Raw genomic sequence first — 144,179 nt, forward strand, 5'->3', positions numbered from 1 at the left:
ATGTCCATGCACACATTTCTCTATCCCGGAAAGCTACTGACATGCAGTTTGAGAGAATATCCAAAATTGATAGGTTTTCTGAGCATAATGGACATAGAAATAGGGTGGGAGACTGAAGTTGAAGTAGATTAGAAATGAACTTGTCAAATGATGGAGTGAGCTTGAGGGGATATATGGTCTCTTCTGTTGTTACATTGGAAGCCTTACCTACCTCACCACACTTCACGACATACTTTAGGACACCCTAAACAGCACAATGTAATTATTCTCAGAGTCTGAGAGTTATAAAATGTATCTCGTTGATTTTGTGCTCTACAGTGGGGAAATGAAAACCTTACACTTTCAACACAGTTACTTCATGACTCTACCAAGTTGAGCCAACAATTGGCACATCTTCCTTTACTACTGCCTTTTCTATTTTTCTCAATATCTATTGTCTTTTCTTTGTACCCCTGGCTTCAAATGGAATCATGCATGATTCCAATACTAAAGCTGCCATCAGGAAGCTCAATTTCCACACTTGCGCCAGAACACTTCCTATCTTCTTGACAGCTATTGACTCTACATAAATGCCATGGTCATCCGCAGTTTGGATACTACTCCTATCTCAGGAGAGGTTTGTAACCTTTCTGCACCAAATTTAAGAAAGAACTTGCATTGATATAACAGCTTTCATGAGCTGGCGTGGCCCCAAAGCACTTTGCACTCAATGACGTAGTTTAAAAGTGTGATCACTGTTGTAACTAATGTCGGGAGTAAAACAGTCAAACTTCACACAGCAAGGTCTCACAAACAATAATGAGATAAAGAGCAGATAATCTGTTTTATTGATGTTAGTTGAAGGATAAATTGTGGCCAAGTCACTGTGAAGAACTCCTCCTTCAAATAGAATGATGGCTTTTATTGCACTCAGTTGAGAAGGCAGACAAAAGGTGGCAACTCCAACAGTGCAGCACTGATGTGTTAGTCTTGGTTATGTCCTCAGGAGGGACTTGAGCCACAACTTAGAGACAAGAGGCGAGAGTGTTATCACTCAGCTACTTCTGACACTTTGCAACAGATTGTCCTTTAATCATTTTTGAACTCCACAATGCTTTCTTTCTCTCCTTCCATCATTTTGATTTTGCTTTGATTTGACTTATTATTGCCACATGTATTTGTATACAGTGAAAAATATTGTTTCTTGCGTGCTATACAGGCAAAGTGTACCGTTCATAGAGAAGGAAATAGGACAGTGCAGAATGTAGTGTTACAGACACAGCTAGGGCGTAGAGAAAGATCAGTTTAGTATGAGGTAGGTCCATTCAAAAGTCTGATGGCAGCAGGGGAGAAGCTGTTCTTGAGTCAGTTGGTACATGACCTCACACTTTTGTATCTCGATGGAAAAAGGTGGAAGAGAGAATGTCCTGATGTGTGTGGAGTCCTTAATTATCCTGGTTGCTTTTCTGAGGCAGCGGGAAGAGTAGACAGAGTCAATGGACGGGAGGCTGATTTGTGTGATGGATTGGGTTACATCCACTATAGTTCATATTCTCCTCACTCCTTCTCAATTAAATGCCTCATTTGACAAGCTCTTTCTACCATGTAGCCAATGGGTAAGGCAAGGCTCCCCCATGACCCAAAGTAGCATTCCAACAAAGCTGGCATATCAACTAATGGCTGGTAAACTGATTCTTGTTGGAAAAACAATGACTAACATTGTTGAAATGGGGAGGAAAGGTTGACCAAGTGATTACAGACCAATCAACTTTACCTCGATGGTGGGTAAATTATTGCTTAAAATTCTGAGGGAAAATATAAGTGATTGTTTAGAATGGCACAAAGTAATCAAAGACAGTCAACAGGAAGATCGTATCCAAGTAATTTGAATTTTTTGAGGAAGTAACAAAGATTGTGGTAGTGTGTTTGATTGGCCTATGTAAACTTTAATGAGGTTTTGATAAGGCAACAGGCTGGTTACAAAAGTAAAAAGCCAGTGGATCGGAGGAAATGTGGCAACTTGGATCCAAAATGGACTCAGGAGCAGCAAGGAAAAGATAATGATCGACAAGTACTTTTACGTCTGGGAAGATTTTTCCCAATGGGGTTCCACAAACCTTGGCTTTTTGTGATGTAGGTCAATGTTTTAGAATTAATTATGGGGGCATAATTGAAAGGTTTTCCGGGGATATAGAAAAGTTGTTGCATGTTGAGGAAAAGAGCTGTAGACAGCAGGAAGCTATCACTGGTCTGGTCAAAAGAGTGGCAAATGGACTTCAATTCGGAGGAAGGTAAGTTGATAGAGTTAGGGAGGACAAATAAGGCAAGGAAACTTACAATAAATAGGGGGAGGCAATGACCTAATTATATTATCGCTAGACTATTAATCCAGAAACTCTGGGAATTAGGTTCGAATCCTGCCAAGCAGATAGTGGAATTTGAATTCAATTCAAAAAAAATCTGGAATTAAAAATTGTCTGATGAACTTGAAACGTTGTTGATTGTCGGAAAAACCCATCTGGTTCACTAATGTCCTTTAGGGAAGGAAATCTGCCGTCCTTACCTGGTCTGGCTCTGACTTCAGAGCCACAGCAATGTGGTTGATTCTCAACTGTCCTCTAAAATGGCCTAGCAAGCCACTCAGTTCAAGGGCAACTTAGGATGGGCAATAAATGCTGGCCAACTAGCGATGCCCATGTCCCATGATTGAATAAAAAAAAGTGGGTTCTGAGAAAAGCAGATCAAAGAGATATTGGAGTGACTGTCTACAGATCCCTAAAGGTAGCAGAGCAGATAGATAAGGTGACTATGAAGGCATTTGGGACACTACCTTTACCTGATGAAGTATAGAATGTAACAACAGGGTTAGACCACAGTCAAGAGGACAGTGCACAGATCTGATCACCGCATTATGAGAAAGATATATTCACAGGATAGAGGAGCTCTGAAAACCTCCAATCTCGCCCACGACTGGGATTCCCTGGTCCCGCTGCAGTGAATGGCTGAGCACAAAATTTTCTGTTCTTGCTGACAGGATGAGATGAACAAGGTCGGAGAATCCCGCCCAAGATTTACGAGGATGTTTCCAGGACTGGAGAATTTTAGCTGGGGTGCAATAGTGGACAGTCTGGGGTGGTTTCCTTTGGAAAGAGGAGGCTGTAGGAGAATTAATTGAACATATAGAAAGTGTTCAGTGGTCTAAATAGAGTGGACAGGAAAGATCTATTCCCCTTAATAGAGAGATCGATAACCAGGGGCATAGATTGAGAGTAATTGATGGATGTACTAGAGGGGAGTGAAGAGAATGTGATTTTTAGCCAGAGTTAAAGTTTAAAATTTATTATTTTGCATCACAAGTAAGCTTACAATAACACTGCAATGAAATTGCTGTTTGGGTGCATTTACCATGGCCAATACACCTAATGCGCAATTCTTTCAGACTGTGGGAGGAAACGGGAGGAAACCCATGTAGATACAGGGAGAATGTGCAGACTCTGCATGGACCACCAGAGGGTTACTATAGGGGGGGGGGGGGTGCTTTTCTGAATGGAAGGCTTTGACTAGCGGTGTTCCATAGGGATCAGTCCTGGGATCTTTGTTGTTTGTAGTATGTATAAATGATTTGGAGAAAAATGTAGCTGGTCTAATTAGTAAGTTCACAAACACAAAAACTGGCAGAGTTGTTGATAGTGAAGAAGATTGTCAGAAGATACAGGAAGATATAGACTGGTTGGAGACTTGACAGGGAAATGGCAGATGGAGTTTAATCCGGGCAACTGTGAGGTAATGCATTTTGGAAGGTCCAAGGCATGTTAGAATTATACAGTAAATGGTAAAAACCTTAGGAGTAATGATAGGCAGAGAGATCTATCATTGAAAGTGGCAACGCAGGTGGATAAGGTCATCAAGAAAGCAGATGGCATGTTTGCCTTCATCAATTGAGGCATAGAGTATAAAAATTGGCAGGTCATGCTGCAGCTCTACAGAACCTTAGTTAGGCCTCATTTAGGATATTGTGCACAGTTCTGGTTGCCACACTACCAGAAGGATGTGGACGCTTTGGAGAGGGTACAGAAGATGTTTACCAGGATGTTACCTGGTCTGGAGGGTATTAGCTATGAGGAGAGGTTGGGGAAACACGGTTTCTTCTCACTAGAATGATGGAGGTTGAGGGGTGACCTGACAGAGGTATACTGTTCTTTGTAATTAAGATCAGGAATGAGCAGGGGAACAGAACTAGAAGAGTGCAGGTTTCACAGAATGTTATAGGGTTGGAGGAGATTAGAGAGACACGGAGGAGTGAGGCTATGGAGGGATCGAAAAACAACAATAAGAATTTTAAAGTTCAGCATTGCTGGACAGAATGGGGGCAGAAAGACCAAACTCATAGGGTAACACAGGCCTGAAATACCTGTGACTTCATGTTGGTGTCGGGTAATTTTCAAGCATCACAGATAGTTTTCCAGAAGTGTTATGAGGCAGTTTGTGTGTGTTCATGACGGAGCCTCACACCTTTCTAAGGACCCTTAAACAAAGCCTACCAATGCTCAGCCATGCAGGCATCGGGCCTTGTCAACTCAGGTTTACATGGGATTATGGCAGCCTAAGATTTAAGTATACTTTTTTCTCATTTACCTTCCTGTGGAGCAAGTCCCTCAGTAGACCTGCCCGCCTGCAATTTCCCCCTCTTTGCCCCAATACCCCCCCCCCCACCCAACATCCCAATGCTCCTACCCTTGGGAGGGTGGTTCGAGTCTGACAGCTCATGCCTATTGTCAGGTTCCAAAGCCCAACAGGACACCAGTCGGATATGTCAAATGACTGCTGCGGCTTGAGGATCTGGGTGCCAAAAAATGAAAACTGGGTTAAGCGTTAGCATCTCTTGTGTTGGTGCTTTGGTCTGGTGGCCAGCCTGAGGCTAAGAATCAAGTTGCTGTCATGGAATTAACAATCTCGCCCAACCTTCTGGAATGGGTGACGGAAGCAAATTCAGGGCGTAATTCTCAAAAAAGATAAATCTTGGATGGAGGGGGAATTTCAGGGTGAATTGAGGAAGAGTGGAGTGAATTGGACAGCTCTTTCAAAGTGCCAACACAGGCAGAAAGGGCCGAATGGTCTCTCTCTGCGGCTGCTCAACTGTGCGAGTACAAATAGGCACAAAGTTGAGAACAGAAAGCCGTGATGTGTAAAAGCAGGATTTGTTTCAGAGTGGGGGAAGGTGCCGGTCGGATCTGAGCTACAGCCCTGGCCTAGCAAGCGCGCTTGAAAAGACCCGTTTCCAAATTGGAGTAAGTTTCAGACTGAAATTTGAACGCTCTTATTGGTGCAGCCACTCAAAAAAAAGCAAAATCTGACAAGGAAGCAGTTTTGTCGTACAGGAAAACTGTGGAAGTTCAAACACTGGCTCCATGTCTTTAGTCAATCAATAATTTTGCTATGATTTACTGCAATATCTCGGTCAATGCGAAGAAGTGCAAAGCCCAACTAATGAGCTTTCGCTCGTCAAATTGGGAAGCTGACCAGCTCTGAGGCAGCAGCCGTTGTTTCTGTGTCTTATCCAGCGAGCTGAGGCCAGTCCTTTCTTGTGATGCGATTAGAACAAAAATGATAGAAATTAGGTGGGGGGGGGGAAGGTGGGAGGGTGGAAGGGGAGGCTGGTGGCAGCGGCAGGGGGGGGGGGTGGAGGGCACAGTGGGAGTGCTGTTTGTGCACTCTGAGTGCCTCCTCTCCTGCCTGCACCACTGGTGACAGGAAGCCTTGGGCGTAAATTGTTCGACAGCTCTACTTATTGGCATGGCAACCGTCTGTTGCTGCTGGACACACGCTTGTCGCAAAAGCCCCAGAAAGAAATTTTCAGTCAAGGGGCGCACTTGCCCTCTGTACAATTTGAGTGATGGTCCAGTCACTGTGCACTGGCACAGATTGCCTCTGACCATGGCTGCAGTGGGGCCACGTTAACCCGGTTTATTCTAAATACGTTTCTCCCTAATCTACGATGGGCGTGATTTCATGGTTTCAAGCTTCTCCCTGGAAGGACTGCGTGCTGATAGAGTGCTCTGAAAGATAGAGGTGTACAAAGCAAACAGCAGGGTGATGTACTGCTGACAAGAGCTTGGTAAGACTTGCCTTTCGGCCTTCTAGGATTACAAAGACAGAAGCCTCTTTCTAATGGTTGCTGACGGTTCCTGAGTTATAAATCCATTGCCTTGTTTACAGATCAAGTGAGTTAAAGACGGCTGTAATTTGTCTATGATGCTTTTAACTCACCAGGTGTTACTTTGTATATAAAATGGAAAACAATTCACGTCTGCGTTGAGTAAACACAGGGGGCAGCGTGTTGCTGAGTGACTTATTGTTGGTTAATTGCGGAGAGCTTGTTTTAAGCGGCTCCCCCACTGAGGGGGGCGGTGAATGGAGACGCTCTCTTGATTTACTGAGGTCTGCAAACACTTATTGCCATGAGCTTATTTGTCTTCCGTCCTCACATGGACGTCCCCCCCCATTCTGACCTCCACCTCCCCCTTGCCTATTCCCTGACAACACTAACCATCGTTAGAATGAGCCTGCAAGGTGGTAGGCTCCCTCCCACCCCTCACCTTGAAGGGTGTCTCCTCCAGGAGGAAAGAATTTGCATTTATGTAGCAACTTTCAAGATTTGAGAACATGCCAGAGCACGTCAAATTCACCTTTGAAGTGCAAGGCGCTCTTGCAGTGTTGGATACGTGGCCAACAGTTGGTGCACAGCAAGCTCCCACAGACACCGTTGAGGTCATGACCAGATAATCTGCTTTTAATGACATTGGCTGAAGGATTAACATTAGCCCACAACTCAAGAGAAAACTCCCTTTCCCTCCCTCCGTGCAAATCACATTTTGGAATCTTTTGCATTGAGCTGGGAAGGCAGACAGGGCTGAGGTTTAACATCTCATCCAAAAGACACTGACAGTGAATTTTGCTATAACTTGGGTGCCACAGTGGTTAGCACTGCTGCACTTACAGTGCCAGGGACCCAGATTCAATTCCGGTCTTGGGTCACTGTCTGTGTGGAGTTTGCACATTCTCCCCATGTCTGTGTGGGTTTCATCCGGATGCTTTGGTTTTATTTATTATTGTCACATGTATTAACATACAGTGAAAAGTATTATTCCTCGCACGCGATACAGACAAAGCATACCATAGAGAAGGAAAGGAGAGCGTGCAAAATGTAGTTTAACAGTCATAGCTAGGGTGCAGAGAAAGATCAATTTAATGCAAGGTAGGCCCATTCGAAAGTTAAGAGATTGAATTAGAGCAATGTTAGAGAGTTTTAAAGAGTTAGAATGAAGTTTTAGAAGCAGAGAATGAGAATAAAAGATAAATGAGAAGGTATGCTGGGCACAGCTTGCAAGAAGTCGCCTCGCTCTGGCACCATCATGGAAATCCTCCCACAGACCAGAGATGTGCGGGTTAGGGGGACTGACCATGCTAAATTGCCCCTTTAGTGTCCAAAGGTGTGTAGATTAGCTGGATCAGCCATGGTAAATGCACAAGGTCACCGGGATGGGGTGGGATGCTCTTTCAAAGAGTTTGTGCAGACTCGATGAGCCAAATGGTTTCCTTCTGCATTGTAGGGATGCTATAGGACACACTGGGAGTGTCAATCTAGATTTTGCATTCAAATTTCCTCAGAGGGATTTGGCCCCAGAACCTACTGACTCAGGTACAAGGGAGCCATTTACTGAGTCAATAACCTGCCCTTTTGAAAACGATCGGAAATGTTCTTCCAAGCAGTCGCTCTATAGAGAAGTATCAATAGCTCTGATACCGTTCTGCTTTGATTTCTGGTGTTGTTCTTTCACCCCTGCGTCTTGCCCACGACTTAGCCATAAATCTTTAAGCAGCTGATTGCGGCCACTTAGGGGCTGTTGCACAATCTGAAGTGAGTTGCGATTGAAACTGAGAGTGATATACAAACCCTTAGGAGTCGCATGAGTCATCTCTGCAGTTGTGATTCAGAGAGCAGAACCATAGAGGATCATTTAAACATTTTCTGTTGCAGGAACACATTGACCCAAGATGGTGGGGTAGCAGATGATGAAAATAAAGATCAGGTGAGTACATTTGCCTATGTTATTGCCAACTCTACGTGTATTTCTGCTGATTTACTGTGTTGAAAGAGCAAGAAAGCTTTTGGTTTAGCAGCGTCTGATGGACCTGCATCACTTGCGTACAAAAAAACAGGCCCCGTTTGAAAGTTCTAGAAATATTCCACTTCCCTTCACCCTCTGCCAAAGGGATGACTCATGCCCCCTGGTGCCTTACCCAAAGCACTGCTTTTGATGTAAGAGGTAGAGTAGCCAAAGTCTCAGCTGACCAAAGGCTGCTTTCCCGTTTAAGAGGGAGGGCTGACTGGTGGTGAGGATCAACGCACCTCGGGCAAGGGGTAACATTGAGAAGGGATGTAAGAGGTTAGGCAGTGAGGCCAACAAGACATTCAGGAGCCATAGGGTTATACAAAAGCACAATACAGAAGGCAGCCATCAATCCTGCAGCAGCTATTTCGGAGAGAAATCCCATTATTCCCCTCCCTAACTCTTTCCTAATATCCAGAAAGTATTTTTTCTCCTTCAAGTAAATATCTATTTTCCTTTTGAAGGTTACTGTTGGTAATGCATTCCAGATATCTGCAGATGATTTTCCAGCAAGGCTGGTACAGGAACCATGGCCAATTTTTTCCATGTTTCTATTCTAAGGGCACTGAGACTCACTAGAGAGTTCTAAACCACTAACCCATCTGAGATCTGCTCAGACCGGAGCTCAAAGCTGGGATCTTCCTTGGTAAGGAATTTTCTTTCCTGAGAGATCTCCCTCTTCACCCGAGTGACCTTGTTGTCTAACTTGGCTTTGCCTTTTCCTTTTATTCTTTCACGAGATGTGAATATCGTGAACAAGGACAGCATTTGTTGCCCATTCCTAATTGTCCTTTAACTGGTTGGCTTGGTAGGCCATTTAAGAGGCAATGACATTGCTAGAGTCACACGTAGGCCAGACCAGGTAAAGATGACAAATTTCTTTCCCTAAATGGCATTAGTGAACCTGGTGGGTTTTTATAACATTCAACAATGGATCGTTAGGCTTTAATTCCAGGTTTTCTTTTACTGAGTTCAAATTTCACCATCTGCCATGGTGGGATTCGAACCCAGGTACCCAGAGCATTACTCCAAGTCTCTGGATTACTAGTTCAGTGACAATGCCACTTGACTACTACCTCCCCTATTAACCACTTCTTCACCTCACTGTTAATTGAATGTGTATCCTACCAGTTGCCATGGTGGGATTTGAACCCATGTCCCAGGGCATTAGCCTGAGCCTCTGAGTTACTAATCCAGTGACATTACCACTGAGCCATCAACTTGCCAGTCTGAGAATTAGGTTAGAAGCTAACCCCAACTGTTCATTTTGTTTCCCTCATCTCATCTCTTTGCCTACTTACACAACCCTCACCCTTCATGTGGCAAAAGTAACTCTTGCCATTTCCCACTGACTGTCAAACTCCTGGGGTTCCTGCTGTTTGTCAAATGTCGGCTGTAGATCTGTTGGCAGCTCTCTCATTTCTGAAGCCGAAGGTCCCTGGTTTGCATCCCACTGCAGTACAACTTCTGAGCCAACATTCTACCAGAACCACAGTGTAGTTTGGAAGTCCTGTTTGACTGAGCTACGGTGCTGCGCTCTAATAGCGACCCAGCCAATCTTTTACTCAGGGTTGGACAATGGTTAGGATAGACGGGGTGGAGTTGTGCTTGAAACCACTCCATCCCTGGGTGGACGACCCAGATTCTGGCAATCATGAACAGGCAGGTGAGGTCATTCTATGTGGGCAACATCAATCATGACCCCGAGAGTTAGGATAGGATTACAACCCAAGAAACTGTGGGGCCTTCAGCGTGTTTATTGCTCCTTACCTCAGACCTGTTTCCTTCCCATAATATTTTCTCACTATTAATTGCTGATTTATACCCTGTTAATCTTTTCCCACACAATTTATTTCTGATAAACACACTACAGATTTTGTTAGCGGGGAGTTTATGTCCCTCATTACCTCATGACCTACTTCCTTTCCTTTCTTCTCTGATAATATTTGCTGGCTATTTGTTAAAGCTGCCACTTCCATTCCAACAGCCTCACTGACCTTGCGTTTCCTTTCCAGTCCCAGACCCCAGTCATTAGAGCTGATTGCTGATCAACCTATTACAGATAAGCAGAGAGATGTTCGTGTTGGGGTCGGGTTTTGTATAAACTGCTGGTAGAAATGTCCAAATTGTAAATACTTGTACAGCAGCCAGATTAATCATTCACTCAATGCAACTGGAAACGCCAAATCACTCAGTTTTACGTGGAGGTGTTTGGATTCTTAAATAAAGCTGCCTGCGTGGGAGGTGTGGCTTTAGAATGTTTTCCACGGTGCAGAAAGGGCAGCACTACACGGTCAAGGGAGACAAGGGGGTATAATTAATCTAAAGCCTCTACTCACTCGCTTACCCAGTGATATCAGACCATATTGAGTTCTTAGATCAGGAATTCCTGAGAAGGACGGTGCTGGGTGTAGTATACAGGGCACCAGCCAGGGGTGAGATATAGAGCAGGAGTGGGCAAACTGCGGCCCAGGCATCACATGTGGCCCATCTGGGTTCCATGTGTAGCCAACGAGACGTTTTGTTGACCATTGCCTACGCGCAGAGCTGCCACATTCTGCTGATTTCCATCCGAGTAGTTTTTTTTCCTACCGGTGTGACTGAAGAGATAGGCATGTCAAGCAAAGGCAAGTGAGGTGTGTGCTGATTGCACACAACATTGACTGTGAGATCCGTGCACTCAATCTGTGTCCAAAGTGTAAATATTCTTTTCTTTACCATTTGAGGTTGATGACAGTTCTATTAATATGTAAATGATTTAACATTTTCTATAACTCATTATGAAATATTCAGCGTGTATTAAATGTATTTAATTTTATTCATGGGGACGTGGTTAGAAGACCGATCTTGCTGGCCTCTGAGATGAAGGAGGGTCACTCATGCAGCCCACTCAGAGCTTGGATTGCCCATCACTGAGATAAAGAAACCCACTTGCAGGGAAGTTACAGAGAGGGACAAAAACTGCAAAGTAGTGATAATGGTAGAGCTTAACTTACCCTGACTTAAACTGCCAAAGCAATGCTGCAAAGATCAGACAAGGGGAACAGGTTTTGAAGTGTGCTTAGCAGAATTTTATCAATCTGTTCCCAATCCAATGATGAAAGAGGCATTACTGAATCTGAGAATTAAGCTAGCATTCTGGGGAATGAGGTGGGTCAAGTGGGTCCACTGTCAGTAGGGAATGTTCTATCATAAAGTTAGCTATGGAAAAGAACAAGGAGCGATCTACAACAAAAATACCTAATTGGAGGAGGGACAATCCTAATGGCATGTGAACCGATTTGTACCAGGTAAACTGGAATCAAGGATTGGCAGATAAAACTGTAATAAAATGTGGGCTAACTTTAAAATGGAGGTAGTTCAGATATGGTTGAGATACATTCCTGTAGAAGGAAAGCTGGTTTATAGAATTCCTGGAAGATGAAAAAGATAGATAAGACAAAGCAGAAAAAGTGTGCATTTGGTAGGTATCAGGCTGACAATACATGGGAAAGCCAGGATGGATGTATAAAGTTTGGGAGGGGAAGTGAAGACAGGCAAAAGGAGAGTATGAGAAGAGCCTGGCAGTTAACATAAAAGAGAATCCAAAAGTCTTCTATATTCCATGAACAGTAAGGTAGTAAGAGAATGGGTGGGTGGGTGGTGGGGGGGATCGGTTTGTGGCTGATTAGGGACAAAAGAATGGGATCTTGGCATGGAGACAGGGGAAATGACTGAAGCATTAAATGACCGCTTCACATCAGCTTTACCAAGAAAGAAGATGCCCAGCGAATCAGAGTGAAAGAGGAGATAGTTGAGTCACTAAAAATTGGGCTAAAAATTGAGAAAGAGAAGGTATTGGAAAAAACTAATTGTACTTAAAATTGACGAATCACCAGGACTGGATAGGATGTACCAGGGGAGACTTGAGGGAAGTAAGGGAAAAAGTTGTACAGGCAGTGCCTATAATTTTCCAATCATCAGGAACGGGATTTGTTGCCCTCCCCACAACGTATTACTTGTAGTGGGAGACACTGCCCTGCTTGCTGGTGGTGGGATCTTTTGATCTCTCCATTGTCAATGGGATTTCCCATTGACTCCACCCCATGCCACTGGGATGCTCTGGGAAGATTCTGTTGGTGTGAACAGTCAGAAAGTTCCAGTCAGCAAATGATCACAGTATTCCAAATGTTACACTCTTGCATAGAAAAGGGTATAAAGATAAAACCAGCAACTAAAAGCCAGTCAGTTTTATCTTGGTGGTGGGAATGTTTTTAGAAAGATTATCTGGGGAAAAATGAACAATCTCTTGGATAAACATGGTGGCACGGTGGCAGAGTGGTTGGCACTGCTGCCTCACAGCAACAGGGACCCAAATTCAATTCCCGGCTTGGGTCACTGTCTGTGTGAAGTCTGCACCTTCTCCACATATCTGCTTGGGTTTCCTCCAGGTGCTCCGGTTTCCTCCCACGCTCCAAATACGTGCGGGTTAGGTGGATTGGCCATGATGAATTGCTCCTTAGCATCAGGGGGACTAACTAGGGTAAATCCATGGGGTTATGGAGATAGGGCCTGAGTGGAATTGTTGTCGGTGTCAAATAGACTCCTTCTGCCCTGTAAGGATTCTATGATTCTATAGGATTAATTAGAAAAGGCAGCACACATTTGTTAAAGGAAAATTGTGTTTAACTAACTTGATGGAGTTTTCCGATGGGGTGACAAAGAGGGTTACTGAGAGCAACATGGCTAACGTGCTGTACACGGACTTTCAAAAGACATTTCATAATATGCAACATAGTGGGCTTATGATTGGAGTCGAAACCAGCGGAATGAGAGAGTGTGAGCTGGCTGACTGACAGGAAACAGATAGAAGTGGTGAATCATTGCTTTTCAGACTGGAGGAAGGCTGCGTTGCTTCTTATGTGGGTTAGCCATGCTAAACTGCTCCTTAGTGTCCAAAGATGTGATGGTTAGGTGGATTGGCCATGGAGAATGTGCGGGTTTACAGGGGTAGGGTGAAGCAAGACACTCTGTCAGAGAGTCAGTGCAGACCCAATGCTCTGAATGACCTCCTTTTTCACTGTAGGGATTCTATGATTTACGTGAATGACCTAGACTTAAGTAAGAGGACAATTTCAAGATTTGCAGACGACACAAAACTTGGCTGGGGTAACGAATGCAATCTTGGCAACTGAAGTGTAATGCAGCGGAGAGAGGCAATAGAAACTAAAAGGTGCCTTCCAAAGGGGTGTCCAGGGACATGGAAGCCTGGGGTATATGAGAACAAAGCTTTGAAGGAGATAGTTCAGGTTATGAAAGCAAATATAAAGTCATACTCCAGTTCTTGAGTTTTATAAATAGCAGCACAGAGTATAAAAGCTAAGGAAGTTACAATGAACCTTTACAAATGACTAGTTTGCTCTCAACTGGAGTATTGTGTGCAATTCTGGACACGACATTTTAAAGATAAGAATTCTTTCGAGAGGATGAAGGAAAGATTTGTGAGCGATAAGGGACTTAAGTTGGTGGATGGTACATGGACTATAAAAGCTAGGGTTGTTCTCTTCAGAGAAGAAAAGGTTGACGGAGGTTAGAGAGGAGTATGGAAAATCTTGAGGGACCTGGACAGAGTAGATAGAGAGAAACTGTTTCCATTGGCAGAAGGTTCAAAAAAACCAGAGGACCGGATTGAAAATAATTGGCAAACAAAGCAACAGTGACATAAGGAAAAAGTTCATTGATGCAGCAAGTGGCTAGGATCTGGAATGTACTGCCCGAGAGAATGGAGGCAATCGTGAATTTCAAAAGGGATCAAATAAGGACTTGGAGGGTATAGATTTAGAGGGCGAATGGCAAAGGGTTGCTGATTAGTACTGGCTGATCTGCCCTGGCACAGAGGTGACAGGCCAGTGGAAATGACCTCTTCCTTTCATAGAGTTTATTCATAGACTTCATAGAATCATACAGTGCAGAAGAAGGGGGCCATTCAGCCCATCAAGTCTGCACCGACCACAATCCCACCCAGGCCCTATCCCCATAACCCTATGCATTTATCTTGCTACTCCCCCTGACACTGGGGGGCAATATATCATGGCCAATCCACCTAACCCACACAACTTTGGACTGTTGGAGGAAACTGGAGCACCTGGAGGAAACCCATGCAGGCACAGGGAGAATGTGCACACTCCACACCGACAGTGACCCAAGCCAGGATTTAAACCCAGGACTCTGGTGCTGTGAGTCAGTGGTGCTAACCACAGTGCCACTTTGCTATCCTGCGCCACAATCATTCTGTAATTCCAAGCTTAAAGGCTTTCATAGAATCATAGAATTTCTACAGCGCAGAGGGAGACCATTCAGCCCATTGAGCCCCCATCGACTTTGTGACAGAATCCAGGACTTTCCTCCCCCCTCCCCGATCTATCCCTGTAACTCCACACATTTACCGTGGCTAATCCATCAAACTTACTCATCTTTATAAAGGTTTTCTATTGCAAAGGCTTTACACAATGCAACTCCAAGAAATGGTAATTATTAAAAAGAAGTTTCGTCCATTGGAGTGTTACAAAATGGGAACAGAATATACAGACATTTGATGCACTTGATTTCTACAGAATTAGTTGCTGTCTGGAATTCACTGCCTGGATTCCTGGTTGAGGCAAAACCATTCAATATGGCAGCCACGGTGGCACAGTGGTTGGCACCGCTGCCTCACAGTGCCAGTGACCCAGGTGTAATTCCCGGCTTGGGTCACTGTGTGAAGTTTGCACGTTTCCTCCGTATTTGCGTGGTTTTCCTCCAGGTTCTCTGATTTCCTCCCACAGCCCAATGATTAAGTTGATTGGCCATGCTAAATTGTTAGTGACGGGGGATTAGCAGGGTGAGTACATTAGGTTACAGGATTAATGCTTGGGTGGAATTGTTGTCAGTGCGGACTCGCTGTGCCAAATCATCTCCTTTTGCACTGATTCTATGAACTCATTTTCAGTACCTGGATCTATACTGGAGGTGCTGGAACCTGCATGGTTACAGATCAGGTGCTGGAAGGTGGAATTAGAATGAGCAGCTTTCTTTCAGTCGGCACAGACATGATGGGCTGAATGGCCTCTTTCTCTGTTGTAGCTCTGCTATGGTTCCAATTGTAAGAGACTGACTTTGTCCAGTCCAATTCTATACAGTGGGAGTGATCAGAAAGGGATTGATCCAATCAAACTGTGTACAGTGAAAATAACCAGGATGCTGTTTGACCGATTGGCATCCAATGTTTGGATTCAGTGCCCAATGGCTTGATGCTAAATGTACAGTTCTTGTTGACCATTACCTAGTGATTCTTGCCAGGTAGTGTGTCTCTTGAATGGTAATAAGGCTTGTTTCAGCTGTGGCGACACCTGTGCTTTCTGACCCACTGACGTTCACAATGTGTGCTTGGGCAGAATAAACAATCATTGGGTCACTTGGATATGGCACCATCTGGCCACCCAGCACCCACAGAATTATCGGTAGCTCATAAGAATCAGCACCTTCAGGACATGAGGAAATAAACTGAGTTGTCTTTTGGTAGGCTGTGCCAGTCTAAGTTCAACCATTTAGTATCACTGATATGAAAATGGTGATAAATATCTTGCTGTATACTTTAGCAGTCTTGTGGTACATTTGGGATTGCATCCCTGTGTCTGAGAAACTCTGTGGTCGAATCCCACCCCAGGATTTGATGGTTAAGGGAAGTGTGTTCATAACTTGGCAAACAGATTGAGTATCAACCTACAAATCCTTCCAAACACGTCAATTGCTGGCAGTAAGGGCCGGAGATACTCCTGGCCAGCTACGTTTGGTGTGGACTGGTGTCCCTCAAGCTGTAAGCCTCTGGTAACTGACCAGGGACCTGTTTGGGGATTAATTAGTTTTGGAAACCACTCGATGCAGGAAGGAAATTGGATTATTGACTCCATCTACACTTCTTGAAAGAGCAGCCAGCATAATCAAGGACCCCACGCATCCCGGACATTCTCTCTTCCACTTTCTCCCTTTGGGAAAAAGATACAAAATTCTGGTCATGTACCAACCGATTCAAGAACAGCTTCTTCCCTGCTGCCATCAGATTTTTGAAGATCTGACTTATATAAAGTCAATCTTCCTCTACACCCGAGCTATGACTTATCACCACATTCTGCACCTCCCTCCTTTCCTTCTCTGTGAATGGCGGGCTTTGTATTGTAATCAAGAAGCAATACTTTCACTGTATACTAATACAAGTGACAATAATAAACCAAATCAAACCAAATACTATTGTCCACTATTTGATTTGTCCATTGTTATGTAGACAGAATTCCAATTGATTGATATGCAACTTGTACTTGTGAACCATTATTTTACTATCAGGGAGTTATCTCCTTTTTCACTGGTAAAGTTTACTTATTAGCCACAGGTAAGGCTTACATTAACACTGCAATTAATTTACTATGAAATTCTCCTCGTCACCACACTCCAGCGCCTGTTTGGGTCAATGCACCTAACCAACACACCTCTCAGAATGTGGGAGGAAACCGGAGTACATAGTAAAAACCCACGCAGGCACGGGGAGAATGTGCAAACCCCACACAGACAGTGACCAAGCTGAGAATCGAACCCGGGTCTCCAGTGCTTTGAAGCAACAGTGCTAACTATGCTGTCCATAAAAGGGCAAGATAAATAGTACACTGTCCTTCCAGGGTGATAAGGATGGAAAAGGAAAATCATATTTTGGGATTCTGATCTTGGTAGAATTTATGTGAAAAAGATTACTATTGAATTAAATGATGTGGAGTTGTGGACTGGGTTAGGCACAGTAAGTAGTCTCACACCAGGTTAAAGTTGAACAGGTTTATTTGGTACAACAAGCTTTTGGAGTGTTGCCTCTTCATCAAGTGAGTGAAGAGCTTGGTTCACAAACAGGTTACATATAGACACAAACTCAATTACAAGATAATGGTTGCAATGCAAGCCTTGACAGGTAATCATGTCTTTACAGGTACAGACAATGTGAGTGGAGAGAGGGTTAAGCACAGGTTAAAGAGATGTGAATTGTCTCCAGACAGGACAGTTAGTGAGGTTTTGCAAGCCCAGGCAAGTCGTGGGGGTTACAGATAGTGTGACATGAACCCAAGATCCCTGTTGAGACCGTCCTCATGTGTGCGGAACTTGGCTATCAGTTTCTGCTCAGCAACTCTGCGCTGTCGTGTGTCGTGAAGGCCGCCTTGGAGAACGCTTACCCGAAGGTCAGAGACTGAATTAAATGTCGGTCTCAAGGTGGTCAGTTGGTGGACAGAGAGTTGGTAGATGTACATCAGATTCAGATAAAGGGTTTGAATGAAACCAAAAGAGAAAATGCTGGAAGATCTCAGCAGGTCTGACAGTATCTGTAAGGAGAGAAAACAGCTGACGTTCCGAGTCCAAGCGATACTTTGTCAAAGTTAAAAGGCAGAGAAAGTTGGAGATATTTATACTGCAGGGTGAGGGAATGAACAATGAGTCATAGCCACAGAAACCAGGGGAAAAGGCTGTTAATGGCAGCCCGTAGAGAGAATAAAGGGTGTGAATGGCCAAACAGCAGAGAAGCTAAAATGAGAGATCTGACAGATGAAGGTGTTGGGAGGAGAGGAATGGATGGGACAGAGGTAAAATTTAGAAACGAGGAAGCAAATAAGGAGAAAAGGTAAAGGAAGGGAGATGAAGTCGGGGGAAAGAGTGGGGGGGGGAAGAAAAGTGAAGAAAGGCAATAAATAAAAGGTACAGAACAGTAAAAAATCAAATAAAATAGAATGAAAACAAAGGGGGCCAAGGTGGAGCAGAGCAAATCATCTGCAGTTGTTGAATTCGATGTTGAGGCTGGAAGGCTGTAAAGTGCCGAGCTGGAAGATAAATGTTGTTCCTCCAGTTTGTGTTGAGCTTTACTGGAACATTGCGGCAGGCCAAGGACAGACATGTGGGCACAGGAGCAGGATCTTGCATTAAAATGGCAAGCAATGGGAAGGTCAGGGTCCTGATTGCGCTCAGCAAAGCGATCACCCAGTCTACGCTTTGTCTCTCCAATATAGAGGAGACCACATTGGGATAAGCGAATGCAATAGACCAAATAGAAAGTGGTGCAAGTGAAACGCTGCTTGCCCTGGAATGAATGGTTTGGACCTTGGATGGTGAGCATGGAAGAGATAAAGGGACAGGTGTTACACCTTCTGTGATTGCATGGGAAGGTTCCATGAGTGACAGGAGAGGCATTGGGTATGGTGGAGGAGTGGACTAGGTCATCCTGGGTAGAATGGTCTCCGTCTCTCTTCATTTAGCTTCTCTGCCATTTGGCCATTCACACCCTTTATTCTCTCTACGGGCTGCCATTAGCAGCCTTTCCCCTGGTTTCTGTGGCTATGACTCATCTTTCATTCCCTCCCCCTTCAGTATAAATATCTTCCACTTTCTATGCCTTTTAGCTTTGACAAAGGGTGATCTGGACTCAAAACGTCAGCTCTTTTCTCTCCTTACAGATGCTGCCAGACCTGTTGAGATTTTCCAGCATCTTCTCTTTTGGTTTCAGATTTCAGCATCTGCTTTTATCAAGGGTTTGAATGATTTGCGTTTGACAATGAGTGTATTCAGGAGCTTCCTCAGCTATTCAGGTGAGGCTGGTCCTGTTCTCAGGGATCGACCATGAGCTCTCTGTAAAGAATATCCTTATTAGGGAAAGACAAAGGGATGAAAGGCCGATTGTCGGAATATTAAACAGGAAAGGAGTTGGAATCCCAGCTAATTCCCTTTCTGAACTTGGGAACGTAGGAAGAGGAACAGGCCATTCAGCCACCTGGGCCTATCCCATCATTCTAGTAAATTATGACTGAGGTGCATCATCACTCCATCCTTAGGTTCCATGACCCTTCAAACACTTGGTCAAAATCAAATCAAAAATCTATCAATTTGCAATTTTCAAGCCTCGGCTATTTTATGAGGAAGAGGGCTTCATTTTTCCATCACACTTTGTGTGAAGGACTTTCTGACATTATGTCTGAATAATCTTTAGGTTATGTTGCCTTGTTTTTTTTTTAATCAGCTGTAGGACATGGGTTTTGCTGGCTGGCCAGCATTTGTTGGCCATCCCAAGTTGCCCTTGGAGGGCAGTTAAGAGTTAACCACATTGAACATAAGAACATAAGAACATAAGAAATAGGAACAGGAGTAGGCCATCTAGCCCTTCAAGCCTGCCCCGCCATTCAATAAGATCATGGCTGATCTGTCGTGGCTCAGTTCCACATTCCCGCCCTCTCCCCATAACCCTTAATCCCCTCGCTTATCAACCCATCAACCCATCAACCCGCGTCTTAAAAATATTTAGCGAGGTAGCCTCCACCACTTCAACGGGCAGAGAATTCCAGAGATTCACCACCGTTTGAGTGAAGAAGTTCCTCCTCAACTCCGTTCTAAACCGCCCCCCCTTTATCTTGAGGCTGTGCCCCCTAGTCCTACTGTCCTTTCTGAGCGGGAAGAGTCTCTCCACCTCTATCCTATCCATCCGATTCATCATCTTATACGTCTCAATGAGATCTCCCCTCATTCTTCTAAACTCTAACGAGTACAAGCCTAGTTTATTCAGCCTCTCCTCTTAGCTCAACCCCCTCAACTCCGGTATCAGCCTAGTAAACCTCCTCTGCACTCCCTCCAAGGCCAAAATATCCTTGCGTAAGTACGGCGCCCAAAACTGCACACAGTACATAAGAACATAAGAACATAAGAAGATAAGAAATAGGAGCAGGAGTAGGCCATCTAGCCCTTCGAGCCTGCCCCGCCATTCAATAAGATCATGGCTGATCTGTTGTGGCTCAGTTCCACTTTCCCGCCCTCTCCCCATAACCCTTAATCCCCTCTCTTATCAAAAACCCATCAACCCGCTTCTTAAAAATATTTAGCGAGGCAGCCTCCACCACTTCAACGGGCAGAGAATTCCAGAGATTCACCACCCTTTGAGTGAAGAAGTTCCTCCTCAACTCCGTTCTAAACCGCCTCCCCTTTATCTTGAGGCTGTGCCCCCTAGTCCTACTGTCTTTTTTGAGCGGGAAGAGTCTCTCCACCTCTATCCTATCCATCCCATTCATCATCTTATACGTCTCAATGAGATCTCCCCTCATTCTTCTAAACTCTAACGAGTACAAGCCTAGTTTATTCAGCCTCTCCTCATAGCTCAACCCCCTCAACTCCGGTATCAGCCTAGTAAACCTCCTCTGCACTCCCTCCAGGGCCAAAATATCCTTGCGCAGGTGCGGCGCCCAAAACTGCACACAGTACTCCAGCTGCGGCCTCACCAATGCCCTATACAGCCGCAGCAAGACCTCCCTACTTTTATATTCAATCCCCCTCGCTATGAAGGCCAGCATCCCATTAGCCTTCCTGACCACCTGCTGCACCTGCAGGCTGGGTTTTTGCGACTCATGCACAAGGACCCCCAGGTCCCTCTGCACCGTCGCCTGCTGCAGTTTTTCTCCACGTAAGTAATAATCCTTCCTACCATTATTCCTACCAAAGTGGACCACCTCGCACTTGCCAACATTACTGTGGCTCTGGAGTCACATGTAAGCCAGACTGGGTAAGGACAGCAGACTTCCTTCCCTAAAGGACATTAGTGAACCAGATTTTTTTTCCCGACAATGGACAATATTTCATGGTCATCAGTAGATTCTTAATTTCAGTTTTTTTATATTGAATTCATATGCCACCATCTGCTATGATGGGATTTAAACCTGTGTCCCCAGAACATTTAGCTGAGTTCCTGCAATAATAGTCTAGCAATAATATCAGTAAGCCGTCACCTTCCCTTATCCTGGATTCCCTGACGCCAGAGATGTTTCCTATCTTTCCTTATCAACTTGTTTGATTGCTGCAAACACCCAGTGTGTGGAATAAATCTCACACAAATGAGCCAATTAGATAAGGGAAGGAAACTTGTCCGACAGAGAGGAGACTAAACTCATCTCAAACTTGCAGCTGGAGTTAACAGAAGTTGACTAAGGAAAGGTAAGTGAGCCTGTTGATAGGGACTTGGGGAGGGTTCTGTACTTTGTTGAATGCAAGGTTGCTACATCTGTTACTTGAAGATTGCTGAAAAGCGAGAGTCGTCGAAGCTTTTCCTCTTGCACGCCACAGGACAGACAAGAATGCCAAATTTCAATCGTTCACAATCTATGACAGGAGGCACAGTGGCACAGTTGTTAACACTGTTGCATCACAGTGCCAGGGCTCCGTGTTTGATTTCCAGCTTGGGTCACTGTTTATGTGGAGTTTGTACCTTTCCCCCATGTCTGCATGGGTTTCCTCTGGTTGCTGCAGTTTCCTCCCATAGTCCAAAGGTGTGTAGGTTATGTGGATTGGCTATGCTAAATTCTCCCTCAGTGTAACCGAGCAAGTGCCGGAGTGTGGTGACTAGGGGATTTTCATAATAACTTCATTGCATTGTGAATGTAAGCGCACTTGTGACTAATACATCATTTTACTTTATACTATATGGGTGGCACAGTGGTTTGCACTGCTGCTTCACAGCACCAGGGACCCGAGTTCAGTCTGTGTGGAGTTTGTCTGCGTGGGTTTCCTCAGAGTGCTTTGGTTTCTGCCTACGCTCCAAAGATACACTGCTTTGGTTGATAGGACTTGCTCAATTGCCCCTTAGTTTCAGGGGGATTAGTAGGGTAAATGCGTGGAGTTTCAGGGATAGGACGTGGGATTGTTGTTGGTGCAGGGTCAATGGGCCGAGTGGCCTCCCTCTGCACTGTAATTCTATGATTCTATGGTTCAGGAGAAAGTCAACTCTGATTGGCTGAAGTGTTGCCATGGAGAAAGCAACAGGCAATAGCCCACTGGTAATTCAAAAAAGGCATGTGATTTGAACATTTGCCTTTTGTTTGCAGGGAATGGATCCCCGTGTGCGGATGTATTTCCGCACTTCCCGCAAGGACAAATAAGGTGCCTTACAACTTTAACTGATTATCTTAAATGGGTTGTAAGTATAAGCACACTCAGGATTGTTCAGAAGGTGCTCTCCAAATGTGGAATCAAACTAACAGGATACATTTAGATTGGGATTTTATGGCCTCGCTCATCCCAAAACTATAAAATCCCGCCTGAGAACAAAGAACAGTACAGCACAGGAAATAGGCCCTTCGGCCCTCCAAGCCTGCGACGCTCATTGGTCCAACTAGACCATTTGTTTGTATCCCTCCATTCCCAGTCTGCTCATGTGACTATCCAGGTAAGTCTTAAACGATCCCAGCGTCTCCGCCTCCACCGCCCTACTTGGCAGCGCGTTCCAGGCCCCCACCACCCTCTGCGTAATAAACGTCTCTCTGATATCGGAGTTATACCTCACCCCTCTCACCTTGAGCCTGTGACCCCTCGTGATCGTCACCTCCGACCTGGGAAAAAGCTTCCCGTTGTTCACCCTGTCAACAGTCCTTTCCATGGTCCGCCCCTCGCCCACTCCAATTCCTGTAGCGGGCAGGACAGTAACATTCCAGCCTTAAGTCTTGAGTTTAATCGGCACAGGCTGCTGGGTATTGTTTTATTTTACCGATTACAAACAACTAAAGGAATAAGCTATTTGATTCGGTCTGCCACTCACTGGAACATACAGACTAGACACCTGGTATCACACCGGCATTGAAATGTATGCAGGACATTGCTTGGTTGTGTGGTCGGCTGTAACGTTGGTTATTGTGTACACTCACGCTCTCATCTGTAAAGCAGCTTAATGACTAGTGAGACTCTGGGAAAAAAAATAAAGGAACTGAGGCTTTAAAGAGTCGAGGAAAAGATTTCCATTGCCCCAGTGGAGAGCATGAAAAGGATGAAGATGGCAGGCTTCAGAGAATGGAGGTTGTGTGTGGAGAATATGTAATGTGAAGGAAGGAAGTCAATGAATTATGAGTAAGGTTGAATGGAGTGGGTTGGTGAATGGCTGTGATCATTGATGTGGAGAAAGAACAGAGTGGGAGAGAGGGGGAGGCCTCCGGGGAGAGATGTCAGTCTACGGAAAGGGGTTAGAAGATGAGTCATCATCTGCAACGATTGAAAGATACACGAGAACCATCAACACAGCTTTGTTTGGAGACAGTAAGATTGTTACAGATCTGTTAAAAATTTCAGAGATGTCAAAGCAGTGACAAATTATCTATCAAAGACTTTCCAAATGGAGGTACACAGGTGAGAAATATGGAAAGAAAGATACTGAATGGAATGTACAGCTCAGAAATTGGCCCAACCAGAGAATCACTGTATCCTTACAGTACGGAAAGAGACCATTCAGCCCATCTTGTCTGCCCCAACACTCCAAAGAAGGCCCTATGTCCATACTCCACATATTAACCCAACTAATCCCCATAACTTACATATAGAATGGCCAATCCACCTAACCTGCACACCTTTGGACTGTGGGAGGAAACCAGAGCACTCGGAGAAAACCCACGCAGATACAGGGAGAGCGTACAGGCTGCACTCAGACAATGACCCAAGCCAGGAATCGAACCTGGGACCCTGGCACTGTGAGGCAGCGGTGCTAACCACTGTGCCACTGCGCAGTCCCGGTTTATGCTCCACAAGAGCCCCCTCTAGTATTCTTCATTCCACTCTCTCTATTGCATCGTCTCTCACATACAGTCTACTTTTAGCCTTTGATGTCCTTGGAACATTCCATATCATTGTGCCACCGATGATTTTGTTCTTCAATTTCTTCAAGGATTTCAGGTATCACTGGGAAGGCCAGCACTTATTGTCCATCCCTCTTATCTGATTGGTTTGCTAGGTTTTCTCAGAGGGTAGGTAATAACCAGTGTATTGCTCTGGATCTGGAGTCACATGTAGGTCAGGCTGGGTAAGGATGGCAGATTTACTTCCCTAAAGAATAGTTGGCACAGTGGTAAGCAGTGTGGTTCCTCAGCATCGGGTTCAATTCCCAGCTTGGGTCACTGTCTGTGGAGTTTGCACATTCTCCCCATGTCTGCATGGGTTTTCTCCGAGTGCTCCAATTTCCTCCCACTGTCCAAAAGACGTGCTGGTTAGGGTGCATTGGCCATGCTAAATTCTCCCTCAGTGTACCTGAACAGGCACCGGAGTGTGGCGACTAGGGGATTTTCACAGTAACTTCATTGCAGTGTTAACGTAAGCCGATTTGTGACTGATAAATTAACTTTAATTTTTAAATTTTAGTGAACCAGATGGGTTTTCACAACAATCTAGCTGCCCCACTGTCACAAATACTGATTTTAGGCTTTTATTCCCAGTTTAGTAATTAACTGAGTTTAAATTTCCCCAGCTGCTTTCGCGGGATTTGAACTCGTGTCTCTGGAGAATTGGTCCAGGCCTCCGGATTACTCATCCAATATCTGCTGTATCCTTGACTCATCCACTTATTTCAAAGAGTAAAGACAGGAGACGAAGAAGGCAACTTGTTGGTAACAAAGCCCTTCAAACAGCAACAATCATGTTACTTGAGGGGTGAATGTTTACATCTCTGGGATGCCAACTCCTTTGTTTTTCTTTGGACGGTGCCTTTAAAGCTTTAATGGCCCCCTCCCCTCCCCTCCCCTCCTCCCCCGCACTGCCCCCTGAATGGACAAACGAGCACTGAAAGCCGGTACCTCTGACAGTGCTGCACTGAGGTGTCAGTCCATGTTAAAATGCTGAAGTCCCTGGATTAGAGCTTGAGCAGTCAGCCTGAGAAGCATGGGTGCTATCAGTGAGCCACGGTCAATACAGTCAGCCTGACTGTCGGTGGAATTGCCATGTCAAATTCGAGATTGCGTTAAGGCGATGTAGGGGCCAGTCACAATTCCTGTGAGTTTAGGAAATACCAGTGTGAAGGTGGTAATAGGACAGAGTTGCATTGATATGGCACCTTTCAGAACCAGTGGACATCTCAAAGCTAATCTAGTATTTTTGAACTGTACGCACTGTTGTAATGTGGGGAACGTAGCACCAATTTCTGCACAGCAAGCTCCCACAAAAAATAATGACCAGATAATCTGCTTTCGTGATGTTGTGGTAGGCTTTATAGAATTATAGAGTCCTACAGTGCAAAAGGAGGCTGTTTGGTCTGCACCAACCACAATCCCACCAAGGCCCTAACCCCATAACCCCATGTATTTCACTTACCTCATCCCCCTGACACTAAGGGGTAATTTAACATGGCCGATCCACCTAACCTGCACATCTTTGGAATGTGGGAGGAAACTAGATCATCCAGAGAAAACCCATGCAGACATGGGCAGAACATGCAGACTCCACACAGTCACCCAGGCTGGGAATTGTGTGATGTGTGTGTTTGTGTGTGAGTGTGTGTATGCGTTTACGTGTGTGTGCATGCATGTGTGTGTTTGTGTGTGTGCATTTACATGTATGAGTGTACATGTGGCACATGTGTGTATGTATGTGTGTGCATGTATGTGTGAGTGTGTGTGTTTGTGAGTGTGTGTATGTGGGTGTGTATGAGTGTGCGTGTGAGTTTGTGTGTGTGTGTGTGAATGTGTATGTGTGTGAGTGTATGGGTGTGAATGTGTGGGTATATGTGGGTGTGTGCATGTGTGTGTGAGTGCGTGTGTATGTGGGTGTGAGTGTGTGTGGGTGTGGGTATGTGTGTGTGTGGGAGCGGGTGTGCGGGTGTGGGTAAGGGCATGGGTATGTGTGGGTGTGTATGTTTGAGTGTGGGTGTGTGTGGGGGGGGGTATGCGTGTGTGTGGGTGTGTGTGGGGGGTGTGTGTGTGTGGGGGGAGGAGTTATGGGTGTGTGTGTGCGTGTTGTGGGGGGGGGGGTGGTGGGGAGTTATGGGTGTGTGGGGCTGTGTGTGTGTGTGTGTGTGTGTGTGTGTGTGTGTGTGTGTGTGTGTGTGTGTGTGTGTGTGTGTTCTGCTCATTGCTCCAATTAATAGGAAAGCCTTTAGCAGAAAATCCATGTTCCACTGTTCCTGAACAGCAAGTGGTTTCTTCCTCTGCCTTTCTTGTCAGGGGAGATGAGGAAGGAAGTACTGCACATTCTTCCCTTGTTGTTTGACTTCTACCACTGGATGGGTAAATGAGAAATTCTTTTAATTAAAATGTCTTATAACACAATATTGATCCCAGCCAGAAGACCACGTCACAAACACTGAAGAGCTAAAGTAATTAATGCCCTGGAGAAATTTCAATTCACATGTAATGGCCCAAGATACAATAATCAATGCTTCATTTTCCTTTCAAATAAATTATTAAGCCTTATCCGTGAATTAATGGTTGCTCTCATGCCTGGAGAGGCACCTCGAGGAGGACTATCTTTTGGATGTGACATTAAATTCAGGGTTTATCTGTCTGTGGAGACGGATGGAAGAAGATCCCATGACAATATTGTGAAGAGGAGCAGGGAAGCTATCCCCGGTGTCCAGGCTAATATTTATCTTAGAATACAGGCAGAAACCCTACAATGCAGAAGGAGGCGGTTTAGGCCATCAAGTCTGCACTGACCACAATTCCACCCAGGCCCTATCCCCATAACCCCATGCATTTACCCTAGCTAGTCCCCCTGATACTAAGGAGCAATTTGGCATTGCCAATCCACCCAACCCCCTCATCTTTGGGATGTGGGAGGAAATCCAAGCAAACATGGGGAGAATGTGCAGACTCCACACAGACACTGAGTCCAAGCTGGGTCCCGGGTCCTTGGCACTGTGAGGCAGCAATCCTAACCACTGTGCCACCTTCAGTCAACATCACGAGAGCAGATGATCTGGTCATTATGACATTTGTTTGTGGCAGTTTCCTGACCACATGTTGGCTGCCATCTTTCTTACATCACAACAATGCTGACAACTCTCAAGAATCTTGATGGCTGTGAGACGCTTTGAGGCTCCCAGTGGACAAGGAGGGTGCTATATAAATGCAGGTCTTTCTTTAACTGCATTGCTTGTTAAAGAAACAACTTAAAGTTTTCACTTATTAGTCACAAATAAGGCTTACATTAACACTGCGATGGAGTTACTGTGAAATTCATCTAGTTGCCACCTTCCGGCGCCTGTTTGAGTCAATGCACCTAATTAACACATCTTTCAGACTGTGGGAGGAAATCAGAGCGCCCGGAGGAAACATACACAGACATGGGGAGAACGTACAAACTCCACATATACAGTGATCCAGGCTGGGAATTGAACCTGGGTCCCTGGCGTTGTGAGGCAGCAGTGATAACCACTGTGCCACTATGCTACTGTGCCATTTGTTGTCTCACCCATAACTTTCTATAATCCCCAACTATCCACCTCTCTCTCTCTGCATCACAGCCTTCCTTGTCCTTCTCACCCTCTTTTACCAATCTTTCTATTCCCATTGCTCCTCTCCACTTCCCACTCATTCCTCTTAAGCTTTAACTCATGCTCCTTACACACCTCCCTAAATCCTCATGTTCTTGCTCTAATGGATTATGACTCAATGTGCCACCTCCTGCTGTAACCCATTAGTTTTAATTTTATTCTGCAACCCCATTGAAACACAAACTCATTGGTCATCGAACTAAGCCTGGGGCAGAAAGGTCATTCGGGGAAGTACGTAACTAAAATATGGCCTGTTTATATCTAAATCAGGTATAGGTGGCACAGTGGTTAGCACTGCTGCCTCACAGCTCCAGGGACACGGGTTTGATTCCTGGCTTGGACCACTGTCTGTGTGGAGTTTGCACATTTTCCCTGTGTCGGCATGATTTTCTTCTGGGTGCTCCACTTACCTCCTACCATCCAAAGATGTACAGGTTAGGAACATTGGCCATACTAAATTGCCCCTTAGTGTCCCAGGATGTGTAGATTAGAGGGATTAGTGGGGTAAGTATCTGGAGTTACAAAAATAGGACCTGGATTGTTGTTGGTACAGACTCAATGGGCTGAATGACTTCCTTCTGCACTGTAGGGATTCTATGATTTGTATGTAAGGCAATGGTAATTTATATATATATATATGAGAGAGGATAATACATAGCTAAGATGGTGTATATGAGTTTGTGGTGGTATATTTTGAATCAGGTATTGTACAATCTGAGGCTGGATAATTCATGTCTGGGGCAAGCATTTCCAAGCAATGGTGGTGATATCTGTTCCAAGTCAGCTGATCTGCACCAGGATAGCAATTCGAATGATATACCCAACTAAAAGGGGAAAAAGGTCAAACCGCTTCTAATCATTATGCAATGTACCCTAATAAATGTGTACCTGAGCCGACATCAGCAGAGGCTGAATTCATACATTTAAACAAAAGATTGAGAATGAACGTAGGCGTTTACTTTTGGGGTTTTGGTTTCATTCTAGCCTGCTAATTGAATAAAGGTTGGCAGTTTCAACCTAATTTTCAACTGGTCCGAGATATGAAACTGCCTCAAGTTGGCGTGGAATTGTTACTTTCGGTGAGGGTTATGGGGAGACAGTTATCGAGAGACCAGATTAATAATTCAATAATTAAACTTACGCAAGGTGGTCTCGTGATGACCATGGAACTATCACTGGTGTTGTAAAAAAAAATCACAACTTTCCCTTTAGGGAAGGAAATCTTCCGTTCTTACCTGGTCTGGCCTACATGTGACCCCAGACTCACAGCAATGTGGTTGACTCTTAGATGGCCTAGCAAGTCACTCAGTTTGAGGAAAATTATATGGGTGGGTAATAAATGTTGGCCTTGCCAGTGATGCCTAGATTCAGAGAAAGAGTCAATTAAAAAGTGCAAATCTGCTGATTGTCAGAATATTCCAGCAAGGAGCAAATTTTTAACTGCTTTTATTTGTAAAGCCGTTATCCTATTTGAATAATGTTTTTGTGTTGAGTTTCCGAATCATTAAGAGGGAAGGCAGTGGTGTTATGTATTGTCACTGGACTAGTAATCCAGAGACTCAGGGTAATGCTCTGGGGACTTGGGTTTGAATCCCACCACGGCAGATGGCGAAATTTAAATTCAATTAAAAGTCTACTGCTGAAACCATGGTCGTTTGTTGGAAAAACCCATCTGGTTCATTAGTGCCCTTTAGGGAAGGAAATCTGTCATCCTTATCTGGTCTGGCCTATATGCGTCTTGACAATGTGGTTAACACTTACATGCCCTTGGGGATGGCCATTGAATGTTTGCCCAGACAGCAATGCCCACAGCCCATGAACGAGTGAAAAAAAAGCTAGAGGAATGAAGCACTTTGGGCACCAGAGGCAGAAATTTGCCTTGGATGGGAATAAGAAGTAAACAGCACAATGGGCAAGATATTCAACTCCACCAAATTCGATGGCATTCAGTGTATAATTTAAGGCCGATACAATGTCACTTAAGGCGAGATAACTATTGTCTATTAAATAACCAGGCTACCAGTTCTGTAGAAAGCTAACAATTTGCTTTACGCAGTCTACTTCTGAATATTCTTATCGTATTTCTATTTCTTACTCCCATTTCCAACTAAAGATAATGTAAGGGCAATCAACAAGTATTTGCCAAATGCCGCATTTCTGTTGGAGGGGACGGTAAGATCCTAACATCCTCGAAGTCCCTTTCTGGTTCTTAGGGAATTTCCCAACTAACTCTGACAATGTTTATCCTGGAGATCAGTCAGTGGATATCAGGCTAATCTTTCTGCACGAATCGAATTGCATCATCCAATCTGTCCTCAAAGGTAGCAGATTTAGAAATTTGTTTATAAAAACATGAAGATTAGAAAGGTGCTAAGTTTCAGTTTTATTATGTACAGAGGTAGCTTACTAATGGTAAAGTGAAGCCACAGTAAGAAGTCTCACAACACCAGGTTAAAGTCCAACAGGTTTATTTGGTAGTAAAAGCCACTAACTTTTGGATGAAGGGGCAGTGAGCGCTCTGAAAGCTAATGGCATTTGCTACCAAATAAACCTGTTGGACTTTAACTTGGTGTTGTGAGACTTCTTACTGTGTTTACCCCAGTCCAACACCGGCATCTCCACATCAAAGTAAAGCTAGACAGGTCCTGTAATTCCTTGGGGTTGACCCCGTATCCCAGTGTAACTTCAAACAATGTCAAGCGGAAATTCCAGAGAAATAATCCTCAGCTGGTGAGTTCACCTCTCTAAGGGGGCCGGATGGGTTTCATCCCGAAATTCCCCAAGGAATTTCCAGGCAACTGTTTCCCCATTTAATCAGTTAGGTTTTGTTCTGAAGGAAAAGCATCATCTGTGCTTTGTTGAGGGCAGTTCAAATCTTTGTATGGGGTGGCACAGTGGCACAGTGGCTAGCACTGCTGTCTTACAGCACCAGGGACCCGAGTTCAACTGCCGGTTTGGGTCACTGTCAGTGTGAAGTTTGCATGTTCTCCCCGTGTCTGCATGGGTTTCCTGAGTGCTCCGGTTTCCTCCCACAGATTGAAAGACGTGCTGGAACACAACATTAATGTAAGCCTTATTTGTGACTAATAAATAAACTTTGAAAAAATTTGGCAAGATGGATTATTTGAGTGAAGTCGGCTGGAAGAGACTGAAGTGAGAAGAAGAGATTCATAGTATCCCGGCAGTGCAGAAGGAGGACAATTGGCCCGACAGTTCTGCACTGACCACAATCCCACCCAGGCCCTATCTCCGTAACCCCATGTATTTACCCTGCTATTCCCCCTGACACTATAGAACAATATACCACAGCCAATCAACCCAACCCGCACTCCTTAGATTGTGGGAAGAAACCAAAGCACCCAAAGGAAACCCGTGCAAACACAGGGAGTCACCTGAGGCCAGAATTGAACCTGGGTCCCTGGCACTGTGAGACAGCAGTGCTAACCACTGTGCCACGGTGCTGCCCTTTGTGCAAGCCAAACACCGGGGATAATTTTAACTTTTATTGAGAGCAAATTGGTGACAAGCACCCATTTAAATGTTAAAATTACTCCCAGTGAAGAGAGAGAAAGACAGTACGAGTGTGAGAGAGACGATGAGAGAGAGTGAAAGAGAGAGAAAAAGAGACAGAATGAATGCGTGTGTGAGAGAGAGAGAGGATGAGAGAGAGAGAAAAAGGCAGCTTGAGAATGCACATTATTGAGCATAAGGTAATGCTTGCTTTGACTTAAACCCTACAATTTCTCTTCCCCATCTCAACATGGGGAAGAGTTAAAATGAAGAGCAGAGGGCTGGATGATCCACTCACTGCCTGCTCAACTCTTTCTCAGGCATCCACATACCTCTTCCTACTTCTCCATGCAGCCAGTGCTCATGACTCTGAAGGTGTGGGTTTAAATGTCAGGGGTCAGAGTACATAAACCTGGCTGATACAATATTTGAGGGAGAGCTGCACAGTCAGAGGCGCAGTCTTTTCATAGAGATATCTGCCCCCTCCCATAGCATGACTTTGAAGAGGAGTTGGAGGGAGTTCACCCTGGTATCTGAGTTAACCATGACTAAAAGCAAATTATCTGGTCAATACCTCATTGTTATTTGTGGAAATATGCAATGCACAAATTAGCTGCTCTGTTTCCTATGTTGCAAGAGACTACAATTCAAAACCTGTAAAGAGCATTGAGATGTCCTGCGGTGGAGCAAAGTGCTGAGAAAATCTTTGTTTTTTCTATTGTGTGATCCAAATCCATCCTTAAAGAAACTGACTCTTAATTTTCCTCCAGCTTAGTAAGCCGTTCAGTTTGATCCAACAATGGCCAATAAAATCAAATGGTGCCAAATTCTTTCTTTCCTTCTTTGCTTCTTCCCTTCATGCTGTAGTTTTGATACATTTTGGATACGGATCGTGGGTGGGATTTTCCAGCCACGTTCACCCCAAAATGGAAAATTGCGGCCGAGGTCAACGGAACTTTGATTGATCTGTATCCCGACCACTACGATTCCCATGGCTAGCGGGATGGGAAAATTCCCCTCCGCATTTCCTCTTGAACCCCATCCAACTCCCCAATCCTCTATGTTTGATTTGATTTGCTTTGATTTATTACTGTCACATGTATTGGGAAACAGTGAAAAGTATTGTTTCTTGCACACTATACAGACAAAGCATACCGTTCATAGAGTGAGTACAGAATGTAGTGTTACAGTCACAGCTAGGGTGTAGAGAAAGATCAACTTAACGCAAAGTAGGTCCATTCAAAAGTCTGACAGCAACAGGGAAGAAGCTGTTCTTGAGTCAGTTGGTACGTGATCTCAGATTTTTGAATCTATGTGAGGTAGAGAAGGGGCTAGGGGATTTGATATCGTACCAATGGATCTGGTCAACCTTCTGCAATCCTGCTGCACCCAGTGGTGGACAATTAAACAACTACCCTGTGGAGGAGGCTCCACCAAGGTCCCAACCCTGGGAGAGCTGTCCCACAGATTAGGCAAGCAACAGCTTGGCGTAGTCATACTCACAGAGTGATATCTTGCAAACAATGTCCCATGTCCAAATGTCCACCATCACTACCTTTGGATATGTCCTGTCCCGCAAGCAGGACAGACTCACCAAGGGTAACACAATGTTATGTTGTCAACAAGGAGTAGCCATGCAAAGCCTTAACATTGACTCTGGACTCATAAATGGACAAGCAAATCTCCTACTCGTTACCACTTATTGCCACCATTGCCACTCACCACTGTCCCAAGGCTATCCCTCCCTCTACCTGCCGCAGGTACATCTGGAAAGAGTTTACAAGAATGATCCAAAGGATAAGGGACTTCAGCTCTAGGGGTAGATTGGAGGGGGTGGGACTGTTTTCCGAGGAGGAAGGATGGCTGAGGGGAGATTTGCTGACGTGTTCACAATCATGAGGGGGGCCGGATAGAATAGATACGGAGGAACTGTTCCTGTTCATTAAAAGATCGAGAATGAGAGGGACACAGATTTAAAAGAGATTTGTATAAGAAGCATATGTGGCTTGAGAAAAAAGCTTGTTCACACAATGACTGGCTGGGGTCTGGTACGCACTGTCTGGAAGTGTGGTGGTGGCAAATCCAATTGGGGCAATCAAGAGGGCAGTGGATAAACTTGAATAGGGACAATGTGCAGGGGTACAGGGTAAGGGCAAGGGAACAGCACCAATTCATGACGCTTGTTTGGGAGAGCCAGTGCAAACACAATGGACCAAATGGCCTCCTTCTGCACTGTAACAATTCTGTGATTCTGTCAACTAGAAAGCTCGATGGCGCCCACAGTTAGTCCCCACGTGATGCCAAGATGATTGAACGGCAGCCTGGGTGGAGAGTGGTTCAATCCTCTCCAGTGCCCTGAAACAGTAAGAAACCCATCTACCCCACCTATCTGAGATCATCCAGTGAGCAGGGACTGTATGTGGACCCTGCAGACTGATTCTGTATCAGTTCTCTGTACGCTAGGGTCGGGGAAGCTGAGTTCATGATTCACGGGCTGCACTAACATGTGCAGATTTTTTTTTTCTTCACAGAAGAATAATTCTCTCATAAATACTTGCTGTGTGCTAGCAGCCCATATGGAAATGGTTAGCGTCAAAGCTGCATGTAAGAAGCTCTGGACTCGTGCCAGCCAGGAATCGCAGGCCAGTTATTTTATTACACACCCAGTCATGCGACAGGCTTAAAGGGACACTGCCACTGCAGGGGTAGAAAAACATTTGTGCAAACCTTTTGCTAACTTGCTGAAAATTAGGTTGATTGGCCGTGCTAAATTCCTCCTAGCTTCAGGGGATTAGCAGGGTAAATATTTGGGGTGACAGGAAGAAGGCCTGGGTGGTTGTGTGGTTGGTGCAGGTTTGATGGACTGAATGGCTTCCTTCTGCACTGTGGGGATTCTATAGAACATAGAACATTACAGCGCAGTACAGGCCCTTCAGCCCTCGATGCTGCGCCGACCAGTGGAACCAATCTAATGACCCTCTAACCTAAACTATTCCAATGTTATCCATATGCCTATCCACTGACCACTTGAATGCCCCCAAAGTTGGCAAGTCCACAACTGCTGCAGGCAGGGCATTCCACGCCCTTACTACCCTCTGAGTAAAGAGCCTACCTCTGACATCCGTCCTATAATTACCACCCCTTAATTTACAGCTATGTCCCCTCGTGTTAGCCATCACCATCCGAGGTAAAAGGCTCTCACTGTCCACCCCATCTAACCCTCTGATCATCTTGTATGCCTCAATCAGGTCACCTCTTAACCTTCTTCTCTCTAACGAAAATAACCTCAAGTCCCTCAGCCTTTCCTCATAAGACCTTCCCACCATACCAGGCAACATCTTGGTAAACCTCCTCTGCACCCTTTCCAATGCCTCCACATCTTTCTTATAATGCGGCGACCAGAACTGTACATAAGAACATAAGAACATAAGAAATAGGAGCAGGAGTAGGCCGTCCAGCCCTTCGAGCCTGCCCCGCCATTCAATAAGATCATGGCTGATCTGTCGCTGCTCAGTTCCACTTTCCCGCCCTCTCCCCATAACCCTTAATCCCCTCTCCTATCAAAAACCCATCAACCCGCGTCTTAAAAATATTTAGCGAGGCAGCCTCCACCACTTCAACGGGCAGAGAATTCCAGAGATTCACCACCCTTTGAGTGAAGAAGTTCCTCCTCAACTCCATTCTAAACCGCCCCCCTTTTATCTTGAGGCTGTGCCCCCTAGTCCTACTGTCTTTTTTGAGCGGGAAGAGTCTTTCCACCTCTATCCTATCCATCCCATTCATCATCTTATACGTCTCAATGAGATCTCCCCTCATTCTTCTAAACTCTAACGAGTACAAGCCTAGTTTATTCAGCCTCTCCTCGTAGCTCAACCCCCTCAACTCCGGTATCAGCCTAGTAAACCTCCTCTGCACTCCCTCCAGGGCCAAAATATCTTTGCGCAGGTGCGGCGCCCAAAACTGCACACAGTACTCCAGCTGCGGCCTCACCAATGCCCTATACAGCTGCAGCAAGACCTCCCTACTTTTATATTCAATCCCCCTCGCTATGAAGGCCAGCATCCCATTCGCCTTCCTGACCACCTGCTGCACCTGCAGGCTGGGGTTTTGCGACTCATGCACAAGGACCCCGAGGTCCCTCTGCACCGTCGCCTGTTGCAGTTTTTCGCCCCGTAAGTAATACTCCAAGTGCGGTCGTGCCAGAGTTTTGTACAGTTGCAACATGATCTCACGGCTCCAAAATTCAATCCCTCTACCAATAAAAGCTAACACACCGTACGCCTTCTTAACAACCTTATCAACCTGGGTGCCAACTTTCAGGGATCTATGCACAAGTACACCGAGATCTCTCTGCTCGTTGACACTACCAAGTCCTTCCATTAGCCATATATTCAGTACTCCTGTTACTCTTTCCAAAGTGAATCACCTCACACTTTTCCACTTTAAACTCCATTTGCCACCTCTCAGCCCAGCTCTGCAGCTTAGCTATGTCCCTCTGCAAACTGTAACATCCATCCTCACTGTCTACAACTCCTCCAACTTTGATTCAATTCTATGAATTCCCCTCCACCTTTTCTTCTGAGAGTGTTGATTTTTCTGCTATTGGTGCGATGAAGCACCCCTTCAAGTAACAAGTAATCTGGCGCTCACCATCTTGACAGGATCAATTTCATTGGGTGGCTAGAGAGAAAAATATTGGGAGTGAGACAAACAATGTTAAAAAGACAAGCGTAAAGGCTCTGTGCCTTAATGGGTACAGCATTTGCAATAAAGCTGATAAACTAATCCCACATATAGGTACAAACAGGTACGATATAATTGGGATTGAGGAGACTTGGCTGCAGGGTGACCAGGGGTGGGAGTTGAAAGTCCCAGGGTATTTAATATTTAGGAAGGACAGGCATAAAGGAAAGTGTGGTGGAGTGGCACTGCTGGTTAAAGAGCAAATTAACCATCAGTGAAAAAAAAATTAGCTCTGACAACATGGAGTCTGTACAGGTAGAGTTGAGAAATACCAAGGGGCAAAAACATTAGTGGATGTCATATACAGACCTCAAACTGCAGTGATGATGTTGGGAATGGCATTCAAAACAAAATTAGAGATGCATGTGATAAGGGAATATCTGTGATCATGGATGATTTTAATCTGATGTGGAGATGCTGGCGTTGGACTGGGGTAAACACAGTAAGAAGTCTCACAACACCAGGTTAAAATCCAACAGGTTTATTTGGTAGCAAAAGCCACTAGTTTTCAGGGCTCTGCCCCTTGGTCAGGTGAGTGGGTGTTCTATTCAAAAACAGGACATATAAAGGCACAAACTCAATTTACAGAATAATGATTGGAATGCGAGTCTTTACAGGTAATCAAGTCTTAAAGGTACAGACAATGTGCGCTCTCTCCACTAACATTGCCTGTACCTTTAAGACTTGATTACCTGTAAAGACTCGCATTCCAATCATTATTCTGTAAATTGAGTTTGTGTCTTTATATGCCCTGTTTGTGAACAAATAAACCTGTTGGACTTTAACCTGGTGTTGCGAGACTTATTACTGATTTTAATCTGCACATAGATTGGGCAAATGAAATTAGCCGTGATGCTATAGAGGAGGAATTCCTGGAGTGCATACGGGATAGTTTTCTTGAGCAATATATAGAGGAACCAACTACACAGCAGGTCATCTTAGACTTGGTGCTGTGTAATGAGAAGGGAATCATTGCCAATCTAGCTGTATGAGACTCCTTGGGGATGAGCGACCATAACATGATAGAATCTTTTATCAAGATGGAGAGTGAAGTCATTGATTCAGAGACTAGGCTGCTGAATCTTAATAAAGGAAACTATGAGGATATGAGGCGTGAGTTGGCCTTGATAGATTAGGGGAAAGTTACTTAAAGGGATGACAGTGGATTGGCAATTGCAAACATTCAAGGAACACATGGGGGAACTACAGCAACTGTTTATTCCAGTCTGACACAAAAGCAAAATGGGTAAGAGGGCCAATCCTTGGGTTACAAAGAAATTTAGAGAGAATGCCCAATCCAAGGAAGAAGCATACAGATAGGCCAAGAACAATAATAGGTCTGAGGATTGGGAGTGGTTTAGAATTCAGCAAAGAAGGACCAAGGGATTGGTTAAAAAGGGGAAAATACTGTACAAAAGTAAGGTGCAGGGAACATAAAGATTAAGAGTTTCTGTTGATACATGAAGAGAAAAAGATTGGTGAAGACAAATGTAAGTCTCCCACTGACAGAAACGGGGGAATGTATAACAGAGGACAAAGAAATGGCCGAGTAACTGAATGCAAACTTGGGTTCTGTCTTCACAAAAGAGGACAGAAGTCAGATGCCAGGAATGCTGGAGAGTGCAAGATTTAGTCAGAAGGAAAAACTGAAGGAGATGAATATTCGTAGAGAAATGGTGCTGGGAAAATTGATGGGATTGAAGGTGGATAAATCCCCAGGGCCTGGTAATCTACATCCCAGAGTACTTAAGGAAGTGGCTCTCGAAATAGTGATGCGTTGGTGATCGTCTTCCAGGATTCTACAGACTCTGGAACAGTACCTGCAGATTGGAGGGAAGCTAATATCATTCAGTATTCAACAAGGGAGGTAGAGAGAAAACAGGGAATTATAGACCAGTCAGCTTAACATCGGTAGTGGGGTAAATTGTTGAATCCATTGTCAAGGACTTTGTAACGGAGCATTTAGAAAGCAGTGACAGGATCAACCAGAGTCAGCATGGATCTATGAAGGGGAAATCATGCTTGACAAACCTGCTGGAATTCTTTGAAGATATGAAGGGCAGGACTTGCTCAATTAATGTAGGGCATTGTGGAGACTTACAGAACAAAGAGATCTTGGGGTACATGTTCATAGCTCTTTCAAAATGGAGTCACAGGTGGACAGAGCGGTGAAGAAGGCATTCGGCATGCTTGGTTTCATCGTCCAGAACATTGAATACAAGAGTTGGAATGTCTTGTTGAAGTTGTAAGGCCACACTTGGAATACTGTGCATGGGATTGGAGGAAGTATATTGAGATGGATAGAAAACTGGTTGGCAGAGAGGAAACAAAGAATAGGAATGAATGGGTGCTTTTCAAATTGGCAGTCAGTAACTAGTAGGGTGCCACACAAGGATCAGTGCCGGGATTCCAGCTATTTATAATATATATTAATGTTTTGGATGAAGGAATAAAATGTAACATCTCAAAGTTTGCAGATGATACCAAGTTGGGTGGAAGGGTGAACTGTGACAAGAATGCAGAGGTCTTTCAGAATGACCTGCACAGTTTGGGTGAGTGGGCAAATCAATGGTAGATGCAGTACAATTTGAATAAATGTGAGGTTATTCACTTCAGAAGCAAAAACAAGAAGGCAGATTATTACCTGAATGGCTGTAAATTGGGAGAGGGGAGTGTGCAGAGGGATCTGGGTGTCCTTGTGCACCAGTCACTGAAGGTAAGCATGCAGGTGCAGCAGGCGGCAAAGAAGGCAAATGGTATGTTGGGCTTCATTGTGAGAGGTTTCGAGTACAGGGGCAGGGATGTGTTATTGCAATTATACAGGGTCTTGGTGAGAACACACCTAGAGTATTGTTTGGAGTGTTGGTCTCCTTTTCTGAGGATGGATTTTCTTACTCTTGAGGGAGTGCAGCGAAGGTTTACCAGGCTGATTCTGGGGATGGTGGGACTGGTGTATGAGGAGAGGATGATTCGGTTAGGTTTGTTTTCACTGGAGTTCAGATAAATGAGGGGGTATCTCATAGAGATTTATAAAATTCTAACGGCTCTAGACAGGGTAGATGCAGGGAGGGTGTTCTCGGTGTGTTCAGAACAAGGGGTCACAGTTTGAACTTCAGGGTAGATAATTTATGACGGAGATGAGGAGACATTTCTTCATTCAGAGAGTGGTGAGCCTGTGGAATTCATTACCACAGGAAGTAGTTGATGCCAAAACATTGAATATATTCAAGAGGTGGCTGGATATAGCACTTGGGGCGAATGGGTTCAAAGGTTATGGGGAGAAAGCAAGATTAGGATATTGAGTTGGACAATCAGCCATGATCGTGATGAATGGCAGAGCAGGCTAGAAGGACCAAATGGCCTCCTCCTGCTCCTATCTTGTATGTTTCTATGTCCAGTTTTTAAGAATTCTTTCACAATATTTTCGTATCACTAGCTAGACCAGTAATTATTATCCACCTCTAGTTGCCTTTGAGGGGATGGCAGTGAGCTGCCTTCTTGAACCTGCTGCAGTCCATGTGATGTAGGTACACCCACAGTGCTGTAAGGGAGTGATTGCCAGGATTTGGACCCAGTGACAGTGAAGGAGTGAGTGTACAGTATCAAGAAACAAGGTGGGGGAGTATCTAATGAACAGCAGAACACTTCTAAGCTCTGAGGAACAGGGGGATTGTAGGGTAATTATTCACAGATCCCTGAAGGCAGCAGAGCAGGTGGAAAGGGTGGTTAATCCATAGAATCCCTACGGTGCATAGGGAGGACATTCAGCACATCTGGTTTATAAAGACCATAAGATCATAAGACCCAGGAGAAGAATTAGGCCGATCGAGTCTGCTCTGCCATTCAATCATGGCTGATATTTTTCTCATTCCCATTCTCCTGCCTTTTCCCCATAACCTCTGACCCCCTTATTAATCAAGAACTTATCTATCTCTGTCTTAAAGACACTCAATGACCCGGCCTCCACAGCCTCCTGCAGCAAAGAGTTCCACAGATTCACCACTCTCTGCCTGAAGAAATTCCTCCTCATCTCTGTTTTAAAGAATTGTCCCTTTAGACTGAGGTTGTGCCCTCTGGTTCTACCTTTTCCTACTAGTGGAAACGTCCTCTCCATATCCATTCTGTTCAGGCCTCACAGTATTCTGTAAGTTTCAAAAAGATCCCCCCCTCATCCTTCTAAATTCCAATGAACACAGACCCAGAGTTCTCAACCGTTCCTCATATGGCAAGCACTTCATTAATCATTAATGAATCATTAAGAGATCATTAATGCCACTTTCGGGAAGGAAATCTGCTGTCCTTATCTGGTCTGGCCTACATATGACTCCAGAGCCACAGCAAAGCTGTTGACTCTTAACTACCCTCTGAAATGACTCAGTGGAGGGGGAGGGAGGTGAGATGAGGCCATGGTGCAGATTGATAAGAACAATGAAAATTGTATAATTGATGTGTTGCATTACTGGGCAGTAGTTTGGGTCAATGGACAGAGAGGTGAATGGGTCTGCAGATCTGGTAAGAAGTCTCACAGCACCAGGTTAAAGTCCAACCTGTCTACATCATCTCTGCAGATCTGGGCAGCAGAGTTTTGCAACGGCTCAGATTGCTGGTGGGTGCAAAGTGAGAGCCTGAGCAGCAGGGTGTTGGAATAAGTCAAGTCTAGAGGTTTCCAGCATCAAATGGTAGGAGGCAAGGCTGCGGATGGGCATTATCAGAGAGGTGGAAGTAGGTGATCGTGATGATGGAAAGGATGTGAGATTACACATTCAGATCAGGGTCAAATAGGATGTCATGGCTGTGCTCAGTCTGGCTGGAAATTCATTGCATGTAAAGAGTTTAAGATGTCTCTGTGAAATGTGATAAGGTGCTATATCTCCTTTATAACACATCCTCACACATCTCTCACTGACTAACAGTGACAGCCTGAAAGGAATGTGGTGGCTGCTAATGACTCCTCAGGCACTTGTAGTCATTAAGAATCTTGTCACATTTAAAGAGACCCACTCTGCATAATATTCATTTTAAAGGGACATTTCATGCAAGAATTTGCTTTTGTAACGGTGCCTTTCAAATAGAAGAAATATGCCAAGATTCCTCATTGAGGGATCAAAGAATGAAGCATTCATCATGAGGTGGGTCAGAAAGAGAGACTTAGAAGGTGGATGGATGATTGGGACAAAGAAGACAGGGCTTTAGATCGGGAATTCCAGAGGATGGGATCGAAACAGTTGAAGAAATAACCACCGCGGAAGGGTTAAGGGAGAGTTAAGTGGAGGTTATCATGATTTCAAAAGGAATTGGGATGGGCGCTTGAAGGAATTGAAATTTGCAGGACAATGAGGATAGGGCAGGGGTGTGGCAGATGGATGGGACCCACTGGACCACTGTACAGAGGGCTAGTATGGACATGTTGGGCCAAAGGGCCACCTTCTGCACTGTAATAATGACCGTTAACACCTTGCGCTGAACTCTGAAGACTGACAGGCGCGGAGGAGACTGAGATAAATCAGGAAGCTGTGGTTGAGTGATGACAAAAGTTTGATTTTACAAGCTTCTCAACATCCTGCGAATGGGAAGCAAACGTTCTAAATGAAGTGCGTCCTTTACTGTAAATCAGTTTTTCTCAGGTCTCTTCTGCCTTATCGGAAACACTAATATAGAAACAGGTCATTCAGCCCAAATAATCTGTGCTGGTGTTTATACTTCACACGAGCCTCCCACCACCTCTCTTCATCTCACCCAATCAACACCTCTTTCTCTTCCTTTCTCCCTCATGTTTATTTAGCTTGCCTTCAAAGGCTTCGAAAATAGAACGTTAACTCCTTAAAGGTGTCTGATCCTTGCAATCAAGAGTTTAAACGGGTGGTGATGGGCAGCACTGCCAACCTGTGGCTGCTGCACTCACTGGAGAAATTGGGGAAGTAATTAGCTGTCTGCTTTCATATTGAGGCGTCTGGGGGTTTTACACCAGCGGTGACAACTGGCCACATATTACATTGCTGCCTTAAAGGGGGAAATCTAGCCTCAGACCACTTTTATTTTTGTCCACAGAAAAATGTTATTTCAAACATCCTGCTTGTCACCTTTCTTCCAAAGAAATCACTTCCCCCACCCCCACCCAATAACCAAGGTTCTGATAGTTGGAAACAGCCTGACCTTCCTACTTGTTGGATCTGCTCTTTCAGGTAGAGTTGGATTGGCTGTTTCTTAGACTATGCCACAACTCCAGACTGGGCCAAAGCGATGTAAGAACATAAGACTGTCAGAAAGAACATGGCGGCACAATGGTTAGCACTCCTGCCTCACAGCGCCAAGGACCCGGGTTCAATTCCGGCCTTGGGTCACCGTGTGGAGTTTACACATTCTCCCCGTGTCTGCGTGGGTTTCCTCCGGGTCGGTCCGGTTTCTTCCCACAATCCAAAGGTGTTTGTGGGTTAGGGTGCATTGTCCATGCTGAATTCTACCTCAATGTTACCTGAATGGGAACCGGAGTGTGGCAACTAGAGGATTTTCACAGTAACTTCATTGCAGTGTTAATGTAAGCCTTCCTGTGACAAAAAAATGAATCAATATGAGAACAGGAATAGGCCTTACGGCCTATCAAGTCATTCGCTATCATCATGGCTGATCTTTAACTTCAACTCCACTTTCTACCGCTCCCATAATCCCAAAATTTCCTGAGAGACCAAATATCAGCCTTAGATATCTTCAATGTTTAGGCATCCACATCTTTCTGGGGCAACGTATTTTAAAGATTGGAGGCAATCTAGAGAAGGTTCACTTGGTTGATCCCAGATGTGGAGAGATTTTCTTATGAGGGCAGGTTGAGTAGGTTAGGTCTGTACTCACTGGAGTTTGGAAAATAAGAGACAACTTCATTGAGACATGGTGGACGCTGAGAGATTGCCTCCCCTTGTGGGACAGTCTGGGACCAGAGAGCATAATCTTGGAGCAAAGGGGTCCCCCATTTCAGACAGAGATGAGGAAGAATTTCTCCTCTCAGAAGGTGGTGAATCTGTAGAATTCTTTACCGCAGAGGGCTATAGAGGCTGGGTCTTGAAGTAAGTTCAAGGCTGTGATAGATTTTTAATCAGTAAGGGAATCGAGGGTTATGGGGATTAGGTTGGAATTGTGGATTATCACATCAGATCAGTCATGATCTCATTGAATGGTGGAGCAGAATCAATGGGCCAAATGGTCTTCTCCTGCTTCAATGTCTTGTAGTTTCATTCACAATCCTTTGACTGAAGGCATTTCTCCTCAACTAAGTTTGAAATGATCCGCCACTTATCCTGCCTCTGTAACCCCTGTCTTCTAGATTCCCAGTCAGGGGAAAACAACCTCCCGGTATCTACCCGTTCACGCTCCTTCACGATCTTGCTGTTCCTGGGTTGCAGAGCCCTAAGACACCAAGTACAGAGGATTGAGGGGTGATGGAATTAATGTATTTACAATGATTAATGGAGTTGATTGGGCTGAGAGGGGAATGCTGTTTTCTCTGGTGGAAGAGTCCAGAAACGGTGGCATAGCTTAAAATTAGAGCTGGGGTGATGTCAGGAAACACTACAAAATGCGAGTGGCAATTTAGATTTTCTCCCCCACAGAGATGCAACAGAGGTCCGGGTAAGGTTTAGGGGAAGTCGAGGAGCAGGGGGACAACAGTGTTAGACAGGATGTTAAGAGATACATGAGTGTATTGACCCATTGCATTGGTCCATTGACCCACCCACATGGGTGTGTCAATGGAGTTGAGGTACACATAAGTCATACCAGTAGATGATAGAATAAATTTGAAGGGTTGAATGGCCTTCTGCTGTACTCTGCCAATGTCACATCACCTCCAGAATCTTTGAAAAACTACCCACTGATTTTTTGGACAATATTTTTTGGATAATACACATTTTTGGACAATTCAGAATGTGTTAGTAAAAGGTTTAGTAAAAGATTCATATTGACTCCTGGCTAAAGAAGGAAATATTAGGACTGCAGACCGAATGCTTAACCAAGTGACTTGTTGGAGAGAAAGGAACTTCTCAAAGGCGGAGGGAGAGATGGAGATTTAAGGAGAGAATATTCCAAAACGTACGACCTAGGTGCTGCAAGACACAACAAATAATGGTGATGAGAAGGAAGTGGGGGCTGAGAATGGACAGCAATAAAGACTGGAAGGAACATGGAGAATTGTAGGGCTTCTGTTGTCAAGCAAGGTGTACAGTTTTTTGACTTGATTTATTATTGTCACATACATTAGTACACAGTGAAAAGTATTGTTTCTTCTACACTACAGACAAAGAATGCCGTTCATAGAGTACATAAGGAAAGAAAAGGAGACGGTGTAGAATGTAGTGCCACAGTCATAGCTAAGGTATAGAGAAAGATCAACTTAATATAAAGTAGGTCTATTCAAAAGTCTGATGGCAGCAGGGAAGAAGCTGCTCTTGAATTGGTTGGTACATGTTTTCAGTCTTTTCTATCTTTATTCTCAGCGGATGAAAGTGGCAGAGGGAATGTCCAGGGTGTGTGAGGCCCTTAATTATCCTGGCTGCTTTTCTGAGGCAGCAGGAATTGTAGACAGTGTCAATGGATGGGAGACTGGTTTGAGTGATAGACTAGGCTACGTTCACGACTAAATAAGGAGCTGTGAGACGAAGTGCTCAAGAATAGTTGGTACGTATGAAAACATCCTAGAAGAAGGTGACAGCACCTTTCAGGAAGTAGGAAAGGGAAAAAAAAGGAATGAGAAATGAAATCTCAGGACCAAAACTGATTACTTTGTTTCTACAAGGAAGATAACTCTGTACGAACGGAGATTCTTTCAAATCCATGGAAAAGTAGAGTGGATGTAGATCAGATCAGGCTGTTTGATGGCCTGACATTACAGTGTTATCAAAGTGTGATCAGCAGCGGACTAGAACATTCTGTCTTTTCATCCTGGTCTTACAGTTCTGTAAAAATTCAACCCCTCCTGATGAGATGCAGATAACACGATTGATTGCACAAAGCCTGAGGCCTTTAGTTAAAGACATTTCCCTCCATGCGCCTGCCTCGTATGTGATCAGTGTCTTCGCCCACCCCACCGTGGACTCATAAACGTGCGCTTGCACACAGGAACAAGCCTCAGCAACAACACGCAAACGCTCAAACACCCAGACACACACAATCCTGAGCGCACAAACATATGCAAAGACAGGCAAAATCAACATATATATTAGCATACATATTCATAGAACATACATACAAATGTGAACAAACTTGTTTGCAAAATATCATGCAGATTCAGATCATGCTCACACTAGAATAGTATGGGTTAGGTGGGCTTTAGATTGGTTTCACAGGTTGGCGCAACATTGAGGGCTGAAGGGCCTGTACTTTGCTGTAATGGTTTATATTCTATGTTCTATGTTCTAGGCTCAAACACGCATGTATATGTGTAATGGAGGACATGCCCCTGTCTCCATCAACAGGGACAAAGTAGGAGTGGTTGAGAGATTCAAGTTTTTAGGTGTTCAGATCACCAACAACCTGTTCTGGTACCCCCCCATGCTGACGCTATAGTTAGGAAAGACCACCAATGCCTCTACCTCTTCAGGAGGCTAAGGAAATTTGGCATGCCCACTATGACTCTCACCAACCTCTAAAGATTTACCATAGGAAGCATTCTTTTTGGTTGTATCACAGTTTGGTATGGCTCTTGCTCTGCCTAAGACAACAAGAAACAACAAATGGTCATGAAGGACGCCTGGTCCATCACGCAAACCACCCTTCCATCCATTGATTCTGTCTACACTTCCCACTGCCTTGCCAAAGCAGCCAGCATAATTAAGGACCCCATGTTCCCCAGACATTCTCTCTTCCACCTTCTTCCATCAGGAAAAATATAAAAAAATCTGAGGACACATACCAACTGAATTAAGAACAGCTTCTTCCCTGCTGTCATCAGCCATTTGAATAGACCTACCTCATATTAAACCAAAAGAGAAAACGCTGGAAAATCTCAGCAGGTCTGGCAGCATCTGTAAGAAGAGGAAAGAGCTGATGTTTCGAGTCCAGACGACCCTTTGTCAAAGCTGGAGCTACATGGAGATTTTCCAGCATTTTCTCTCCTGGTTTCAGATCCCAGCATCCGCAGAAATTTGGATTTATCTACCTCATATTAAGTTGCTCTTTCTCTACAGCCTACATCCTGTAACACTATATTCTACACTGTCTCCTTTCCTTCTCTATGAACAATATGCTTTGTTTGTGCAGCATGCAAAAAACAATTCTTTTCACTGTATACTAGTACATGTGAGAACAATAAATCAAATTATATTAAAATATATGCACCCAAGCAGTCACACACAAATATGTGCATATACCCAAATTCTTACATACAAAGATGGACAAAGATACACAGGCGCACACACATACATATACACACACAAACGTACATACATGCACAGACTCATGTGCACACATGCGGAACTGTCCTTCGTCATTCTCAATCATTTATTTCTTCCATCCCTGCCCCTCGCTTTTCTCCTGAAGGCACTGTCTGTTGCCAGGCAGCAGAACTCTTGCCAGCTGAGACCTCCTCCTGTGGGCATGCAGTGAATACTGGCATATTCTTTGACTGTAAGGCACTGCACAGTCAAGCTTGAGCCTCTCAGACAAGATCCAGACTTTGTAAAGATGATTGCTGAGCAGGGTGGGAGACTGGCCGATGTTTTCTCTTTCTGTTCTACTGGTATTGAGGTCAATTGTACTTTACGAGTGGTCTTCCTCTTGGCATCAGCTAATTTAGTGCAGATTCCTCAGTACCTTTGCCACTAAGTCGTCTAGGAGCCTATAAACCTCTTGGCGTAAACAAATATTGTTTAATGCCTATAGACAAAGAGCAGTATAGCATAGGAACAAGCCCTGCTGCCCAGCAAGCTGTGCTGACACCTTTCAACACTAAAGACATTTTATAGAATCCCTACAGTGCAGAAGGAGGCCATTCAGTCCATTGCGTCTGCACCAACAATGGTCTCAGGCCCTATCCCTGTAACCTCACACATTAACCCTGCTAACCTCTCTGACGACTAATGGACAATTTAGTATGGCCAATCCTCCGAACCCGCACATCTTTGGACTGTGGGAGGAAACCGGATCGCCTGAAGGAAACCCACGCAGACACGGAGAGAAGGTACAGACAGTGGCCCAAGCTGGAAATCAAACCTGGGTCACTGGCACTGTGAGATAGCCATGCTAACCACCATGCCTCTATGCAGTTTATATTCCTCAATTCTCTGCCTATTAATGTATCTATCAAGATGTCTCTTAAACGTTCTATTGAATCTGCTTCTGCTACCTCCTCTGGCAGCATGTTCCAGGCACTTACAAAGAACAAGCAAAGATCAAAGAAAATTACAGCACAGAAACAGGCCCTTCGGCCCTTCAAGCCTGTACTGACTATGCTGCCCTAATGAATTAAAACCCCATTCCATTCCTGGGACCATATCCCTCGATTCCCAGCCTATTCATGCATTTGTCCAGATGCCCCTTAAAAGTCACTATCGTATCTGCTTCCACCACCTCCCCTGGCAGCGAGTTCTGGGCATCTACCATCCTCCGTGTAAAAAACCTGTCTCGTACATCTCCTTTAAACCTTGCCCCTTGCACCTTAAACTGATGTCCCCTAGTAATTGACTCTTCCACCCTGGGAAAAAGCATCTGACTATCGATTCTGTCCATGCCCTTCATAATCCTGTAGACTTCTATCAGGTTGCCCCTTAACCTCCATCATTCCAGAGAACAAATCAAGTTTCTCCAACCTCTCCTCATAGTTAATGCCCTCCATACCAGGCAACATCCTGGTAAATATTTTCTGTGCCCTCGTCAAATCCTCCACATCCTTCTGGTAGTGTGGCGACCAGAATTGAACACTATATTCCAAGTGTGGCCTAACTAAGGTTCCATAAAGCTGCAACATGACTTGTCAATTTTTAAACTCAATCCCCGGCCAAAGGCAAGCATGACGAATGCCTTCTTGACTACCTTCTCCACCTGCTTTGCCACTTGCAGTGACCTGTGTGCCTGTACACCCTTTGCCTATCAAAACTCTTAAAGGTTTTGCCATTTACTGTATATTTCCTGCTTGCACATCCTTCTTTAGATATGGATGTTGTCTACATGGACTTCAATAAGGCCTTTGGCAAGGTCCCACAAGGCAGACTGATACGGAAGGTGAAGTTGCACGTGATTAGAGGTGAGCTGGCACCTTCTGCACCATTCTGCCAAGAGGGACCTTGTCAAAGGCCTTACTGAAGTTCATGTACACAACATTCATATCTAAGGAAGGATGTGCTGGCCTTGGAAAGGGTCTGGAGAAGGTTCACAAGAATGATCCCTGGAATGAAGAACGTGTCATATGGAGACAGTTGAGGACTCTGGGTTTATACTCATTGGAGTTTAGAAGGATGAGGGGGGACCTTAAGGCCTGGATAGAGTCGATGTGGAGAGGATGTTTCCACTATTGGAAAAACTAGAACCAAGGTGCACAACCTCAGGCTAAAGGGACGATCCTTTAAAACAGAGATGAGGAGGAATTTCTTCAGCCAGAGAGTGGTGACTCTGTGGAACTCGTTGCCACAGAAGGCTGTGGAGGCCAGGTCATTGGGTATCTTTAAGACGGAGATAGATGGGTTCTTGATTAATAAGAGAGTCAGGGGTTATGGTTAAAGGGAAGGAGAATGGGGATAAGAAAAAATATCAACCATGATTGCATGGCAGAGCAGACCCAATGGGCCAAGTGGCCTAATTCTGCTCCTGTGTCTTATGGTTTTATGGTCTTTATTAGATCTTCCAAAATGCATTACCTCACATTTGTCCGGATTAAAAGCCAATTCCCATCTCTCTGCCCAAGTCTCCAACCAATCTATATCCTGCTGTATCTTCTGACGGTCTTCATCATTATCCGCAAATCCACCAACCTTTGTGTCATCAACAAACTTAATATTCAAACCAATCAGATTTTCCTCCAAATCATTTATGTATATTGCAACAGCAAAGATGCCAGCACTGATCCCTGAGGAACACCACTTGTAACAGCCCTCCATTCAGAAATGCACCCTTCCACTACTACTAACTGTCTTCTAGGACTGAGCCAGTTCTATATCCATCTTGCCAGCTCACCTCTGATCCCATGCGACTCTACCTTCTGCACAGTCTGCCATGAGGGACCTTGTCAAAGACCTTACTGAAGTCCGTGTAAACAACATCCTCTGCCCTACCCTCTTCAATCATCTTCGTCACTTCCTCAAAAAACTCAACCAAGTTAGTGAGACAAGACCTCCCCTTTCTCAAACCATGTTGCCTCTTGCTGATACATTCACTTATTTCCAAGTGGGAGTATACTTTCTCAAAGAATCCTCTCCAATAATTTCCCTACCCCTGACATAAGGCTGACCGGCCTATAATTACTTGGATTATCCTTGCTACCCTTCTTAAACAAAGGAACAACATTCTTCAATTCTCTGGGACCTCCCCTGTAGCCAATGAGGATACAAAGATTTCTCTCAAGGCTCCAACAATTTCCTCCCTTGCCTCTCTCAGTATTCTGGGGTACATCCCACCAGGTCCTGGGGGTTTGTCTGCCTTAATGTTTCTCAAGAACCCCAATGCATCCTGCTTTTTGATCTCATCATGACTCAAACTATCTACACACTCTTCCTTCGGCTCATCATTCACCAAGTCCTTCTCTTTGGTGAATACTGACACAAAGTACTCATTTAATAACTCGCCTATCTCCTCCATGCTCCCCTGAGCTTGAGTGGGCCAACCCTCTCCCTAGCTAACCTCCTGCTTTTTATATATGTATAAAAAGCCAATGACTTTTCCTGACCCCTTTTAGCCTTCCTTACTCCTTTGTTAAATTTCTTTCTACTTTCCTTGTACTCCACACTTGCTTCGTGTGTTCCCAGCCTCCCAGCCTTGACAAATGTTTCCTTTTTCTCTTTGACTAGGGTCACGATATCTCTTGTTATCCAAGGTTCCCAAAACTTGCCATACTTATCCTTCATCCTTACAGGAATGTGCTGGTCCTGAATTCCTATTTACTTACACTCGAAAACTTCCCACATGCCAGATGTTGATTTGCCCTCAAACATCTGCCTCCAATCTACATTTTTCAGTTCCTGCCTTATATTGTTGGAATTAGCCATCCCCCAATTTAGCACCTTCACTTGAGGACTACACTTGTCTTTATCCATCAGTACCTTAAAGCTTACTAAATTGTGGTCACTGTTCCCGAACTGCCCTCCTACTGAATGTTGATCACCTGGCCAGGCTCATTCCCCAATACCTGATCCTGTATGGCCCCTTCCTTAATTGGTCTATCTACAGACTGCTTCAAGAAGCCTGCCTGGATGCTCCTTACAAATTCTGCCCCATTCATGCCCCTAGTACTAAATGAGTCCTAGTCAATATAGAAGAAGTTAAAATCTCCCACCACAACAGCCCTGTTACTTTTACACCTTGCCAAAATCTACTTACATATCTGTTCCTCGATCTCCCACTGTCTGTTGGGCAACCTATAGTAAACCCCCAAAATTGTGACTGCACCCTTCCTATTCCTGAGCTGCACCGATATTGCCTCACTGTATGAGCCCTCCGAGGTGTTCTCCTGCAGTACAGCTTTGATATTCTCCTTAACCAGTCGTGCAACTCCCCCAGCCTTTATACATCCCTTCGTGTAAAAAAACTTGCCTCTCAAATCTCCTTTGAACTCTCCCCCTTTTACTTCAACCTATGTCCCCTAGTGACTGATATTTCTACCCTGGGAAAAAGACTCCAACTATTCATGCCTCTCATAATTTCGTAAACTTCTATCTGGCCGCCCCTCACTCTTCGTAGCCTGACCTTCTTCCTCTGCAAGAGTTGAGGCAGCTTAAGGGTGCAAAGATTTTAGAATATGTACAATAGAGATTGGGTTACCGTTACCAGGATAGGCTGGAGAAACTGGGATTGTTTTCCTTAGGAAAGGAAAGGTGAAGTGAAGATTGTTGGAGGTGTTTAAAATCCTATAAAGTTCAGATAGTTTACATGTTAAAATGGAGCAGTCTGGTGGCGCAGTGGTTAGCACTGCAGCTTCACAGAGCCAGGGACCTGGGTTCAATTCTGGGCTAGAGTTTGCATGTTCTCCCCATATCTGCATGGGTTTTCACCAGATGCTCTAGTTTCTTCCCACAGTCCAAAGGTGTGCAGGACTGGTTCTGCTAAATTGCCCCTTAGTCTGTCTGTGTTAGTGTGACCATGCTCAATGTAGTGTAGTGCCCCTCAAGTATAAACCCCTCCTGAAAGACTGTTCCACCTTCTGAGTAAAAACGTTTTTCCTCAAATCCCCCCCTAAACCTTCCACCCCTTACTTTTAATTTGTGTCTCCTTGTAACCCACCCATCAACTAAGGAACAGATGGTCCCTATCCACTCTGTCTATGCCCTTCATAATCTTGTACACCTCAATCAGATCGTCCCTCAGTCTTCTCTGCTCCAACGAAAACAACCCAAGCCGACGCAACCTGTCTTTATAACTTAAATGTTTCACCCTAGGCAACATCTTGGTGAATCTCCTCTGCACCCCTTTGAGAAATCTGGTTCTATATAAATGCAATTTTTCCTATTTTTTCACCTTTCTTAATAAGCAGAATTCAATGAGAAAGCGTTGGAACTGACCCAGGTGTGGAGAGAGGGGAAGGGGGGCAGTGGGGAGGGGGGGAAGGGGGTGGGCGGCTGTGGGGGTAGAGGGTGCGTGAATGGACGGTAAGAGATCTTTTGCTTGCCTTGTGAAGCCACCATGAGCAGTCACGATTGTTCTGCAATGCCAGGGAGAATTTTCTCCACCCATTAACTTAAGGGATTTGTACAGGAGCGCCGAGAGTGAGAGACAGAGAGGGAGAGGGAGAGGGAGAGAGAGAGGAAGGGAAAGAGGGAAAGAATAGGGTTTCTTCTCCCCTTTTCATCACTGGGCCATGTCCATGTTTGGTGAGAGTGACAGCTTGGGTCACTGTCTGCATGCTCCTCCCATGTCTGCGTGGGTTTCCTCCGGGTGCTCTGGTTCCCTCCCACAGTCTGAAAGACGTGCTGGTTAGGTGGGACTGGCCATGCTAAACTCTCCCTCAGTGTACCCGAACAGGTGGCGGAATGTGGCAACTAGGGGATTCTCATAGTGACTTCACAGCAATGTTAATGTAAGCCTACTTGTGACACTAGTAAGTAAATAGTAAATAAAAAAAATAAGATTGCCAGGGAGGAGGTTGGCTGATGGTCCCCCACGGACTGGCCTTGTAGCCTGCTTTACCCGCAAGGCTGACAGGAGCAACCTGAGCGGCGATTGGCTGTGGTTGAGAGGGGCAGCCCATCAGGATTCCCACGCAGCTCAGATAAAGCACATTCTTTTTATCGCCCGCTCCCCCCCCCAACTCCCTCCCACATCTCTCTCTCTCTGTCTCTCTCTCCCTCATTCCTTTTTGTGTGAAGTCTGGGTTACTCCGCATGACTTCCCCGCTGATATGGTCATGTGCTCCTTTCTCTCTCTCTCTGTCTCTCTCTCTCTCTCTCTCTCCCTCCCTCTCTCCCTCCCTCCCTCTCCGCCGTTGCCATTTTATTAACGATTCATATGGAGATTGAGGGCAGGGGTGGTGCAGTTTCTCACATAAACTTGATCCGCTCATGAATACAGCCCTCTGTTTGCAATAACTCTGTGTTGGCTTAAGTCTCTGCCAAGCCAGCGACCAGACTGACAGACGGAAGAAGGGAGAAAAAAAGCAGAGGGGGTGGAGGAGTGAGCGGGGGTGAGGGGGGGTGGGGGTGGGGTGGTGGAGCAGGCAATGAGACCTTGACACAATCCAACAGGATTGCACAATGCTAACAGAACGCAGCCCTTTCTATAGAGTCCTGTCTCATCTTTACACACAGCTGCTTAAAGTTTATTTATGTTCTTTCAGCTCCTTCGATCTCCTGAGCTCCCCTTCAATAAGCCATATGCTCACCAACCGCAGCCAAAAAAGCCCTCAACAGATGTTTATTTCCTCATTAGGGGAAATGAGGGGAGTTTTTTAAAAAAAATTTTTACACAGCAAGTTGTTGCGACCTGGGAGTTTGTGTTCGAAAGGGCAGCGGGAAGCGGATTCCGCGTCAACTTTCCAAAGGGTTATCGGGTATATGAGGGCGGCACGGTGGCACAGTGGTTAGCACTGCTGCCTCACAGTGGCAGGGGACCTGGGTTCGATTCCGGCCTCTGGTCACTGGAGTCTGCACTTCCTCCCCGTGTCTGCGTGGGTTTCCTCCGTGCGCTCCGGTTTCCTCCCACAGTCCGAAAGATGTGTGGGTTAGGTGGATTGGCCATGCTGAATTGACCCTTAGTGTCAGGGGGATTAGCAGGGTAAATGTGTGGGGCTACGGGAATAGGGCCTAGGTGGGATTGTAGTCGGTACAAGCTCAATGGGCTGAATGGCCTCCTTCTGTACTGTAGGGATCCTATGATGTACCCAGAAAAAAGCAGCATGGGGGTAAAAGGCTGTGACTGATTGGGTAGTTCCCTCAGTGGAATGATCTCTGTCTGTATTGTACAGTTTGATGATTTGCACCCTTCACCTCCGCTCCCCACCCCTTCCATGTTGAAGAGTTTGCGAGAAGCGAGTGACATTTGTTTTTCCCTCTCCTGCTCCTGTTTCAGGGCAGATACTCGGTAAATCGTGGAGAGGATTCGGGGCTAAGGCTGTGCCGCCGGCTTTCTGTTGGGAACCAGGTATGGGAACGGTTTGTGAATCCTTCACCTCCTGAGGTGAGAAGTGCAGAGAGAGAGAGAGAGAGAGACAGAGAGAGACCATGACTGAACGGAATGATTATAATCAGCTTTCCCATCCTCCGAGCCTTTATCCCTCAGGAGCTGATCACCTTTGACCTTGTCAGGTGCCATTTTTCATTTCGTGCGAGTGTTTGCCCCTCTCTTCTTAACTCGCAGATACCGAGGCCAGTTGGAGCAGTCCTATTGTGTTCGACTGGGAAGGCCTTCAGTTGAAGAGATAAGAAATCAGAGCAAGAGCAGGCAGACACTGGATGTGATTCTCCAACCACACTCGCCTGAAAACTGCAGATTCCTGCCCGATTTCACTGGACCTTTACATTGTCCCCCCCCCGCCCCAGCCCTCTGGAATTTGTAGGATGCGAGAATTCCGGTGCATATGTCCCCTCGAACCTGTAATGCTGTTTAATATTTTGTACATTTTACCCGCTCTTATCCCTGGGCCTTGATTGCCTTATTTATAGAATCCCTACAGTGCAGGAGCAGGCCATTTTGGCCCATTGAGTTTGCACCGACCACAATCCCACCCAAGCCCTATTCCCGGAATCCCATGTATTTACCCTGACACTAGTGTCAATTTATCATGGCCAATCCACCTAACCTGCACATCTTTAGACTGCGGGAGGAAACCAGAGAAACCAGAGGAAACCCACGCAGAGTATATGACCATAAGACATAGGAGCAGAATTAGGTCACTCGACCCATCGAGCCTGCTCCGCCGTTTGATCATACTAATATTTTTCTCATCGCCATTCTCCTGCCTTTTCCCTATAACCCCTGATCCCCTTATTCATCAAGAACTTATCTGTCTCTGTCTTAAAGATATTCAATGACCCGGCCTCCACAGCCTTCTGTGGCAAAGAGTTCCACAGATTCACCACTCTCTGGCTGAGGAAATTCCTCCTCATCTCTGTTTTAAAGGATCGTCCCTTTAGCCTGAGGTTGTGCCCTCTGGTTCAAGCTTTTCTGACTAGTGGAATCGTCCTGTCTACATGCAGACACAGGGAGAAAGAACTCCACACAGACGGTGACCCGAGGCCAGACTGAACCCAGGTCTCTGGCACAGTGAGGCAGCAGTGCTAACCACTGTGCCGCCCCTCTGTCAAAATAAGCCTTGAACATACTCAATGGCCTACCATCCACAGCCCCCTGGGGCTAAGGGCATGATTACTAACCTACAATTGCTTCTTGTCTGACAACACCTAGTTTTGAGATTCTCATCCTTGTAACCAAATCAAAGCCTCCACCCCTCCCTATCTCTGGAACCTCTTCCAGCCCCACGAATCTCCGAGAGCCCTGTGCTCCTCTAACTGTGGTGTCTTCTGCATTCCAAGTTTCCATTGCTCCACCATTGACGGCTGTGCTGCAGCCTAGGCTCGGAGAATCCTGCCTTAAATATCTCCGTCTTCTAAACAAAAGAGAGAAATCTGGGAAATCTCAGCAGGTCTGGCAGTATCTGTAAGGAGAGAAAAGGAGAGAAAAGAGCTGATGTTTTGAGTCCAGATGCCCTGGATTCAAATATCTCCCACTTTCAAGCCTTTTATTTTTGACAAAGGGTAGTCTGGACTCGAAACGTCAGCTCTTTTCTCTCCTCCCAGATACTGCCAGACCAGCTGAGATTTTCCAGCATTTTCTCTTTTGGTTTCAGATTCCAGCATCTGCAGTAATTTGCTTTAAGTCTGCCTTCTCTCCTCTGTTACAATGTTCCTCAAAAATCTGCCTCTTTGACCAAGCTTTTAGCCACCTGGCCTTGTATCTCTTTCTATAGCTCGGGTGTCACAATCTTTTCATTTACATTGTGCTTGTTCAGTAGCTTGTGATGTCTTGCTATGTTACAGGTACTATTTACATGCAAGTTCTTGTGGCAAAGGATTCACAACACTTTGAGAACAGAAATTTCTGTGATTTGGCCTCTAATTCTAGACTCTTGAGCCAGAGGAGACAAGCTCTCAGCCTGTCACGCCCTCTCAGAATCTTTTCTGATTCATTCAGATCACATCTCAGTCTCACATCTTCCATCACAGCAACTGAAAATGCTGGAAAATCTCAGCAGGTCTGACTGAGAGAATAGAGCCAACGTTTCGAGTCTGGATGACCCTTCATCAGAGTTGCAGACAAAGAAAATCGGACAGGATTTATACTGTGAAAGGGAGGGTGTTCTGCCATTTACACATTGAGGTAGTACGGTGGCACAGTGGTTAGCACTGCTGCCTCACAGCACCAGGGACCCGGGTTCGATTCCTGGCTTGGGTCACTGTCTATGCAGAGTCTGTACATTCGTCCTGTGTCTGTGTGAGTTTCCTCCGGGTACTCCGGTTTCCTCCCACAGTCCAAATGGGTGCTGGTTTGCTGCATTGACAATGCTAAATTCTCCCACAGTGACCCGAACCGGTGCTGGAGTGTGGCAATTAGGGAATTTTCACAGTAACTTCATTGCAGTATTAATGTAAGCTTACTTGTGATGCTGATAATTAAACTTTAAACATTCCAATATCTCAATGGATGCTTTTAGCACCACTCTCAGCCTTTATCATTGCCATTTACACTTCCTTTGCCTTTTGTCAATCCCATCCCTATCAATTACAGCCCACTCACACCCTCCTCACCCTCACAATATAAATATTGTCCTATTTTCCTTGTCTTCAGCTCTGACAAAGGGTCATCCTGACTTGAAATTTTGGCTCTATTCTCTCTCCACAGATGTTGTCAGCCCTGCTGGGATTTTCCAGCATTTTCTGTTTTTATTTCTGTTTCGAATCCAGCACCCGCAGTATTTTGCTTTTCAATTTTCTATCTTCCGTGACTCGCTACATTGACTCTCCTCATCCAAGCCATTGGTCTTGATTATAGAAAGGTCTACAATCCCCCACTTGCAACCTTCCCAGGCCAACAAGGGACTGCTCTGTAAATCTAGTGCTGACTGTGTTTGCCCGCTTCCACTAATTAATAATAAAAGCAAAACTGTTGCCCTGGCAACACTTGAGGGGACATCTGAAAGGAGCCCTTGTGGCATTATGCAGTGATGCAGGTTTTCTTTTCCAGAAACTTGGCCTAATCAGCTATGGTGGTGTTCAAGCTTCCTCCCACCTTACCTCATCTAATCTCACTTTATCAACCAACCTCCCATCCATTGACTCCACCTACACTTCTCTCTGCCTCGGCAAAGCAGCCAGCATAATCGAGCACCTCACAGGACAGTACAGCACAGAAATGGGCCCTTCAGCCCACCATGTCCACGCTGACACAGATGCCTGAAACTGAAATATTAAAATTCACTTATACTTTATTGTATCTCATAGAAACCTAGAAAATTCTCACAGGGATAGACAGAGTAGATGCAGGAAGGATGTTCCCCATAGCGGGGAGTCCAGAACCAGATGTTATTGTCTAAGGGTAAGGCATAAACATTTAGGACTGAGATGAGGAGAACTTTCTTTGCTGTACGGTTCTTTGTTCAAAAATGGAAGATGGGGCATTTTAGTGCTAGGGATCTGAGGTAACATACTCCTTTGAAATTAACAAATTTCAAGTTTACAAGGCCATTCCAAATGCACACAAAGTCCCAGGGTTCATTTCTAGAGGGATAGAATTAAAAAGAGTGAAGCCTGTGGAATTTGCTACCTACAGAAAGCAGTTGAGGCCAAAACATTTTGTAAGTTTTGAAAAAGGAATTGGATTATAGCTCTTGGGTTGAAAGGGGTCAAAGAATGTGGGGGGAAGGCAGGATCAGGCTATTGAGTTGGATGATGAGCCGTACTGAATGGTGCAGGAGGCTTGAAGGGGTGAATGACCTCCTCCTGCTCCTATTCTCTACATTTCTATGTTTCTAAGTATCATTGGCACTGATTAGGTAGGCAAATGAGAGTGAAGCCATTTAACCATAGAATAGGGGGTCAATGGAGTTAGAACTTGATCCTGTCCTTCATACCCCATGTATTCACGTTCGAGAATGGTGAAATGGGTAGAAATGTAACAAGCGGAGGCCATTCAGCCCCTTAATCACAATTCAATGAGCTCATAGCTTGTCTATAATCCTAACCCCATCCATCCCAAAAATGTTCCCTGTCAAGTTCTGACAAAGCAAAACATTGGCTCTATTTTCTCTCCAAGGACGTAACCAGACCTGCTGGGATTTTCCAGCGTTTTCTGTCTTTGTGTCAGATTCCAGTATTTTGTTTTCGTGTGCCTCATCACTTTCTTTGTTGAGCATAGCCTCTTTGTTGTATTGCATGGTCCCTTTCAGATTCTGTGCAAACATGCACACGTCTCTTAAAGGGAACATTGGTTGAGCATGATCTGTGCTGCGTATTGCACATTGCTATTTGGCTGTGTGCCTGTGGCAAGCTAGCAGAAGCATCGCTTCACAACATGTCCTTTTATACTCTTCTTATACTTTCAGCAATTATTCAGGAGAAGATTAGTAAGCACATGGGAAAATGTGAGTTAACTATGAAGAGGCAGCATGGATTTCTAAAGCAAAAACTGTGTTTAACTAGCTTGCTGGGGTTTTTTGAGGAGTTAAGAGAAGGGGTTGATGAAGGTAACACTGTTGATGTGGTGTACATGGGTTTTCAGAAGGCATTCCATACAATGTCACACAACAGACTTGTGAGAAAAGTTATGGAAAGAAGGGGCAGAGCAACATGGATACAAAATTGGCTGAATAATAGGAAGCAAGTGTAATGGTCAATGGATATTTTTCAGGCTCAAAGGTTTGTAGTGATGTTCCCCAGGGGTCAATATTTGGACCCCTGTTTTTCTTGATATATGTTAATGATCTAGACTTTGGCGTGAGTTTATGGATGATACAAAACTTGTATGTATTGTAAACTGTGAGGAGAATAATGTAGACCTTTAGAAGAACATAGAAAGATTGGTGGAATGGGCAGAGAGATGGCAGGTGAAGTTCAGTGCAGAGAAGTGTGAGATAATGCATTTTGGTTGGAAGAAAATGGAGAGGCAATGCAAAATACAGGGTAAAATTCCTAAAGAGGTTCAGGTATAGAGGGAGCTGGGTGTATATGTATATAGATCATTGAAGGTGGAAGGGAGGTGGAGAGGCAGTTAATAAAGCAGATAATATTCTGGGCTTTATTAATAGGGGCATAGAGCAAAGCAACAGCAAAGAGGTTATACTGAATTTTGCAAGACGTTTTCCATTTTGTTAGATGGGATATTATGTACAATTCTGGGGACCACACTATAGGAAGGATGTGAACACATTGTAGAGAATGCAGAAGGGGTTTACAAGAATGGTTCCAGGGATGACGAACATCACTGATGATGATAGATTGGAGAGGTTGTGACTGATCTTCTTGGAGAGTAGAAGATTAGGAAGAGGTTTGATAGAGATGTTCAAAATCACGAGGAGGCTGAACAGATTAGATAGGGAGAAACTGTTCCACTCATGGAAAGATCAAGAACAAGAGGGCACAGATTTAATGTGATATACAAGACAAATAGATGTGATGTGAGAAAAAACCTTTCCAAATAGCGAGTGGTTGGGGTCTGGAATACACTGCCTGGGAGTATGGTGGTGGCGGGTTTAATTGAGGCATTCTAGAGGGCAGAAGCTGATTTGGAACAGAAACAATGTACAGAGCTTCTGAAAACAGGCAGGGGAATGGCTCTAAGCCATGATGGAGGACTAGTGCAGATGCAATGGGTCAAACTTGAGAGTCAACCACATTGCTGAGGGTCTGGAGCTATCTGTAGGCTGGACCAGGTAAGGGAGGTCAATCTCCTTCCCTAAAGAGCACTAGTGAACCAGATGGGTTTTTCCAACAATAATTTTAAGATCATCAGTAGATTCTTAATTCCAGATGTTTTTTATTGAGTTCAAGTTGCACCCTCTGCCTTGATGGGATTTGAACCTGGGTCCCCAGAACATTCACTGATTTTCTGGATTAAAAGTGGAATGACAATAGCACTAGACCATCACCTCCCCAAATGGATTCTTTCTGTGTCACAAGAATTCAGTGATTGTGTGATAATTGCTCTAAATCAGGAAATGAAAGGAAGGGAGGACCCAGCCTTGCTCCCTGTGGTACACCACTCATTACATCTTGACAAGCAGAAAATGACCCATTGATGCCTATTCTGTATTTCCGATGAGATAGCCAACCTTCTATTCACCTCTATACCATGTTTTATTTTCCAAAATAATCCTTGATGTGACACCTTATGAAAAGCCTTCTGGAAATCCATGTACAACAAACCAATGGTTCCCCTTTACATACACCACATATGATTTCTTCAAGGAATTCCAATCAATCGGTTAAATGTGATTCCTCTTTCAAAAAACAATATTGAATCTGCCAGAAAACCCAAAGTGCCCTGCTATCACATGTCTAATAATAGCTTTGAACATTTTCATAGAAACCCATGATACAAAGTTGGGTGGGAAAGTAAGTTGTGAAGATAACATAAGGAGGCTACAAATGGATGTGGGTCGGTAAAGTGGGTGGGCAAAGATCTAGCATGTGCAGTATAATGTGGGCAAGTGTGGAATTGTCCATTTTGGCAGGAAGAATAAAAAAGCATATTATTTAAATAGTGAGAGATTGCAGAATTTGGAACGCAGAGAGTGTTCGAGTGCATGAATCACAAAACACTAGTATGTAGGTACAGCAAGCAATTAGTAAAGCTTCTAGAATGTTATCATTTATTGTGAGGGGAACTGAATACAAAAGTATGAAAGTTATGCTTCAGTTTTATTGAGCATTGGTGAGACCACTTTTGGAGTACACTGTACAGTTTTAGTCTCCTTATTTAGGGAAGGATATAAATGGATCAGAAGCAGCTCAATGAACATTTGCTTGACTCATACCTAGAATGGGCAGGTTGTCTTATGAGGAAAGTTTGGGCAGCCTCGGACTATATCCACTGGAGTTCAAAAGAGTCAGAGGTGGCTTGATTGAAACATAAAAGATCCTAAGGGGTTTTGACAGAGTGGATGTGGCGAGGATGTTTCCTGTTGTGGTTGAACCTAGAACCAGTCACTGTTTAAAAATAAGCTGTGGCTCATTTAGAACAGAGAGTAGGAGAATATTTTTTCCTCTCAGATGGTTGTGAGTCCTTGGAACTCTCTTTCTGAAAAGGTGGCACAGCAATGTTTTGATTTTTTTTTTAGATAGATTCCTGATAAGCTGGGGATGAAATGTGGGGTTAAGGTTACAGTCGGATCAGCCATGATCCTGTTGGATTGTGGAGCAGGCTCGATGGGCCGAATGGCCTACTCCTGCTCCTAATGTGCATGTTTGTCTGAACCTAGTTCCAGCAATGCTGGTAAAAGCGAAATACTGTGGATGCTGGAATCTGAAACAAAAACAGAAAATGCTAGAAAATCTCAGCAGGTCCAACAGCATTGATGGAGAGAGAATAGAGCCAACGTTTCCAGTCTGGATGATCCTTCATCTGAGCTAACAGCAATGAAAATCAGAAGAGATTTATACTATTGATGGTGGGGGGCTGTAATTGGACAAAGGAAATGTAAATTCTTCATCATCTTTTACATTTCTTTTGTCCAATTACAGCCCCCTCCCCCACACCTTCAAAAGTATAAATCTCATCTGATTATCGTTGCTTTTAGTTCTGACAAAGGGTCTTCCAGACTCAAAATATTGTCTCTATTCTCTCTCCGCAGATGCTGTCAGACCTGCTGAGATTTTCCAACATTTTCTGTTCCAGTAATGAAGGGGTTGGAATGAGCTGCTCTATTCCCTTGCCCGTTGATAGCCAGCCCCTTAGGAATACAAGGTGGTCATTCAAAGAACAAATAACAACACAGCACAGGAAATAGGCCCTTTGGCCATACGAGCCCGCGCCGCCCATTTTAACACTTAGTGAGTGCCTCATTCCAATCCTTCTTCTTCCTACGACTTTTGTCTACATCTAGTGGACTCCACAATAAAGGGGTGCAAATTTAGGGAATTATATGTGTGCCAGATTAAGGGAGATCCAATTTATGGACAATTTATTAACACCAATCAGCCTAAAAGCACGTTTTTGGGGTGTGGGAGGAAACCGGAGCACCCGGAGAAAACCCACGCCAGCGCGGGGAAGGTGAAGGCCTTGTGGTGTTATCATTAGAGTGTTAATGCAGAAACTCACCTAATGTTCTGGAGATCTGGGTTCGAATCCCATCATGGCAGCTGGTAGAATTTGAATTCAATAAAAAAAATCTGGAATTAAGAATTTACTGACAACCATGAATTGTCGATTGTTAGAAAAACCCATCTGGTTCACTAATGTCCTTTAGGGAAGGAAATCTGCTGTCTTTACCTGGTCTGGCCTACATGTGACTCCAGAGCCACAGCAATGTGGTTGATTCTCAACTGCCCCCCAAAGGCACTTAGGGGATGGGCGATAAATGCTGGCCAGCCAGCGACGCCCGTGTCCCATGAATGAATTTAGTAAAAATTCAGCCTTTTGAGCTCACTTGACCATTCAATTAGATCATGACATGATGTTGAAGTGGAGTGTACTTTGGATAGTACTGTTCTGGAATGAGACGCAATGTCACAGCAGAAGGCAATCCTCTTGTCAGCTGATGTCCACACGCACTGTATTTTTCTAAAGTAGTCACCAGACAACTATCAGGAGTGTAAAGATTTGATGACTCATCCACATGCGCGTACACGCACACACATGTACACACAAACGCCCATACACTGATGACAACACACAGATAGAAGCACCACCCTTCCAGCCCAGCAGTGCTGGTTTCAATGCTTTTGCATTGATTGCAGTCTAGTGATTTAGCCCTGACCATGCAACACTGGGGACACTCTGCCCTGTGTGCTATGATGGCTACACTCTCACGATTTTCACTGAAGTTGAAGCTTTTGATAGACCTGGACCTTGCTGGAGACGCCTGGGGTGGGGGGCGGTGGGGTAGAGGAATGGAGGTATGGAGGCGGGGGGGAGAGTAGAGAGCAGGGAGGGAGGGAAGGAGAGAGTGAGGAGAGGTCGAGTGGTGAGGGCTGTGGTGGGCATTGATAACAGCATCAACCTTCTCTGCTTTTAATCCTGTGACTGGATTATCAATAATGCATTGGAAAATTCTCAGCATTCAATAGTTGCAAGCCAGTCACAAGGGACTATTGTGCAGCGAGTGATTGCAGCCTGAGAAGTCAGCTAAAAATACTTGTCTTAAACAATTCCTCTTTAGAAGGGAGTCTGGGGTTGGCCACATCAGGACAGACCCCTCAAAGAGGATTCCTGTCACCCAGCGGGATACTTTTGTTGTGATTTTGTTTATTTTTGCAAGTTTATGCAGAGGCCCCTTCCCCAACAAAGCCCCTTCCCCGGCCCCTGCCACCCCTCCCAGCCCTCCTGTCCTTCGAACAAACCCATGTGACACAGCTTGTCTGCTTGTGCTTTCCCCTCACGAACATCTCGGGAAGCAGAAAGGCAGAATTAGCGAGTGCGAAAATGCAAAGCTGGCTCCTGTTACCTTTTATCGATCTCATTTTTCTTCTTACACTGCCATTCAATTAAGACAGCGATGGTGATGGATATCTCCGCATAGCTGCAGTCTCTCTCCCTCCCTTGTCTCTGGCATTGAGCATAAAGCCATTTTCATAGCCTGATGCAACTGGCCCGTGTGATTTGAATTCAGTTCTTTTTAACACTACCTTTTCTCTCATGCTGGCCCCATTGATTTATTCATAGCTGGATAAACGTCTTGCTGATATCTCCAAAACATGCAGCTCGTGGGTAGAGATTTGCACCTTCCTTTGTGGGTTCACCAATAATTTTTGATTTAATTTGATTTGATTTGTTTTGATCTACTATTGTCACATGTATTAACATACAGTGAAAAGTATTGTTTCTTGTGCACTATACAAAGTATACTGTTCATAAAGAAGGAAAGGAGAGAGTGCAGAAAGTAGTGTTACAGTCATAGCTAGGGTGTAGAGAAAGATCAATTTAGTACAAGGTAGGTCCATTCAGAAGTGTGATGGCAGCAGGAAAGAAGCTGTTCTTGAGTCGGTCGGTTCATGACCTCAGACTTTTGTATCTTTTTCCTGGTGGAAAAGGTGGAAGAGGGAATGTCTGGGATGCATGGGGTCTTTGATTATTCTGGGTGCTTTTTTGATACAGAGGGAAGTGTAGACAGAGTCAATGGACGGGAGGCTGGTTTGTGTGATGGATTGGGCTACATTCACGACCCTTTCTGATGAGCGCCCCTCCCTGATGATTTCAATGTATTCTATGCCTGTTTTGAGTAGGAGGTCAGCGAGACCTGGAGGAGGGAACCGAGTGTAGGGTGTCGAAATTTGCTGATGACACCAAGATTGGGGGAACGGCAAATTGTGCGGAGGGTGTGGAGAGTCTGCAGAAGGATCTAGATAGGCTGGGCGAATGGGCCAGGAAATGGCAAATGGAATTTAATGTTGGCAAGTGTGAGGTGGTCCACTTTGGTAGGAATAATGGTAGGAAGGACTATTACTTACGTGGCGAAAAACTGCAGCAGGCGACGGTGCAGAGGGACCTCGGGGTCCTTGTGCATGAGTCGCAAAAACCCAGCTTGCAGGTGCAGCAGGTGGTCAGGAAGGCGAATGGGATGCTGGCCTTCATAGCGAGGGGGATTGAATATAAAAGTAGGGAGGTGTTGCTGCAGCTGTATAGGGCATTGGTGAGGCTGCAGCTGGAGTACTGTGTGCAGTTTTGGGTGCCTCACCTGCGCAAAGATATTTTGGCCTTGGAGGGAGTGCAGAGGAGGTTTATTAGGCTGATACCGGAGTTGAGGGGGTTGAGCTATGAGGAGAGGCTGAATAAACTAGGCTTGTACTCGTTAGAGTTTAGAAGAATGAGGGGAGATCTCATTGAGACGTATAAGATGATGAATGGGATGGATAGGATAGAGGTGGAGAGACTCTTCCCGCTCAAAAAAGACAGTAGGACTAGGGGGCACAGCCTCAAGATAAAGGGGGGGCGGTTTAGAACGCAGTTGAGGAGGAACTTCTTCACTCAAAGGGTGGTGAATTTCTGGAATTCTCTGCCCGTTGAAGTGGTGGAGGCTGCCTCGCTAAATATTTTTAAGACGCGGGTTGATGGGTTTTTGATAAGAGAGGGGATTAAGGGTTATGGGGAGAGGACGGGAATGTGGAACTGAGACACGACAGATCAGCCATGATCTTATTGAATGGCGGGGCAGGCTCGAAGGGCTAGATGGCCTACTCCTGCTCCTATTTCTTATGTTCTTATGAGACCATACCCTCCACCATGGTAGCCCTGGATGAGCTTGTAAGTGGGGTCACTATTGCGGATGTCAGAACAGCTTTCTTGAAGATCAACCCATGGAAAGCAATTGGCCCGGATGGGGTACCCGGACATGCACTCAGATTCTGCGCGGATCAACTAGCGGAGATATTCATAGACATCTTCAACCTCTCTTTACAACAATCTGAGGTCCTTATCTGCTTCAAGAAGATGACCGTCATCCCGGTACCTAAGAAAAACCAAGCAGCGTGCCTCAATGCTATCACCGGTGGCTCTGACATCCATAATAAAAAGTGTTTCGAAAGATTAGTCATGGCACAAATCAATTCCAGCTTCCTGGGCTACCTGGATCCACTACAGTTTGCCTATCACCGCACCAGGTCCATAGCAGATGCCATTTCCCTGGCCCTGCACTCAACCCTGGAACACCTAAATAACAAGGATATCTGTGTCAGACTCCTAATTACTGACTACAGCTCAGCCTTCAACACTATTATTCCCACGAAACTCATCTCCAAACTCTGGCCTGGGCCTCGGCATCTCCCTCTGTGACTGGATCCTGAACTTCCTAACTCACAATCAGTAAGGATAAGCAACAACACCTCCTCCACGATCATCCTCAACACCGGTGCCCCACAAGGCTGTGTTCTCAGCCCCCTACTATATGCCTTATAAACCTATGAATGTGCGGCCAAATTCCTCTCCAATTTGATTTTCAAGTTTGATGATGACACCACGGTAGTGGGTCGGATATCAATCAGTGATGAGACAGAGTACAGGAATGAGGTGAACTGAAGCAGCAAAAATAATCTCTCCCTCAATGTCAACAAAACGAAGGAGATTGTCATTAACTTTGGTAAGCGTAAAGGAGAACATGCCCCTGCCTATATCAATGGTGATGAAGTAGAAAGGGTCGAGAGTTTCAAGTTTTTCGGTGTCCAGATCACTAGCAACCTGTCCTGGTCCCCCAATGCCGAGATTATAGTTAAGAAAGCCCACCAATGCCTCCACTTTCTCAGACTAAGGACATTTGGCATTTGAGCTACGACTCCCACTGACTTTTACAGATGCACCATAGAAAACATTTTTTCTGGTTGTATCACAGCTTGGTCTGGTTCCTGCTCTGCCCAAGACCGCAAGGAACTACAAAAGGTCGTGAATGTAGCCCAATCCATCATGCAAACCAGCCTCCCATTGATTCTGTCTACACTTCCCATTGCCTCAGCAAAGCAGCCAACATAATTAAGGACTCCACACACACCAAACATTCTCTCTTCCACTTTCTTCCTTCAGGAAAAAGATACAAAATTCTGAGGTCATGTACAACTGACTCAAGAACAGCTTTTTCCCTGCTGCTGTCAGACTTTTGAATGGACTTACTTTGCATTAAGTTGATTTTTCTCTACATCCTAGCTATGACTGTAGCACTATATTCTGCACTCTTGTGTTTCCTTCTCTATGAATGGTATATTGCCTGCATAGCATACAAGAAACAGTACTTCTCACTGTACGCTAATATGTGTGACAATAATAAATCAAGTCAAATCAAATCTTTGTAGTTTCTTGTGGTCTTGGGCAGAACAGGAATCATACCAAACTGATACAACCAGACAGAATGCTTTCTATGGTGCATCTGTCAAAGTTGGTAAGAATCATAGTGGGCATGCCAATTTCCTTTAGTCTTCTGAGAAAGTAGAGGCATTGGTGGGTTTTCTTAACTATAGTGTCGACATGGGGAGGAGCAAGACAAGTTGTTGATGATCTGGACATCTAAATGAGCACATTTTTGAGCTCATCATCAACTGATGGCCTGTGGCACAGTGGTTAGCATTGTGCCTCATAGCACTCGGGACACAGGTTCAATTCTTGGCTTGGGTCACTGCTTGTGCAGAGTCTGCACATTCTCCCTGTCTCTGCGTGGGTTTCCTCCGGGTGCTGTGGTTTCCTCTCACAATCCGAAAGACGTGCTTAGGTGCGTTGGCCATGCTAAATTCTCCCTCAGTGCCCCCGAACAGGTGCTGGAGTGTGGCAACTAGGGGATTTTCACAGTAATTTCATCGCAGTGTTAATGTAAGCCTACTTGTGACATTAATAAATAAACTTTAAACTAAACACAGTAAAAGAAACATCTCAAGGTATTTCACAGAAGCATTGTTAAGCACACTGATCCACCAATGGAGATATTGGCACAAAAGCAGATGTTGGAAACCTGTAATAAAAACTAGAATGTTCAGCAGGTCAGGCAGAGTCTGTGGAGACAGAAACAGAATTAATGGTTCAGATCAGTCACATTTTATCAGTGGACGATGTTAAGACGAGTAAACAAAACAGTTGGCCATTGAGGTGGACTATAAGGAGATTTAGAGGAAGAGAGATTTTGAATGGTAGGTGGGACTCCTGTCACAAAGTAAAGTAACCTCTACACATCCCCAACAATGCAGATCAGTCTCTGAAGCAAATTTCCTGTGACACCAGTTTGTTATCCCTCAGTCATCCTGTAGCCTTTCCAAGGGTGGAGATTTGTATTTTTATGTTGGGTTTGGACAGTCTTGCATTATTGGGACTAGTTCAAGAAAAAAACAAACTGATTTCACACCCCTTACAGATGTCTGTTTGTGCTAGCCTTAAATCGGTATACTGGAGGTGAAAGGCTCGTATCTCTGCACTCTGTAGAGCATTTCCCTTCTCTTCTCCCTACCCCAAGGCAGTAGGCAAACTTTCCTGGATGGGTGCAGCTCCAACAACACTCAAGGAGCTCAACACCATTCAGGACAAAACAACTTGCTTATTTGGCACCCCATCCACCACCTTAAACGTTCAACGTACAGCGTGTACCATTTACAAGATACACTGTAGCAGCTAAAGTCACCATAGTCCTAGATGACCATAGGCTACTCTCCCCTTTGAATGGGGAGGTGTGGGGGAGGAGGCATGGAGAGAGACCTGACTGTGGTGATTTAAACTGAGGATCACCCCACCTTGGGCCAGAGGTAGGGTTGAGAAGGCATGAATAACCTCAGCTGGTACGGGGATTGAACCTCTGCTATTGGCATTGCTTTGCTTCATCAAAGAAGGGTCCAGCTAACTGAGCTAAATTAATCAGCTCCTGGAGACTTTCCAATTCCACCCTGCTGTGGGAATCATTGCAAGCTGGATAGAAAATATGGCCTACTAGCTAAGGGTCCGCTGACTTTGAGTGTGAATTTTTGGTCTTGTGGCAGAGATGACTGGAAAATTCCACCCTTGGAATCTCATCGTACAAAATGGTAACGTTCCATTTTTTAAAAAGTTCATTGGTGGGACATGGGTATCGCTGGCTAGGCCACTGTTTATTGCCTATCACTAAAAAGCTGCCTTCTTGAATCGCTGCAGTCCATGTGCTGTGGGTTGACCCACAATGCTGTTAGGGAGGGAATTCCAGGATTTTGATCCAGCGACTGCTAAGGAACGGCGATATATTTCCAAGTCAGTGAATGGCTTGGAGGGGAACTTGCAGGTGTGGTGTTCCCATGTATCTGCTGCCCTTGTCCCTCTAGGTGGAAGTGGTCATGGGTTTGGAAGGTGCTGTCTGAGGATTTTTGGTGAATTGCTGCAGTGCACCTTGTATATGTTAAAAATGTTATCCCTTCACACATTTCCTGGCTCCGAAACCTGACTTCCTCGTGTCATATTCTTGTCATAATTTTGTGTCCACATTTTCCCATTGAAACAATCCCATATCCACAGCTACATTGCAAACTGCCTTTGTAAAGCTGTCAGCCTGTGATTCACCCTCCCACTGTGGTGGCAATAGAATGTCCCATTCCAACTCTTTCTCAAACCAAAATAAACCCCTATCCTCCAAATATACTTACCAAATTTCCATCAACTTTGCAGCAAATAAAATCAAAGCATGACATAAAAATAAAGACACGTTGTACAACTATCAGGTGGAGAATAAATGATGTAGAATACCTTACTCCGACTAAAGACTACGTTTATTCTTAATTCCCTTTGCGCAATGCCAAGGGTGGGTCAGGTAGTAAAATATCAAGGCCCGGATGTCCCTCTTGCTAATCATCCAGTTTAGAACTCCTACAGTGCAGGAGGTGGCCATTCAGCCCATCGAGTCTGCACTGATTCCCCGATAGAGCATCTTACCCAGGCCTTGTCCCTGTAACCCAACTTATTTGCTAATCCCCCTGACCTAGCATCTCGGGACAATGTAGCAAAGCCAACCTACCTAACCCAAATATCTTTGGAGCGTGGGAGGGAACGGGAACACCTGGAGAAAACCCATGCAAACACGGGGGGAGCATGCAAACTCCACACCGACAGTCACCCAAGGCTGGAATCGAACCCTGGTGCTGTGAGGCAGCAATGCTAACCACTGTGCCATCCTTTTGTTCTGTTGTTTGTTCCAAGAATGTGAATAGCACTGGCATGGGGTATTTTTTTGCCTCTCTTTTGTTGCCCTGTGGAGTTAGCAGTCAGTCTTCAATGGTGGATCCTTTGAGTGTGATAGAGCCAAGAACAATATAGCACAGCAACAGGCCCTTTGGCCCATCAAGCCTGCGCTGATATGTTGTTTCCATCCCTCTATTCACTTCCTGTTCATGTGACTATCAAGATAGGCCCTGAATGGTGCTAACATGCCTGTTTCCATCACTTCCACTGCCAGTGTGTGCCAGGTACCCATCACCCTCTGCGTGAAAAACTTCCCCACACAACTCCCCTAAACTTATTCCCTCTCACCTCAAACCTGTCCCCTCTTGGAGTTGACATATTCAACCTGGGAAAAAGCGTCTGGCGATCCACCCTATCTGCCTCTCATAATTTTGTTGACCTCCATCAGTTTGCCCATCATCTTCTGTCTTTCTGTCTTTCCACTGAAAACAATCCTAATTTATCCAAACTCTCTTCATACATAAGTTTAAGTTTATTTATCAGCGTCACAAATAGGTTTACACTGAAATGAAGTTACTGTGAAAATCCCCTAGTTGCTATATTCCGGCACCTGTTTGGGTACACTGAGGGATAATTTAGCATGGCCAATGCGCCCAACCAGTACGTGTTTCAGACTGTGGGAAGAGACCAGAGCACTCAGGGGAAATCCATGCAGACACGGGGCCCAGTATTTTACCACCCCGCCTGCCACAGGAATTGGAGCGGGCGAGCGGCAGACAACGGAATGTCTGTTGACCTCAGGGATTTTATGGAGTGAGGCTGTAAAATCCCACTCAGGGAGTACATGCAGACTTTGCACAGACAGTGACCCAAGCCGGGAATCGAACTCGGATCCCTGGCGCTGTGAGGCAGCAGTGTGACCCAGTGTGCCACCAAGCTTCCCCGTTAAAACATAAACATAACACCCTCCAGACCAGGCAACACCCTGGTAAATTTTCTTTGCACCCTCTCCAAAGCATCCACATCCAGCTGATAGTGTGACAACCAGAATTGCACACAATACTCCAAATGTGGCCTATGCACTGTAACATAACTTGCCAACTGATGGTCTGTCGTGGTTTTAATGGAGGGAATTCCAGGATGTTGACAAGGAAGGAATGGTAATCTCTGTCCTAGTCAGGATGGTGTGTAACTTGGAGAGGAATTTGAGGATTCTGGTGTCTTCAATATTGGTGCTAAATATGGTTCCTTCTCATACTTCATATTCAATAGATTTTCTAATGGTTTACAGACCTATGTCAAATGAGGTCCTGAAGATTTTGGTGAGGGCACTGAAAATTTTACGAAAATTGTTTGAGGATGAGGGATTGCAATTACTTGGATGAACTCCTTAGATCAGGGGAGGCCAAGAAGAGATTTGATCAGCATTTTTAATATGATGAAGGGTTTAGGTAGAGTAATAAAGAGAAATAATTTGAGGTATCAGAGGATCGATAACCAGAAGGTACAGATTTATGGTGACTGTCAAAGGAAGAAGGAACTACATAAGGGAATAAAAGGTGGTGAGGAATTGGAATGCAATGCTTGACAGGATGGTGAATACCAATTCAATAGTAGCCCTCAAAAGATAATTGAATAAAATCTTGAAGCAGAAAATATTACAGGGTTATAGGACATGGGGGTGACATGCACTAACTTGGTGGGCTGAAAGATCTTCTTGCTGTACTATTCTAATCTATGCGATCACACCTAATATCATCCAGTAAACCAGACAACCATGGGGGAGTTGTCTCTTCAACCCTTGGTCATTGCTACATATATATATATATTAGGCAAGCAATAACAAAAGGCTATATTTATATAATGGCTTTAATATAGCAAACATCCCAAAGGCATACATCCCCTTTTAATAAGCTTTTCACAACAGTAGGTCTAAAACTACACATGAATACGGTTAGCACTGCTGCCTCACAGCACCAGGGATCTGGGTTTGAGTCTGGCCTCGGGACACTGTTTGTGTGAGTTTGCACATTCTCCCCATGTCTGCATGGGCTTTCTCCGGGTGCTCTGGTTTCCTCTCACAGTCTGAAAGACGTGCTGGTTAGGTTGATTAACCATGCTAAATTGCCATTAGTGTCGAGGGATTAGCAGGGCAAATACGCGTTGTTATGGGGATAGGGCCTGGGTGGGATTGTTATCTGTGCACGCTCGATGGGCTGAATGGCTTCTGTCTGCACTTTAGGGATACTATGTCCCTGACCTTGGTAGCTGTAACGAAGCCTCCACTTTGGGCAGGGAGATACTCTTAACATTTTGTCTCCTGGCCTCAATCTGATAGCTAACAATTTTATAATGAAAGGACACATTGAAATATTAAAGCAAATGTTCAGATACTTAGCAAGTTCGGGAAAATACTGCAAACACAGTTGGTCTGATGGGTCATTTTAGCCTGTTGCATATTGTCCCGTACAAGGAGACAGGACCATGGAACAGAGGTCCATGCAGAAGAAGCCATGATGCAACTGTAACAGAGGATAACTCTGAGGCCTATTGAATACATCTATGGATTTATCATACTGCACTGACCGAATTGGCTACCTCAAGCTGGACATTCTAGCAGTACCTGATTGCAAGTATAATAGGTATCTGGAAGTGATTATTACGCAAGGGTAATGGATACTTGGATCTCAATGTTTAAATAGTAATTAGTATCTGAGACTGATTATTATATAGAGAGAAATGGATACCAGGGACTGAGGCTGGGATTCTCATTGATGGCCTGCTGCTGCTGCCAGTGAGAATGACCAAATCAGCCAAATCTTCGTTCACCGCTGTCGGATTGGAGAATCCCAGATCCCAGGAAATCTGACTCTCACCAACTTTGACAGAAGCACCATAGAAAGCATTCTTTCTGGTTATACCACAGCTTGGTATGGGCTCCTGTTCTGCCCAAGAATGCAAGAAACTACAAAAAGTTGTGAATGTAGCCCAATCCATCACGCAAACCAGCCTCCCATCCATCGACTCTGTCTACACGTCCTGTTGTCTCGGCAACATGCCAGCATAATTAAGTCCGCACACCCTGGACATACTCTCTTCCACCTTCTTGATTTAGGAAAAAGATACAAAAGCCTGAGGTCACGTACTCAAGAATAGCTTCTTCCCTGCGGCCATCGGGCTTTTGAATGGACCTACCTCACATTAAGTTGATCTTTCTCTGCACCCTAGCTATGACTGTAACACTACATTCTGCACTCTCTCCCTTCCTTCTCTATGAATGGTGTGCTTTGTCCAGTGCAAGAAACAATACTTTTCACCGTATACGGATGCATGTGACAATAATAAATCAAATCAACTTTAAACAAGTCAAAGATGCAGCTGAGGTCAGAGAATCCAGCCCTGATATGTAAGAAATAACGGGTACCAGGAAAAGATGACGATGTAAACACTAATGGGTACTTGTGACTGAATGTATAGAAACTAATATTAGATCCACAATAGAGTTTGTCCTTGTTGAGGTTGGATTCATTCAGGGTCATGGGAAACTACAGCAATACAACTCAGACTCACAAAAAAAGAATAAAAATCCAATTAACTCTACTGCAACACAAATCATCCTTCAGATTCTTTTCTGAAAGTAAATGTGTGTGGTTTTGTTTTTTTGGTTTTGTTAAGCTAGATTTTGACTGGCATCAACAAAGCCAATATTGAACCATGTAGCCAAAGCAAGCAGTCAGATCAAAGAAGCGATGAAGAGTATACTCCAGAGTGTTCCCTGGACGTTGGTGGAATGGGAGGTGATCTGACTGAAATGAATAAAATTATTGGTAGGATAGACAAAGCGGATGCTGAGAGTTTGTTTCCCTGGCTGGAGAGTCTAGTATTTCAGGTCACAGTCTCCGGATAAAGGGCTGGCCATTTGAGGCTGAGTTGGACAGAAATATCTTCACTCAGAGAATCTCCACCCTGGAGAGCTTTGAATGCTCAAATGTTGAGCATATTCAAGGCTGAGATTGATAAATGTTTGTACACAGAGGGAAACAAGGAATACGGCGATCGACGGATCAAGTGCAGTTGAGGAGAAGATCAACCACAATCTTACCGAAAGTGAAGCAGGCTTGAGGGGTAATATAGAATCGTAGAATCTTTATAGTGCAGAAGGAGACCGTTCAGCCCATCGAGTCGGCATCAACTACAACCCCAACCATTCCCATAACCCTGTTAGTTCCCCTGACCCTAAAAGGCAATTTTGCATGGCATCAACTTAACCCACACATCTTTGGACATATGGACAAACAGCCAACTCCTGTACTTATGTATTATGCTTTGGTCAGACCAGTCCTTGAGTGCTGGCTCCAAATCTGATCATTAGGTCATAAGGGAGGCATTGAGGCTATGAAAGCAGTTAAGAATGTAACTGACTCATTGATAGATTAATTTATTTATACATCTTAAGAGTAACCTCTTTAATAATTAATGATGGAGAAATTTATTTACCTCGAACACAATGAAAATATGGAGTAGTTAAGATGAATAGTATTGAACAGGAAACTCGAGAGAGAAAGGAAGAGAAGGATCTGCTGATGGATTTCGGTAAAGAGGGGTGAGATGAATCTAATGTGGAGCAAAAAGGCCAATTAGACTGAATATGCTGTATGTAATTTATGGAACAATTAGATATTGTAGTGTAGAGTCCTCCAGGACGGCAAGGCTAGGTTGGAACTCATAGTTTGGACAGAAAAAGAAAAAAGATAAGCAAGGGGCTTGACTGGTGCCATCGGAAAGCCTGCCGACAATAGTGTTAGCACTGCTGCCTCATTGCGCCAGAAGCCCAGGGTCAATTCCTGGTTTGGATCACTGTCTGTGTAGATGCTGCACATTCTCCCCGTGTCTGCGTGGGTTTCCTCCGTGTGCTCCGGTTTAAGAACATAAGAACATAAGAAATAGGAGCAGGAGTAGGCCATCCAGCCCTTCGAGCCTGCCCCGCCATTCAATAAGATCATGGCTGATCTGTCGTGGCTCAGTTCCACATTCCCGCCCTCTCCCCATAACCCTTAATCCCCTCTCTTATCAAAAACCCATCAACCCGCGTCTTAAAAATATTTAGCGAGGCAGCCTCCACCACTTCAACGGGCAGAGAATTCCAGAGATTCACCACCCTTTGAGTGAAGAAGTTCCTCCTCAACTCCGTTCTAAACCGCCCCCCCTTTATCTTGAGGCTGTGCCCCCTAGTCCTACTGTCCTTTCTGAGCGGGAAGAGTCTCTCCACCTCTATCCTATCCATCCCATTCATCATCTTATATGTCTCAATGAGATCTCCCCTCATTCTTCTAAACTCTAACGAGTACAAGCCTAGTTTATTCAGCCTCTCCCAATTGCCTGTGTTTTGGCCCATTTCCCTCTATACCCATTGTACCCATGTAACTGTCTAAGTGCTTTTTAAAAGACAGAATTGTACCTGCCTCCACTACTCCCTCTAGCAGCTTATTCCAGACACTCACCACCTTCTGCGTGAAAACATTGCCCCACTGGACCCTTTTGTACCTCTCCCCTCTCACCTTAAACCTATGCTCTCTAGTTTTAGACTCCCCTACCTTTGTCAAAAGATATTGACTGTCTAGCTGATCTATGCCCCTCATTATTTTATAGACCTCTATAAGATCACCCCTCAGCTTCTATGCTCTAGAGAAAAGTCCCAGTCTATCCAGTCTCTCCTTATAACTCAAACATATAGAGAGTAAATCATATATAGAGTGAGCAAAGTCACCTAGAAATGCTCAATTTTGACATTGGGTATCCTAAGTGTTTCAACCGAGAGATTGACATACCTCACTTGCCTAAACATAGAATTTGCAAATGAAATATAATCAAAACTCACTCTTTCATTGGAATCTTTACTTCAATGCTCTGGTGTAACTACAACTGATGTCTGTAATTTGGTTGGGCTGTGCAGAACACCTGGCTGAGAAATACTTGAGTATCCCACTGATGTTCAATGTTGAACAAAAACAGAATCCACGACTGATAACTTTTACATGTATGTTCACCTCAATCCAGCTAAAAATAGCACCCGTAGCGAAGGCTGAGGGGGGACATCTTTGAGGTGTATAAGATTATGAGGGTATGGACAGAGTGAGTGGAAGCAGCTGTTCCCCTTGGTTGAGGGGCCAATCACGAGGGGGCATAGTTTTAGGGTGAGGGGCAGGATGAATTTGATAGAAAGGAAATTCACTCAGGGGGTGAATTTGGGAATCTGGAATGCACTGCCCGAGGAGGTAATGGAGGCTGGAAACCTTATAATTTTTAAAAGGTATTTGGAAGAGCATTTGAAATATAACATTCAAGGATATGGGACAAGTGCAGGAAAATGGGATTAGTGTGACTACAGTGGCAATGTAAGTGCAGTGCAGATTCGATGGGCCGAAGGGACTCTTCAGCACTGCCTGACTATGACTCCCAACCAGAAACTGCACCCTCCCCCTTGTTGGAAAGTGCGTATATCAGAACATGCCTTAGGAATCAGCACTGGGACTTTGACCGTACTACCTCCCTCTCTTCCTCCCTCTCTTTCTAGTCAAATGGACTGCTTTTGAAGTAAAAGAAAAGTTTACCTATTAGTCACAAGTAAGGCTTACGTTGACATTGCGATGAAGTTACTGTGAAATTCCCCTTGTCAGCACACTCTGGCGCCTGTTCGGGTCAACGCATCTGATCAGTATGTCTTACGGGAGGAAACCGGAGCACGCGGAGGAACCCCACACAGAGACAGGGAGAACGTGCAGACTGCATACAGACAGTGACCAAAGCTGGGAATCGAACCTGGGAGCCTGGCACTGTGAAGCTGCAGTGCTAACCACTTAATAATCATGTGGCTTACCAAATAGTCAGCCAAGAGCAGTCAATTCCTTTGGCAGAGGAGCAAGTGGCAGTAAATGTCTTTGGGTGAAAGTAGAAAACAAATCGTTAAAACTAACCTAATAACATGCGTGTAAATGAAATTAACTTTTTTTTTGCGGTGGGAAAGAAATGAATCTCACTTTGCCACACACTGTTGACCAGTGAGTCAAGAAGTGTTTCAGCTGATGGTTGCTGAATGGGATTGTGAACAGAATGGTAGATAGTGTCTAGTAATCTCTTGTCTATCAATTTAAAATTAGGATTTAAAAGTCAGTGCTGGGTTTAATTTGGGGCCATGAATCCAGTGACACATTAAGTGCCTTATCTCCAGGAAAGCTACATTTTATAAATCTCCCATTGCTGTCATCCTTATTCTTCCAGCCATCAATTTGATATATATAGTATATATTTGGAATAATATTAATGACACGTAAATGAAAAGGCAAGAAATTGATTTCAAGAATTGGAATTAAGTCGTGGAAAGTAACTCAACCTTTTTTTAAAATTTTTCGTACAAGAATTGAGTTCAGGAATTGTGGAAATATTAAAAGCGGGAGGGGTGGGTGAGGGGACAGGGGAGTGGAATCACCAGGACAGATCATAGTGGGGAGTTTCTCACTGGGGCAGGTCACTGAGCTCGCTCAGAGTGAGAGGACAGATACTTTTCAATTCATTGGAAACGATCGGAGTCTTCGCAAACCCTTCGGAGTGACTAATGCAGGATCTCAGCATTGTTAATTGCTGGGGGAGGGTGCCTGACATCTCCACACTAAGCACTGAATACAGAGCTGCGCAGACAGACTAATATCTTTCTAACAGGGAATTTCTAATGTCTCACACACACACACACACGCAACGAAGAGAACTTGTGATATCGTTTAGAGCACCATGCTAACAGTTTTAGGAACTGTCTAACCTGTTCCCTTGCCTGTGTGTGAGAGAGAGAGGGAGAGGCGAGGCAGATTCCGTCCACAATGCAGAAGGCGTACCTGCCCCATTCCTGCTCCTCCTCCTCCTCCCCGCATCAGCAGCAGCCACCTCTTCACACACCGCCACCAACAACAATAAGGACAGCTGCCAAGAGGTCCGAAAGGAGGAGATGGAAAGCATCCGACTCTCATGGTGACAGACAAGAATATCAGCATCCCCCCCCCACCCACACCCCCGCTCATCCCACTTCCTCCCCCCAGTCCCCGTTCTTTGTGCGTTGGCTCTGTGGATGGCACTGTGGCCTCTTAAGTCGGAAGGATTCTCTAGGACTTCAGCTCAAAAATCCAGGCTGGCCTCAGTCTGGTGCTGTGGGGGTGCTGCACTGTCGCAGGCGCTGTCTTTTGGACGAGACATTGCTAAACAGAGGCTCAGTCTGCCCGCCCTCACACGGTGGATGTGGAAGATCCGATGGCACTATTTCGAAGGAGACCGTGCACGTTAACCCCGCTGTCCTGGTGAATATTTACCCCTTGATCAACATCGCCGGGGGAATGATCTGATCACATTGTGTTTGTGAGAGCTTGCTGGGCACATATTACTTGCTGCGTTTCCTGCATTGGATCAGTGACTACGCTTCAAGAGTCCTCATTTGAGCTGCAGAGCGCTTTGGGAAGTCCAGTGGAGGTGGAAGACGCTATAGAAATGCAAGTCTTGCATCCAGAACGATCTGAGCCCACGTGCTCTCACTGCAGCAGTGAGACGCGCTCGGAGTCGGGGAATCTGTGTGGTTACTTGAGCGCACAATGAAATGTGAGCACATGGCTAAATGAGGAAAGAGAAACAGGAAAAGTCACATGGTTGCTAAGTGGACATCATTTCCCTTTGTAGACCGGAGAGGCAGGCAGGGGGTGGGTTTGGAAGGAAGAATTCGTCTTTATTTTTGTTTACACGAGGGGGAGTCTGCAAACTCAGTCAACAAGGCCCTTCAGAAGACAGATCAGACTTTTCACAGTGCTGATCCTTTTGACTACAGGAAGGTCAAGGTTCAAGGGGTCAAGGTTTATGTGGCAGCAGCACAGACCCCCTTTTGTGAAAAGTCGTTTCCATGCGAACAGCCAGACAAAACAAAAAAAACGAGAAGAGCTTTCTCATTCCGGAATGTTCCTGCTTTTATTTTTAAGTGTGATGGGATTTATAAGTAATGAGTTTTCACTCAGCCGCCTCCTCTGGTTTTAATCTCCTCTCCCTTCCGACAGGCAACCGAGCCACCTCCCTCCCCCCCAACCCCCCTCCAGCCCTTGCAACGCACCCTCTCCCACACCGGCCCCCCCCCCCCCCCCCTTCCCTTCCTTTGCCCTCCGAGCTGTCCTTCCGTTCCCCTACCCTCGATCGAGCGGTCACAGATACAGCGTCCGTGCCTGCATTGTCGCAGAGTGAGCCGGGCTCTGTCAACATGACGGACAGGCAGGTGGTGGTCCGAGCGCGACTCACTCTCGTTTCCCCCCCCCCACCCATCCTGAGAGAAAAGCCATTCCATTTATTTATTTTTTTTTTAAAAAAAATTAACGCGGCCTTGATTCCTCAGCCCTCTTCCTCTCCGAAAATAATTCTTTGTTTGGAAACTGAGGCCCTGTGTTCTCCTCCCACCCAGTCTCGCATCTTTGTCAGACGCTGTTGTGATTTTGGCTGATGGATCGCAGTGGAAGGACGGGACTGAGAGTGTAATTTTTATGGGAATATGGTGTTGGCGAGTGAGTATTTAAAGATTCTGAATCCCCCTCCCTCCCGATTCTAATTAGGTTGAATGCGTATTGAGGGCACGGGGATACTTTACGCTGGAGTCTGACTACGGAAACTGTACACCTGCAAAACTCTGAATCCCGTGCATGCCGTTCTCAATGTCCCGATAGGAGGTAGATAAGAGCGGGTGCAGACATTTTGTTTTTGCCTAGGGGACGGAGAAATAAAGGAAACAAAGAGTCACCTTTTGCCTCACCGAACACCCACGATCTCCATAAGTTCACCAGAGGCCAGGGAATCATTCGTAATTTGGAGGAGATACGAGGGCTTGAGGTTGAGTGGGAGAGGGAGGGAGGGTAAGGGGGAGGGCTTGATGGGTGTCGAGGTGAAATTAAATCACGAATCGCAGCTTCCCAACTCAATTAGTTTACCCGATTGTACAAAAGCCAGGAGGTTATGCTAGATGGAAACCAGAGGAGCCAGATGACTGGAAAGGGTGGCACGGTGGCACAGTGGTTAGCACTGCTGCCTCACAACACCAGGGACCCGGGTTCGATTCACTTGGCCACTGTCTGTGTGGAGTTTGCACGTTCTCCCCGTGTCTGCGTGGGTTTCCTCCTGTGGTCCGGTTTCCACCCACAGTCCAAAGATGCGCAGGTTAGGAGGATTGGCCATGCTAAATTGCCCCTTAGTGTCAGTGGGATCAGCTAGGGTAAATGCATGGGTTTATAGGGATAGTATCTGGATGGGATTGTGGTTGGTGCAGACCCAATGGGCCAAATGGCCTCCGTCTGCACTGTAGGATTGCCTGATACTTTATAAATTACAGGCTGGGCCTCAACAGCTGCACTGTGTTCAATTCTAGGCATGATATCTTAGGAGGCATCGAACCATAGAATTCCTACAGTGCCGAAGGAGTTCATTCAGCCCATCAAGGCTGTGTCTTACCCGGTGTTCACCACCACTCCCCTCACCCCTGCCCTCATCCCCATATCTCCATATATCTACCATGGCTAATCTACCTAACCTGCACATTTTTGGACCATGGGAGGGAACCGAAGCACCAAGAGGAAACCCATGCAGACACAGGGAGAACGCGCAAACTCCACACAGACAGTGACCTGAGGCCAGAATTGGACCGGGATCCCTGGCACTGTGAGGCAGCAGTGCTGAGTGCACTGCTGCCAGGACTTTGGGGTGGTGGCAGGGATGTGGCGTGCAATGGAGATTTACCAAAAGGATACCAGGGATTTGGGACTTTACTATGTGGAAAGGCTACAATGTGTGTATTGGGTGGATTGGCCATGCTAAATTGCCCCTTAGTGTCAGGGGGACTAGCTAGGCTAAATGCCTGGGGTTATGGGGATAGGGCCTGGGTGGGATTGTGGCCAGTGCAGACTCGATGGGCCAAATGGCCTCTTATTGCAATGTAAGGATTCTACGATTTTCCTTAGCCCCAACAAGTTTAAGGAGCAGGATTAAATAGAGGATTCAACAGAGGTGTTGAAAGTTGTGAGGAGTTTTGAAAACTTTAGTAAGTGCCTGTGACTAAAGGACACAGATTTAAGATAATAGAAAGTAGAACCAGAGGGTGAGATGACGAGAATTTGTTTTCAGTGGAAGTTGTTTTGATCTGAAATGCACTGCCTGTGGCAGCGAATTCAATAGTAACTTTCAAATGAGGATCGGATTTACACTTGAAAAAATAATTCAGAGCAACAGGGAAAGAGCTGAGTTTTAATCAGTCAGGGAATCAAGGGTTATGGGTGTAACATTGGAAAGTGGATCAGATCAGTCATGATCTCATTGAATGGTGAAGCAGACTCAGTGGGCTAAATGGCCTGCTTCTGCTCCTACACCTTATGATCTTATAGCAGGGAGCCGTGGAACTAACTGGATAGCCCTTCCAAAGTGATAGTGCAGAAGCAAATGTCCCCCTTCTGTGCACTATGATTCCCTGGTTCTATAATTCCATGAGCAAAACTATTATCTGGGAAGATTACAGGCTCAATTTATGGCATTTGTTGAACTGACTGATTCCATCAAGGCCTGAGGTGGAGGAAGGAACGCCAGTGATTCTGGGAGAAGGAAGGAGCATGTGTCCAGGATCCCACTTCCTGATCACCATCCAATGATACTGGTTGGTCATCCCGGCGCAATATCGGGAGGGGATGGTAGGGGGCAGTGGTGGGAATATTTCACTTGCCACACCCTCCATAGACAAACAGCCTGCAGACCATTACTTGTTCTGCTCCTGGTGAAGGGATAATCAGTGGCAATCGGATGTTGGATTATACCCCTGCAGAAATCAACTTCTTCAGGAGAGGGGCGAAGTGGAGGAAAATTGGCAAAGAGAGGCCGAGGAAATTAGTTTCCGAGAGGAGTCTGGAAAGTAAGTCTTCTTGTTAGGTATTCAGGGGAAAATAGTCCTGCTGCAACCCAGGTGGGTCATAGCATGTATATCAGTAACATTTAACAGCCCCAACTCTGCAGGCTTGGTCGAATCATACAGTACAGGAGGATGCCATTTGGTCCATTTCGTCTGTGTCAACTCTTTGAAAGAGCTATCCTCCTTCACTGATCTTTTGCTAAAGATTCTGCAAATTTTTCCCTTGTGAATAAATATCCAGCTCCATCTAGAAAGTTACGACTGCACGTGATACAGACAAGCATACCATTCATAGAGAAGGAAAGAAGAGGGTGCAGGATGTAGTGTTACAGTCAAAGCTATGGTGTAGAGAAAGATCAACTTAGTGCAAGGTAAGTCCATTCAAAAGTCGGAAGAAGTTGTTCTTGAGTCGGTTGGTATATGACGTCAGACTTTTATATCTTTTTCCCAATGGAAGAAGGTGGGAGAGAGAATGTCTGGGGTGCATGGAGTCCTTAATTATGCTGGCCGCTTTGCCGAGTTGTTGGGAAGTGCAGGCAGAGTCAATGGATGGGAAGCTGGTTTGCGTAATGGATTAGATCCTGTAAAGTATTTTTGGATTAACAGCTGTAACCTCAAGTTCAGGTTAGAGATTGTTTCTTGCAAATTGTACAATTCTTTCATTGGCAGTGACTGCTGGTGATCATATGGAAAAACTAACAGCGTGAGCTGAATTGGGACAAATTGCATTGGCTGGACGGTGTTGAATTTCAGCTGCTATCCTTGAATGCAAAGCTAGCCAGACACTACGCACACAGTTGAGATTAATGCAGTGTTTTTTTCTTGCTCTTAATCATGGAGTTGCCAATCTTCTAAAACAAATCTGCCTCGAATAAAAAAACAGAGCATCAACCTACATTGTGTAAAGAGGACTGGAAGGTGCAATAGGCTAGACGTTGGTCTCTTATTTCTATAAGCTGAGTTCAAGCTTAACCCAAACTAACGCAATGAAATTGTGTTGCATCTGCCGGCTTATAGAGGCTCCACTGAAATATTAGCGGTGAGTGGCAATCCAATATTGAATGGGTGCGTGTTGGGGATATGATATTACCATGAATTTCAGGCTTGTTGACTAAATCAGCCACACAGTAAGTGGGTGTGGGGGTGGGGGGGCACATTTTGCCCAATTTGGTAATACTGAGGGGATAACATTACTGTTCTTCATTGAATTAGTGTCAGAGGATCTTGTGCATTCATCTGAGCAGGCAGATGAGATCTTGGTATAATTATTCACCTGGAAGGTGGCATCACTAGCAGTGCAGTGCTTCCTCAGTACTTCACTGGAGAGTCAGCCTTGATTTCTGGACTCTAAATCCCTGGTAGTTTCAATGCAATATTATAGTCTCTAACCCTAATATCCAACAAGGAATTGGTTATTGCACATAATAGCAAATATCAGCTGTGGGATACTTTCTGAGGCAGATTCTTATTTAGAATCAGAAGGAGATTGTTCAACAGAAAAAATATACATGGCGGTGGATGAACCAGTAAATATGAATATGAAGTCAATCAAATGGTGAATGTCTGAAGGGGAACTTAGATAGAAAATTGCATGAAATATTATATAGAACAACAATATCAGTGCTGGAAGAAGAGCAACTCTGTGCATCGGTGGCACGGTGGTTAGCACTGCCACTTCAAAGCGGCAGAGAACCAGGTTATATTCCGGCCTCGGCTGCCTGTCTGTGTGGAGTTTGCACATTCGCCCATGTCTGCATGGGTTTCCTCCAAGATGCGTGGGTTAGATTGATTGACCATGCTCAATTGAGCCTTAGTGTGGGGGATTAGAAGAGCAAATATGCCGGGTTAAGGAGATAGGGTCTGGGAGGAATTGATTTGGCATAGGCTTGTTGGGCCAAATGGCCTCTTTCTGCACTGTAGGCATTCTCTTATATTCTGTTCTATATTGATTGGTGGCTGTCCAGGTTCAGTTGCTCAACTGATTAGAGACAGTCTGGGATCAGATATTATGTTGATTAGTGTCCGTCTGGAGTCGGTTACCATATTGATTATTGTCTGTCTGGGGTCAGTTACTTATATTGATTTGCGTCAGTCTGGGGTAAGTTACTATATTGACTAGTATCTGTCAGGAGTCAGTTACTATATTGATCAGTGTCTGTCTGGGATCAGTTACTATATTGATCAGTGTCTGTCTGGGATCAGTTACTATATTGATTAGTGTCTGTCTGGGGTCAGTTACTATATTGATGAGTGTCCGTCTGGGGTCAGTTACTATATTGATTAGTGTCTGTCTGGGGTCAGTTACTATATTGATTAGTGTCTGTCTGGGGTCAGTTACTATATTGATGAGTGTCCATCTGGGGTCAGTTACTATATTGATTAGTGTCTGTCTGGGGTCAGTTACTATTATTGATTACCTGCATTGTTAGTATGTATTAGTAGTGCAGTGTGAAGTATTGTTTCTTGCACATTATACAGACAAAACATACTGTTCATAGAGAAGGAAAGGTGAGAATGGAGAATGTAGCGCTACCGTCACAGCCAGGGAAATGGATGTAAGGCTAGTCTGAGTGATGGACTGGTCTTCGCTTACGACCCTTTGTAGTTTATTGCAGCATTGGACAGAACAGGAGCCATAGCAGGCTGTGATGCAATTGAAAGAATGCTTTCTATGGTGCATTGGTAGAAGTTGGTGACAACTGTAGTGGACATGTTAAATTTTCTTAGTTCCCTGAGAAAGTAGAGGCATTGGTGGGCTTTCTTAACCATAGCATCGGCACGGAGGGACCAGTGTTGTTGGTGATTATGGACACCTAAAAATCAGAAGTTCTCGACCATTTCTACTTCGTCCCGGTTGACATAGAGAGGGGAAGGTCTTCCACTATGCTTCCTGAAGTCGATGACTATCTCCTTCATTCTGTTGACATTGAGGGAGAGATGATTGTCGTTGCAGCAGTTCACCAGATTCTTGATCGCTTTCCTGTACTGTGTCACATCATTGTTCGAGATCTGACCGCAATGGTGATGTCATTAGCAAACTTGAAAATTGAGTTGGAGGGGCAATTGGCCATACAGAGAGAGGTGTATATGGAGCAAAGTTAGTGGCTGAGAACACAACCTTGTGGGGCACCAATGTTGAGGATGATCGTGAAGGAGCCTATCCCTACTGACTGCAGTCCGTGGGTTGGGAAGTCTAGGATCCAGTTGCAAAGGGAGGAGCCTAGCCCAAGGCCACGAAGTTTGGAGATGAATATCATGGGAATTATAGTGTTAAAGGCTGATCCTGATTAGGGTTTATATGGGGTTAGTCACTATATTGATTAGTGTCGGTCTGGGGCAGTCACTATATTGATTAGTGTCGGTCTGGGGCAGTCACTATATTGATTAGTGTCGGTCTGGGGCAGTCACTATATTGATTAGTGTCGGTCTGGGGCAGTCACTATATTGATTAGTGTCGGTCTGGGGCAGTCACTATATTGATTAGTGTTGGTTTGGGATCAGTTACCATATTGATAAGCATCTGACTGGAGTCAGTTGCTATATTGATTAGTGATTGGTGATAGTTACAATATCAATTGAAGTCTGCCTTGAGTCAATTACTATATTGAATAGTAACTATTTGAAGATTGTTACTATATTTATCAATATCTGAGGGGGCCAATTATATCTTTCAGACTCGGGTATTGAATGATAACTGTCTGTATCACAAAATGATCACAATTAATGCCTGCCTATTGATCTATTGCTATTGTACGTGTGCGTTCAGTTACAATATTGTGTTTGGCTGGGGTCAGTTAATATATTGACGAATGTCTGTCTGTGTCCAGTCATTGTATTGATTTTGTCTGGTTTCAGAGACTATATTGATTAGTGTCTGTCTAGAGTCAGTTACGATATTGATTAGCATCTGTCTGGGGTCTGTTACTTTATTGTTTAGTGTCTGGTGGAGAACAGTTAGTATATTGATTATATCCTGTCTGGAGTCAGTTAATATATTGATTAGTGTCTGCCTGGGGTCAGTTACTATATTGATTAGCGTCTGGCTGGGATGAGTCACAATATTGATTAGTGTCTGTCTGGATTCAGTTACTGTATTGATTATTGTTGATTTGGGGTCAGTATTTTATTATTCATTCATGCCCCATGGACATCACTGACTGGCCAGCATTTATTGCCCATTTGTATTTGCCTGAAGGCAGTTGAGAGTCAACTGCATCGCTGTGACTCTGGAGTCACATGTAAACAAGTCCAAGTAAGGACAGCAGATTTCCCTCCCTAAAGGACATTAATGAACCAGAAGGGTTTTTCCAATAATTGACAATGTTTTAATGATCATCGGTAGATTCTTAATTAAAATTTTTTTAAAATTCAAATTCCACCAGCTGCTGTGTGGGTTCAAACATTGGCCCCCAATTACTCTATTCAGCAGGATGACATTTTGGGGTAGTTCAATATTGATTAGTGTCTGTCTAGGGACAGTTATTATATTGAGTAGTGTCTAGGGTCAGTTTCTATATTGAGTAGTGTCTGTCTGGGTTTAGTTACTATATTGATTATTGTCTGCCTGGGAACAATTACTTTATTGATTAGTGTCTGTCTGGGGTCAGTTACTATATTGATTAGTGTCTGTCTGGGGTCAGTTCCTATATTGATTAGGGTCTGTCTGGGGTCAGTTACTATATTGATTACTGTCTGTCTGGGGTCAGTTCCTATATTGATTAGCATCTGTCTGGGATGAGTCACTTTGTTGATTAGTGTCTGTCTGGATTCAGTTACTGTATTGACTATTGTTGGTTTGGGGTCAGTATTTTATTATTCATTCATGCCCCATGGACATCACTGACTGGCCAACATTTATTGCCCATCTGTGTCTGTCTGTATTTGCCTGAAGGCAGTTGAATGTCAACTGCATTGCTGTGGCTCTGGAGTTACTTGTAAACAAGACCAGGTAAGGACAGCAGATTTCCCTCCCTAAAGGACATTAGTGAAACAGATGGGTTTTTCCAACAATCAACAATTTTTAATCATGAACGGTAGATTCTTAATTAAAAATATCTTTCTTGAATTCAAATTCCACCAGCTGCTGTGTGGGTTCAAACATTGGCCCCCAATTACTCTTCAGCAGCATGATGTTTGGGGTTGTTCAATATTGATTAGTGTCTGTCTGGGGACAGTTATTATATTTAGTGTCTGGGGTCAGTCACCATATTGATTAGCGTCTGTCTGGGTTTAGTTATTATATTGATTTGTATCTGTCTTGGGTCTGTTATTATATTGATTATTGCCTGTCTGGGTTTAGTTACTATATTGATTATTGTCTGTCTGGGAACAATTACTATATTGATCACTGTCTGGAGTCAGTTACTATATTGATTATTGTCTGTCTGGGAACAATTACTATATTGATCATTGTCTGGGGTCAGTTACTATATTGATTAGTGTCTGTCTGGGATGAGTCACTTTGTTGATTAGTGTCTGTCTGGATTCAGTTACTATATTGATTATTCTTAGTTTGGGGTCAGTATTTTATTATTCATTCATGCCACATGAACATCACTGACTGGCCAGCATTTATTGCCCAACTGTGTCTGTCTGTATTTGCCTGAAGGCAGTTGAATGTCAATTACATTGCTGTGGATCTGGAGTTACTTGTAAACAAGACCAGGTAAGGACAGCAGATTTCCCTCCCTAAAGGACATTAGTGAAACAGATGGGTTTTTCTGACATTCGACAATGTTTTAATCATGAACGGTAGATTCTTAATTAAAAATATCTTTCTTGAATTCAAATTCCACCAGCTGCTGTGTGGGTTCAAACATTGGCCCCCAATTCCTGCTATTCAGCAGCATGTGTTTGGGGTAGTTCAATATTGATTAGTGTCTGTCTAGGGACAGTTATTATATTGAGTAGTGTCTGGGGTCAGTTACCATATTGATTAGTGTCAATCTGGGTTTAGTTACTATATTGATTTGTATCTGTCTTGGGTCTGTTATTATATTGATTAGTGTCTGTCTGGGGTCAGTTACCATATTGATTAGTGTCTGTCTGGGGTCAGTTCCTACACTGATTAGTGACTGTCTGGGGACAGTCAATATATTGATTAGTGTCTGCCTGGGGTCAGTTTCTATTTTGATTGCTGTCTGGGGTCAGTTACTACTTTGATTACTGTCTGGATTCAGTTACTACATTGATTATTGTTGGTTTGGGGTCAGTATTTTATTATTCATTCATGCCCCATGGACATCACTGACTGGCCAGCATTTATTGCCCATTTGTATTTGCCTGAAGGCAGTTGAAAGTCAACTACATCGCTGTGACTCTGGAGTCACATGTAAACAAGTCCAAGTAAGGACAGCAGATTTCCCTCCCTAAAGGACATTAATGAACCAGAAGGGTTTTTCCAATAATTGACAATGTTTTAATGATCGTCAGTAGATTCTTAATTAATTTTTTTTTTAATTCAAATTCCACCAGCTGCTGTGTGGGTTCGAACATTGGCCCCCAATTACTCTTCAGCAGCAAGATGTTTGGGGTAGTTCAATATTGATTAGTGTCTGTCTAGGGACAGTTATATTGAGTAGTGTCTGGGGTCAGTTACCATATTGATTAGTGTCAATCTGGGTTTAGTTACTATATTGATTTGTATCTGTCTGGGGTCAGTTATTATATTGGTTATTGTCTGTCTGGGAACAATTACTGTATTGATTATTGTCTGTCTGGGAACAATTACTATATTGATTAGTGTCTGTCTGGGGTCAGTTATTATATTGATTAGTGTCTGTCTGGGGTCAGTTACCATATTGATTACTGTCTGGGATTAGTGACTATATTGATTACTGTCTGTCTGGGGTCAGTTACAATATTGATCAATGTCTGTCTGGCGTTAGTTACTATGTTGATTAGCGTCTGGCTGGGATGAGTCACTATGTTGACCAGTGTCTGTCTGAATTCAGTTACTATATTGATTAGTGTTGGTTTGGGGTCAGTATTTTATTATTCATTCATGCCACATGGACATCACTGGCTGGCCAGCATTTATTGCCCATCTGTATTGAGAGTCAACTGCATTGCTGCAGCTCTGGGGTCACAACAAACTCTCCAGTAACTGACACCGACAGATACTAATGAGAAATGATACAATTCAGAACACAATCAGTAAAGTAACTAATGCCGCATGGAGACAGATGACTTTTATCAATTATCCGAGAACATATTGAATCATAGAGCCATACAGCATGGAAAAGGCCCTTTACCCTTTTAGTTCTGCACCATCCACAATTATCACAAAAGTTGTGCTAATTCCATCTTCCAGCACTTATCCCATACCCTTGAATGTTATGATGTTTCAAGTGCTCATCCAAATATTTTTTAATTGTTGCAAGGCTTCCCATCTCCACTATCTTCCCAGATTCCCACTGAGTGGAAAATGTTTTTCTCAAACCCCCTCTCAATCTCCTGCCCCTCATCCAAAAACTATGCCCCCTTGTGATTGACCCCTCCACCAAGGGGCACAGCTGGTTCCTGTTCACCCTATCCATGATCTTATACGCCTCAACCATGCCTCTCCTCAATCTCTCTGCCCTAAAGAGAATAATCCAAAGTCTCACCTTGTAGCTCAAATGCTCCATCCCAGGCAACATTCTGGTGAATCCCTGCTATAACCTCTCTTTTTCATCCAAGGCTGTAATGAGGTCAGGAACTGAGCGACCCTGGCAGAACCCAAGCTGAGTGTCAGTGAGCAGGGGTTTTTTTATTTACTCGTGGGACTTGGGTGTCGCTGGTTGGCTAGTATTTATTGATGTGGAGATACCGGTGTTGGACTGGGGTAAACACAGTAAGAAGTCTGACAACACCAAAGCTTGTGAGTTTACTATCAAATAAATCGGTTGGACTTAAACCTGGTGTTGTCAGACTTCTTATAGTATTTATTGCCCATCCCTAGTTAACCTTGAGAAAGTGATGGTGAGCTGCCTCCTTGAATCTCTGCAGTCCATGTGCTGTGGGTTGACTCACAATGCCGTTAGGGAGGGAATTCCAGCATTTTAACCCAGCAATAGTGAAGGAATGGTGATATATTTCCACATCAGGATGGTGAATGGCTTGGAGGGGAGCTTGCAGGTGGTAGTGTTCCAATTTATCTGCTGTCCTTGTCCTTCTAGATGGAAGTGGTTGTGGACTTGGAAGGTGCTGCCTAAGGATCTTTGGTGAATTGCTGCAGTGCAGCTTGTAGATAGTACACACTGCCGCTACCAAGCGTCGGTGGTGGAGGGGGAGTAGATTTTTGTGGATGTGATGCCAATCATGCAGGCTGATTTGTCCTGGATGGTGTCAAGCTTCTTGAGTGTTGTTGGAGCTGCACCCATCCAGGCTAGTGGGGAGTATTCCATCACACTCCTGACTTGTGACTTGTTGACGGTTGGCCTTGGAGGGAGTGCAGAGGAGGTTTACTAGGCTGATACCGGAGTTGAGGGGGTTGAGCTAAGAGGAGAGGCTGAATAAACTAGGCTTGTACTCGTTAGAGTTTAGAAGAATGAGGGGAGATCTCATTGAGACATGTAAGATGATGAATGGGATGGATAGGATAGAGGTGGAGAGACTCTTCCCGCTCAGAAAGGACAGTAGGACTAGGGGGCACAGCCTCAAGATAAAGGGGGGGCGGTTTAGAACGGAGTTGAGGAGGAACTTCTTCACTCAAAGGGTGGCGAATCTCTGGAATTCTCTGCCCGTTGGGGTGGTGGAGGCTGCCTCGCTGAATATTTTTAAGACGCGTGTTGATGTGTTTTTGATAAGTGAGGGGATTAAGGGTTATGGGGAGAGGGCGGGAATTTGGAACTGAGCCACGACAGATCAGCCATGATCTTATTGAATGGCGGGGCAGGCTCGAAGGGCTGGATGGCCTACTCCTGCTCCTATTTCTTATGTTCTTTTTCTTATGTTCTTATAATCTTTGGAGAATCAGGAGGTGAGTTACACGCCAAAGTATTCCTAGCCGCTGACCTAATCTTGTCACCACTGTGTTTATGTGGTGAGTCCGATTGTGTTCCTCGTCAATGGTAACTCCAAGGATGTTGACAGTGAGGGATTCAGTGATGGTAACACCATTGAATATCAAGGGGTGGTGGTTAGTGTGTCTCTTATTGGTGGCATTCATGTGGTGTGAATGTTACTTGCCATTTGTCAGCCCAAACCTTGGCATTGTCCAGCTCTTGTTGTATTTGAACGCGAACTGCTTCAGTATCTGAGGAGTTGCGAATGGTGCTGAATATTGTGCATTCATCGGCAAATATCCCTACTTCTGACCTTATGATGGAGGGAAGGCTAATGATGAAGCAGCTGAAGATGTTTGGGCCTATGGCACTACCCTGAGGGGCTCCTGCAGTAATGTCCTGGACCTGAGATGACTGACCCTCCATAACCACAACCATTTTTATAGCACTGTTTCAAAGCACTGTTGATGACCCCTACCATCACTGTACTGATGATTGAAAGTGGTCCAGTAGGGCAGTAATTGGCTGGGTTGGATTTGTCCCATTTCTTTTGTACAGGCAATTTTCCACAATGCCGGTTAGATGCCAGTGTTGTACTGGAACTTCTTGGCTAGGGGTGCAGAAAGTTTAGGAGCACAAGTCTCCAGGACTATTGCTGGAATATCGTCAGGGCTCTTAATCTTTGCAGCATCCAATGCTTTCAGCTGCTTTTTGATATCACATGAAGCAAAATGAATTGCCTGAAGATTGATCTGTGATGCTGGGGACCACCAGAGGAGAGCGAGATGGATCATCCACTTGGTATTTCTGGCTGAAGATTATTGCAAATCCTTCAGCCTTATCTTTTGCACTGATATGTTGAGCTCTTCCATCATTGAAGATGGGGATATTTGTGGAGTCTCCTCCTCCAGTGAGTTGTTTAATTGTCCACCATAAATTATGGCTGGATGTGTTAGGGCGACAGAGCTTAGATCTGATCCGTTGGTTTCTTACTTCTGTCTATTACTAGCTGCTTATGCTGTTTGGCATGCAAGTAGTCCTGTGTTGTAGCTTCACCATGTTGCTACCTCATTTTTCAGTATGCCTGACGTTGCTTCTGGTCTGCCCTCCTGCACTGTTCATTGAACATATACCACAGATGTAAGTTCACTATGTTGATGAGAGCTTCAGGTAAATTGCTTCTCGTCTGTCTAGACTCAAGTTTCTATCTTGTTTAGCGTCTGTGTGGGGTCAGTTACAATATTGATTTCTGTCTGTCTGGGGTCAGTTAATTATGGTTTGTTTGGGATCTGATACTATATTGATTTTAAAAAAACAAGTTACAGGATGTGGGCATTGCTGGCTAAGCCAGAATTCATTGCCCATCACTAAATGCCCTTGAGGAGGTGGCAGTGAGCTGCCTTCTTGAACCACTATAGTCCCTGTGGTGGAGGGACACCCACTGAAGGTTTGGAGAGGGAGCTCCAGGATTTTGACGCAGCCGCAGTGAGGTTAGTTACTCTATAAATTACAGCCTGACAGCCATCAATGACTATATTGAGTCATGTCCATCCATGAGACCATAGACCTTAAGACACAGAAACAGAATTAGGCCACTCGGCCCATCTACTCTGCTCCACCATTCAATTGAGGCTGATATTTTTCTCATCCATTGTCAGTTACTGTAGTCATCGTGTTATGCGTGAGGTCAGCTGCCATATCGATTATCGTCTGTTTTGTGGTAATGTTTTTGGTTACAGAATGTGTCCCTTAAGAAAGTTTTCGTAGCCCTCTGTATGTTTGTAGATGTCTCCATTGATGGCTTGAACCTATCTTGATATCAACAGTAATATCTATAGGCAAGGACGTCTCTCCACTTCTAAGCTTTATCACATCTCTGGCCAACGCTATACTGACCTTTACTTTAGATCTTGTGCTGTCTTAGTGCCCCATCATAACCCTGTTTGTACTAAAGCCTTATACTACACTTCCAAACAGTACTTTATCCCATGGATTTAAAGTTGCATTTGTTTACTTGAAGTCTCACCATTTTTATAAGCCTTATGCATTTACCTTATTGTTACAAACCTAACGCTGTCCCAATATTTTTGCTAGTGCAGCATGAACAACATTCTCATTGTTCAATCTCCCCCATTTAATTGACTACTTTGACAACATAGAAACAAAGAAACTAGAAACAAGAGTAGGCCATTCAGCCCTTTGAACCTGCTCCATCATTCATTTTGATCATGGCTGCTCATCACATTCAACACCCTGATCCCCCCCTTCCTCTCATATCCCCTGATTCCTTTAGCCCTTAGAGCTATATCTAATTTCTTGAAATCAGACAAAGTTTTGGCCACAACTACATTCTGTGATCGTGAATTCCACACATTCACCAACCTCTGGATGAAGAAATTTCTCCTCACCTCAGCTTTTAAAGGTTTACTCCTTATCCTCAAACTATGGCCCCTAGTTCTGGACTCCCCCACTATTGGGAACATATTTTCTGAATCTACCCTGTCTAATCCTGTTAGAGTTTTATAAGTTTCTATGAGATCCTTTCTCCTTCTTCTAAACTCCAATGAATACAATCCTAACCGACTTAGTCTCCCCTCATGTGACAGACTTGCAATCCCAGCAATCAGCCTGGTAAACCTTCGCTGTACTCCCTTTATTGCAAGGACATTCTTCCTCAGGATACAAAACTGCACACAATATTCCAGATGTGGCTTCACCAATGCCCTATACAATTGCAGCAAAACATCCCTATCCCTATACTCAAATGCTGTCGCTTTGAAAGGCAACATATAATTTACCTTCTTTACTGCCTGCTGTACCTGCGCATTTACTTTCAGTGACTGATGTACAAAGACTCCAAGGTCTCCTTGAGTATTCACTTGTCTCAATTTACACCCATTCAAGCAATAATCTGTCTTCCTATTATTGCTACCAAAGTGGATACCTTCACATGTATCCACATTATACTGCTTCTGCCATGGCCGCTCACTCAGCTGAATCATGCTGAAACATCTCTGCACCCTCCTCACAGCTCACCCTCCCACCCAACTTTGTATCATCTGCAAATTTTGAGATAATGCATTCAGTTCCCTCTTCCAAATCATTCATATATAATGTGTACAGTCGGGGTCCTATCACTGGTCCCTGTGGAACCCCACTAGTCACTGACTACCAATCAGAAAAAGATCCATTTGTGCCAACTCTTTGCTTCCTATCTGCTAACCAGCTTTCTATCCACCTCAAGACATTGCCTGCAATCCCATGTGCTTTAACTTTACATAGTAGACCTTGTCGAAAGCAGTCTGAAAGTTTAAATAAACCACATCCACTCCTCAATCATCTCAACTAGTTATACCTACAAAAAATTGCAACAGATTCATCAAGCAGAAAGATTTCCCTTTTGCAAATCCATGCTGACCTTGTCTGAATATACCACTGCCTTCCAAATGCCAAGTTATGAAATCCTTGAGAAGATATTCCAGCAAATTCCCCAGTATCGATGTTAGGCTCACTGGTTCATAGTTCCCTGCCTTCTCTCTACCTCCATTTTTGAATAGTGGGCTTACATTAGCTACCTGGCAATCTGTAGGAGCTATTCCAGAGTCCAAAGAATTTTGGATAATAACCACCAATTGATCTAATATTTCCAGGCCCACTTCCTTAAGACAAGGTGACACAGGCATTGGATGAGGGTACTGCTATGGATATCGTACATTTGGACTTTCAGAAAGCATTTGATATGGTGCCAAATGACAGGTTATCAAGCAAATTAGAAATGTTTGGGATTAATGAGTCCTTGGCAGCATGGATTAGAAGTTGGTTAAGGAACAGAGGGTAGATTGAGATGGGCATTTCTCAGGTTGGTGATGTGTATAAAGTGGGGTTCCCCAGGGATCAATGTTGGGACCCTTGCTTTTTCTGGTTTATATAAATGATTTAGAGATGGGTGTTGTGGGAAAAATGTGTAAATTTGCAGATGATACTGAGCTGGGGATGACAGTGAATAGTGCAGATGATGCTGAATGACTTCAGACAGACATTGACAAGTTGGCCTAAAGGGTAGAAATGGGCTCAGTGGTATAACATTGAGGAACGTACAGGATCAGAGGGTCCAAATGCATAAGATTCTGAAGGTAGCCAGGCAAGGTGAAACAGTTGTTAAGAAGGCTCATGGGATCGTTGGGGTTACAATTTGAGGCATAGAGTATGAAGCAAAGAATACCTCTACAAACCATTGGTCAGACCATCTTTGGATTACTGTGTACAGTTCTGGGCACCTTATTTAAGAAAAGATATTAAAGCCCTAGAGAGAGTGTGAAGGGGATTTACTAGAATGATAACAGGAATGGTGAACTTTAGATACAAATAAAGATTAGAGAAATTGGCCTTATTCTCTTTGGAGAAGTGAAAATTAAGAGTGACCTTATCGAGGTGTTCAAAATGATGAAGAATTTTGACAGGATGAGAAAGGATATTCTGTTTCCACCAGTTGGGATGTCAGTGACTGGGGGTCACAATTTCAAGATGGCCAGTGAGAGAGCTAGGAGTGAGATTAGGAGAAACTTCTTTATTCAAAGAGTGGTTAGGATTTGGAATGCACTGCCTGAGAGACTGGAGGAGGCAGATTCCATTGGACGTTTCAAAACTGAGCTGGATATATATTTGAAAGTGATAAATTTGGAGGGTTACAAAGATAGCTTGAGAATGGGACTAGCTGGATAGCTCATTGGGAACCACCGCAGACACAATGGGCCGAAGGTCCTCCAACTGTGCAGTAAAATTTTATGATTGTATAATTCTGAAAAATTCATTCATGAGATGTTGATGTATTTGGCTGGGCCAACATTTATTCCCCATCCCTATTTGACATTGGGAATGTGGTGGTGAGCTGCCTTTTTAAACTGATGTAGTCCATGTTGTATAAGGTTAGTCATCTGGTATCAGTGATGACATTAACGAGTGCCTTTTCAGAGTTGGTTACTATTTGGACCAGAATCTGTCTGCAGTCATTGATATGGGACTATCTGGTGTCAGTTTTGATTTTGAAAAGGGTCTGTTGGGGGTCAAAAATATTAGTGTCTGTCAGATGTAATTTACTGCATTGAACAGTGCCAGTTATTATACTGCTTAGTGTCTAGAACATAGAACACTACAGCACAAACAGGCCCTTCGGCCCACGAGTTGCGCCGATCACATCAACACCTATCTATAACCCCCAATCCCATAAAACCCCATATACTCATCCAGAAGTCTTTTAAAAGACCCCAGCGAGTTCGCCTCCACCACCACTGACGGCAGCCGATTCCATTCACTCACCACCCTCTGAGTGAAAAACTTACCCCTAACATCACTTCTGTACTTTCCTCCCCACACCTTAAATCTGTGTCCTCTCATAGTGACCATTTCAACCCGGGGAAATAGCCTCTGAGAATCCACCCTATCTATTCCTCTCAACATTTTATAAACCTCTATCAGGTCGCCTCTCAACCTACGTCTCTCCAGGGAAAAGAGTCCCAGCTCCCTCAACCTAACTTCATAAGGCATGCCTCCCAGTCCAGGCAACATCCTTGTAAATCTCCTCTGTACCCTTTCAATAGCTTCTACGTCTTTCCTATAGTGAGGCGACCAGAACTGCGCACAGTACTCCAAATGAGGCCTGACAAGGGTCTTATAAAGTTGCAGCATTACCTCCCGACTCCTAAACTCAATCCCTCGATTAATGAAGGCCAGTACACCATACGCCTTCTTGACCACCTCTTCCACCTGCGAGGCCGATTTAAGAGTCCTGTGGACCCGGACCCCAAGATCCTCCTGCTCCTCAACACTACCAAGACTCCTGCCCTTGATAGTGTACTCGTTCATCCCGTTGGTTCTGCCAAAATGGACGACTACGCATTTATCCGCGTTGAAGTCCATCTGCCACTTCTCCGCCCAGTCCTGCATCCTATTTATGTCCTGCTGCAACTTTTGCCATCCTTCCAGGCCATCCACAACACCACCGACCTTCGTGTCATCAGCGAACTTACTTACCCATCCTTCCACTTCCTCATCCAGGTCATTTATGAAAATGACAAACAGCAAGGGTCCTAGAACAGATCCCTGGGGCACTCCACTGGTGACTGACCTCCATTCAGAAAAAGACCCATCCACAACCACTCTCTGCCTTCTGCAGGCAAGCCAGTTCTGGATCCACAAGGCCAAAGGCCCTTGGATCCCATGCCCTCTCACCTTCTCAAGAAGTCTTGCATGGGGGACCTTATCAAACGCCTTGCTGAAGTCCATGTACACCACGTCCACGGCACTTCCTTTGTCAATGTGTTCAGTCACATTATCGAAGAACTCAACTAGGCTCGTAAGGCACGACCTGCCCTTGTCAGCATGGATTTGTCTATTCCTGATCATGTCAAACCTCTCCAAATGGTCGTAAATCTTGTCCCTCAGAAGCCTTTCCATCAGCTTACCAACCACTGAGGTCAGACTCACCGATCGGTAATTTCCCGGGCTATCTCTGTTCCCTTTCTTGAAAATAGGGACTACATCCGCAATCCTCCAATCTTCCGGAACCTCTCCCGTCTCCATTGATGACACAAAGATCATCGCCAGGGGCTCTGCAATCACTTCCCTCGCCTCCCACAGTATCCTGGGGTATATCCCATCTGGTCCCGGCGACTTATCAATCTTGATAGAATTCAAAAGTTCTAATACATCCTCCACCTTAATATCCACAAACTCAATCTTTTCCATCTGCTGCAAATCCGTGGCAAAATCTCCCAGATCAGCTTCCACCGTGAATACTGAGGCAAAGTACTCATTAAGCACCTCTGCCATTTCTTCTGGTTCCACACAGACCTTACCCCCTTCACCTTTTATAGGTCCTATCCCTTCTCTTCTCATCCTTTTACCTTTCACATATTTATAAAAGACCTTGGGATTCTCCTTAATCTTACCCGCCAAGGTCTTCTCATGACCCCTTCTGGCTCTCCTAATTTCCCTTTTAAGGTCCTTTCTACAGTCCTTATACTCCTCAAGATCCTTAACCTCTCCGAGTTCCCTGAACCTTTTGTATACCTTCCCTTTCCTCCTGACTAGGTTCAACACAGCCTTCGTGCACCACGGTTCCCTCGACCTACCAAAACCCCCTTGTCTCATCGGAACGTTGTCACGCATAGCTCCAGACAAACATTCCTTGAATATCCGCCACCTTCCTTCAGTACTTTTCCCTAAGAACGCCTCCTTCCAGTTTATTTGTCCAAGTAACTTCCTGACTTCTTCGTATCTCCCCTTACTCCAGACAAACACCTTCCTAGCCTGCCTGATCCTATCTCGTTCCAATGCAATTGTGAAGGAGATAGAATTATGGTCACTATTCCCAAGATGCTCCCCTACCGAGAGATCCTGTCTGTCTGGGATCAGTTACTATATTGATTAATGTCTGTCTGGGGTCAGTTATTATATTGATTAATGTCTGTCTGGGGTCAGTCACTATATTGATTAATGTCTGTCTGGGGTCAGTTACTATATTTATTAGTGTCTGTCTGAGGTCAGTTATTATATTGATTACTTTCTGTTTTGGGGTCAGTTACTCTATTGATTTGTGTACATCTGGGGTCAGTTACTCTATTGATTAGTGTCTGACTGGCGTCAGTTATTATATTGATTAGTGTCTGAGGTCAGTTACTATATTGATTAGTGTCTGTCTGGGGTCAGTTACTCTATTGATTAGTGTCTGTCTGAGGTCAGTTATTATATTGATTAGTGTCTGGGGTCAGTTACTATATTTATTAGTGTCTGTCTGGGGTCAGTTACTATATTTATTAGTGTCTGTCTGGGGTCAGTTACTATATTTATTAGTGTCTGTCTGGGGTCAGTTACTATATTTATTAGTGTCTGTCTGGGGTCAGTTACTATATTGATTAGTGTCTGTCTGGGGTCAGTTATTATATTGATTACTTTCTGTTTTGGGGTCAGTTACTATATTGATTTGTGTACATCTGGGGTCAGTTACTCTATTGATTAGTGTCTGACTGGCGTCAGTTATTATATTGATTAGTGTCTGAGGTCAGTTACTATATTGATTAGTGTCTGTCTGGGGTCAGTTACTCTATTGATTAGTGTCTGACTGGCGTCAGTTACTATATTGATTAGTGTCTGAGGTCAGTTACTCTATTGATTAGTGTCTGTCTGTGGTCATTTACTATATTGATTAGTGTCCATCTGAGGTCAGTTATTATGTTGATCACTTTCTGTTTTGGGGTCAGTTACTCTATTGATTAGTGTATGACTGGCGTCAGTTACTATATTGATTAATGTGTGTCTGGGGTCGGTTACTATATTTGATTAATGTCTGTCTGGGGTCAGTTACTATATTTGATTAATGTCTGTCTGGGGTCAGTTACTATTTTGATTAGTGTCTGTCTTAAATCAGTTCCCTATTGACTTTGGTCAATCTCAATATGATGACAGATGTTAGTATTTTTACCACTTTTGAGGTCTGTGTTATTTTCTGTGAAGCAGGCTTGTGGGTCTGTCTCCGTGTGAACATTCAACAGGTCATGAAAGCAGTGTATGTGTTCCACGCATGTATTTGTCGTCAGTATTGCCAAATGAATTTTTTGCAATTAAGAATCAAGTCAGTAGAAATTTGCATTAGGAGATAATTAAGTATTTGGATTTTTAACTGTTAAATTTCAAAGGGGAGTAAAATGTCTTATAACTTAGAAAATACCTTAATTAAACAGGACAAGAGTGTTACATTTTATTGATCTGAAAATGAGATCAATGAGAACATAAACCATTTGGACATTTTTGGACTGTTAAGTTCAAAGAGCGTTAAAGGCACTGGAAACAAAGATGAAAAAGGAAAAGAATATTTAAGGTGAAATTTTGACCTCTGTCGGGGATGGCTCTGTGTACCTCCTGGGTACAGGAAAAGGCCATGAAAATAACATTTGAAGCTGCCATTCTAATCAAGCCAGAAAAGTGTCTGTTTTTCAGTTTTGCATTTGATATTTCTTGAATTTCCACAGCAGAGTGGAAGTGAGTTTGTGATACCATTTTCTGACAGCAATGGTAGACTTGCATTGTATTACTTTTACTGGAGGTTTGTAGTTAAACAACTAAAAAAAAGTGTTGCCTAAAAGATGTTTACCTGTATGTCTAACTAAGTGAGGTTTTTTTGAGAAAAGTCTGTGAAACAAATTTAACTGTCTGTAAATTTGTGTGCCTACCTTGCCTTTTCTACTCTTAACAAGTGTTTTAATTTAATGTTTAAAATAGTAAAAGTGTTATGGGAATTTGTGGCTTTTCATTTTAGTAGACTTTTCTTTTCATTGCCAGAATATAAAAAAAAGGTTGTGATATATGGGTCAGGTTTCCCCTTGGGATTTGAGGTACATAGCAATTAACATCATCTGGCTCATAACACTCATGTCAGTTAATGTATTTATTATTGGCTTTCTAGGGTCACTTATTATAATGATTAGGGTCTTTTTAGGGTGAATTACTATATTGATCAGTGTCTATCTCAGCTCAGTTACCATCTTAATTTGGATCTCGCTGGTATCTGTTATTACATGAATTGCGATCTGTCCTGGCTCAGTAACTGTATTGATTAATGTCTGCTTGGAGGAAGGTCCTTTCTTGACTAATATCGGTCTGGCATCAGTCCCTTTATTGATTAGGGTCAGTCTAGGGATGGCACGGTGGCACAGCAGTTAATACTACCCCCTCAGAGAGCCAGAGATTCAGGTTCTTGGGTCACTGTCTGTGTGGAGCTTGCACGTTCTCGCCATGTCTGCGTGTGTTTTCTCCGGGTGCTCTGGTTTCCTTCCACGGTCTAAAGATATGCAGGTTAGATGAATTGGCTGTGGTAAATTGCCCCTTAGTGGCCAAAGTTGTGAAGGTTAGGGGGAATTAGTTATGGTAAATGCGTGAGATGATTGCAGTGGAGGCAGTGTGGGGTGGGACTGGTTAATATGCTCCTTGGAGATTTAGCACAGACTCGATGGATTAAAGGTCTCCTTCTGCACTATATGGATTCCATGGTTCTATTTTAATTTGGCTTTGTCTAGAGTCAGTTATATTTATTAGGGTCTATCTGTGGTCAAAATATCATCTGAATGCAGCATCAATTTCTACTTATATGGTGATGACACAAGGCTCGAGTCACTGCCTCTTCTCTCAACTTTGCCTTTGTCTCTTAATGGCCAGATTCCTTGTCCAACAGTGAATAAGCAGATAGTTTCTCCAATTAAATATGGCTTCAGTCTTCTCAATGCACCTTTGAAAATTCCTCTGCTCATCTTCAAAATACCGCCATTGGAACGTCTACCTGAAAGACCTCAGTTTGATATCTCATAGAAAAGCCAGAGCCTCCAGCAGTGTACCACTTCCTCACTACTCAGCTGCACCATTAAGTGGACTATATTTGATACTCAACTTGTCAGAGTAAGACCACCTTCTAATTGATAGGTGAGATTGATGGCCATTGATCCACCACACAAGTGACACCTCACCATTTTATCATTTCTTAAATGTCTGAACCTCACTCAGCCTTAAACCATTATTTTTTAAATTCATTGTGGGACATGGGTGTCGCTGGCAGACCTGCATTGATTGCCCTTCCCTAGTTGCTCTTGAACTGGGTGGCTTGCTAGGCCATTTCAGAGAACATTAGAATGAGGGTAGATCTCATTGAGACGTATAAGATGATGAATGGGATGGATAGGATAGAGGTGGAGAGACTCTTCCCGCTCAAAAAAGACAGTAGGACTAGGGGGCACAGCCTCAAGATAAAGGGGGGGCGGTTTAGAACGGAGTTGAGGAGGAACTTCTTCACTCAAAGGGTGGTGAATCTCTGGAATTCTCTGCCCGTTGAAGTGGTGGAGGCTGCCTCGCTAAATATTTTTAAGACGCGGGTTGATGGGTTTTTGATAAGAGAGGGGATTAAGGGTTATGGGGAGAGGGCGGGAAAGTGGAACTGAGCCACGACAGATCAGCCATGATCTTATTGAATGGCGGGGCAGGCTCGAAGGGCTAGATGGCCTACTCCTGCTCCTATTTCTTATGTTCTTATGTTCAACCCCATTGCTGTGGCTCTGGAGTCACTTGTAGGCTAGACCAGGTAAGGATGGCAGATTTCCTTCCCTAAAGGAGAGTCTGAGGATTCAGGGTAGCCCATTTAGGATGGAAGTGAGGAGACATTTTCTCATCCAAAGAGAGTTGAGCCTGTGGAATTCATTACCACAGGAAGTAGTTGATGCCAAAACATTGAATATATTCAAGAGGCAGCTAGATATCGCATATGGGGTGAATGTGTTCAAAGGTTATGGGGAGAAAGCAAGATTAAGCTATTGAGTTGGACAATCAGCCATGATCAAAATGAATGGTGAAGTAGGCTCGAAGGGCCAAATGGCCTCCTTCTACTCCTATTTCTATATTTGTATGTTAGTGAATCAGATGGGTTTTTTCTGACAATCAACACTGGTTTCGTGGTCAACTGTAACCTCTTAATTCCAGATATTTTTTATTGAATTCAAATTTCACCAAATCGTGGTGGGATTCAAACCTGGATCCTAGGACATTTAGCTGGGTTTCTGGATTAATAGTCTAGCAATAATGAAGCACGAGGCCATCACCTCCTTCTCATGATATACAGTTTATGGACTTACGTGAAAACCCTTTCTAAGGGACATCTTGTTTATTCTGAGACTCTGAAGTTATAGCTGGCGTCCTTTTGAACTTAAATGCATAGTTTGAACATAAAGACATTGTAGTTTTGAACAGTGCTCTCTGGTATTTTAGTTTGATTTGCTCAGAGTGGGAGTTACTGTGGAAGACTAAAAGCTTGGTCGAAGAGGCTGATTGTAGGATGAGTATTCTTAAAGGATGAGTAAGAGGCACCTGTCAGGAGGAGGAGTGCATTAGGCTTTGGAATTGCAGAACGTGGTGTCCACAAGTATGCTGATATCTTCCGTCTTTGCTTTGGTGTACTATTTGGGTAAATAAATGAATAAAGAGGCTTGTTGTTCTGGCTTGTGCACAGCTGTCACCATCTGATAGACTGATGGCACAAATCAGCACTGGTTGGGGAATGGTTTCAAACCATCCTGTTCTGAAATTGTCTTGAATAGTAGCGTGAATTATAATATAGAATCATGGATCCCAGTTGTTAGATAGAGTCATCAGGCAGGATTTTCCAGCCTTGCTCACCTCAAAACCGTAAAACTCTGCCCGAAGTCAGCCGACCTCTCCATGATCCACCCCTTGCCCACTCTGATTCCCATGGCTGGTGGGGTAGTAACAATTTAGTCATAGAATCCCTACAGTGCAGAAGGAGGGCCATGTGAGTCTGCACTGACTCTCTGACAGAGGCTGGGATTTTCCTGTCACGCTCACCTCAAAACCTACAAATCACACCCAATTATCAACAGACATTTACAATGGTCCAACCCCATCCACTGCAATTCCCATGATGGGCAGAGTGGGAACATTCCCCACCCCCCACGCCCACCCACCCCCGGGCCTCTTACCCAGGTGCTCCCTTCCACCCTATCTCCATGTGTGTGGTACGGTAGCACAGCGGTTAGCACTGCTGCTTCACAGCTCCAGGGACCTGGGTTCCATTCCTGGCGCGGGTCACTGTCTGTGTGGAGTTTGCACATTCTCCTCGTGGGTTTCCTCCGGGTGCTCCAGTTTCCTCCCACAGTCCAAAGATGTGCGGGTTAGGTTGATTAGCCATGCTAAAATTGGCCCTTAGCGTCCTGAGATGCGTAGGTTAGAGGGATTAGTGGGTAAAATATGTAGGGATATGGGGATGGGGCCTGGGTGGGATTGTGTTCGGTGCAGACTTGACAGGCCGAATGGCCTCTTTCTGTACTGTAGGGTTTCTATGATTTCTATGATAACTCCAGGCATTTATCATGGTTAATCCATCTAATTTGCACACTGAGGGGCAATTTAGCATGACCTAACCTGCACATTTTTGGAAGTGGGCAATGTTATTACATCAAACGTTGGAGGTCGAAGGATGAATAGGGAATATTTGAGTTGAATGCTTTATATAGAACAGCAAATAAATAGACTGGGGAATAATTTAAGCAGTTTGCTGATGATTGCTCAGCATTCAACTCCATTTGTAACGCCACGGATAATGAAGCAGTCTGTGCCACATGGGGTTACACAGGACAACATTCAGGTTTGGGCTGATATAGACAAGTAAAATTCACACCACACAAGTTCTGTGCCACCATCTCCAACAAGATGGGACTGATCCACCTTCCCCCGACATTGCCACTACCGAATACACGCCATCAACATCCCGGGAGTTCTCATTGGCCAGAAACCTAACTAGACCGGCCATCTAAATATCCTGTTTGCAAGAGCAAGTCAGAGGCATGAGAGTTCTGCAGTGAGTAACTGACCTCTTGACTGTCCAAAACCATCTCCAATGTACAAAGCAGAAATGTGATGATGTTCTCCTCTTGCTTGGATGTGTGCAGCTGTAAAAATGCTCAAAAGGTTGAATGCCACTTCACTGACACATAGAAACATAGAAGATAAGAGCAGGAGGAGGCCATTTGGCCCATTGAATCTGCTGTGCCATTCATCACAATCATGGCTGATCATCCAACTCCATTTCTCCCAAATCAACACCTTCAACACTCGCTCCCACAGCAGCAACAATGAGTCCCTTCTGCAGAATGTAACTCATTAAGGCTTCTTTAGCAGCAACCTTTGAAATCTACAGCCTATACCACCATGAGGGAAAGAACCCGCAGGCAGGTGGGAATGCCACTTTCAAATCTCCAAGTCAATTCAGGGCAGAAAGTTGGTCTTGCTCCCTTTTTCTCCTTGAGCCAAGTGTTCGAATACTAAAATTTGGAAATAAGGGATAGAAAGGCAGCTTTAGCAATACTGACACTTAATGGTCAGTAACTGTGGCTATACACTGACTTTGAAGGAAGGATAAGAAGTAAAAGACTTTCTATTCAGATTGCACGATCAGATTCTCACAACACTTTAACTCTGTAACAAGCCCCCTGCAACCCTCACCAAATCTAATCTCTCACCTGTGTCCTGCCTTATTTCATCCCATCACTGGCACTTATGCTTCCAGCTGATGATCAAAGTTCTGGAATTCCCTTGCTAAATCTTTCTGCCTTTCCATGTCTCACTCTCTGTCTCTCTCCTCTTGAGGTGTGCCTTAAAACCAATCCACAGGGAAAGCATTAGGTTCCAAAGAGCCTTTTTTTGGCTCAGTGCGGTGTTTTGTGTTGGATAATGAAGCATCTTGGGATGTTGAAAGTGTGAGAAACGAAAGTTGATATTGCTGCCCATTTGTTCAGCTCCATAGATTTGGGAAATCTAACCTTTGAGTTGTCACAATTAGTCATTGCTCATTCTGCAGCTTGACACAGTGGTTACATTTTAAATGTACTCCAATGGTTGTGAAGCATTTTGGGACATCCAGTAGTCATAATAGACACTATAGAAATACAAGTATTTTCCTTTATTCCTCTATTCTTTCTTTCTCTTGCTCTTTCTTTCTCTTGCTGTTGCTTTCTCTTTCTTTCCTTCGATTATTTTGCATTATTTCTCTTATTCTCTCTTTCTTTCTTCCGTTCATTCTTTCTTTCTTTCCTTTGCTCTTTTGATTTTTTTTCTTTCTTTCCCTCTCTTTCTCCTTTTCTCTTTCCTTTTCTTTTTCTTGCTCTCTCTTTCACTCTCTTTCTCCATCTTTCATATTATTTCTCTTTTTCTCTTTCTTTTTTCTCTCTTTCATTTCTTTCTTTCGCGCTTCCTTTCTCTTTTTATCTTTTTCTCTCTCTTTTTCATTCTCTCTTGTTCTTTCTCCTTTTCTATCTCTTTCTTTCTCTCTCTCCCTTTCTTTCTCTCTCTCCCTTTCTATATCTGTCTCCCTTTCTCTATTTCTCTCTGTCTCTCTCTCCCTTTCCCTCTCTCCCTTTCTCTATCTCTCTCTCTTTTTCTTACCTTCCCATTTTCTTCTACAGTAAAATGGCAGCAGAGTCACGGGCTGCATTCAAAGCAGCAGGGTGTTTTGTTACAATATTGATTGGTGATAAATTACTCAGACTGCAGCAAAACCAGGGGACAGCAAGGGGAAGAAACTCAGCACTCAGCTAATAAACGCTCGAGTCAAACATTCTTCCAGCTTTTCAGCTCAGAATTCAGTTGGCCAATTTACTTTGGCAGGTTTTTAAAAAAATTCTCCGTCAAGCCTAGAGATTCACAGGGGAAACAAAAGAGGCACTTTAGCTGAAGGTGACTGCTTTACATCGACTGAAGTTCTCCATCATCTGGGGTTGGGAATCGACAAACCACCAGCACTCCTCTAGATCCTCGTCAAACTTGTCATTCTTCAAGTGGTAGAGCGCAGTCAGCTATTTGACCGCAGGGGCCATCGCGACACATCCTGATCTTGGCCACCATCCACCTCAAAGCTGAGTAGTGAAAGGAAACTTGAAAACATGCACTGGCGTCCCCGTCTGCCGAAATAGCTGCGTCTGACACAGATAAATCAGAGGGATTTATTAATATCAGTCCGTCAAAGGCTCGGCTTGCACTTAGTAGGGAGGCCAAAAGGATTTGTCACTGTCCCTGTCAGGCCAACGCTATCTGTTACATTGAGGCCTGACAGGGATCTGTTACGGGCCTTGTTTTCTCTGAGTAACCCCAGTGTCTGGAACAGCGAGGCCTGACGGGAGACTGGTGTCTGCGTATAAGCTGTGCAGCAGGATTTCCAACTCTGCTCAGATGTATCTCTGGAGGTTACGCTGCGTGGCTTTTAGTCTCCAGAAACTCCCCCATCAATCACAATTACTTTTCTCCCATCTCCATTTGGTTTTACAAGTAAACAAAAATATTAAAATAAATTATGGAGGGATAAAAGAACATGAACCAGAATTTTCCTTTTCGAATTCTTTCAAAGTCCCGCAGCAGGCAGGGGAGAGGTTTTCCCTCCACAGAGTCCAGCGGGAAATCACCCCTCCATCCCCCTCCCCGCAATCGCGCGATGCTGGGCTCATTAATTATGCAATCTTAAAATTTCAAGTTTAATTATTAGGGTTCACAAGTAGGCTTGCATTAACACTTCAATGAAGTAGAGGGATACGGTCCAAATGTGGGCAATTGGGACTAGCTTTGGGGTTAAAAAAAAAGGCAACATGGACAAGTTGGGCCGAAGAGGGCTATTTCCATGCTGTAGACCTCCAAGTCACTGTGTAAATCCCCTAGTCTCCAGTCTGGTGCCTGTTCAGGTACACTGAGGGAGAATTTAGCATGGCTAATCTAACAAAACAAAATACTGTTCAGACTGTGGGAGGAAACCAGAGCCCTCGGGGTAAACCCACGCAGGCATGGGGAGAACATGCAAACTCCACACAGACAGTGACCCAAGCCGGGAACTGAACACAGGTCCCTGGTGCTGTGAGGCAGCAGTGCTTAACCATTGTGCCACTGTGCGAGGGGTTCCCGACATTTTATGTGACAGAGTGGGCAGGGTGCCATTGTCTATCTGCTATACCCCGGCGCCATATTTGAAAAGCACCCAGTCGTCTGCTGAATCCAAACCCCGGGTCTAGGACATGGCCTAGAGATGGCAAGCTGCACTGGCACCCAGATTTAGTGAAACATCCCTGGAGATAGCACTGAATCCAGTACAGGAGACATCCTGTAGCCCAGGAGCAGAAGGAGGAGGTCCATTCGACTCACCAACCTTGTGTGGCAGGCAGTCATCAGAGTAGTGAGTGTGAATAGACCACACCAGAGGACAGCTCTGAAGTGCAGGGAAATGATGAGTAACACATCCATACTTCCGCGGTAAGTGAAACTTCTCCTGTTCCAACTTAGCTTGCAGTAAGGGGACTACCATTGATGCTGTCCATGCATAATAGGCCTCTCAACCTGAAGCACAGAGGGTTCGAAACCCACTGTCATCTAGAAGGACAAGGAAAGCAGACACATGGGAAAACCACCACTTGGAAGTTCTCCTCTGAGACACTTGCCATCCTGACTTGGAAATACAGCACCATTCCGTCACTGTCACTGGGTCAAAATCCTGGATCTTTGGCCCTAGCAGCACTGTGGGTGTGCCTCCACCACATGGACTGCAGCGGTTCAAGAAGGCAGCTCACCAACACCTTGTCAAGGGTAGTTAGGGATGGATAATAAATGTTAGCCTAGCTAGTGACACCCACATGATGTGAATGAGCTTTTGAGAAATCATGTCATACTGCAGTGTGTCTAGTGTGCAGGGACAGGGAGAACTATGGATCACTGACTCTGTCACGCATTGAGCTCAAATTGTGGATTGGTGCATGCCCTGGATGTGAAAGCTCTTTCAAAGAAGAACAGGGGTGTTATCTTTGGTCAATATATCAACCCTCATGAGCCTCACTGAAAAAACTGATTATTTGCTGTTGATGGGAGTTTGTTGAATGCAAATTAGCTGCTACATGCCCAACAGCAACTACTTTCCAACTTCATTGGTTGTTAAGCGCTTTGAGATGTCTGCTGAATGTGAAAAGTGCTGCATAAGTGCAAGGTTTCCTTTGGTTCTTGGAGATTTTGGGTCGATCCTGAAAGATTGGCAATCCCACCACAGTGACAGTGTGGCCTGACGAGATGTATTACTCATCCTATTTGAGTATCCGTACAGTAAAAGTGAGGTTTGACAAAATTTATGACTGGACTGGGACACTAGTAATCCAGAGGCCTGGACTAATAATCCAGAAACATGTGTTCAAATCTTAGCTGAGCAATTGGGGAATTTCAATTCAGTTAGTTAAAGCATCTGGAATAAATATCCTCGTGTCAATAGTGTTGACTATGGAAGACCTGGATTTTGATTAAAAACTCAACTTGTTCATTGGTGTCCTTCAGGGAAGGAAACCTGACATTCTTACCCAGGTTAATGTACAGCATAGAAACAGATGGTTCAGCCCATTTATGCTTCACCTAAAACTTCCACCATCTAAATCTATCATTGCAATCCTCTATTCCCCTCTCCCTCATTTGCTTGTCTAGTTTCCCCTTTAAGTACAGTATTTATTTCACCCACTCTCTGTGGAGAGAGAATAGAGCCAATGTTTCGAGTCAGGATGACCCTTCGTCACACATCTAAACCCTTTCCTCTCCCTTTGCCCCCCTCTACTCTGGGTGAAGAAGTTTCTTCTGAATTCCCAGTTGGATTTCTCTCCTACATTGATGGCCTCTAGTTCTGCTCTTCCCCAAAAGAGAATCATTATAGAATCCCTACAGTGCAGGAGGAGGCCATTCAGCCCATCAAGTCTGCGCCGACAACAATCCCACCCAGGCCCTATCCTCATATCCCCACATATTTACCCACTAATTCTTCTAACATATGCATCCTGGGACACTTGGTCAACCAACCTAACTGCGCATCTTTGGGAGAAAATAGAGCACTGGAGGAAACCCATGCAGACATGGGGAGAACATGCAAACTCCACACATACAGTGACCCAAGCCAGGAATCGATCCCAGATCCCTGGAGCTGGGAAGCCGCAGTGCTAACCACTGTGCCACCATGATGCCCTTCTCTGTAACACTCTATCAAAACGTTCCATATCATTTTTTGGATCCTTTTTGGATCACCCCTCAGCTTTCTGTTTTGCAAGAGCCACTTCATTCTGTCCTGATATGTAAACACACACATTTCTGGTATCATCCATGTAGATCGCGTCTGCACTGCCTCTGCATCCTTTTTATAATACAGTGGCCAGAACTGTATGCAGTGATCTTAGTGTGATCTTACTAAGGCTTAATACAGGTTTAGCTCAACTTCCTTTCCTTTCAATTCTATCCGTGTAGAAATAAAGTCAAGTGGTGCTTGCTTTGCTTTGTTTTTTGACCTCTTTAACCTGTGGCACAGGTTCGTGATGGATGTATTTGTACTCCAAGATCTCTTTGTTCTTCTACCCCACCCAGACTCGCACCTTTCCAGTAATGTGACCTCCCGATCTTTCCTACCACCATGTGCCACTCACATTTATTGATGTTGAGTTTAATTTACCAATTACTTGCCAGCTCTGCAAGCTTATTGTTGCATCCTACTCAGACTCCAAACAACCCACCCACAGTTTGTTGTCAGCCACAAATTTAGAAATGGTGTTTTTACTTGCAGAGTCCAAATAGTTAATGTAAATTGCAAACACACTGGTCCCAGCGTGACTGCATAAATAACTTAACAGTGGGATTAAGCAAAAGCAAGGGCCAATGTATATTCAAATAGCTTCTAGTTATCTGCAGATAAGATGAGCGTAAACTGATGTAATGTGTATCCCAGCCCTCAGTAATGCAAATGATGTAATCCAGAGAATCAACAGTGCAGAAGGAGACATTTAGCCCATTTAGCCTGCACTGACAACAATCCCACCCAGGAACTAACCCCGTTACTCCATATATTTACCTTCTTAATTCCCCTGACACTAAGAGTCAATTTAGCATGGCCAATCAATCTAACCCGCACATCTTTGGACTGTGGGAGGAAACCGGAGCACCCAGAGGAAGCCCACGCAAACATGGGGAGAATGCGCAGACTTGACACAGACAGTGACCCAGGGCCGGAATTGAACTTAGGTCGCCGGTGCTGTGAGGCGGCCGTGCTAACCACTATAATCACCATGTTGTCCGTGTAATAGGTAAAAATCAATAACATTTTCATAATTGGGATTGGTTGTAGTTTCCAGAGTTCCATTATTGGGATTGGTTGTGGTTTCAGAGTTCCGGATGCCTAGGTAATCCAGAACTCCGAAAAATTCCCCCATTGTCTCACCTCTCCTTAACCGTATAACAGCCCAGCACTGCTCCAGGAGCTCTGCATTCCTCTGACTTTTTTCCTGCATTCTCTTCCCTTTCTCTGCACCAGTGGTGGCCATACTTAGAATCACAGAGGTTTACAGCATGGAAACAGGCCCTTCAGCCCAACTTGTTCATGCCACCCCCCCAATTGCCCACATTTGGCCCATATCCCTCTATACCCAACTTACCCATGTAACTATCTAAATGCTTTTTAAAAGACAAAATTGTACCTGCCTCTACTACTACCTCTGGCAGCTTGTTCCAGACACTCACTACCTTCTGTGTGAAAAAATTGCCCCTTTGAACACTTTTGTATCTTTCCCCTCTCACCTTAAACCTATGCCCTCTAGTTTTAGACTTCCCTACCTTTGGGAAAAGATATTGACTATTTAGCTAATCTATGCCCCTCATTATTTTATAGACCTCTATACAATCACCCCTCAGCTTCCTACGCTCCAGAGAAAAAAGCCCCAGTCTATCCAACCTCTCGTTGTAACACAATCCATCAAGTCCCGGTAGCATCCTAATCAATCTTTTCTGCACTCTTTTTAGTTTAATAATATCCTTTCCATAATAGGGTGACCAGAACTGTATACAGTATTCCAAGTGTGGCCTTACCAATGTCTTGTACAACATTAACAAGACATTCCAACTTCTGTATTCAATGTTCTGACCAATGAAACCAAACATACTGAATACCTTCTTCACCACTTGGTCCACTTGCGACTCCACTTTCAAGGAGTTATGAACATGTACCCCTAGTTCTCTTTGTTCTGTAACTCTCCCCAGCGCCCTACCATTAACTGAGTAAGTCCTGCCCTGGCTCAATCTACCAAAATGCATCACCTCTCATTTGTCTAAATTAAAATCCATCCACCCATAGGCCAATTGATCAAGATCACGTTGCAATTGGAGATAACTTCATTCACATCCACTATGCCACCAACCTTAGTTCATCTGCAAACTTAATAATCATGCCCCCTATATTCTCATCCAAATCATTAATATAAATGACAAATAAAAGTAGACCCAGCACTGATCCCTGAGGCACACCACTGGTCACAAGCCTCCAGTTTGAAAAACAATTCTCTACAACCACCCTCTGGCTTCTGTCAAGAAACCAATTTTGTATCCATTTAGATACCTCGCCCATGGATCTCATAACCTTATGTAACAACCTACCATGCGGCACCTTGTCAAAGGGCTTGCTAAAGTCCAACTGCACTGCCCTCATCTACCTTCTTGGTTAGCTTCTGGGCAGCTTGGCTCTATGATCTGAAATTCTCTCCCACAACCTCCCTCTCATGCACCAATAGTTTCTGAAGGCTTAATTAACTGCGAATGGAATTAAAATGATTTGATCTCATTTGATTTATTATTGTCGCATGTATTGGAACACACTGAAAAGTATTGCTTCTTGAGCACTATGCAGACAAAGCAGACCAATGTATGCTGTGCGGCACAGTGGCGCAGTGGTTAGTACTGCTGCCTCACAGCACCAGGGACATGGGTTTGATTCCGGCCTCAGGTCACTGTCTGTGTGAAATTTACACATTCTCCCTGCATGGGTTTCCTCCGGGTGTTCTGGTTTCCTCCCACAGTCCAAAAATATACAGGTTAGATTGATTGGCCATGTTAAATTGCCCCTTAGTGCCAGGGGGACTAACTAGAGTAAATGCATGGTGTTACAGGAATAGGTCCTGGTTGGGACTCGATGGGCCAAATGGCCTTTTTCTGTACTGTAGTGGTTCAATGATTCATATCATTCATAGAGAAGGAAAGGAGAGGGTGCAGAATGTAGTGTTAGAGTCGTAGTTAGGGTGTAGAGAAAGATCAACTTAGTGCGAGATAATTCCATTCAAGTCTGACGGCAGAAGGGAAGAAGCTGTTCTTGAGTCGGCTGGTGTGTGGCCTCAGACTTATGAGTCAAATTTCCTCAGTGCAGTGAGCACTATGCAAGTACAATGTTGGCCAACTCTGCAGACTTCTATGAGCTAAGTCTATTGTACAGGATGGAAGAAACAAGTAAAGAATCAGAGATTAATTATGTGAAAGCCAGTTAAGGACAAGAGAAACAAGTTCACTATCACTGCCTAGGGCAAAGCTTCCCCACGGGTCAAAGCAAAGATATGACGCGCATCTCGGACAAGTCGCAGAAGAATTTAAGGCTGGCAATGTGTTGGATAACTCACCATCAAGATTTGAGAACTCAAAGAACTTCAGAAGACCACTTAATGACTAAGTGAGTGTCGGAACTCCCGGAGTATTTCTCCTTTTGTCTCTCGGGCTGTTGCTTTGCACCTATTGCCACGGAAAGAGTTTATCTCTTGCTAACTTTAAAAGGCGCCTTGGCTTTAAACAAGCGAAAGAAAAAGGGCTTTAAGTTATTCCTTATCACAACTGTTGTCAAAGCTAGAGATATTGCACTTATTGAAGAGCTAATTCAGACAACAGAATCCTGTAGAAGCACTGCCCTGTAAGTGTGATAGATTGGTTGGAAGTCAAGAGTTGGAATATATCAAGAAGATGCCTTGTTTGCTCTGCTGTTTATCAGCTTCACGGAGACAGTTACCGGCCTATAGGCTTTGGAACGCGAGTAAGTGGCGTCAGTGTTCCAGCGGTTGAGTGCATGGTTTGAGATTGATGTCGAGTTAAAACGTTTGAAGCAGACTTCCTCGTGTTTCACCTGTGTGACTTGAGTGCTGAGGTGGTGGGGGTTGGGAGGATGAGTTGTACCTTATCTACTGTCAAGACAAAGGAGGCCTTTACATCCAGTGAAGTCTCTTGAAAAAGTCAGATAAACAATCTTGCACTGAGTTAGGTCCATGAATTTACTCATGTGGCAAGGAGAATCATTGGAGAGACAATGAGGCTTTACATTCACATGTTTTATTCAAATTTAGTAAAGAGATAGTGGAGGCATTTTTGTTCATATTTGGGCCCCTTATCTACACATCTTGGGACACTAAGGGAGAATTGAGCATGGCCAATCCACCTAACCTACACATTTTTTGAATGTGGGAGGAAACTGGAGCACCCGGACGCAACCCACACAAACACAGGGAGAATGTGCAGACTTGCATAGTCACCCAAAGCCAGAATTGAACACGGGATTGAATGATGGAGCAGACTCGATGGGCTGAGTGGCCTAATTCTGCTCCTATATCTTATGTTCTTATGATCTTATGGGTCCCTGACATTGTGAGGCAGCAGTGCTAACCGCCATGCCACCTGCGACCCCGTGATTTACTTATTAACTTGTTAGATAAAAGATTAAGATAATTGGCACGTAAGTAATTCCTCTGTTTAAGAAAGAGGCCACACACGTCCAGGGCACTAACCCCAATTAACGTAACAGGAGGTTTTGTGGTGCTACAGGTGTGGCTGTCTCTGAACCAGAAGTTTTGGGGTCAAGTCTCACTCTAGAACCAGGATGTTCTGTCCTTGCTGAGTGGGAGTTGCTGCCCAAAGTCCATGGACCAAATGATGCAAGCAGCGGATGCAGCTGGATACACAATGCAGGTTACACTCTGCACTATCACATCCACTAACCTTTCATATGAGCTGAGGCTTTCTGTCTCTCCTATCCTTTCAGTGAGTTCCAGACCCCATATCAGGCTGGGTGAAGAAACGTTTCCTCATTTTCCCTCTCATCTCCCAACCCAATCACTTTTTAAACCCATACCTCCAGTCACTACCCTCTCTGTTAAAGTAAATAGGCCCTTCCCATGGAATCTAAAGTACTTTAAGGTACTGATGGATAAAGATAAGTGTAGTCCTCAAGTTAAGGTGCTAAATTGGTGGAAGGCTAATTGCAACAGTATTAGGCAGGAACTGAAGAATGTAGATTGGAGGCAGATGTTTGAGGCAAATCAACATCTGGCATGTGAGAAGCTCTTGAGTGTAAGTTGATAGGGATTCAGGACCAGCACATTCCTGTAAGGATGAAGGATAAGTATGGCAAGTTTTGGAAACCTTGGATAACAAGAGATATCGTGAGCCTGGTCAAAGGGAAAAAAGAAGCATTTGTCAAAGCTCGGAGGTTGGGAACACATGAAGCAAGTGTGGAACACAAGGAAAGCTGAAAGAAACTTAAGCAAGGAGTAAGGAGGGCTAAAAGGCGTCACAAAAAAAACATTGGCCGGCAGGATTAAGGAAAATCTTCAGGCTTTTTATACATATACAAAGAGCAAGAGGGTAGCCAGGGAGAGGGTTGGCCCACTCAAGGACAAGAGAGGGAATCTATGTGTGGAGCCAGAGGAAATGGGCGAGTTTTTAAATGAGTACTTTGCATAAGTATTCACCAAAGAGAAGGACTTGGTGAATGATGAGTCTGGGAAAGGGTGTATAGAGAGTTTGAGTCATGTTGAGAATCAAAAAGGAGTATGTATTGATGTTCTTGAGAAACAGAATACTGTGAGAGGCAAGGGAGGAAATTGCTGAGGCCTTGAGAAAAATCTTTCTATCCTCACTGGCTACAGGGGAGATCCCAGAGGAATGGAGGAAAGTCAATGTTGTTCCTTTATTTAAGAAGGGTAGCAAGGATAATCCAGGTCATTACAGGCTGGTGAGCCTTATGTCAGTGGTAAGGAAATTATTGGAGAGAATTCTTCAAGACAGGATTTATTTTCATTTGGAAATAAGTGGACATATTAGTGAGAGGTAACATGGTTTTGTGACGGGGCGGTCGTGTCTCACTAACTTGATCGAGTTTTTCGAGGAAGTGACAGATGATTGATGAGGGTCAGGCAGTAGATGTTGTCTACATGGACTTCAGTAAGGCCTTTGACAAGGTCCCTCGTGGCAGACAGTTGCAGAAAGTGAAATCGCTTGGGATCAGAAGTGAGCTGGCAAGGTGGATACAGAATTGGCTCAATCAAAGAAGACAGAGGGTAGCAGTGGAAGGGTGTGTTTCTGAATGGAGAGCTGTGACAAGTGGTGTTCCTCAGGGATCAGTGCTGGGACCTTTGCTGTTCGTAATATTTATAAATGAATTGGAGGAAAATGTAACTGGTTTGATTAGTAAGTTTGCAGACGATGCAAAAGTTGTTGGATTTGCAGATAATGATGAGGAGCATCAGAGGATACAGCAGGATATAGATCAATTGGAGATTTGGGCGGGGAGATGGCAGATGGAATTTAATCTGGACAAATGTGAGGTAATGCATTTTGGAAAGTCTAACACAGATAGGAAATATACAATAAATGGCAGAGCCCTTAAAAGTATTGAATGGCAAAGGGATCTGGGTGTATAGGTACACAGATCACTGAAAGTGGCAATACAGGTGGAGAAGATAGTCAAGAAGGCATGTGACATGCTTGCCTTCATTGGGCGGGGCATTGAATTTAAAAATTGGCAAGTCATGTTGCAGCTTGATAGAACCTTAGTTAGGCCGCATTTGGAATATAGTGTTCAATTCTGGCTGCCACACCACCAGAAGGATATGGAGGCTTTGGAAAGGATACAGAAAAGATTTACCAGGATGTTGCCTGGCATGGAGGGCATTAGCTATGAGGAGAGGTTGGAGAAACTTGGTTTGTTCTCACTGGGACGAAGGAGATTGAGGGGTGACCTGATAGAAGCCTACAAGATTATGATGGGCATGGACAGAGTGGATCGTCAGAAGCTTTTCCCCAGGGTGGAAGAGTCAGTTACTCGAGGGCACAGGTTTAAGGTACAAGGGGCAAGGTTTGAAGGAAATGTACAAGGCAGATTTTTTGATGGTGGTGGGTACATGGAACATGTTATCGGAAGAGGTAGTGGAAGTGGATACAGTAGTGGCTTTTAAGGAGCGTCTTGACAAATACATGAATAGGATGGGAATAGAGAGATATGGTTCCTGGAAGGGTAGGGGGTTTTAGTTAAGTTGGGCAGTATGGTCGGTGCAAGTTTGGTAGACCAAAGGGCTTATTCCTGTGCTGTAATTTTCTTTGTTCTTTGTTTTTATTCCACCCAATAGTCCTGGTGACAGCCTCGTGAGTCTCCTCTCTAATGGAATTATATCCTTTCTGTAATGAGGTGACCAGAACGACACACAGTACTCAAGTTTGTGTCCTAACTAGTGTCCATATAATTCCAGCATACCCTCCCTGCTCTGATATTGTATACCTTGACTAATAAAGGAAAGGAATCCATACCCCTTCTTACCCACTTTACCGACTTGTCCTCCTATCGTCAGGGATTAGTGAAAGTTTATTCCACGGTCTCTCGCCATTCTCCCATATTTTGTGTATTCCTTTGCCTTGTTTGGCCTCTCCAAATGCATCACTTCACACTTCTCTGCGTTGAATTCCATTTGTCACTTTTCTGCCCACCTGACCTCTCCACTGGTATGTTCAGGCCGTCTACAGCAATCCTCCTCACTGTCAACCACACGGACAATCCTTGTATCATCTGTGAACTTCTCGATCATTCCCCTGACGTTGACATCCAAATTGTTAATATATACCACAAAAAGCAGGGGACGTAGGACTGAGCCCTGTACAGCCCCACTGGAAACAACCTTCCAGTCACAGAAAGGCTCATGAATAATTATCTTTTGTTTCCTGCTACTAAGCCAATTTTGAATCCAGCTTTTCGCATCCCCCTGGATTGAATCATGGAGTCATAGAGGTTTACAGCATGGAAACAGGCCTTTTAGCCCAACTTGTCCATGCTGCCCTTTTTTTTAACCATTAAGCTAGTCCCAATTGCCCGCATTTGGCCCATATCCTTCTAGACCCATCTTACCCATGAAACATGAAACGGAATATTGGAAAACGGCTAATGTTACGCCGTTGTTTAAGAAGGGTGCCAGGCAAAAGGCGGGGAATTATAGGCCAGTTAGTTTAACGTCTGTGGTAGGTAAAATGTTAGAATCCGTCATTAAGGAGGAAATTGCGAGGCATCTTGAAGGGAATTGCTTGATAGGGCAGACGCAACACGGTTTCATTAAAGGGAAGTCGTGTCTGACAAATTTACTGGAGTTCTATGAGGATGTGTCTAGGGCGGTGGATAGAGGAGAGCCGGTGGATGTGGTCTTTCTGGATTTTCAGAAGGCGTTTGATAAGGTACCTCACAAGAGGTTACTGCAGAAGGTCAGAGGACATGGAGTTGGGGGCAGGGTGTTAGCGTGGATAGAGGATTGGTTGTCAAATAGGAGGCAGAGAGTGGGGGTCAATGGGTGCTATTTGGATTGGCGGTTGGTGACTAGTGGGGTGCCCCAGGGGTCGGTGCTGGGGCCTCAGCTATTTACCATTTATATAGATGATCTGGAGGAGGGAACCGAGTGTAGGGTGTCGAAATTTGCTGATGACACCAAGATTGGGGGAAAGGCAAATTGTGCGGAGGGTGTGGAGAGTCTGCAGAAGGATCTAGATAGGCTGGGCGAATGGGCCAGGAAATGGCAAATGGAATTTAATGTTGGCAAGTGTGAGGTGGTCCACTTTGGTAGGAAGAATGGTAGGAAGGACTATTACTTACGTGGCGAAAAACTGCAGCAGGCGACGGTGCAGAGGGACCTCGGGGTCCTTGTGCATGAGTCGCAAAAACCCAGCCTGCAGGTGCAGCAGGTGGTCAGGAAGGCGAATGGGATGCTGGCCTTCATAGCGAGGGGGATTGAATATAAAAGTAGGGAGGTCTTGCTGCGGCTGTATAGGGCATTGGTGAGGCCGCAGCTGGAGTACTGTGTGCAGTTTTGGGCGCCGCACCTGCGCAAGGATATTTTGGCCTTGGAGGGAGTGCAGAGGAGGTTTACTAGGCTGATACCGGAGTTGAGGGGGTTGAGCTATGAGGAGAGGCTGAATAAACTAGGCTTGTACTCGTTAGAGTTTAGAAGAATGAGGGGAGATCTCACTGAGACGTATAAGATGATGAATGGGATGGATAGGATAGAGGTGGAGAGACTCTTCCCGCTCAAAAAAGACAGTAGGACTAGGGGGCACAGCCTCAAGATAAAGGGGGGGCGGTTTAGAACGGAGTTGAGGAGGAACTTCTTCACTCAAAGGGTGGTGAATATCTGGAATTCTCTGCCCGTTGAAGTGGTGGAGGCTGCCTCGCTAAATATTTTTAAGAAGCGGGTTGATGGGTTTTTGATAAGAGAGGGGATTAAGGGTTATGGGGAGAGGGCGGGAAAGTGGAACTGAGCCACGACAGATCAGCCATGATCTTATTGAATGGCGGGGCAGGCTCGAAGGGCCAGATGGCCTACTCCTGCTCCTATTTCTTATGTTCTTATAACTGTCTAAATGCTTTTTAAAGGACAAAATTGTACCTGCCTCGACTACTAGGTCTGGCAGCTTGTTCCAGACACTCACCACCCTCTGTGTGAAAAAGACCATCACCCTGTGTAATCCTATGGACATTTTTTTAATCAGTCTGCCATGTGGAACCTTGTCAAGAGCCTTATCAAAATCCATGTAGACCCCATCAACTACACTCCCCTCATCAATCCTCCTTGTTACTTTCTCAAAAAAAAAATCAGCTTAGACACGATATTTCCTTAACAAATCCGTGCTGACTGTCCTTGATTAATCCGAGTGATCAATTCTAAATGACGGTTCTCAGAATTGATTCCAATAACTTACCTGCTACTAAGGTTAGACTGACTGGTCTGTGATTATTCGGTCTCTTCCTTGCCCCTTTTTAAACCAAGGTACATGAGCAGTCCTCCAATCGTCCTTCAGAAAGCCTTCAGCAATATTGCTGGAATGTTGACAGTGTTCATAATCCATGCTTCATTCAGCACCTTCAGCTGCTTTTTTGATATTACGTGGGATGAATTGAACTGTCTGAAGACTAGACGCTATGATGCTTGGAACTCCAGAGGCGTGAGCCTCACCCTGCTCCCTCATTAGTTCTGTACGGTGGTTAGCACTGCTGCCTCACTGCTCCAGGGACCTTGGTTTGATTCTCGGCTTAGGTAACTGTCTGTGTGGAGTTTGCATTTTCCCCTTGTGCCTGCTTGGGTTTCCTCCCAAAGTTCGAAAGGCGTGCTGATTAGGTGCATTGGCCATGCTAAATTGTCCCTTCGTGTCCTGGCTGTGTAGGCTAGAGGAATTAGCTGGGTAAATGTGTGGGGTTGTGGGGATAAAGCCTGGAGAGGGGTTGTTGTTAGTGCAGACTCAATGGGCTAAATGGCCTCCTTCTTCACTGTAGGGTTCCTATGATTCTATGAGAATGATCCTTAAAGGAACAGTTGCCACAGTCAGGCTATTGCTTAACCAATCTGTCAGACAATTCTCCCAATTTTGGCACAACCCCCATAGATGCTCGTAAGGAGGACCTTACAGAGTTGGCAGGACTGATTGTTCCATTTTCCTTTCTGGTGCCCAGCTCAATGCCAGGTGGCCCATTTCATTTCATTCCCTTTAGACTTTGTAGCAGTTTGACACAAGTGAGCTTGCTAGGTCATTTCAGAGGGCATTTACGAGTCAACCACATTGTTGTGGCTCTGGAGTCTCATGTAGCCAGGCCAGGTGAGGACGGCAGATTTCCTTCCCTGAAGAACATCAGTGAACCAGATGGATTTTTATGACAATCGACATTGAGTCCATGGTGAGCATTACAGAGACTAGCTTTTTAATTTCAGGTTCATTCATTGAATTGAATGTGTGATTTGAATTAGTCTGGGTCGCTGGTTTGCTAACCTAGGGTGATCACCCCTACACCAGCCCTAACCCCAGCCTTAGTCAATATTTTCAGGACAAGGGAGGAGAATGAGAGGTCAGTGGTGGAAAGGAAAACAATGCAATCAGGATTTGAGTGTCAGTTGCACTGGTTACTGTCCCTGGAAACTTGGATCTGAATCTAATGCAAACCTGTTTGGTGAAAGTATCCAGATCTTCTCCGGAATGAGTTTTGGACATTCGCAACCCAAGTAGGCACTGCACAAAGCTGTGCAAAATTACTGCCAGGCTCATTTCCCATTTGTATACTTGACCAGTGTAACTAGTGATACTGATTGGCATTTAAGCATGGTGCAGTACAGACTAACATTCCGAGGCTGGTGTTACGGTCCGATGTTGGGTCAGAATGGAGCTGGCTTTACTCTGCATCTAAATCCACACTGCATTTAATCTGCATAGCATCCCAGTCAGGTAATGTAGTCCCAGGCTGAGGAAGTAGTTTGTTAAGATGTATATTTGTGAGGTTTATTTAGGATAGATACAAGATGATGTGGTGCAGCTGCACCAATGTTCCTGGTATAAATACAGATTTTTATATAAACATAAACAGTGTCAAATGAAGGGACATTACGTTTACTTTAGCACTTTAGCATTTCAGATGTAATAACAACACACGGTATGAACTGGAGAAGTAATGTTCCTGTGTAAATCCGTATAGTTATCTCTTATAGCTCTTGTCTCTCAGTCAGAGGGCTTCCAGAGCCCTGAGCTGACACTCACTGAGTGTGACCTTACTGAGGGTTCATGCCACGTTCCCGCCGCAGCGCTTTTGGAGAATTTGGATGGGAAATCCCACTGGCAGGAACACCTGTAGGATTCCGGCCAGTGGGGCAAATTTTACCTGCCATGGGAATCAGAGCGGGCGAGGGGTGGACCATTGAAAGGTCTATTGGCCTCCAAAAGGATTTTCTGGTTTTGGGTGAGCGCGGCTGGAAAACCCTGCCCATTGTGTCAGTGCTGTAGGAGTGCGGAGATGTTCCCTTCAGGTGAGCAGTTAAATGAAAGCCCCACCTTCTGCCTCTCTGGATGGTTAGCTTAAATTTCATGTCTAAGAAATAGCAGAAAATCAGAAGATCTTATTCAAAGCTCTATCGACCATAGTCTCACTCACAATGTGTTCCACTAATCCAGCACCCATGCGCTTACTGATCTGCACTGGCTTTTGGATAAGCAATGTCTTGATTTTAAAATGCTTATCCTAGCTTTCAAATTCCTCCATAGTTGCGTCTCTTCCTACTTCTCCAACTTCCTACAGCCCTCCGAGATCTCTGTGCTCCTTCAAATCTGGCCTCTTCCATAACTCTGACTTCCATTGCATCAAGAAAACTTCCTCTGGATTATTCTCATTGAACTCCTCTGCCTCTCCACCTGTCTCTCTCTCCACCACTCTCTCCTCCTTTAAGGCACTCTCTAAAAAAAACCATAGCAGAGTTAGGGCACAGAAAGAGGCCATTCAGCCCAGCGTGCCTGTACCAGACGAAAGAAAACTCACAGCCCATTCCAATGCCACCTCCCAGCACCCACTCCATAGCTTTGCAGCTCAAAATACTTCCACTTTGACCATGGCTTTTAGTCACGTGCCTGAATTCACCTCATATGCCCCAGTGTCAAATTCTGATAACATCACTGTGCAGCCCATTTCACTACACTAAAGACGCTATATAAATATTGTCTTGGATTTGTTATCAGTCACGAACAGGAAAAGTGTGAATGGAATTTCGCAAACAAACGCTATTGAACGTTGGTGAAAATCCAGCTGTGTGAGATCTCTCCATTCAGTATCAGCAGTAAATAAACTGCTCAAAAAAAGCTCAGCAAGGAAAAAAGAGGAGTGAGAATTCTTGAAATATTTCAATATTTGAAATGTTTGCAAGATTACAATTTAATAATATTAGCTGTCATCCTGTTTTCAATCATTTATTCCTCAAAGTAAGAGTGGACCTTGAGAAAGATTTTTATGAACTACAAAATCTACAAGAAAACTATCTCGGTGTTGCGAATTTTCTTCACTAATTCACACTTGTGACGCACCTTGGGCTGTTTTACAGCATTAGAGGTGGTGCGTAAATGCAAGTTGCTATTGTTGGTTGAAGTGTAGGTGTTCTGGTCAACCTTCTGCTTGGAAAGTATGTAATGTGGCTTCACAGGACTTCATAGAGTGGCTATCACTGTTAAATGAACAGAGAGCTGGATTCGATTCCGGCCTCGGGTCACTGTTTGTGTGGAGTTTGCATGCTCTCTCCCCCCCCCCCCCACCCCCGGTGTCTGTGTGGGTTTCCTCTGGGTGCTCTGGTTTCCCCCACACTCCAAACATGTGTGGGTTAGCCATGCTAAATTGACTCTTGTATCAGAGGGATTAGCAGCATAAATACGTGGGGTTACGGGAATAGGGCCTGGTTAGTACTGTGGTCGGTGCAGACTCGATGTGCTGAATGCCTCCTTCTGTGCTGTAGGGATTCTATGATTTTATGAGAAACTCCATCAAGCATAGCACAATAAGATCACTCAATTATCCCATAATGGACAAGTGGGCAAGTAACTTGCCCCCCTCCTGTGGCCAGTCAGTGCTTCAGTTGTACGGAGACTTGGCTAGGCCTAACTGTGTTCTGGTCACTGTACGTCAGCAAGGATGTACAGCCTTAGAGAGGAGGTGATGGCCTAGGGGTAATATCACTGGACTATTAATTTGGAACCTCAAGTAATGTTCCATAGATTCGAATCCCACCACAGTATTTGAATTCCATTAAAAAAATCAGGAATTAAAAATCTACTGATGACCCTGAAACCATTGTCAATTGCTGGAAAAACCTATCTGGTCCATTAAAATCCTTTAGAGAAGGAAATCTGCCAGCCTTACTTAGTCTGACCTATGTGTGACTCCAGAGTCACAGCAATGTGGTTGACTCTTAATTACCCTTAAGGGGCAATAAATTCTGGCCAGCCAGTGAGGCCCATATCCCACAAAAGAATTTTTAAGAATGCAAATTTGTCAGAATGATACTGGGAGTTACATGGTTAAATTATGAGGGCAACTTGTTTAAATTTCCCATGTTTCCCAGTGATAGTGTAGATTGAGGAGTGATTTAATTGCAAGGTTTAAAATATGATGGGGTAACCATAAAGAATTATTAAAAGTTCAAGGGCACATGGACATAATTTAGAAATCAGAGTTCAGCTACTGAGGAGGGAAGACGAGAAGCATTTTCTTTAATGCAGAGTTGTAGAGATTTGACCTCAGAAATTGGTCGATTATTCTTGGGTTAGGTGTGTCCAGGGACCTAGATTGTAAACATCGGAGGACCAGAAGATCCTGCCCGCAACAGGGTGGGGTGTGGGGGGGGAGGGGTGTGTGGCGACAGGGGGGGGACAGGAAAATCCGCTCAAATGATCTTATTTATTACTGTTACAAGTAGGCTTATATTGACACTGCAATGAAGTTACTGTGAAAATCCCCTAGTAGCCAAACTCTGCTGCCTGTTCGGGTACACTGAGGGAGAATTTAGCATGGCCAATTCACCTAACCCAGGTTCCTGGTGCTGTGAGGCAGCAGTACTAACCATTGTGCCACCATGCTGCCCCAAAGGAGGGAAAATAGTTCTCTCCATCCAGCCAATTTGTTCACCTTACTATCTTGAAAACTTCAATGAGATCATCCTTTCACATTCTAATTCCAGAGGATACAATCCTAGTTTATGGACAGCCTCCTCATCACTTCACCCTTAAAGGTCCAGTTGTTGTTCTGGTAAATCTACAGTACACTCCTCCCAAGGCCAGTGTATTCTTCCTCACATGTGATGTCCAGAACCAAGTACAGTAATCCGTTCGATAATATACTTTAATTCAGAAAGTGAACCGCATTCACAAAGAAGAGAAACCCAAAGTGAGTGATAAGAACATTTATCTCTGTTATTGTTTATATTGCGACTGGCGTAGTGATTATGTTACTGGACTGGTAATCCAAAGGTCTAGACTAATGACCTGGGGGCATCAGTGCATAATCCTTCCATGGCAGCTGTGGAATTTGAAAAATTCAATTCATTAAGTAAATGTGACGTGAATAACAGACAATAGCCAGAATTCTTCAATGCCCCACGTACCACGACCTCTGCCAGCCAGGACGGGGAATTTGGTACTCAGCCAAATCTTCATTTCCAGCAGCGGGATTGGAGAATCTCAGCCACGGGCAAAGCTGGAGAATTCAGACCAGTGTCATTAATAGTGATCAGGAAACTACAGTAAGAAGTCTCCCAACACCAGGTCAAAGTCCTGGTCGTTTATTTGGAATCATGAGCTTTCAGAGTGCTGCTCCTTCATCAGGTGAGTGGAGTGGAGTCCAAATAAACCTGTTGTACTTTAACCCGGTGTTGTGAGACTTCTTGCCGTGCCCACCCCAGTCCAACACCGGCAACTGCATTACTGGATTGTGGTTAAAAACAAATTCTCTAACGGTTCACCATTTGGTGCGTGAGGAATGGGAGTCTGCTGTCCTTAGCCAGCCCGGCCTATATGTGACACAGCAAGAAGTCTGACAACACCAGGTTTAAGTCCAACCGATTTATTTGATAGTAAACTCACAAGCTTTCGAGGTTAAACTCTTCGTCAGGTGAAGTGCACCTGAAGAAGAGGGAAACCTCGAAAGCTTGTGGGTTTACTATCAAATAAATCGGTTGGACTTAAACCTGGTGTTGTCAGACTTCTTACTGTGTTTACCCCAGTCCAACGCCGGCATCTCCACATCATGACTATATGTGACTCCAGAGCTGTGGCAATCTGATTGATTCTTAACTGCCCTTTGACATGGACTAGCAAGAAACTGGCTTTCCAACAAGCACTGAAGGGCAGATTATTGCCACCTTCTATGGAACACTAAAAGATGGAAGGTAGCCTTGCCAGCAACCTTCAGATCCGATGAAAGAATTTTTAAAAATCTATAGAAGTTATTATAATTGGAATTTTGATCTGAGCTGGATAAAGCTTAGTCCCAGCGTTTGAAGCCAGCAGTTGTATAAGCATGCCAGTGAAAGATTGCCAGAAGGGATTACCAGCCCCTGTGGCACCTTCCTTGAAAATGCTACTCCACCCCACCTCCCCCCCCCCACCCCACCTCCCCCCGCCCCGCCAATAATCGTTGAATCATGCTTTCACCAACAATAACTTGCACTTATAGAATCAGAGAATTTGTACAGCATTGAAGAAGCCCAGTGTGTCAGTGCTGACTCCCTCTGGCACAGTGGCTAGCATTGTTGTCTCACAGTACCAGGGACCCGGGTTTGATTTTTAACCTCGGGGCATCTGTCTGTGTGGAGTTTGCACATTCTCCCCATATCTGTGTGCGTTTCCTCCGGGCGCTCCAGTTTCCTCCCACACTCCAAAGATGTGCAGGTTTGGTGAATTAGCCAAGCTAACTTGTCACTTTGTGACCAAAAATGTACAGATTAGGGAGATTAGCAGGGCAAATTCATGTGGTTACGGGGTAGGGCAGTGGGTCAGCCTGGATAAGATGCTCTGTTAGAAAGTCAGTGCAGTTTATGGGCCAAATGGCCCCCTTCTGCACTGTAGGGGAGTAACTACAAACAGTAACTCAATCAGTCCCACTCTCTTGACTTTTCCCCAAAGCCCTGCCTTTGCTTTATCTTTTCAGATAATTATCCAGTTCCAATTTGAAAGCATCGATTGAATTTGCCTCCACTACACTCTAGGTAGAGAATGCCTGATCCTAACTTTTCACTGCATAGAAACATTCTTACTCATGTTGCCGTTGCTTTTTTTCTGCCAATCATCTCAAATCAGTGTCCTCTGATTTTCCATCCTTCTGTTGATGGGAACAGTTTCTCCCCATATATGCTCCTCATGCTTTTGAAAACCCGTACCAAATCTCCTCTTAATCTTCTCTAAAGAGATAAGTCCCAGAGTCTACAATGTTTCCAAGTAGCTGGTATTTCTCATCACTGAAACAACTCTCATATGTAATTGTTATGGAGCATATTGTGTAATATTATATGAATATGTAATCACTTTCTAAATCTATTCATGGGACATGGGTGTCGCTGGCTGGGCCAGCGTTTATTGCACATCCCTAGTTGCCCTTGAGAAGGTGCCTTCTTGAATCGCTGCAATCTGCATGCTATGGGTTGACCAACAATGCCCTTAGGGAGGGAATTCCAGGATTTTGACCCAGCGACTGCGAAGGAAGAATGATATATTTCCAAGTCAGGATGGTGAGTGGCTTGGAGGGGAACTTGCAGGTGGTAGTATTCCCATGTATCAGCTGCCCTTGTCCTTTGTGAGTTTGGAAGGCGCTGTCTAAGGATCTTTGGTGAATTGCTGCAGAGCATTCTGTAGAAAGTACACACTGCTGCTACTGAGCGTCAGTGGTGGAGAGATTGGATGTTTATGAACGTGGTGCCAATCAAGCGGGGCTGTTTTGTCCTGGAAGGCATCAAGCTCCTTGAGTGTTGTTGGAGCTGCACCCATCCAGGTAAGTGGGGTCACTCCTAACTTGTGCCTTGTAGATGGTGGACGGACTTTGGGGAGTCAGGAGATGAGTTACTTGTCATAGTATTCCGAGCCTCTGAGCTCTTACATAAAGCCCTCAATGTTGTAAAACATCCCAAAGTACTTCACGGGACTGCTACCAGACAACAGTTGACGCCAATCTAGGTAAGGAGGTTGAGAGCAGGCCATCAAAAATTTGGTCAAGAGGCGAGTTTTAAGAAGGATTTTAAAGGAGGAGAGAGAGTTGGAGAAGTGGCAATTTTGGGGAGGGTTTTCCAGAAGTTAAGGCTGAGACACAGACACCAATGGTTGAACAATTATAATGGGGGATTTACTAGGGGCTGTAGCTGGAGGAATAGAGAGCTTTCGGAGTGTTATAGAGCTGGAAGAGGTTACAGAGATAAAGAACGGGGCAATGTCCTGGGAAGGTTGGAACGCAAGGATGGGAATTTGAAATTCCAGATTTTTCTGGGCCCAGAGCTAGTGAAGATCAACAAGTACAGTTTACCTCCTATTCACACAGAGTGTCATTAAAAAGCACTGAACGTTTCAGAATTGGAACTGTCCTTCCATACTTTACCGAGCACATTTCAGGAAATGGTCCAGGAATTCCCCTCTGTTCTGTTCTGATCTGTTTCCTGTTTCATAACCAGGGCTTTAACAAAACAAATTTCCTGTCTGACTTGATTAATCCTCCGAGATAATGAAAAAAAACTCACAGATTTCTTCGTATTTCGTTTCTGGACATCAAGACTTTAAGGTTGCAAGGAAAGATTGAGGAAGTTGGGTTTGGGGCTTTTGTGGGAAGGGGTTGATTGACAAGGCTGAAAATCTATCCTGCTTCAGATGATAAGAATTCCTATATTGCACTTTTTCTCGAAGCTTCTGGCCGTGCTGTGAATAATAATACTTCAAAACTGACCCTGTGACTCTCTCTAAGCAATTCCTGTCAGAACCATAGAAAGGTTAAACACAGAAGGAGGCCATTCAGCCCATCTTGCCTGAGAACACCCAGATGCCCTTTCTAATCCCTCCTCCCTGCACCCGGCCCATAGCCCTGTGTCTTACAGCACTAAAGGTGCAGATCCAGGTACTCTTTTTAAAAGAATACAAGACCTGTCTCCACCACCAACTCGGGCAGTGAATTCCAGACACCCACCACCCTTTATATAAAATAATTCTTCTTCATGTCCCCTCTGCATCTACTGCCACGTATCTTGAATCTATGTTGTGTTTGTAAAGGAGGGAGTTTTATCTCATGATCAGTTGTTCTGGTGTGGCATTGCTAGCCAGACCCACATTTAATCGCCCATCCCTGATCACCCTGAGTGTCAAGGTTTCTTAAGCGTCTGGCACTCTTGCCATGATGGTGCAGGAAATTCTAAGATTTTGACCCAGGCATACTGAAGGAGCAGCAGTGTGCTTTCAAGTTATTGAGCGGCACCACGGCACTGTGGTTAACATTACTGCCTCACAGCATCAGGGACCTGGGTTCAATTCCAGCTTCGGGTGACTGCCTGCAGAGAGTCTGCACATTCTCCTCATGGCTGCATGGGTTTCCTCCAGGTGCTCAGGTTTCCTCCAAAGATGTGTAGGTTAGGTGGATTGGCCGTGCTAAATTGCCCCTTAGTGCCCCAAGGTGTGTAGGTTAGGGGGATTAGTGGATTAAATATGTGGGGTTACAGAGAAAGGGCCTGGGTAAGTTGCTCTATTGGAGAATCAGGGCAGACACAATGGGCCAAATGGCTTCGCTCTGCACTGTAAGGATTGTAAATCAGATTTGATGGGGAACTTGGAACTTATGGCGTTCCTATAACATTGCTGCTCTTACTCTTCTTGGTGGCTGAGATCAAGTAGAAAGGAAGAGCTATTGAAACTAACTTAGTGAGTGTGGATTCATATAACAGTACAAGAAGGATGGAGGGCATTCAGCCCATCCAATCTGTGCTGGTTCTTACAGAGAACAATCCAGTTAGCCCTAGTCCCCGCTCTTTCCCCATATCCTTGCAATTTTTGATTCCCTTCATTCTCTCATGGAATGTGGGTGTTTATGACAAACCCAGCACTTGTGCCCATGCCTGATCCAGACCGATAAAAGTCATCACTGTGTGTCTGGAGTCACGTGTAGGTCGGATCAGATAGGAACAGCAGATGTCCCTCCTTAAATGATGTCAGTGAACCAGATGAGGTTTCACAACAGTCAGTGATGGTTTTCATGGTCACTGAGATTAACTTTATATTCCAGATTTATTAGTTAAATATTAATTCTACCAGCCGCTGTGGTGGGGATTGAACCCATGTCCTTAGAAGATTAGACTGGGCCTCCGGCATATATTTCTTCAAGTATTGTCCAATTTCCTTTTGAAGACTAGCATTGAATCAGTATCCACTAATCTATCAGGCAGTGCATTTCAATCCCTAACAACTCATTGCATTAAAATCATTTTGTTCTTTTGCCAATTACCTTTGCATTGTGCCCTCTGATTATTGACCCTTCAACCATTGGAAAGAGTTTCTCTTTTTTTTAATCTGTCTAAGCCAATAGAACACAGAACATTACAGCACAGTACAGGCCCTTCGGCCCTCAATGTTGTGCCGAGCTATGTCCAATCTCAAGATCAAGCTATCCCACTCCCTATCATTCTGGTGTGCTCCATGTGCCTATCCAATAACCGCTTGAAAGTTCCTAAAGTGTTCGACTCCACTATCACAGCAGGCAGTCCATTCCACACCCCAACTACTATCTGAGTGAAGAATCTACCTATAGATAAGTAAGCCCTTCTCACTTTTTGAACAACTCTATCAAACCTCAGTTCAGCCTTCCCCGCTCTTAGCAGAACAACATCAGACTCTCTGGTCTATCTACATTAAGGTAATCTGTCACCTCTGGAAATATATAGGTAAGGTTCCCTCTTGAAAGTATCCACCTTGTTCCTAAAGTATGCTGCAGTGCATCCAGTAGATGGTACATACTGCAGCCATCAGATACTACTATTATGTAGGACTATGGTGAGACCACATTGGGAGTGCAGTGCATAGTGTTGGTCTTCATATATAAGTAAGGATATACTTAGATTGAAAGCAACACAACAAAGGTCCCCTGGACAGATTCCTGGAATGAGATATTGAGTTCATTAGGTTGCTACTCTCTTGGGTTTAGAAGAATGATTTCATGGAAACACACAAGATTCTGAAGGGGCTTAACAGGGGGAACATTGAATGGTTCTTTTCTCTCATATTCTTGTGGCATGGAGAGTTGGATACTGAATATAGAGAAAGAGGCACTGATCAGGGACAGTGTTGACCTTCCTGAGTTACAGCTACCTAAGAATGTGGTGGATAATCCATCACTCTCCTAACTTGGCTATTGCAGATAATCAAGAGGCGTTGAGTGATCAGGAAGAGAACATCGCCTAAGCAGCTTGGTTTGGTGTATCAGGAAGCCATGAGCACAATGGTGAGGTTATGGAAAAATATTACCATCATGGTATTCTAGATATTTTGGTTTAAGAATAACAGTTAAGAAAGAAGCACAGAAGAAATAGGAGTTGGAATAGGCCAATGAGCCTGCTTTGTCATTCAATATGGTTGCTGATTTTCCATATCAACTCCATCTCTCTGCACAATCCACTATATTGACTATCAAATGATTGTTTGAATTCCCCCATCTCTTAATTATTTTGTTGTTCTGCCAAGATCTGCCAGTCTCCCTCTTGAATATTCTTAATGAATGAGCATTCATAGCTCTTTGGAGTAAAGAATTCCGAAGATCTCCAACACTTTTAAGTTAAAGATCATTTCCTCATCTCAATCCTAACGAGCTCAGGCTTAATTCTGAAACTGTTCTAGATCCACAATTCCTCCCAGCATCTATCCTGTCAAGCCCCTTAAGAATTTCATGGCCAGAATTTTACGTACAAAGTTTGGGCATGTGCAAGATTCGGAAGTGGACCCATCAACAATCAAGGAGCCAATTTTAACTAATTAATCATTAATGCCCTTCATGGAGTTTTCTATTTTTTTTTATTAGTGTGGCAAGTAGGCTTACATTAACACTGCAATGAAGTTACAGTGAAAATCACCTAGTCACCACACTCCGGAGCCTGCTGGGGTACACTGAGGGAGAATTTAGCATGGCCAGTGCATCTAACCAGTGCGCCTTTCAGGCTGTGGGAGGAAACTGGAGCACCCGGAGGAAACCCACGCAAATGTGGAGAGATCCTGACTCAAGCTGGAATTGAACCTGGGTCCCCGGCACTGTGAGGCAGCAGTGCTAACCATTGTGTCACTGTGCCACTTAAAGTCTGCGATCCTTACCTGATCTGGCCTACATATGATTCCAGATCCACTTATTGGGTTACAAAATTAGTAATGCTCTTGCAGAGCACCTTGGGACATATAACTATGTTCCAGATCTTTCCATCTCCAGATCATCAGATTTCCTGACGTGCTGACCTCCATGGGAACTGGGTGGAAGTTTGAACTTCCAATGGGAAATTCCACTGTTCTCTGGGACCCTCTGACAATGTCTCTAACTCTGAACTGCAGGAAGAGATTTCAGACAGTTTCATGGAAATTGCCTGAGTAGTTACCCAGAAAGCGTTAGACAGAAAAATCCTAGCTGAACTTCTGGGTAACTACTGAACTGACTTCCTCCCTCCAATCACTAACACTGACACCGCTCCCTGCCCCGCTTGCTCCACAATTACCCTCCTGACCTCCCCCAACTATCTCTCATCCAGCCTGACTACTTATTTATACAGGCCTCTGGATTACTAACCCAGGAATGAGGCCATGTTGTGACAGTGTTTCATACGTGCTACTTAAATTTATTCTCTCAGAGAAAGCGTGTGCATATAAATAAATTTTATTAAAGGAAGGGCAAATGACACATTTAGATTTTACAGTGAAATTTCTCCATTACAATTTCAGACATTAGAAATCTAGTAGAGGACTTTCATGACAGCTTTGCATGCTGGGATAGCTTGGCCTCCATTGCTGTAAGGGGAATGTTCATGAATGTCAGTTACTCAGACGAAAATAAAAACAAGAAAAGGAGGCAACTGGAAGAGGAATCAGAAAGAATCATATATCAGTACCCCAACTGATGGAAGAAGATTCTAGTTTCCTACAGTAGTCTTCTTTCTGTTGAAGTTATATAGAATGCAGTATTTCAGGGATACCCTGGTGCCTAGAAGTTGCCCAGTATTGGTCTCTCTCACTAAACCAGTTTTGTCAATCTGTCTGTGTCTCTCTGTAATGCTGAAATCCTGGTTTCTTATTGCCCTATTGTAGGTATATAAGAAAACAAAGCAACCTACTTTCATTGTGCACGGACAACTGAACCTACCTCTCTATAACAGAGTCAGTTTGTTGTTGCAAAGTATAGGACTGGGCTGTACTGTTGCTGGCACGTCAATGTGGTAATTATTGTGTTGGACACTTCTGAACGGGCATATCAGTTTGCCATTTTCCAAAACCCTTCAGCTTGAAAGGTCTTTGACCAAATAGACTAAAAATACAAGCTGATAAAGACACAGTGAGGGCAATGGGACATCAACCGTAATGAATGACAGCACCAACAGTCTGTCTTATTAGCCACTAAAACTAAAGGATAGAGAGCAAAACTGAAGAATAATAATGGGGATATGGAGGCAACACCCGGAGCATTGTGTGCAGTTTTGGTGTCCTTATCTGAGGAAGGATGTCCTTACTATAGAGTACAGCGAAGGTTTACCAGGCTGATTCCTGGGATGGCAGGTCTGTCATACGAGGAGAGACTAAGTCGGTTAGGATTATATTCACTGGAGTTTGGAAGAGTGAGAGGGGATCTCATAGAAACTTATAAAATTACAACAGGGTTAGACAAGTAAGATTCAGAAAGAATGTTCCCAATGGTGGGGGAGTCCAGAACTTGGGGTCATAGTTTGAGGATAAGAGGTAAACCTTTTAGAACTGAGGTGAGGAGAAATTTCTTCACCCAGAGGGTGGTGAATGTGTGGAATTCACTTCCACAGAATGTAGTTGAGGCCAAAACGTTGCCCAATTTCAAGAAGAAACTAGATATAGCTCTTGGGGTCAAAGGGATCAAGGGATATGGGAGGAAGGGGGATCAGAATATTGAATTTGATGATCAGCCATCATCAAAATGAACGGCAGAGCAGGCTCAAAGGGCAAAACGGCCAACTCCTGCTTCTAATTTCAATGTTTATATGAATCTGAGATGATGACAGAAAGATTGAACTAAGAAAGAATGAAGAAAAATGAGGAAAAACATTGAAAATATAACTTCTTTTAATATTCCTGAAGAACAATTTACTACCTGCATGAATGAGACCGAACAGTTTAAATTGTTAGCTTTCTGGGTTAGAGAGATTGATTAGAATCCCATTAGCAATTATCATGTCATCAATGGATACTTAATTAATTATGAGCTTTAATTTTCTGTGGTGAATTTAATGGCCCATTAATGTGCAGATCCACTAAGTCGTTAGAGATAATTGGGAGGAGGAAGATGAGGAACCACTCATGTGAAGCAAAGAACAGAGTAACTCAATTGATTAGTCAACCTTGGAAGATTCGCAACTCACAATGCATCTCTTAATCCTTGGAATTAGCTGGGAGATTTTCTCATTAAGGTGTCATTAATTTTCCAGCAAGTCTTGGCTTTTCAATTGCTGTTCCAATAAAGAGTACAGTAAGAAGTCTCACAACACCAGGTTAAAGTCCAACAGGTTTACTTAGAATCACGAGCTTTGGAGCACTGCTCCCTCATCAGGTGAATCCTGGTGAAGGAGGAGCGCTTCAAAAGCTCATGATTCCAAATAAACCTGTTGCACTTTAATCTGGTGTTACAAGACTTCTTATTGTGCCCCATCCCAGTCCAAGCCAGCATCTCTACAAGGCCAATAGTGAGTGGCAAATGTAATGTCCAATAATGTTGCCTTGAGAATTTTCAGGATTTTGCATATAGGTAATCATTTGCTTAAACACCGAACCAGGAGAACAGATTGAAAATAATTGAACGTTGAGTGAAAGAAGGCAGAGTAAGATGATCCACCTTCCAGACCTTGCAACTTCTCAGTAGTTTATTAATGTGTTGCTATAAAAGATGCAAAAGCATGTGGAGGAATGTCGCCTGCCGAAAGGCATTGGAGAGGAATTTTTCAGGTTATTTTCTCTCCCCTGAATTGGCCTGGGATTCTAATTGGATTTTTTTCTGCTCTCCCAGAGGTCAAATGAAGGTGGGGAGCAGTGTCCCTGCTATAACTGTAAGCATGCGCAGACTGACAGTTGCTTAGTAGGTGCTGTGCAGGTCTTGAAAGCCACATATGCGGGAGAGCCGCACAAAGAAGGCAAAAAAAGGCAATGGTAGCACCACTTTACATAAAGCTCCAGTGGGCACTGCACTGTATGCGCTGTGATCCAAGGGGCATTTTGATTGTACGTGACAGGCTGGATGGATCGAATGGATCTTTGACATCTGTCACTGTTGTTATATTCTCACTAATGACAGCACCAGAGCCTGGTGATTTTTTACAAGCTGTCCCCAGCTTTCCCTCTAATATTATTTTTTATTCTCGTTCCATGCTTTTAAACTCTAACTACTTTAACTCTTCCTCTAAAGTTTTTAATGTTTATTTATGAGTGCCACAAGTAGGTTTACATGGAATCCCCGCAGTGCAGAAGGAGGCCATTTGGCCCATGGAGTCTGCATCGACCACAATCCCACCCAGGCCCTGTCCCCATAACCCCACGCATTTACCCTGCTAATCCCCCGACACTAGGTTCAGTTTTAGCATGGTCAATCAACCTAGCCCGCACATCTTTGGACTGTGAGAGGAAACTGGAGCACCCGGAGGAAACCCATGCAGACATGACAAGAACGTGCAAACTCCGCAGTGACAGTGATCCAAGCTGGGAATTGAACCCGGGTCCCTGGCACTGTGAGGCAGCAGTGCTAGTGACTGTGCCACCATGCCGCCCCTGGTTATGACTGTAACACTACATTCTGCACTCTCTCCTTCCCTTCTCCCCTATGTACTCTCTGAATGGTATGTTTTTTGTGTGTTTGGAGCGCAAGAAATAATACTTTTCACTGTGTACCAAAGCACATGACAATAATAAATCAAATCAAATCAAATCATATACTAGTATCTTCATGCTTGCTTCAAGACCCAGAGTTATATGTGCAAATACATAAACAAACAGATAAAGCATGCAGACATGCCACATTGTGGTAGGAAGAGTGAAGGTTTTGTAAATCCTTGGGACACCACAGTAGTGATATTTGTGGTTACTGGTCTTGTTCAACTCCAAAAGCCAACAGCTGAGGCTACTAGGGTTGCCAACCCTCCTGGCTTGTTCTGGAGTCTCCAGAAATAACTGAAGATTAATTTCCCAGCACCATCGCGACCTGATCCAGGTAGACAAATCATCGGGGCATCAAAAGAAATGGTGTCTTTCTTTCACTTCTCTTGAATGTTTAAGTTTATTAATTACATTAACGGTCTGTCTGGCCAGAAGGAGCAGTGCTCCGAAAGCTAGTGGTGTTTGTTACCAAATAAACCTGCTGGACTTTCACCTGGTGTTGTGAGACTTCTTACCGTGTTTACCCAAGTCCAACGCCAGCATCTCCAATCAGGGGTAGCTGGGGAAACAGGATGATTGTGCCTCCAGAGACAAGTCCAGCCAGAGTTGGCAACCTGAGACTTGAGGTGGAGCAGGGATTGTGGGTTCGATTCTGCCGTTCTCCTCGCTGCTAGTCGAAGCCCCGTGACCCATTCTGAAACCCCTTCATTGCCCCACAAAGCCTCAAGGTACAGAGGTGGAGAAAAAAACAAGCTCTATTTAAAAGCGGCAGGCTTCTATTTAAAACGAGAAAGTGACTTCTATTTTAAAAAACAGACCTGCTATTTAAAAAGACCTGTGGTATTTGGTTTACATTTGGATTCCAGACTTTATAAGTGTGAAGACTCAGCCAAGTGTCAAAAACACAAGTCGTAGCCAAGTCTTCTATGGACACAGGGGCTATTTTGAGCTTTCTGTTGCATGGTCACAAACCCTTGCATTTATTCAGCTTGGTGCAAAATACTTCAATAACTGGAGTCATGAGACAAGGGCGTGCAAGGGTATTTATAAAAATTGAGGTAACTATTCAGGAAAGGGGGTGGGGGGGGGGGGGGTAGGGAGCCAAGCGCACACTGAGGATGAGTCGGTAAATCCAGGGTTGAGGAATCAGAACACAAGAAAGATATCCAACAGAGGCCTGCTGAGTTAGGCCTCACCACTGGCTCCAGTCCAAATTGTCAGGATAATTATGTTAAGCACTGTTTCCGAATGCAACTTTTACGAGTCCCTGACGAGGCCTAGATTTTATTGCATGAATCCTGAATTTAGGATCAGGAGTGGACTGCTCAGCTCCTTAAGCCTTTGAGTTAGATCATGGTTGATTTGTACCTCCAGTCTCTCGACATGCTTTGGTTTCATAACCTTTAACAACCTTCCCTAACAAAAAGCTATCAATCTCCATTTTGAAATTTTCAATCAACCACCTCAAACTCTGTAATGGTTTTGGGGAAGGGAGTTCCAGTTTTCCCATTACCATCTGTGTGACCTGCTTCCAAACATCACCCTGAAAATTCTGAGATCTAAGTTTAAGGTTAACCCCCTCCCCCCAATCATAGAATCCCTATAATGCAGAAGGAGGTCATTTGGCCCATCGAGTCTGCACCGACATCAATCCCACTCAGGCCCTATATCCATAACCCCTAGCCAGTCCCTCTGATGCTAAGGGGCAATTTAGCATGGCCAATCCACCTAACCCATATATCTTTGGACTGTGGGAGGAAACCAGAACACCCAGAGGAAACCCACGCAGGCACAGGGAGAACATGCAAACTCCACACAGACAGTGACCCAAGCTGAGAATTGAATCTGGGTCCATGGTGCTGTGAGGCAGCAGTGCTAACCGCTGTGCCACCACACTGCCCCCAGCTCGGTACCAATTTATCTCTCATCCACCCTCATCCAGTTCAATTAGATTGCATCTTAATCTTCCACCCTCAAGATAGTACAAGCCTTGTGCAAATCTGAAATTCTGTCCCCAGCAAGACTGTGGGTACTGGGGACATTTAAGACTAAGATTGTTTCCATTGGGTAAAGAGTGTCAAATGAGGGGAAGCTAGGGTGAGTAATGCAGTTGAGGTACAGATCTACAGATACAGGTAACTCCTACTGCCTCGGCAAAGCAGCCAGTATAATTAAGGACTCCAAACACCCAGACATTCTCTCTTCAACCTTCTTCCTTTAGGAAAAAGATACAAAAGTCTGAGGTCACATACCAACCGACTCAAGAACAGCTTCTTCCCTGCTGCCGTCAGGTTTTTGAATGGACTCACCTTGCATTAAGTTGATCTTTCTCTACACTCTAGCTATGACTGTAACACTACATTCTGCACTCTCTCCATTCCTTCTCTCTGAATGATATGTTTTGTCTGTATAGCGTGCAAGAAACAATACTTCTCACTGTATGTTAATACATGCGACAATAATAAATCAAAGATAGGTTCATGATTGAATTGAGGAGCAGAACAGGTTTGAGGAGCTGAATCGCCTCCTCCTATCCTTAACTTTCCTGTTGCCCTCTCAGCCCAGGGAGTGAGGCAGCGGCTTGTTGTTGTGCTCAGAATGCTGTGCTAAACACAGGCAATCTAGCCTTTTGGGTTCCACATGGAAGCTCCACTTACTAAAACCTCGGATTGGACACGGAAGGGAGTAGCTGTCAGAGTTCTACGCATCAAAGCCAATCCCATCTCACCTCATCTCTCTTCCCTTTTCCTGCAGGATTATCCTGTTGGCTGCGGAATATTGGCTCTGGTTACTGTCTCTCCAAGCAACAGACTGCCGGTGAGTGCTCTCAATGCACAAAATAAGTATTAAAAATGATGCATTTTTCTTCCTGGAATGCAGTGAAGGTTGCACGTCACTCTCACATTTGAATATTTAAGAAACCATTTTGCCTCTAAAACTTAGCTCGGCAAAGGGTACGCAAATTGTATTGGTAGTGTCATTCCTGTGGTTACAGAAGGGTTTGGTCAGGTGAGGTATTTTGTGATTGATCATTTGGTGGTCTCTTTATTGAAAGTTGCCACCTTGTACCAAGCCCAGAAGGTGACGATGGAGGTGAACTGGGGCATCTGAGGGGGGTGGCAATGCAGATGGTCATTAAGGTCAGAATCTCAAGCTTACTTTGCTGGTAGCCCTTTAGAAACTGAAGTTCCAAAGAGTCCACCTCAACAGGGTAAGTGGACTTTAACAGATTGCTGTATATTGAAGTTGTTTGTATAACCAACAAACACAGGGATGCTTCTGAGCCTCCATTGCAACAGAATCATTAACCAGAAAACACAAATTTGAAATAACTGAGCAAAGAATGTTATTCAGGGTACTCTCTCTGCCCATCTCCCAATAATGCGATGGATACATTTGTACCCGGCTTAGAGGAGAGGCAGGGGCTTAGTTTAACTTCTCTTCCAAAATACAACACCTTCAACAGGGCAACACTCCCTCAGTGCAGCCCTGGGAGGACCAGGCTGGATCATTCACTCAAGTTTTTGCTGTGGGACTTGCATATATAATCTTCTCACTCAGAAGCACGTTTTTATTCATTAAAAAATGGGTAACACCTAACAGCGGAGAACCTGGGAGTGTTTCACAGCACAGTGAAGAGGGAGCTTTATTCCGTCTCTAACCCCGTGTTGCACCTGTCCTGGGGGTGTTTGATGGAGACAGTGTAGAGGGAGCTTTATTCTGTATCTAATCCCATGCTGTAACTGTTCTGGGAGTGTTTGACGGGGACAGTGTAGAGAGAGCTTTACTTTGTATTTAACCCCATGCTGTACCTGTCCTGGGAGTGTTTGATGGGGATGGTATAGAGGGAGCTTTATTCTGTATCTAACCCCGTGCTGCACCTGTCCTGGGAGCGTTTGATGGGGTCAGTGTCGAGGGAGCTTTACTCTGTATCTAACCCCTTGCTCTATCTGTCCTGGGAGTGTTTGATGGGACACTATAGACGGAGCTTTACTTTGTACCTAACTCCGTGCTGTACCTGTCCTGGGGGTGTTTGATGGGGGACAGTATAGAGGGAGCTTTACTCTGTATCTAACCATGTGCTGTACCTGTCCTGGGAATGATTGATGGGGGACAGTGTAGAGGGAGCTTTACTCGGTATCTAACTTTGTGTTGTACCTGTCCTGGGAATGTTTGTAGAGACAGTGTAGAGAAATCTTTACTCTGTATCTAACCCCATGCTGTACCTGTCCTGGGAATGGTTGATGGGGACAGTGTAGAGGGAGCTTTACTCTGCATCTAACTTCATGCTGTACATGTCCTGGCAGTGTTTGATAGAGACAGTGTAGATGTGGCTTTACTCAATATCTAACCACATGCTGTACCTGTCCTGGGAGTGTTTGATGGGGGACAGTGTAGAGGGAGCTTTACTCTGTATCTAACCCTGTGCTGTACCTGTCCTGGGAGTGTTTGATGGGGACAGTGTAGAGGGAACTTTACTCTGTATCTAACTTCATGCCGTACATGTCCTGGCAGTGTTTGATAGAGACAGTGTAGAGAGAGCTTTACTCTGTATCTAACCCCGTGCTGTACCTGTCCTGGGAGTGTTTGATGGGGACAGTGTAGAGGGAGCTTTACTCTGTATCTAACCTCGTGCTGTACCTGTCCTGGGAGTGTTTGATGGGGACAGTGTAGAGGGAGCTTTACTCTGTATCTAACCTCGTGCTGTACCTGTCCTGGGAGTGTTTGATGGGGACAGTGTAGAGGGAGCTTTACTCTGTATCTAACTCCGTGCTGTACCTGTCCTGGGAGTGTTTGATGGGGACAGTGTAGAGGGAGCTTTACTCTGTATCTAACCCCGTGCTGTACCTGTCCTGGGAGTGTTTGATGGGGACAGTGTAGAGGGAGCTTTACTCTGTATCTAACCCCGTGCTGTACCTGTCCTGGGAGTGTTTGATGGGGACAGTGTAGAGGGAGCTTTACTCTGTATCTAACCCCGTGCTGTACCTGTCCTGGGAGTGTTTGTTGGGGACAGTGTAGAGGAAGTTTTATTCTGTACTTAAGCTTTTGAAACATGAGTTGGAAGTGCTGGGTGTTGTTACTGGCTAACCCTATCCTGGGAGTAGCATTCTCATTCTGACAAGCACAGAAAATAAAGAAACTTGGAAACATAGAAACTGGATCAGGAGTGGGCCATTCAGCCCTTCAAGCCTGCTCTGCTATTCATTTTGATCATGGCTGATCATCAAATTCACTTTCCTGATCTCCCCTTCATCTCATACCTCTTGATCCCTTTAGCCCCAAGAGCTATATCTAATTTCTTCTTGAAATCAGGCAATGTTTTGACTTCAACTACTTTCTGTGGTAGTGAGTTTCACACATTCACCATTCTCTGGGCGAAGAAATTTCTCCTTATCTCAACTCTAAAACGTTTCCCCCCTTATCCTTAAATATGACCCTGAGTCTGGATTCCGCCCCCCCCACCATTATGAATATTCTTTCTGAATCTACACTGTCTAGCCTTGTTAGAATTTTATAAGTCCCTATGAGATCCCCTCTCACTCTTCTAAACTCCAGTGAATATAATCCTAACCGACTTAGTCTCCTCGTATGACAGACCTGCCATCCCAGGAATCAGCCTGATAAACCTTCGCTGTACTTCTGCTATAGCAAGGACATCCTTCCTCAGATAAGGACTCCAAAATTGGACACAATATTCCAGACGTGGCCTCACCAACGCCCTGTACAATTGCAGCAAAACATCCCTATCCCTATGCTCCAATCCTGTCCCTCCCTATGAAGGGCAAAATACTATTTGCCGCCTTTGCTGCCTGAAAATTTTAACAAGAGACCATGTTGATGTGTATTTTGAATGGGTTATAATCAGACTGAAAGGAATAAAATGTATAAACTGGCATTTTGTGTAATTCAGCTCATTCTTTTTCAAACCAGCCTTTGGAGGGATTATCCTGAATGTATCCAATATTCCCTGGTGCCCTAATTAGACAATGAGTAACAATAATGGAGTTCTAATTAAGAACAATAAATACTTTTTGATTGACTGTCACAATATGCATTTAATTTGATGCTGAAGCTTCCCCCTGTGTAAATGTGACGAGGTACAGATGGTGGCCAATTCCCTCCCAACCCTCCCCTCACTCCAGTCCTTCCTGTAATCGTTGGTCTCAGCTGGGGGAGCAGGTGAGAAATGAGGGTGGAAACCAGGCTGGATTTCAGTGAAGTGAGTTCGGAAAGGGAAAACATCAATTCAGGGTACATTCCATGTGTGTGCACGTATGTGTGTGTTTGCCAGTGCAATTGTTTGCCCATATCTGTCTATGATTGTGTGTGTCTGTATGTGTGTGTGTGTTTGTTGGTGTGAGTGTCGAGTGTGTGAGTGTGTGTGTGAAGGAGAATATTGTGTGTGTGTGTGTGTGTGTGTGTGTGTGTATTGAGTGTGTGTGTGTGTGTGTGAACATAAGAACATAAGAACATAAGAAATAGGAGCAGGAATAGGCCATCTAGCCCCTCGAGCCTGCCCCGCCATTCAATAAGATCATGGCTGATCTGTCGTGGCTCAGTTCCACTTTCCCGCCCTCTCCCCATAACCCTTAATCCCCTCTCTTATCAAGAACCCATCAACCCGCTTCTTAAAAATATTTAGCGAGGCAGCCTCCACCACTTCAACGGGCAGAGAATTCCAGAGATTCACCACCCTTTGAGTGAAGAAGTTCCTCCTCAACTCCGTTCTAAACCGCCTCCCCTTTATCTTGAGGCTGTGCCCCCTAGTCCTACTGTCTTTTTTGAGCAGGAAGAGTCCCTCCACCTCTATCCTATCCATCCCATTCATCATCTTATACGTCTCAATGAGATCTCCCCTCATTCTTCTAAACTCTAACGAGTACAAGCCTAGTTTATTCAGCCTCTCCTCATAGCTCAACCCCCTCAACTCCGGTATCAGCCTAGTAAACCTCCTCTGCACTCCCTCCAAGGCCAAAATATCCTTGCGCAGGTGCGGCGCCCAAAACTGCACACAGTACTCCAGCTGCGGCCTCACCAATGCCCTATACAGCTGCAGCAAGACCTCCCTACTTTTATATTCAATCCCCCTCGCTATGAAGGCCAGCATCCCATTCGCCTTCCTGACCACCTGCTGCACCTGCAAGCTGGGTTTTTGCGACTCATGCACAAGGACCCCGAGGTCCCTCTGCACCGTCGCCTGCTGCAGTTTTACGCCACGTAAGTAATAGTCCTTCCTACCATTCTTCCTACCAAAGTGGACGACCTCACACTTGCCAACATTAAATTCCATTTGCCATTTCCTGGCCCATTCGCCCAGCCTATCTAGATCCTTCTGCAGACTCTCCACACCCTCCGCACAATTTGCCTTTCCCCCAATCTTGGTGTCATCAGCAAATTTCGACACCCTACACTCGGTTCCCTCCTCCAGATCATCTATATAAATGGTAAATAGCTGAGGCCCCAGCACCGACCCCTGGGGCACCCCAGTAGTCACCAACCGCCAATCCGAATAGCACCCATTGACCCCCACTCTCTGCCTCCTATTTGACAACCAATCCTCTATCCACACTAGCACCCTACCCCCAACTCCATGTCCCCTGACCTTCTGCAATAACCTCTTGTGAGGTACCTTGTCAAACGCCTTCTGAAAATCCAGAAAGACCACATTCACCGGCTCTCCTCTATCCACTGCCCTAGACACATCCTCATAGAACTCCAGTAAATTTGTCAGACACGACTTCCCTTTAATGAAACCGTGTTGCGTCTGCCCTATCAAGCAATTCCCTTCAAGATGCCTCGCAATTTCCTCCTTAATGACGGATTCTAACATTTTACCTACCACAGACGTTAAACTAACCGACCTATAATTCCCCGCCTTTTGCCTGGCACCCTTCTTAAACAACGGCGTAACATTAGCCGTTTTCCAATCTTCTGGCACTTCCCCGGAATCCAGCGACGTCTGGAAAATAACCACCAAGGCATCCACTATCACCTCCGCCATTTCTTTCAGAACCCTCGGATGCATTCCATCCGGTCCTGGGGACTTGTCCACAATCAGCCCCTCCAGTCTGTCGAGCACCACCTCTCTAGTAACAGTAATGTCATTAAGACCCTCCAGTCCTACCACCTTTCCATCGCTAACACCCGGCAAATTATTCACGTCCTCCTCCGTGAAGACAGAAACAAAAAAGTTATTCAAGACCTTAGCCATATCCCCATCCCCTACCACTAGGTCCCCTTTCTCATCCTCTAAAGGACCAACGTTCACCCTAGCCAGCCTCTTCCTTTTTATATATTTATAAAAACTCTTGCTATCCTTTTTTATATTAAGTGCTAGCCCAGCTTCATAGCTTCTCCTACCCTCCTTTATCAACTTCTTTGTCAATCTTTGTTGACATTTAAACCTTTCCCAATCCTCTTCTCGCCCACTGCTCTTAGCTACTCTAAATTCCTCCGCTTTTAATTTAACACTTCCCTTCACCTCCTTCGTTATCCACGGCTTATTACCTCTCCTCCTACGGTCCTTTTTGACCATCGGAATAAATTTCTGCTGAGCACCAAGAAAGATCTCCTTAAAGATCCTCCACTGCTCCTCAGCAGACCTACCTTCCAACGCGCTCCCCCAGTCCACATTCGCCAATTCTTCTCTCATCCTACCATACTCCCCTCTATTCAAACAAAGGACGCATGTCTGGGAACCCACTTTCTCCTCCTCCATCTGCAACAGAAACTCCACCATACAATGATCACTCTCTCCAAGAGGATCCTTCACCGCAAGGTCCCTAATTCTACCCGCCTCACTACATAGCACCAGATCCAAGATAGCTCGCTCCCTCGTCGGCTCCAACACACACTGTTCCAGGAAATTATCCCGGCAGCATTCCAAGAACTCCTCGAGCCCACCGTGTCCAACATGGGTCGACCAATCAATATGCAGATTGAAATCCCCCATAACTACTGCCGTCCCATTCCTGCACGCCGCACTTATTTGCGCGTTAACAGCCCGCCCCACCTCCAGATCATTATTCGGGGGCCTATAGACGAGTATTGAGTGTGTGTGTGTGTGAGATTGTTGAGTGTGCATGTGAGTGGTAGACCGTTGAGTGTGAGTGTGTGCCAGTGTGGGAATGTGTGAATGTTGTGTGTGTAGTGGCAGGGATGTTGGTGGGGTGGGGGATGTGATTTGAATGTAGCCTGCATTTTCACAAAGCAGGAAGGATTCCATGCCTTGGCCAATTTGGCGCTGGGTCCCAATTCTGGATGTTCCATGCCTGAACATAGCACCCGCCATTTTCACCAGAAGGAGGAATTGAGAGGGACAGGTAGCACTTTGCACAGAGGCAGCTGTACAGGTTAAAGAGTGGCTGCCTTCAAATAGATCCAAATTTTTGTTGGTGGAATGTCCAAAGCACAACTTGCGCATCTTAGACCTAACAGCAGAAAGTCTAAAATTATTTAGAGAGGTGGGGTACGCCTTTGTATAGATGCAGGGACACCTTTGGAAGAGATAAGGTGCCCTTTGGAATTGTTTCAAGAAGGCAGAATGTGTGTAAAATGTGGATAAACTGATTGGAGCTGCCAAAACGTTTAAATTCCTTTATTCTTCGCAGGACATGGGCATCGCTGGCTCGGCCAGTATTTATTGCCCTTGAGAAGGTAGTTGTGAGCTGCCTTCATGAACTGCTGTAGACTATGTGATGTAGGTACATCCACAGAGCTGTTAGGGAGTACCTGGATTCTTCAACAAGGGCTTGCTCAACTTGTTTGGGTCTTTCCACTGGGATACAGGACAAAGTATCTGATCCAAGAATATACTCTGTATGGGATTTTCTGGCTTTTCCTGCCAGCAGGATCTTCCAGTCCCTCTGTCTTTGCATCAAACTTCATCATCCTCGGCCTGAATCATTGTATTCATGGAGATATTTTTGCTAAGTCCTTATAATTTAATAGCATCTTTAAGGGTTTGTGGTCTGCCTTTCCCTGGAAGTGGA

This window comes from Carcharhinus amblyrhynchos, chromosome 15 (genome assembly GCF_965287045.1).
Source record: "Carcharhinus amblyrhynchos chromosome 15, sCarAmb.v2.hapA, whole genome shotgun sequence".
Classification (NCBI taxonomy): Eukaryota; Metazoa; Chordata; class Chondrichthyes; order Carcharhiniformes; family Carcharhinidae; genus Carcharhinus; species Carcharhinus amblyrhynchos.